The 144,179-nt window shown below is 39.1% G+C and overlaps 2 protein-coding genes and 1 pseudogene across 3 annotated transcripts; 1 reads left to right on the top strand and 2 right to left on the bottom strand.

The window, feature by feature from the left end:
- Positions 1 to 77,827: 77,827 nt before the first annotated feature.
- Positions 77,828 to 80,598, bottom strand: LOC119787296 (annotated as a pseudogene).
- A 7,452-nt stretch (positions 80,599 to 88,050) lies between these two features.
- On the bottom strand, positions 88,051 to 96,462 carry LOC119787291 (cytochrome c oxidase assembly protein COX19). Its single transcript, XM_038291070.1, has 3 exons — positions 96,251 to 96,462; positions 88,548 to 88,659; positions 88,051 to 88,460 (listed from the first exon to the last, which is right to left on the bottom strand). The coding sequence occupies exons 1-3, from the start codon at positions 96,330 to 96,332 to the stop codon at positions 88,370 to 88,372; spliced, it is 285 nt and encodes a 94-aa protein (XP_038146998.1). The 5' UTR covers positions 96,333 to 96,462; the 3' UTR covers positions 88,051 to 88,369.
- A 1,869-nt stretch (positions 96,463 to 98,331) lies between these two features.
- On the top strand, positions 98,332 to 143,819 carry LOC119787297 (arf-GAP with dual PH domain-containing protein 1). Of its 2 annotated transcripts, none has more exons than XM_038291076.1 (11): positions 98,332 to 98,697; positions 113,941 to 114,068; positions 118,715 to 118,806; positions 122,893 to 122,975; positions 130,882 to 130,994; positions 131,081 to 131,227; positions 132,829 to 132,909; positions 137,017 to 137,079; positions 142,094 to 142,165; positions 142,258 to 142,486; positions 142,900 to 143,819. In XM_038291076.1, exons 1-11 carry the CDS (start codon positions 98,607 to 98,609, stop codon positions 142,926 to 142,928), a joined length of 1,128 nt encoding a protein of 375 aa, XP_038147004.1. In that variant the 5' UTR covers positions 98,332 to 98,606; the 3' UTR covers positions 142,929 to 143,819. The 2 variants fall into 2 exon arrangements, with proteins under 2 accessions (XP_038147004.1, XP_038147003.1); XM_038291075.1 differs by having other exon boundaries at positions 98,333 to 98,697; positions 132,826 to 132,909.
- Positions 143,820 to 144,179: the final 360 nt, after the last annotated feature.

The raw sequence follows: 144,179 nt of genomic DNA, 5'->3' as shown, positions 1-144,179 counted from the left end.
AAGAGTTTTACAATATATGTTTTAATGGATTCCTTTTTTGACACTACCTCTTTGGACTTTAAAATCATCCATTTACAGGGCATTGAAGATTTTAGCTGAGTCTCTCTCAGCAGGGATGGGGTGATGTTATGGTACCATAACTCCTTGGAACACAATAAGCACTTCACCTATCAACAAATTAAGAAATCTGTGTATCAAATGTTTATTTGTTTTTCAAATTCAATTTTTTTAACGACAACAAGAAAAACAACAGTTTTTTATTTTTCCAAATTCCGCTTCATAAAACATGGAAAAATTTGGACCTGTGGGGACTATATTTTCTCAATTCCCCTAATTAATTAAATATAAGGAAAACTTATAACAAACATATAATTTCTTTCATATTTCATTTGGAGATCTGTGGTAACTAGAATTTAAAAAAACCCGGGGTGGCAAGTAAAAGAATAGAGGATATTCACAATAGTGCTCCAGTAAAGAACATTCAATGGCAACTTGGAAAGTTTTGCAGATGTATATCCTACTGTATATTAATTAAGAAATCCTAGGAGTACTTTTTCACATTGGTTATGTTGCATGTTTTTTAGGTCTTAACCAATGAGAACTTTTCATCAAAATGCCATTATCCTGAAAGCCCTCATTTTCTACTAGAACTGGCAGGGCAGAATGACCTGACTCCAAGCGATTCATTCAATTGTTTACCATTGCTTAATCCCACATTCATTAATAGCGTGACTGATGTTTGAACTTTTAGCTAGAACAATCCGGGATCATATTTTGGATAGGTGTGCAGCAAATCGGTCCTCCATCAACTCCCTCTTCCGATAAGCTATTTCTCCTATATGCGTACTCAAACATAACGCCAATCAAGGAACCAGCAAAACCAGCTGGCTCAATCCCTCTGTCCTTTTTTGACTTACCTCAATCATCAAACTAACTTTCTTTATTTCACCTAAACACCCCAGATTATCAAAACAGTATGCAAACTCTACTAATCTAAAATCCCAAGACTATTCAAACATTTTTATGGAGACTTTTAAAACTTTATCTAAAAAGTTGAACTGACAGCAATTGTACAGCAGAAACATTCATTTTGACTGTATACTGAGCTTTCGATGCCTTTCTAAATTCACTGTGAATCTGAACCACTTTCTGAAGTCGAAACACACTACTGCTGGGTAGCAAGGCTTTAGATACCATCCTTTTAAACTTGTCCCTTAAATGAAGCAAGCCTCGATACGTGCTTTGTTGAAAGGTCTCCTTTATTACTCTTCATACTGCGAAACCTCGGCTTATCTCATAACATCTCTACATTTGATCCTTAGAACGAGAAACTGCACCAACAGCTTATTGATAGTCTTGGAATTTTTAATTCCTCTGGAATAATCTTGACTTCAGGTTGTCCAACTAAAATATGATTGTGCTATTACACAGCCTCTGACCATTCAAATTCTGCACATGGCTGGTTTTATCCAGGTTCCTGAGCTGTCATTTTCCTGATTCTGAAACAAAGTCTAAACTATTTCTTGTTGGCTGGGTCTTTTTTATTCCAAACTACCTCCTTACCCACAGATCCAGTTTATGCTCAGAGGGCCAACCTAGCCCACCACACAAAGGAGAGCTGGTGAGGCTTCAAGCACATGTAGCAACTGTAATTTAACACTTTAGAGCACTCTTCCTGTATAAAAAGACTGGAGACAACTGCACCAAGTTGAAAAGTTAAGCTGAGTATGCTATTTTTTTATTAGTTGCATTTTTTCCATTTACCTTCTGAAAACAAACCTCCTGAATTTCCCCATCTTGGAGCAATGAAGAATATTTCTTTTCTTTTGTTTTCTTGATGAGAAATAGATACTCAAAATGTTCAACTGCATGAAATCACACAATACAGAAAGAAATTAGAAGTATACTTACTTATTCCATCCTAAAAAATAAGAAAACAGACACTATGGCTAAAATATATTGGTTATAGATTTTATCTAGTACATTTGTTTAATGTGTTTTGTTTTTGAAAGACATGCAGGATATCCGACAAACACTAGTTTTATGTAGGTGCACTTAAGGAAATAGAGGAGTGCCAGTTAGTTTAGTATTTCTTGTAAACCATGACATAACTTTGCAATATATTTTTACCACTAAGAGAACACATTATCTGATTTTTATGGCTATGTAATGGTTTTAGTTTGCATCAACATGTTGGGGAGGGGCAAAACACTATTAAAACTGTGGTTAACATTATGAATATCTATGACTTATGCTATGTCTATCATATTTCGTCCTCTTGAACAGTATCAAAAGTTGTCTATGTAAAGGTTTAACATGTACGAAATGTACTGATATATTTTAAAACTGTTATCTATTTACCTCTTCTTCGAAAAGGTAGCTGACAAGTACCTCTTTTAAGGAAGCACCGAAGGCAAAAAAAATAAAATGTCCTTTGTAAAATGCATTATAACATTAAAACTGAAAATAATTTGAAATAATTAGCTCTTAATGGACTCTCATCTATACTGTGGTGTATCTTCCACTTGAGGTTTCTGCAAAACCTCTTAATCTCTTCCATTTAACTGAAATGTAGTAAGAAATCTCTGACTCCACAGTCCTTCAATAATGTGTTTACACAAACAAGAGCACAGATGCAAGGGAGAGATGGGAACAAATGAGATATTGGATAACAGGGAGGAAGAATTTGCTGTCTGAGAATGAAGAAAATTGTGTAGGACATTATCAGTAAGCGCAGGCTTACTGTTGCAATCAAATGGAATTAGAATGTCAGAAAGATAAAGTAGATACATTGTAGCTGGAGCAGCCCGCAGCCACTTAACATATTTGGGTCTGCATAAGCAGCCTCTCGGCGGCACAGGCAGCAGTTTCAAATAGTTTGAGATGTGTAGCTGGGGTTAAAAAGTTATTGGTATAAGTTTAAATTTCGGGACATGCACGGCCAGATTCGGGATTCAGAACAGAAGCTTAGAATTCGGGACTGTCCCGAATTTTTTAGGACATCTGGTCACCCTAACCCCACCCCCACTGGGTACCCACCAACCACACCCCTGAAAACAGCACAGATAATCAAACTGTTACCGATGATATGACCTGTCCCTAAGGGGTCATTGCAATTGATTCTTGTCTGCTTTTCGTCAATGTCTAAACATGGATTCAGTACAAATGCTGAAGGAATGTGACAAAGACAGTGAATGACTTGCTACAAAACTGAGTTTGGGTATTTCTTTCTAAATGCAACCCCAAGAGTGTCTAAAGCTTAGATAACAAAGTGATGATCGAATTCTTTTAATTTAACGGTAAATGCTTCGTTGATTAAATCAAGCATAAAAGGTCATGAAGAGAAAAAAAAAATCCTACAACAATCAAGCTATAACTGCTATGATGAACAACATTGTGTCTTGTTCTTTTGTGAAATTCTATGTTAGATTTATGTAACAGGAATATACATATAATGTTCCACTTTATTACAGTTAAATCACAGAAAGTTTCCAAAATGTGAGATGACTTTGTAATCCTTTCTAGATCTAGAAATGTAATTGACCTTGTTTTCCATCAATAAGGGAATTTATTTGAGCAAAGTTTGTTTTTCCCATTAAGATCTTTAATCTATCTTGATGTTGTCAGAAAGATTTTGTGTAAGTAATGTATTGATTTCAGAGTTTTTGGGTGTAGTTAGAAAATGTATCAGTATAATCATGGATGAAAAAGTGGTGGGTACTTTTTTCCATTGGGGCAGGGAGGTTTTGTTTGGCTTGTTTTATTTATTGTATTTAAACAGCATATCTTTATCAGACATAAACATTTTAAATACATAAGATTACCTCTCATGTAATCAACAAATCAGTAAAGGAGTTAAAGCAAACTTGTATGAGCACATTCCTATTGTATTTGTTAAACCTAACCTTGCAAGACTATCATATTTCATCTTTTTTATGCAAGCATCACCTACCTGATGTTCATTCCCTCTGACCATGCATGAGTTACTAACAAAAGAGCATCTTAAATTACTCTTAATAATGAAATAAATTCAATGAATGGGAGAGCAAAACGCTCAGCCTCTCTCACACCCCACCTTTCTGAATCAGTTTGTTAAGCGAGCCAATCCAGAGCTCCAGTCATGTCTGACACTTCCCACAGTCCCCTCCTCCTCCCCTTTGCTTATAAAATCTGAACGCATCAACATCACAACACACAAAGCATGCGGACTGCTCAGGAGGCGAGCCTGTGCCGACAGCAATTTTCCTCATTGATGGAAAGAGAAATTATAGGGTGAGTGCTCCCTCTCCCTCAGCATGTGGGCACCTCTCCCTCTCCCTCCCTATTTTATGTGAATGTGCAGTCACGACTCAATATGTTTGTCCTGTTTTTTTGTTTTTTTTGATGAATGTTGTCATATTTTTTTTCATTTTCAATACCTGCTTTGTTTTTAGCTTTTATTCTTTTTTTTTGCCTGCAGCCAATAAACGCTGGCAGCAAATAATTAGAGTGAAAACTCTAAACTCAACAGCAGCAGCTTCAGAGATCCTCAATTACATCACTAGCAGGAGTAAATCAAAAGGCACACGGACAGAACCAGCTGCAGGAAGCCTTTCATACTTGGTTACCCAAGGTCGGCAGCTCCAAGATGGGCTGCTCCTCGGGCCGTCAGCCACCAGCTTCAGTACTTCATCCAGATCTGGACTTTGCAAATACTAGCGAGGAAAACACCTTATCCCAAGATTCAGATCATCGAAAAAAGAGCTTGAATGGTTGTAGAGAAGATGCTGAAGGGGATGATGGACTTGGGCGGGGGAAGGCTAGACCCCCAGAGTCTCTGCACACCCTGGAGAGGCTAACCCAGGCCACAGGTGGTACAGAAAAGTCTTGGTACCGCTGTGTGTTCCCTTTTGGTGTGATATCTCTCGTGATTGGCATGGCTGGCACCGGGGTCACATTCACCTTTAACACTCTTCTCCAGACTAAAGTGGTGTCAGTTGCATTACTGCTTACAGGTGTGCTGATGCTGCTTGTGGCAGCTGTTTGTTGGAGGGCACACAGACAGAGAAGGCGGAAAAAAAAGGAAAGTGGATTCTTCACTGCCGATCAGGGTGCTTTGTGACAAAGCGAGGACCTGTCTGTGTCTGAACAGAACTGGACAATTGCCGAGCAGTAGCTAGGTTTCCTCTCAGCACTTACTGACCAAGACTTGAACAATACTGCTATTACAATATCACCCTGGCTTTGGGGGACGTTTGACAGATACTATTGAGTTTGCAATTATAAAAGGTATTCCATATTGAGCAAATACGCAGGGTAAAATGAATGTCACATTAGGAATTTACCTTTCCCTATCAATTTTCTGACTGTTAGCCTGGATATTAATTTAAGGTTACAAACTTAAAAATCTCCCAATTTGATAACCTTCAAAAATACAAAGGTTTTATTTTATTTATTCATAACTAGACTTCCCCCAGAATATAGCACAAACAGGTTTTGTTGTAATTGCCCAATTCTACATAATGCTATTCTTTTTGTCCCATTTCAGCTTTTTAGAGTTACAACCAGGAAACAAACTGGCTAATTGGTGCTTTTTCTTCTTTGCTTTCTCTGGTATTAGCAGCTGTACAGAGCTTTCACTAGTAGTTTGCCAACCATCACGTTTCCTTTTTTGTGAGTGATTGGAAAATTTAACAACACATATGGGATGGAGAGTGCTATTTCATTTAATTTTAGCATCTAAAAGACTTTAATATCCCAAAACTATGAAATAAAAGATTTTTAGGCCATTCTTTCTTAAAAACTTCTTACTGGTAACTTGCCCATGCCAAGTTTAGAAGAGAGTAAGATAGGAACAGATAACAGAATATTTCTTTTCAGCTACCCATAGTGTTTGAAACATGCTTTTTAAAGTATGCTAAATGCATATTGGCTGTTAAATTAGTACAGTGATTTATTCAGATCAGAAAGCTTGGGTAAGGTGCTTTATGTTAAAATTTAGTGGTAATTTGCTTTTAAGCTTATCATAGTTGAAAATGAATATAAACCCTAGCATTTAGTTTTATAGTAAAGTTATGTGCTAACAATAATGAAGCTAATTGGCATCTAGTAATTGAGCGAATGCAGAACAGTTATTGTGAAAAAACTGGGCTTTCTGCCCTTTCTTTACTTTATTCTATCAACAATGTCCTTAAGCATATATTGAATATCTATATGAATATCTATCAGATCTATGAAGTAAGAGTGAAATCTTTCTTTCTGATTATCAAACCAATATGTAGCATTCAAGCCAACCTAAACAGCCTTGGTAGCATATGGTCATTACCAGCAGCAATGGGGTGGTGAGATAGACCCAACAGTATCATATGAGCTGCTATTTTGTTTTCTGGATGTTTTCTGGATCTGTCTGTTCTCCATTCATTTGCATGAAGCTTAAGCCGTTGTGAAAAAGGAGGTCAATTTTTTATATCTGCAGCAGCGTATGTCACTTCACCCTGGTATAGCAGGTTTTATTTGCAAATTAATTGCTTTCTTTTGCTTTTGTTAGAAAATAAAAGGTAATGACTTGTGCAGAAAAAAAACTCAATTTATACCAATATAAATTGAGTTTTTTTTCTGTGAGAGTCCCCCCCAGAGTTTCATATCATAGATTTGTTGTATATACTGTCTCTAAAAGAGTAGCTACAATTATGAGTGTTCTTTAAGCTGTGTGTTATTACTAAACTTGTATAAATATGTTTAAAATTGTGTGTTTCTTTGGGTGCAAATATATAATATGTAGAAGACAACATGTTCGAGGCATTTCACTACTATCCTTATATTTCTATTTAGGACTTGTTGTTCCTTGTGGTAATTGAATCCGTCAATATGAATGTAAAATACATTTCATTCAATGAAAAAAACAACCTACCATTTAAATCTAAAACTGTGGCTCAGACACCTTGACACTTTAATTTGCATGGTAGACATACTGTTCTATATTTATTACAAATATCAGGAGTTTTTAATATTTTGTTTTAACGAAACCTAAATTTGTACTTGTCAATTTGCTTTGAGTCTAGCAAGAGTTGTTAAGCTTATCTCAGTGCCTTTTTCTTGCAGTGTAAAAAGTTCTACGTGAAGTGCAGATATTGTAAGCTGTGAAGGCCAACTGGTCATTAGAGTAGCTCAAAAGAAAGGCAGCTGAAATACTGTGTTGTATACAGTAAAAGTAATGTGAAGTTCAGTCTTTGGAAGTGAACTGGTGTGCATGATTTTCCCTTAAGTGACTGCTGGATGTGGTATCTTTGGTTTAACTGCCTTAAATGCCAAAAATATCAATCAAGAAGTTTATTTTTGCCTATCTCAAATGTCTGTAAAACTGATAATTTGTCTTGTTTACTGTTTTAAAAGCACATAATTAAAATATTTAAGTTTTTGGGAACAGGCTCAAGTGTGTTTTATTATTTTTAATCTTATGTTTTTATGTTTATAACATTTCTGCAAAATAATACCCCTGGGATGCACAACCCATGTTTGAGTCCTCAGAGATCTCTATTTGTCAGTCCCACAGCCTCTCTTTTTACCTCTTTCCTGACAGCAATTAGAGCAACAAAAAAAGAATACAAAATTTTGCTTTTTAACATCCATATATATAAGAAAGGTGCACAGCCTTATGAAACCAACTTTGTCATACTTTTGTAAGGAATGTGTTTGAGTACAATAAGTTAGGGTGCAAAAAAGAATGAAAACAGCAACAAAGGGAAAAGGGAGCTCTAAAAGGGAGTGTCCACACTAATCACTATGTAGTGGTTACACCATTTTAGATTTGTCTGAGCATCTAGTGGATGAAAAGGTAGTGGACTCAGAATTTCCCACAGTGCACCTTGAAAAGTAGTGATCATCCATGGTCACTAGAAAAACTGTTATATTCCAGAATGCTTATGTGCAGAGGTGATTCTAGAGTCTGTGGGGGCCCCAAGCAAAAAATCCTGGGGGGCTGACACGTGTTCATCACCGTTATGTTAGGCTATAAATAATCTGACACCAATGAAAAATGTATTAAATAAAACCTTTTTTTATTCCAAATGTTCTAAACATGAACAACCTTGTTATTTTGGAAAATATAAAAGAATAAAAGTAAAAAATAAACTAATAAATTAAAATAAATGTATAATAAAATAAAAAAAAAACAGTAAATTACTTTAAAAACCCAATATAAACTTTGTACAAAATATAAAATATAGTAAGTGTAGTGAAATTATTGGGGTCCTATACTGCTTCCAGAATTGCTGCTTACGGGCCTTGGCTTGTGCAAATGCAGACACTGAGGTCCCGTCCACACGAAGTCAAACCCTGGCCTAAACGCACAAATTTTTCATCAAACCAGCCTCTCATCCATACGAAGCCGGCGTTTCGGGGGTCTGTAAACAATCTTTTTTTTAATTAAGCCTTCAGAGTGGGAAGATTTTGAAACGCCGTTTTCGCGTTTCCATCTTTAAGCTCTAACCGCATTTTTTTTTTTACACGCATGCATCATAGCGTCGCCTCTAAACACGCATGCACAGTATCACAACAAGAATGGCGCCGTACTGTGTTGAATGGTTGCTGCTCATGCTACTCACCCTGCTGTTGGGCTTACAACAGAATCTTCTTCTGGAATATCTCCAGGAAGAACAGAGCAATATAGACGACATAGATCAGCACCTGAATTTGACTGAACCACGAAAATGGACCTGCAGGCAGAGGCGCACCTTGTCAACAGGCAAACCAAGCAACTGCTTGGAGCCCCGAGCCGATGGGGGGCCCCCGAGAGCCAGCTTCTGTACACCCGGTAGATAAACAGCAACAGGTGAGCATGAAGTGGCAACGCTATAGTGACTGAGGAGATGCACAACTGCATTTAAAAATTCTGATTGGATGGAATGTTGATTGACATTGGCTTTGCCCAGTCAAAATCCAGCCTTGCCCAGCCCAGGTGGATGACTTCCCTTAATGAAAATGAACGTAGCCTAGCGAATGGGTGACGTTGTAGGCCTATCGTTCAGTAAATTGGAAAGCAATTAGGTAACTAAGCTGAAGGAAAATTATTAATTTTCCATGTCTCAAGAGAGACTTTCAGGACTGGCGCTTATTTCTATAGAGTATAGCGTGCGAAGGTCTTTGGATCTGGAGGACTTAGGCCCCGTCCACACAAAGTCAAAACGAACACGAAACGCTAATATTTTCCAGAACGTTTGTCGTAAAGATGGAGACGTTAAATAAATGTGATCGACCACACCAATGCATGAAAACGCTGCAAAATGTATGCCAGGCCTGTAAGTGGCGCTGTGTTGCCAAAGCAAAAATAGGCGACGAAATGTTGGGCATGCGCACTAATATTTATACATGGTTGCCCTGCAGGCAGAGGTGATTCTAGAGTCTGTGGGGGTGCCAAGCAAAAAATCCTAGGGGGCTGACACGTGTTCATCACCGTTATGTTAGGCTATAAATAATCGGACACCAATGAAAAATGTATTAAATAAAACCCTTTTTTATTCCAAATGTTCTAAACATGAACAACCTTGTTATTTTGGAAAATATAAAAGAATAAAAGTAAAAAATAAACTAATAAATTAAAATAAATGTATAATAAAATAAAAAAAAAACAGTAAATTACTTTAAAAACCCAATATAAACTTTGTACAAAATATAAAATATAGTAAGTGTAGTGAAATTATTGGGGTCCTATACTGCTTCCAGAATTGCTGCTTACGGGCCTTGGCTTGTGCAAATGCAGACACTGAGGTCCCGTCCACACGAAGTCAAACCCTGGCCTAAACGCACTAATTTTTCATCAAACCAGCCTCTCATCCACACGAAGCCGGCGTTTCGGGGGTCTGTAAACAATCTTTTTTTAAATTAAGCCTTCAGAGTGGGAAGATTTTGAAACGCCGTTTTCGCGTTTCCATCTTTAAGCTCTAACCGCATTTTTTTTTTTACACGCATGCATCATAGCGTCGCCTCTAAACACGCATGCACAGTATCACAACAAGAATGGCGCCGTACTGTGTTGAATGGTTGCTGCTCATGCTACTCACCCTGCTGTCGGGCTTACAACAGAATCTTCTTCTGGAATATCTCCAGGAAGAACAGAGCAATATAGACGACATAGTTCAGCACCTGAATTTGACTGAACCACGAAAATGGACCCGCAGGGCAACCATGTATAAATATTAGTGCGCATGCCCAACATTTCGTCGCCTATTTTTGCTTTGGCAACACAGCGCCACTTACAGGCCTGGCATACATTTTGCAGCGTTTTCATGCATTGGTGTGGTCGATCACATTTATTTAACGTCTCCATCTTTACGACAAACGTTCTGGAAAATATTAGCGTTTCGTGTTCGTTTTGACTTTGTGTGGACGGGGCCTAAGTCCTCCAGATCCAAAGACCTTCGCACGCTATACTCTATAGAAATAAGCGCCAGTCCTGAAAGTCTCTCTTGAGACATGGAAAATTAATAATTTTCCTTCAGCTTAGTTACATAATTGCTTTCCAATTTACTGAACGATAGGCCTACAACGTCACCCATTCGCTAGGCTACGTTCATTTTCATTAAGGGAAGTCATCCACCTGGGCTGGGCAAGGCTGGATTTTGACTGGGCAAAGCCAATGTCAATCAACATTCCATCCAATCAGAATTTTTAAATGCAGTTGTGCATCGGAGGCAGTCGTGGGTGAGCGGTTAGGGTGTCAGACTTGGATCCCAAAGGTTACCGGTTCGACTCCCGACCCGCCAGGTTGGTGGGGGGAGTAATTAACCAGCGCTCTCCCCCATCCTCCTCCATGACTGAGGTACCCTGAGCATGGTACCGTCCTGCCACACTGCTCCCTTGGGGCGCCATTGAGGGCTGCCCCCTTGCATAAATGCAATTTCATGGTGTGCAGTGTTCACTTGTGTGCGCTGTGTCACAATGACAATGGGAGTTGGAGGAGTTTCCCAAAGGGCTTTCACTTCAACTATAGCGTTGCCACTTCATGCTCACCTGTTTCTGTTTATCTACCGGGTGTACAGAAGCTGGCTCTCGGGGCTCCAAGCAGTTGCTTGGTTTGCCTGTTGACAAGGTGCGCCTCTGCTTACGTGACCAACGGGGAGCAAAAAGTAGTGATCACCTGTCCGAATGGTCAGTTAACTGAGTTCACTATATACTCCACTATATAGTGATTGAGGGGTTTATTAGTTAGGGCTGATACGGACACAGTTAGAGAGCTTGATGAGTTTTGCAATCCTTCGAATGGAGAGGGGGAGAAGAAAAAAAGAGCTTACTGGATGGAGAGTGATGGTGTCCAGGGGTGGAAGATGAGCTGTCGATGGAGAGAATAGTGAACAAATCCTGTTTTTTTTTTTTTTTAATGATGGTGAAATCCTGGTATTGAGAACTGCAGATGATAAGGGGCAGACAAGTAGTGGACACGATCATTTCGAAGGTGGTCTGGTCAGTAGAAAGAAAGCTAGTCATTGGAGTAACAGGTGTTAACATGGGTATTTATATATACCCACGTACATATAAATACCCATGTAAACACCTGTTACTCGCTTAATTAGGAACATTAACAGTTGAATCAGAAACAGATATCACCTTTTAGGGATGAGGGATAAGGGTTACTTAGGCTATTTTCACGTTGCATGCTCAATTCCAAATTTTTTTTGCAAAATCCGAATGTTTTGTGTGCTCGTTTACATTTCCAAATATATGCTATATGTTGACCTGTTGTGTGAACTGCATTCATACAACTTAAGTTTCCTGCATGTGCAGGAGAGGACATTACAAGTAAGGTGTGTTCTCTGTGTTTACGGAAGTAGACATGGGTGGTATGGCTGCAGCTCATAGAGCAACCTCCATTTCTTTTTCAATTTCAGTCAGAGCTTTAATAATGCAATCTTTTCAAAACGGTCAAAGAGAAAGTCAGCTCTCTTCATTATTATCCACCATGGTTGTTAGTTTTCTTCCCGCTTCAGCGTAGCAAGACATTGAATAGTGACCTTTGTTGTGTATCTTTTATGTACCGGTCAGATGAATATGACCTGGCCATTCACAAACAGGTCAAATTAGAAAAAAATCTGATATGCAACAGATTAAAGACCACATAGGCAAGATGCCTGCGTTGTTCAGACTGTCATGAAAAGATCAGATACAGGTTGGCCAAAAATTCAGTTTCGGTTCACTTCAATGTGAAGGTAGCCTAACTCTATGTGAGATGCCAGGGTTGGTTAAAAAGAATGTTAAGAAGAATACTCATAAAGAGACTTTACATTAACAATTAAGGTTCAAACTCAGTTGGAGAGTGATTGGCTTCTTGTTGCTTTTATCCTGTCAGCTATATCAGGCTTTGTTGGCAATGACAGAGATCAAACGTTTTCTGTAAGTCTTCACAAGGTTTTCACACACTGTTGCTGGTATTTTGGCCCATTCCTCCATGCAGATCTCCTCTAGAGCAGTGATGTTCTGGGGCTGTCGCTAGGCAACACGGACTTTCAACTCCCGCCAAAGATTTTCTATGAGGTTGAGATCTGGAGACTGGCTAGGCCACTCCAGGACCTTGAAAGGGTTATTACGAAGCCACTCCTTCGTTACCCGGGCGGTGTGTTTGGGATCATTGTCATGCTGAAAGACCCAGCCACGTTTCATCTTCAATGCCCTTGCTGATGGAAGGAGTATTTCACTCAAAATGTGACGATACATGGCCCCATTCATACTTTCCTTCACACGGATCAGTCGTCCTGGTCCCTTAGCAGAAAAACAGCCCCAAAGCATGATGTTTCCACCCCAATGCTTCACTGTAGGTATGGTGTTCTTTGGATGCAACTCAGCATTCTCTCTCCTCCAAACACGACGAGCAGAGTTTTTACCAAAAAGTTCTATTTTGGTTTCATCTGACCATATGATATTCTCCCAGTCATCGTCTGGATCATCCAAATGCTCTCTAGCAAACTTGAGACCACCTGAACATGTACTGGCTTAAAGCAGGGGGACACGTCTGGCACTGCAGGGTTTGAGTCCCTGGTGGCGTAGTGTGTTACTGATGGTAGCCTTTGTTACTTTGGTCCCAGCTCTCTGTAGGTCATTCACTAGGTCCCCCCGTGTGGTTCTGGGATTTTTACTCACCTTTCTTGTGATCATTTTGACCCCACAGGGTGAGATCTTGCGTGGAGCCCCAGATCGAGGAAGATTATCAGTGGTCTTGTATGTTTTCCATTTTCTAATAATTGATCCCACAGTTGATTTCTTCACACCAAGCTGTTTACCTATTGCAGATTCAGACTTCCCAGCCTGGTGCAGGTCTATAATTTTGTTTCGGGTGTCCTTTGACAGCTCTGTAGTTTTGGCCATGGTGGAGTTTAGAGTGTGACTGTTTGAGGTTGTGGACAGGTGTCTTTTATACTCATAACGGCTTCAAACAGGTGCCATTAATGAAGGTAACGAGTGGAGGACAGAGGAGCTGTCATGATGGGTAAACGGAGGCAAGCCCATATGCAGAACACACACGGAGGAGGCAGGGAAAAAGTTAAACAGAGTTTATTGTTGCACAAACACAAGAATCATGAATAAGTTCTGAAACAGGGTTGGGCTGGTTAACTGAAGTCTTGACTGGGACCAGAGACAGTTGGTTAGCAGAGTTCACGAGGAGCTAAAGCTTCTAGCTTCAGACTAAACATGGCAGACCTTAATCTGAGCTTCCAGCTCATCACGGAGAACGGCAGGGGATATCCACATAGGAATCTTCAGATTTATTCCACATAGGAATCTTCAGGTTCATTCCACATAGGAATCTTCAGGTTGGCTCACCAGGGCTGATTGGCAGGTTAAGCTCACCCAGAGCTTCAGTCTAGAGACAGGTTTCCAGTGAGGCAGCTCTCCCAGAGCTTCAGGCCAGAGACAGGTTTCCCGTAATGCAGCTCTCCCAGAGCTTCAGGCCAGAGGCAGCTCAACCAGAGCTTCAGACTAGCGACAGGTTTCCTGTGAGGCACAAACAAAGGAGAGTAGAATCAGATCTCTCACAAGAGACAACATAGATTCTTTCTGATACAGAGGCTCAGGTTGCTAACCAAACTAAGATCAACACTGCGGCGTGGAAGCAAGGTCTGGCAGGAGCTTATAAAGGGGAAGTCTCCTGATGAGTAGATGCATAACAGGTGTGCTGGAAGATTCCAGCTCCAGGAGACCCACTGCGCACTCTGCTGGAGGAAGGTGGTAAAACTCCAGATCCCAACAGTAACTCCAGTCTAAGAGAAAACATAGAAACAGAAGAGGATCCTCGGCGCCCTCTGGTGGGCAAGCCTGAGGATCCCAACAGAGCCTCCCCCTCAAGGGCTGATTCCAGATGCCCTCTGAATAAGTCCAAAAAACAAACAAAAAACAACCCACCCAGGGCGGGCGGAGGGGGCACTAGGGCAAGGAGGGCCAGAAACAACAAAAAACCTCCAAACAACAAAAAACCTCGGCGCCCTCTGGTGGGCAAGCCTGAGGATCCCAATAGGAGCCTCTTACAGAAGAAGTTACAGGTCTGTGAGAGACAGAAATCTTGCTTGTTTGTAACCGACCAAATACTTATTTTCCACCATATTTTGCAAATAAATTCTTTAAAAATAATAAAACCTAAATGTGATTTTCTGGATTGTTTTTCTCATTTTGTCTCTCATAGTTGAGGTATATCTATGATGAAAATTACCGGCCTCTCTTATCTTTTTAAGTGGGAGAACTTGCACTATTGGTGGCTGACTAAATACTTTTTTGCCCCACTGTATATATATATATAAATATCTATCTATGTAAATATCCACATAAACACCCTGTGCAATAACCCTGTATAATGATCCTACTATTAAAAATTGAAAGAAAAAAAAAATTGTCATATGTGGATCTACTGTATATACTGTAAATATCCCATCCACCTTGTTCTTCCTTTGGCACATTCTTCTCCTTTGACTATTTGAGCTAATGTAAGGAGTAAATTGCTCCACTGGTAGATCAATTAAGTCAACCAATCAGTCAATCAAAGGCGCTTTAATATGTTTTTTTCTTCAGCAATGGGGTCTTGTGTAGTGAGCGCAATAAGTAATGGTGCATACAAAACTAAACAATTGTTCCTGCTATTTCCAGGTTTAAGTTGTCTTTGGCTCTTGAACCCTTTTCTTGATAATTATTGATTCTCCTCTGTAAACAATCATGCGAGGAGCACCTGGTCGTGTTTGGTTGATGGTGAAATTGTGTTCTTTTTACTTTCAGATTATATTTTTACTTTTTTTTAAGGCCCTTCTTGGCATTGTGAAAACTTCATGAGAAAATATGGAGCAAATCTAAACTTTTTGTTAAAGTCCATTAGGTTCATTTGAAATTTGAGGCTTTCACTCTTGCTCTAAAGTCAAACTTTGTAGAAATAGCAATTACTGAATGTTGTCAAACAATCTTTTTTGTATGACTTATTTTTGCTAATTTTTTAAAATTTTTTGTATTCAATGCTGTTTGATTTTAAGCAAATTCAAAAGAAATTAAATCGCTGTTTGATAATGGTCATATTTTGTTCAGGACAATCCAAAACTACTGTTTATTTAAAATAAAAAGGTTTATTACAAATGAGCCTGGGTCAAAGGCCTTGAGTTAAAGCTGTTATATCAAAAAAAGAATATCAAAGAAATGCTGTAGAAATTGTGCCTATCATCAGGCAGTCAAATAATCTCTAACTGTACATGTCATTACATATATCAGTGTATTCTATGTAATTTCTCATCACTAGGTTCCAGTTATTCATGTCTAGTGATTAAAATGTAATGAATTTAAGACAATTTCCTTCCATAGTCAAAAGCAATGTGCTCTATGGATTTGTGCCCATGAATCTGTGCTTTTCCCTTTTTGTGAGCACAGCTGTTTCATATGAATATTCAAATCAGCACGCATCATTCCGCCCATACTTTTCCCCTTCCTGCTCCTCTTCCTTCTCTGACACCACTACCTCCTAATCTATAAGGGACTGTGTCATTCCTTCTCTCTCTCGTGCATGGAGCTAAAAATAGCTCAGCGTGATGTCAAAAGCAAGGAAAAGAGAGGCGGGCATCTAGCTGAGTGAGGAATGTGTGAAAGAGAAAGCAGGGAAGCTGTTTAATTGAGCCACACAATTCTCACTATAGTAAATGGCCTCTAGATGGACAGAGAAAACATGGAGAATATGATGTACTTTTTGTTCCAATGTTTTCTGCAAAAGCCACCATAATATATTTTTATCAGAATAAAATAGAATTCAGTGACAAGCCAAAGAAAACAAACAGATACATATAAAAATGCTATAATAAAATGAAATTGAGATTGTATAATTAGGTTAAATAAGGAATCTAAGAAAAACTATACAGATATATGAAATAGTAGGTCCATAATCTAAGAAATACACCATTATGTTAATATCATACATACATATCATACAAATTGAATGTATAAATATTTGTACAAAAAGAATGATGACAAGAAGATATATATTTGTATAAAAGAGAACAAGGAATTAAATAAACGCACTAGTTTTTATGGGAGTAGTTAAAAATAGAGGCACTCTTTGAAAGCTCTACACTATTCTCCAATTTACCTTTAGGATACAGTAGCATTTCACTGAAGGAGCTCTTCAGAATTGTAGCAGTGTCATGCATGTGGTTGGGGACAATGTCTAAAATAGATATTTTCTCTCTTGCACCTGTACCAGGATCAGGGGACATCTAAGGAATAGGCTGATGAGTCTAGCCAATTGCTTCTTCTCAGTTGTTTCCACTCAGGCAGTAGAAACTAAAAAAGATGATGTACTCCATCCAGTTAATTTACTGTATATGGTGTCTAACACTGAATGTCTTCCAAACACGCTTTTCAAAAATAATAAATATATATGTAAATTTAACACATAAAATATTACAGCCAAAGTGCATACTATATACATAGTCAATTCAATTCAATTTATTTCTATAGCACCAATTCACAACATGTCATCTCAAGGCACTTTACAGTTCAACCAGATCGTACAGTCAAATTGATTCAAAGTTTTCTATCTAAGGAAAACCGGTTGATTTCATTGACTCAAATGCAATCCCTCACACTAAGCATGCTTGTAGCGACAGTGGAGAGGTAAAACTCCCTTTTAACAGGAAGAAACCTCCAGCAGAACCAGGCTCAGTGTGAGCGGCCATCTGCTGAGGCCGACTGGGGTTCAAGGACAGAAGCAGAGATACAAAAAGAAACTGTAAAAGGCGGCCCCATCCAGGAAACACACAGCCAGGCACACAAGTTCCAAGCCAGCTCCCAAGTCAGAGGATGAAGAGAGCACATCCAGCCAGTCACAGTCAGAGAAACAGGACTACACTGGAAAACAGGCCGATCTCCAGCATCTATAAACAAGGGTGTTTATGGAAGCAGCACAGCTGATATTTCTCTCCAGGATGGCGTCACAGCCAAACAGGAACAGACGAGGCAAAGCTACTATGAGAAAAAGCAGAGAGAGCAGAACGTTAAAGATTGAACTAACAGATTCGACAGATTGAGAGAATAGAGAAAGAATGAAGCAAAATTATGAAATAGGGGTCCCAATGTCCTCCAGCAGTCTAAGCCTATAGCAGCATAACTATAGAGATAGCTCAGGATAACCTGAGCCACTCTAACTATAAGCTTTATCAAAACGGAAAGTTTTAAGCGTAGCCTTAAAAGTAGACAGGGTGTCTGCCTCACGGACTAAAACTTGTTGTAACTAAAAGTTCGGTCTCCCATTCTTCTGTTAGAAATTCTAGGACCCCCAAGTAAACCTGCAGATTGAGAGTGAAGTGCTCTATTACGAACATATGGAGTAATCAGATCCCTTATCTAAGATGGATCTTGGCCATTTAAGGATTTATGTGTGAGAAGGAGGTTTTTTAATTCTATTCTTGATTTAACATGAAGCCTTTGAAGAGAAGGTAGGATAGGAGAGATATGATCTCTATTTTTAACTTTCATCAGAACTCTTTTAACTACAGTTTGTGGACTCCCTGATAGTAAAGAATTACAATAGTCCAATCTTGAATTAAAAAAAAGCATGGACTAGTTTCTGAGCATCACCCCTGGACAGGATATGTCTAATTTTTGCAATGTTCAGGAGATGAAAGAAGGAAATTCTTTAAACCTCTTTTTAAAATGGTATTTAAATGTCAGTCCTGATCAAAAATAACACCAATATTTTGCTTTATTATCGAGATCAATTTAATCCCTTAAAAATGAAGTGACTGACTAATCAGTTTTTTTTTCAAAGACTCTGGTCCAAATACTATAATTTCTGTTTTGTCTGCAGTCAGGAGCAGAAAGTTAAGATTCATCCAGGTTTTTACGTCTTCAAGACATGCCTGTAAACAATGCAATGGGTTAGCTATTCGGTAAAAGTTTAAAAAACAATCCACTGGAGATTTGAACACGTTTCGCTACCTCTCCGGAAAGCTTTCTCAATTCAAATGTCTGGATCTGCAGTGAGATTGAGTCAATGGGTCAGCTAGGGAGTGGTGGCCTAGTAGTTGGAGTAGCGGCCTAGTGGTTAGGGCATTTGGTTTGGAATCCAGAGGTTCTGAGCTCAAGCCTCTCTCCCATTTACTGCTACTCTGGGTCCCTGATCAAAGACACTTAACCCTACACTGCTTCCTGGGCGCCACACAATGGCAGCCCACTGTTCCCCAAGGGGATGGGCTAAATGTGTAATGGTTTTGGTTATGTTGTTGCTGGTCCTGTTGTCGCAGTTGTCCTCTCACCTTGTCTCTCCCTGGCTCCTTGTGCGCGTTTCCCTTGATGTCTCCGTGGTTCTGGTCTGAGTTACATTTTAAAGATGGGCCTAGCTGTTGGTCATGAAGGTGACGACTGAGACCAAGGGAGAAACTGACCTGGTTATGAGGGGAGCTAAGGCTAGCAACTGGGTGACCCATGGGAGCTGAGGCGTCAGACTGACCCGCCGGAGAGGGAGAGGAGGCCTTTTTTCCCCAGCGGCGGTTCCTATGCCTGGAGGAAGCAGAGGGGAGGGGAGGTCCAACAGCTGGAGATCGTGGTGGTATAGGATCAGAGGTAATAGAGTGCGTGGGAATGTCATGGAGTGATGGTTTAGGTGGTGGAGGTCTATTAAAGAGCTGAAATAAAGCATCCTGTATATTCCACTCTGCTAAAGCAATATAACCAGTCTTTAGAAAAAAGTCATGGAAGTCAGGAAACTTCTCCAGTTTCTCCTTTACTAATTTGGCTGCACTCACCCGCTTCCAAGTTGGGCTGATGAGAGGTAGGCTGTCCAATGTGGACATTAAGAGAGAAAGAAAGTTTCTTATTTGGTTTGCCTCTGCTGGGTCCATGTTTTGGTTGGTTCCTTCTGCCACATCGTGGTTGTAGTTAAGAGGACCCAAAATGCAGAGGCTGAGGTGAATACTTGTATTTTTAATGAAAAGACTAACAACAGAGGCAAAATCCAAAAATCCAACTAAAATGTAACTCAAACCAGAACCACGGAGACATCGAGGAAAACGCGCACAAGGAGCCAGGGAGAGACCAGGTGAGAGGACAACTGTGACAAAAGGACCAGCAACAATATAACCAAAACCATGACAAAATGCAGACACTTCATTTCGCTGCTCTGTACTGGACAGTGTAATGACAACAAAAGCTGGAAAAAAAAAACGTTTCACCTGGATTTGTTTTTTTTTTGCTTGTTTTTTTTTCCCAACCACAGAGCCTCATGTACAATAAACTGTAAATACTACTGGTCTAACATAATGGGGTTCAAAAAAGGGGTCATTTGCTGAAAGGATTTTTTTGCCCATTGTTCTGCAACACAAATGGTAGCACTCTTTTGTAGGCAGAATATGGGGCAGGGTTGTTAATGTGTGGCTTTATTGAGGCTTTGTTTTTTTAGATGAATAAATTCATCTAAAAAACATCTCTGTCTCAATATGGAGCATTTTTTGTACGTAGTATTGGCATACATATATGTACTCCAACCTGCACTACACTGACAAGACTGGAAATTGAATTAGACATTACTATGGAAACAAGTTTGATATTTAAACTACACTAGACTCATTGAAATTCTATTTAAAAATTTATAGTGTGTTGACTACAAATCTTAGGCACCGATCAGAGGTACCGTTAAACGATTCCCTGTTTATTTATTAACAGTGTCCATCACTTGTAAAGTTTTAGGGATTGTAAGCTACATTGCAGCCTACAGCTGCCTTGGGAAAAACTGATGAAGCAACGCCGCCATACAAGCAGCTCTACCGGGCTCTCTGATCACTAACGGCAAGTAAAGTGTCTTATCCAAGGAGACAAGCGCTTTCCCCCCAAGTCATTGTCACCCCATGAATAGAGTTGATTATTTAAATGAAGAATAAAGACAAAATTGCTAATTATAGCATTGATAGTTTTAGATAGTTGTACAATTGTGTATAAATACTTTATTTTATCCTTTTTAATCTTATACTTCCTGACCCCTTAGCTGTTGATCAAAAAAAGCTTTATTCAACCCCCGCTGGAAGACTATTTTAGTCATATAGGCCAATCGCCAAATTTTCATAAATTGAACATATAGGTTATAGAAAATAAAATCATATTCTCATTTGTAAAATTGAGAGCAAAACACAATAAAGTCCCTCCTTCTCTGGAGAGATTTTATACTTAGTTGCAAGGAATTGCCCTGCAGCACATGAGTGCAAATTTACCAAACAGCACATTGCAGTTGTTTTATAGGTGATACAAACATTACCTTGTTTAGCTTTTGTGGAATGTAAAGACTGTAAAATCAGTGACAAGCACTAAATCTAACAGTTTGTTGTGGTTGTCTGAAGATTGATGTTCCGTCACAAATAGAAGACTTATTAGTGAGTGTGGTAAGGCCTACCGATTCTGTTGAATAGCAGCATGATGGCAATAAAGGACAGAACAAAAGCATCAATTTCTAAAAACTAGATGAGCCAAACAGAAAGCCAGACATAAGGAGAGAAAAATGAATGTAGTAGATTTCTAAATGTGAGGTGATAGAAGGATGGATACTGCACATACCAAGTGTGTCACGTCTTGGTTGTAGTTAAGAGGACCCAAAATGCAGAAGCAGAGAGGCTGAGGTGAATTCTTGTAGTTTTAATGAAAAAACACTAATAACAGAGGCAAAATCCAAAAATCCAACTAAAATGTAACTCAGACCAGAACCACGGAGACATAAAGGGAAACACGCACAAGGAGCCAGGGAGAGACGAGGTGAGAGGACAACGGCGACAACAGGACCAGCAACAACAAGGAACCAACAAAGAGTGAGAGCAGAGGGAGAGCATTTATAGCTGACAGAGACAAAGGGAGGGCTAACGAGCTGACAAGGAGCAGGTTAGAGAGGAGACAACGAGGGAGCCAAGGGGAAAGGAACACACACACACAAGAGGGCAACAGAGGGCAACAGAAAAACATGAGAACTAACAAATCTAGAAATTACAACAAAAAATGAATTAAACCAATAAAACTAAGGAACATAGAGCAAAGTAACGCACAATATAACCAAAACCATGACAAAGTGAGGACTGCTGCACTGCAACTTTTTGTTGTGAATGATGCCACAGACATGGGACATCCACATCTACACTGTGAAAAAATTGTACATGCAAGAAACTACCAGAGACTAATCCTGTCCTCATCAACAGATTGTCCTACAACAACAGTGTCTCCAGCTAGAGGCTTCTCCAGAGCAGCCATAAGACAGGCCGCTATAAGATAACTAATTCAGCTAAATTCAGATATTTATATAGCTTTAATTTAACACAGATGTAATCTCAAGGCAATTCAGTAAAATCATACAGACTGGTTAAATGTTTTCAAGCAAAGGAATCCAGCTAATTGTATCCAGTCATTGACTTTGCAGGATCTGCTTTGCAGACTCTACAGCAATTGCTCACATCGAGCATTGATTTGAGCAAATGTGTAGCGACAGTGGAGTCCCTTAAAACAGAAAGAAATTGTCATGATCTGGCCTGTTTGCTCTCCCCTAATTAGTAATTCCTATCACCTGCCCTCTTCTTTCCCTGCCTCAATTATAATTTATTCCCCTCACCTGGATGCTCTGGTTTATATTCAGTTCAGCCTGAGCATTCAGTGCCAGATCATTGCTTGTCTTTCTGTCAGTCTTTCTGTTCAGTTTTTATTTGGTTCATGTCCTGGATCCTAGCTGCCAGTGGAAAGAGGGTTTTAGTGTTTGTCTCGTCTCCTGATCGTCCACTGTTCCTCCCCCGCGGAGTCCTTTGGGTTTTTGGCTCATTATGGGGGGAGGTTCAGTTTTTATCTAAGTAAGCCTGGCTCCTGGGTGGAGACCAGTTTAAAGTCTGCTTCAAGTTCCGGTTCCACGTCCTGTCTCGGCTACCCTCTTCCACTGAGCCTGCCTGTCTGCACCTGATCCTGTCTGCTCCTGTGCGTGACCAACTGGTCATGCTTCTGGTCCCAGTAAGACTCTGAACCCTCCTGGAAGCCTGTGGATGCCTGGAAGTCTGGATCCTGCCTCCTGTCTCTGTTCCTGCCTGATCTGGATCCTGCCTGTTTCTGTCTGTTCTTGTCTGTTCTGGATCCCTGACCAGGATCAGCTTCCACCATCACCTCTGGGACTGCAGCACTGGGACACTTGTGGTCTGGACTGTTAAACCAGGTAAGTGACCAACACAGTTAATCTTCTATTGGTTGATCGTGGTCACTTACCTGTGTTTCCTCCCTAGAGTGTCTGAGATTGGGCGGTGCCCCGCCCCCCCTGCCTGCAGTGTCCGCGAGCCACAGCTCCGCTGTTGTTTTGTTTTTATTTTAATAAACCTTTTGAACTTTCCTACTGACTGTCTCTCCTGAATACTGGGTCCATCTGTCCTCGGTTCATGACAGAAATCCCAGCAGAGCTAACCTCATTGTGAGCAGCCTTCTGTTGAGGGGGTGTAAGGAGACAGAAGCAGACAAGCAAAAGCAATACACTGATCCAACTTTCCATGTTAGAAGAATTCATAGTAAACTAGCTCCATAGTTGAGTCTGTCCACTGTAGGAGAGAAACAGTTAATGAGATGAACCCTGAGCCAGTTTTCATGTCAAAAGGGATGAAAGAGGGAACATACAGTTAGTCAAAGTAAAAGCTTAGCCCATGGCTATGTCTAAGAGAGAAACAGGACTAAGCAGTAGAGGTGGGTTGTAATTAGTTGCATTTACTTGAGTGACAATGTGGAAAAAAAAAACATTTAGGGGTAGATTTATAGTGCGCTACCTATGATTTATACTTGATTAATATTCTTGTAAAGTATCCACACTCCTACTTGAGTAAAATGTCTGACTGCTTTGTTCTCCATGAGTAATTTGAGCTATCCAAAAAACAGGTAAACATATGGTAAACAGTATAAATTAACACCAAGTTCGTTCCTCTGTCTTAAAATACATAGTTATCTTTATAAGGGTTGGTTTTTCAAAGTTTTATGTTGAAAAAAACTTGGCAAAATAATTTCTTCTGCATGAAAATGCCAGAACTTGCACATAAAAAAACTCTTTCCCAGCATCATTTATAAAAATTAAGTCTGATGTTATTATCTAACAGTTACTCAGTACTCAAGTAGCGTTTGCTGAATGGTTTCTTTTTACTTTTACTTATTTACGTAATTTCTTGAATAACTTCATTTAACTTTTACTTGAGTGAAAAAAAAAAATGAAATAGTGCTACTCTTGCTTGAGTACAAATTTTGCGTACTCTACCCACCTCTGCAAATCACTGAAAAACAGGAACAACTCTATCATCTTTAATCAAAGCTGTTGATTGCCCAGTAGCCCGGCTGATGCCTTTCTTGAGGAATGTGTTTCAGCTAAACAGGAATTTTACCTGTTTACACTTACCTGTTTTTCCCCCACATCCAGAATGCTAGTGATGAGCGATGATCTGCCTTCCCCATGCAGCCACTGCTGGTCCGCAGATCCACAGCAGCCCGAGTTTTTGTTCTGTTGGATTATTTTTGTCATTAAATATTTTACAACTTCTCATTGTCCGACTTACCTGAATTCTGGGACCATATGTCCAGTTTCATGACAAAATAAGTGTTCAACAAAGCTATTGTACTTTTAAAAACGCTTAACCCAAAGTTTTTTGGGGATGGATCACACTAGATTACATTCCCAAATCTCGAAAAAGAGTTAAAAATAAAATGTTTGTTCAAAGGTAACAAAATAATTGTCTTTTGCTTATGTTTAGTTTCAAAAAAGCTTGCTTTGCATAATTAATTAAGAATGTGTGTGAAATTAACTGCACCAAAAGCAATGTCCTTGCTAAAAAAAATCTACACAGACTGATCATACATGTAATGAAAAGGTGTTTCAGTTTTTCACCCCCTCTTTAGGCACTATTCTCCCACCCATACTTTTTTTTTCTTTCACAAGCAGACTATAATGTTTCCATAAGGTTACCATTGGTACTTGTATATAAAACTTTAATAAAAATTATTTTAGGAGTAAAATCATATTCAATCGACATGGAAAGGGAGGTGAGACAGAAAGAGGGGACAAGAAGTAAGGAGAGAGAGAAGAAAGAGATAGAGACAGGAAAGAGCACATGAAAATAGAGAAAATAAAACAAAACTGCAAAAACAGACAACACGAAATGTATACTGATACTTCTAGAAGTCTGCTCTACAACAGACAGAGAATGTGAAAAGACAGCCAAAGTGAATATCAAAAAATGTCACGGCACAGAAAAGAGGACCGAGTATTCAAGGCAAGACAGACAGTGGAATTACTCAAAAGCGTTTATTTTAAAAAATAGGTCAGCTGTAACAGCTTCTTTAGCATCTAAGGCAGGAACCTCTGCAGGAGAGAAACACAGGTTATTGATAATTTGACAGAGGATAATCAGGAACGTGTGAGTCACTAATCTGGTTTAACAGCTCAGTCCATGCCCAGACCAAGGTAGGATCCAGCTGTTGGGCTGCCAAAAAGATGGGGCGGGGGCTGCCCAGAGTGTCCCAGATGGCACCTTTAAAACTATTGTGTGTTTGTCGTTGCTTTGTCTATACTGGTCAGCATTTCCATGTAGGCATAGCAATCTGCAAGTTTGGGTGACATTATTTAGCAGCAGGTTGCTATTCTGGCAGAGGACTTTTCCAACACATGCACTGTTTTTTTGGTGAACGCAAAAGTGAGTATGTAAGTGTCACAGTGTATAATATCTTAACAAGATGAAACCTCCAGCAGAACCTGGCGCAGTGTAAGCGGCCATCTGGGATGGCTGACTCAGAGACTTTAGAAGACTATAGTCCATTATTTCTTCCTTCTAAAACCATTTTGTCAGTTTACTCTTTGATGATAATTTTCCATCCTGATTGTCTGCTGGTATTATAATGTTGGGTCTGTTATGCGATATCTTGGAATTGATCACTGATTTGAACAAAATCTGTGAAATACAAAAGTATCAGTTAAATACTCTGGACTAAAAATCACATTTTCAAAAAAAGAACATTTTGCAAAAAATCTGCAAGCTGTTATCATAACATGTTGTTTCTGTCTTAATTTGAAATTTTTTTTTGTGCTTTCATGGTCTGTGAAATATTGTGTATTTTTAAAAGATCTGCAGGAGAAAGTAGAGGCTTTTGGGCGTTCAGTGCCATAAGAGAAACTTTGTTTTTACTTTGAGTTAATATAGTCCTAAAATAAAATAAGGATGTAAAAGAAAGCCAAAGATGACAAGTTGTACATTATGATGCTGCAATTACTTGGTTTATGTATCAGATAACACATCATGAGAGAAAGAAACCATTTTTTATTTTTTTATAATACTGAGAATGCACATGATTAGAGTCTGTGTTTGGGTAAACCTATTCTTTAACAGCTTTCAAATATAACTCCTTATTGCTGTGAAGAACATCATGCCACACCTTCCCCTCCATTTATCTTGTTTCTTTCTTGTAATTTTCTCTTTTTAGGTTAGAGCCAGCAGCACGGTTAAATCCATTAAAAAGTACACTGATTAACTTGCTTTGTAACTTAATTGTAGAACTGTGTAGTAACATCACAACCTGCATATGTTATGTAAAGTATGAATTTAATTACAATATGAAATGATTTTGCATGTTCCAGTCCATCAACATAAATAGGGTGCTGGTCTAGTGGTTAGGGCATTCCGTTGGATCCGAGAGGTTCTGAGTTCAAGCCCCACTCCCACGGACTGCCACTCTGTGTCCCTAAACGAGACATTGAAAAAGAACTAAAACTAAAACCCTATCATTGTTAAAGATGATATATGCCTCTCACCTTTTAATGCTGTTGCCTGGTAAAGGATCATTATAAAACCACACAAGTGTGATGGCTCAACATTAAAGGGGAACACCGTTTTTTTTTTTTTTTTTCCATTGGGCCCTTGATTTAACGTTATTACATCATCATGTTCTACTCACCCATATGAGTTTTGTGTCATCCGCGCACCGGACTGCAGTTGTGACAGGCAGCCCGTGCCATAGGCAGCTACGCTCTACCCCTTATATTCATTTGGCATGCTAATCTGAATCGTTCAATTCCATTTCGAGAGAGAGATCATATGTGGTAGTAGCACTAGACATCTTCCAGGCATGTGAGTAAAACTGGCAGCAGTTCAGTGGACAGGATGAATGAATGGTACCCGACGCATGCGGATGACGTCATACACACTCCGCTTTGTTTTTAAAAGATATAAATATATAAAATATAACCGCACAAGTCTGGGGGATAGTGATTCACCTACATGTTATGAATGCTGGCGTACCATAAACAGTGTTGCCGGTAATGCGTTTTTAGATTTTAGAGAGTTTTCAGAGTACCTTTCTGATTTGGTATTAAATACTGACAGGGTCATCATAGTGGGAGATTTTACCATCCATGCTGACATTATAGGCGATAGCTTAAGGGTAGCCTTTAATGCTATCTTAGAAACTATTGGCCTTGTTCAAAATGTGAATAGTCCCACACACTCTTCATACTTTGGATACTTGTGCTGACATACGGCATAGAATGTGAAGAAATAACAGTATTTCCTCACAACCCTGTCCTCTCTGACCACTTTCTAATAATCTTCAGGATTACTTTAACAGAGTTCTCCTCCCCCAAAAGAAGGTTCAGCTGATCATTATCAGATAGTGCAGTTTTAAATTTTAAAGAATTTGCTTCACTTTCTCTATCCTCTGTGTCACTGAGCAGTGCTGCAGAGTGCAAAAGCTTAGTTTATTCCCCTTCACAGGTTGATGATTGTGTTGATGGGGTTGCTAGTTCTCTGTGTACTGCCTTGCACAACGCAGCTTGAAAATGAAAACCATTATGAATAGAAAACTGGCTCCTTGGTTTAATGCAGAGCTGCACACTTTGAAGCAAAATGCTAGGAAACTGGAGAGAAAATATCGCTCCACAGGCCTACAGGAATCCTACCTAGTCTGGAAAAATAGTTTACTGCTGTATAAGAGGGTCATTTGTAAAGCAAGAGCAACATATTTCTCCTTATTAATAGAGGACAATAAGAATAATCCTAGATTTCTTTTAAATACAGTTGTTAAACTCACCCAGAGCCATAGCTCTGTTGAACCGTCCATTCCACCTGCTCTTAGAAGTAATGATTTTATGGGATTCTTTATAAATAAGATTGATCTTATAAAAAAAAAAAAAAAAAAAAAAAAAAAAGATCATTAGCACTTCTCTATCCCTGATTGGTTTGTCTCTGGAGGGTGGGGCAGTATCTGAGGTAGTCATGGAATCTGAACCGGGTTTAGGCTGCTTTGATCCAGTTGAACTTTCAGAGTTAGCAAAATTATTGTCTCCATCTAAGCCTTCAACTTGTATGTTAGATCCAGTTCTAACCAGGTTATTTAAGGAGATAGCCTCCCAGATCTCCAGATGCATTTGAGATATCAAAAAAGTACCCCAGAGTGTTGTTCAGCATGGGGGTGAGTAGAAAATGAAGGCTAATCATGTTTTGGGTGTACTATTCCTTTAAGAAACCGTCTCTTGACCCAGATGACTTGGTCAATTATAGACCTATATCCAATCTTCCTTTCTTATCTAAAATCCTTGACAAAGTAGTTGCCAAACAAGTGTAACTTACACCATAATTAACTTTTTGAAGAGTTTCAGTCTGGCTTTAGAGCTCATCATAGCACTTAAACCGCTCTGGTGAAGGTTGCTAATGATATTCTCATTGCCTCAGATAATGGACTTGTATCTGTGCTCGTCCTGTTGGATCTCAGTGCTGCATTTGATACAGTTGATCATAATATTCGTTTATAAAGACTTGAATATTTTGTTGGAATTAAAGAAACAGCACTAGACTGGTTTAAATCTTATCTATCTGATCGGTTTCAGTTTGTTCACGTTAATGACAAAGTTTCCTCTTGCTCAAAGGTTACCTGTGGAGTACCACAGGGATCAGTACTAAGACCAATTCTCTTTACTTTATATATGCTCCCAATCTGTAGAATTATTAGACAGCATGGGATTCATTTCCACTGTTAGGCCGATGATACCAAGCCATATCTGTCTTTGAATCCAGATGAAGCTAACCATCGGCGTCGCCAGACCCCATTTACTGGGGCACGTGCCCCAGTATAAATGAGCTGTGCCCCAGTATAAATCTCATGAATATTTGCAACAGTATTACATTTTTTAATGCATCAATTTAGATAATTCCAACGCGCAGCAAGTGTGTTGTTAACTCCAAATTGAGGATGAATTAGCGCCCCCACGTCAGCGCATGTCACTGCATGAACTGCAGGTAAACTAACACACTGTTCTCAACTGTTTTGGATGGGACACTGTGCGGCCGCGACGCATTTTTAGTTCTGGTAACGTTTCTTACCTGTCAATTTTATTATTTTCCCAGTGAAACCACATGATTTATAGGCTACTAACTGAAAATGACTGCATTGGTTTGTAGATGGATATCAGGAAATTCCTCACACGAAGCAGAGACAGGGAAGCAGTAAAACAAGATGAGAGAGGGAGGTAAGGTCCCGTGATGAATTAGTGATTTAAGCTAAGCAGTTACATTAGGGACGTTATAAGCAATATGATAGATATTTACATAATTATAGATTTACGTTTTTTAATGTTTGCTGTAGAGAATGAGAATGAAGGTGCTGGAGTAGGAAAGGGAGGATGAGGCGAGACTGACAGGCAAGAGACAGGTGAGAGACAGGAGATACAGGACCATGAAGGTGATGAGGGAGCAACAACCAGCCTCCACAAATAAGAAGGGGACATTAGTGACTTAGGGGGAAAGCATGATGGTCCTAAACAAGTGAAGTTATCTCACTATCCCCAGCACAAATTTGGAGTAAAAAAAACGTTTGTTTAATTCAAAATGGTTTGAAAGCTTTTTATGATTGAAAAAGAAAGCCTTGTCATCAAGGATATGCAGTGTGTTTTCAACTTGCTTGATAACATCATATTCCCAAGACTAACACAGGTCATCCAGATCTCCCTCACAATCCCAGTCAAAAGCTGTAGTTATGAAAGGTCATTTAGTGTGTTGAGAAGGTTCCACACTTGGCTGAGGTGCACAATGGGACAAGACAGGCTCCATCATCTTGCTATTTTATCAGTTGAAAAGGAAGAACTTTCTAAGCTGAGTCACAGTCTAGTGATTGACTGCTTTGCAAAAATGATAAATAGGAGGTACACTTTAATGCTCAAAAAATTAACTCATCCTGAACTTAGTTCAGGATGAGTTAACATTTCCCCCGAACTAAAACTCTGAAACCTAGAAATTAATGATTACTTCAGAATGTGTATAAGGAAACGTTTTATTTTTAAAGTTGGTAATGTCTTATTTTTTATAGCTGCAATGTTGAAAATGTTCATGTTTGTTAAAACAAATATGCTCTTACAGTTATTAATATCTCAACTGGTAATTTTGGTTGGAATGTATCAGGGTTGGGCAGTGTGCTTGTCTGTATTTGTGTATGGCAGGAGGGGCATATGCGGTAGGGGGCCAGTGCCCCAGTAAAGCTTTGTGCCTAGCAACGCCCCTGAAGCTAACCCATTACATAGACTACAGGCATGTCTTGAAGACATGAAAACCTGGATTGTAATTCTTTACTATCAGGAAGTCCACAAACTGTAGTTAAAAGCCATCAGCTGATCCAAAATGCTCCGTGAGGCCCGACACCCTGTCTACTTTTAAGGCTAGGCTTAAAACTTTCCTTTTTGATGAAGCTTATAGTTAGAGTGACTCAGGTTATCTTGAGCTATCTCTATAGTTATGCTGCTATAGGCCTAGACTTCTGGAGGACATGGGGACCCCCATTTCATCATTCTGCTTCATTCTATGTCTATTCTCCCAATTTGCAGAATCTGTTAGTTCAATCTCTAACATTCTGCTCTCTCTGCTTTTTCTCATAGTAGCTTTGCCTCGTCTGTTCCTGTTTGGCTGTGATACCATCCTGGAGAGAAATATCAGCTGTGCTGCTTCCATAAACACCCTTGTTTATAGATGCTGGAGATCAGCCTGTTTTCCAGTGTAGTCCTGTTTCTCTGACTGTGACTGGCTGGATGTGCTCTTTTCATCCTCTGACATGGGAGCTGGCTTGGAACTCGTCTGCCTGGCTGTGTGTTTCCTGGACGGGCCGCCTTTTACAGTTGCTTTTTGTATCTCTGCTTCTGTCTCCTTGAACCCCAGTCGGCCTCGGCAGATGGCCGCTCACGCTGAGCCTGGTTCTGCTGGAGGTTTTTTACTGTTAAAAGGGAGTATTTCCTCTCCACTGTCGCCACAAGGATGCTTAGTGTGAGGGATTGCATTTGAATCAATGAGTCAATGCAATCAACTGGTTTTCCTTAGATAGAAAACTTTGAATCAATTTGACTGGATCATCTGTTTGAACTGTAAAGTGCCTTGAAATGACTTGTGTTGTGAATTGGCACTATATAAATAAATTGAATTGAACTGAATTGAATTAAAGTAAATGATTCTTATTTCTTATTTCAACTGTTGCGTATATTAGCTGCAACATATGAATCAAGATGCTATGACCCGAAACGATTTGATTGACAGATGACCGTTAATATTTGATTGGCCGAATTTAGATGTACAGGCTGACGTATAATTAACTTGCCTGCATAAGATAACGGAAAAAACACAGAATTTAAGACAGTATTTTTTTTTTTTTAAATAGAAATTTTCTAAATTTTGGGACAATATTGTCTGATAAAGAGTACATTTATATACATGTTTAAGCCAGAATGATTTGACATTTAAATATGATTTCCCTATGATTTTAAGTTCTGGCTATCCCAGCTAGCCAGGCTTTCCTCCAGACTTGGCTGATCCACCCTGACCCTTAGCAGATCTTCAGTTGTGTTTAAATGACGGATGACCTCTTCTGTGCAAAAGATAACTGAAAGATAAGAACATTTTGCTGGTCATCTCTTTTCTTTTACAGTAAGCCTAAAGAATGTTTTGCTTGTAATTTACCCTCTTTTTTTCAGAAAACATAAGCATCATGTAATTGCACTGTAATATTGAAATGCCAATAGGAGACAGCTGACATTACAAAAAAATTTACAATATAGTTTATTTGTGATGTTGAATACATTTTTTTACAATGATGAAAAGCAGAGCCAATTTTCTCTTTACTATAATTCAAAGGCCTGTCATGGATCATTATGAGGTTGGTTATAGTTTTAAGTGTGAGATCAGATTAGACTGTGCCTTTTCTCAGTCAATTATAAGTTACAGTACCTTGAACCTATCTATGCTGGTGGAAGCTATATGTGGAGTTGGGTGTGAGATGACTGAAAGCGCTTGCCTCCTAACTCTAGACAAGAGTGAAATATAGACACATGCCCTTCAAGGTGTTTAAGACTCATTATGCTTTTGAACGGAAGAGACAGCTGGTCTGAATTTTTTTTATCTGACTAAGGAAAATGTATGTCTTTTATGAACTCAAAGTTGTTTTTCTTGTTAAGATCCAATGTTCGTGTGTGAGAATTCTCTTTATATGCAGGGGTGGGAAACTACCCCGCCAGAGCCACACTAACTCATTTGCTTATTTTACTTCACATAAGATAATTAGATTGAAAATTAAATGTTACGTTTTTTTTTCACAACCTTCCTAGACTTCGGAGACCTGGACAACGGTTTGGCAGATATTTCTGACCCGCATTATGTTTTCTAAAGGTCTAAGAGATAGAATTTGCTAGATTTAAGGTTTACATCTTTTTAGCAGGGAGGGAATACAGGTAATGTGTGCATTTGTGAATACATATAAATTACATTAAGAAAAAGGAAAGCTTAAATGAAAAATCTGTTTTATTACCTGAGAAAAGTGTTGTTCAAATTATGAAAAAAAAATTAAATAAAACTGTGGCTTGTAGATGTTTTCAAACCCCTCAAGGCTTTTCACATTTTAACACTTGCATGAATGTAAGTTATGTAATATTTAATGAAATAACTTTTGGGTAGCCACGTGTTTTCCTGTGAACACACACCCAGGTGGCTTTGTGTTAGGACAACACATGAAAGTGTGATTTGAGCTCAAATCAGGGTCAGGCACATACAGGGTAAATACACAACTTCAATTCATAATTTTAACAAAAATAACAGGTTAAACATATTTCAGATAAAAAAATGTAACTTATTAGAATTCAACTAAACTATTTAGCTTCTCTGTATGCAAAGAAGAACATGTTTAAAAACCATTACCAATCAAGTGATGCAGAGGTTCACAATTCAGTATAGATTTTATATTTAAGAACTAAAGGTCATTACAAAGAATTTCCAATAAGGTTAAATTAGGTTTCAACTAATTTAGAGCAATTATAAAGTTTTCAGACAACTTTATAATGCAAGTTTAAGTGGTAGATAAAACAATATTGACTATATATTAAGATATTTCTATAACTGTTTAACACCAATTTTGCCACAGTTGCATGGCTTGGAAAAATAAATAATCATAAATATTAACTGTTTAAAACAGACCACTGCTGGTCCTGCAGCTCACTGCTGTTCCTTTTAAATTTTTATTAATTTTCTTTTTTTAACAGCTTATGTACCTGACCACCTCCTTGTCCAGAGTCTCTGGAATTTGCTGCATGTCTATGTTGTACTTTCTTCCTTGCTGCTTGATGAAATTTCTTTTCCATTGCACTTAAGGCAAGGCAAGGCAAATTTATTTGTATAGCACAATTCAGTATAAAGACAATGCAAAGTGCTTTACATGATTAAAATACAGGAAGATAAAACAGAATCAAAGCAAGTAGGAAAAATAAATAAATAAAATAAAAATGCAGAAACAAAAAAGAATATTAAAAACAGTTGGACTAAAGAAAATATGTTTTAGTTGAACTGTTTAACTAGAACAGTCAAATTCAATCCTAAACAAATGTGTTTTTAGTATTGATTTAAAGGAACTCAGGCTTTCTGCACTTTTACAGTTTTATGGAAGTTTGTTCAATCCAATCCAATCCACTTTATTTATATAGCACGGTTTAAATAAACACAAGGTTTCCAAAGTGCTGCACAAAAAGATAAAATAACTAAAATAAATAAAAGTAATAAAATAAAATAAAATAAAAGCACTGCCCGCACAGGATAAAAATATGCATGTGTATACATAAAATCAACATGTGTACATAAAATCAACATGTGTACATAAAATCAACACTCTACATGGTGTTAAAAGCCAAAGAAAAGAGGTGGGTTTTAAGAAGAGTTTTAAAATGAGACAGAGAGGTGGCCTGTCTAATGTGCAGCGGCAATGCATTCCAGAGTTTTGGAGCTGCAACAGAAAACGCTCGATCCCCTCTGAGCTTAAGCCTTGCTTTAGGCACTGTCAGGAGCAGCTGATCAGCTGACCTGAGAGATCGGCTGGGAGTGTAGGGGTGCAGAAGCTCAGAGAGGTAAATTGGGGCAAGGCCATTCAAGGCTTTAAAAGTAAATAAAAGAATTTTAAAATTAATCCTAAAATGGATGGGCAGCCAGTGGAGTGAAGCTAAAACAGGTGAAATGTGCTCGTACTTGCGTGTGCCAGTTAAAAGACGTGCAGCAGCATTTTGAACAAGTTGAATACGAGCAATTGAGGACCCAGCAATCCCCACATAAAGTGCATTACAGTAATCCAGCCGAGTGGTCACAAAGGCGTGGATTACTGTCTCAAAGTGCTTTCTCTGAAGGACTGGTTTGATCTTTGCCAGCTGCCTTAGCTGGAAAAAGCTAGATTTCATTACAGCTTTTATCTGGCTGTCAAATTTAAGGTCTGAGTCCACTTTTACCCCGAGGTTTCTTACAGTTGGTTTACTGTATTGCGATAGAGAACCTAGATCAACTAGGGAGGGGGTCACAGATGTGCCACCAAAGACCATGACTTCTGTCTTTTCTTCATTAAAATTCAGAAAATTTAAAGACATCCAAGCTTTAAGGTCATGTAAACACCTTAACAGTGGTTCAACAGAGTAGGAATCAGCCTTTTTGAGGGGGACATAAATCTGGCTGTCATCAGCATAACAGTGAAAGGAAATGCCATGTTTCCTGAGAATGGAGCCAAGTGGGAGTAGATAGAGAGAAAATAAAAGAGGGCCAAGCACGGAGCCCTGTGGGACCCCACATGAGAGAGGAGCAGTGGAGGACACAGAGTCATCAAGGCTGACACAGAAAGTCCGATGTGACAGGTAGGACATGAACCATTCCAGTGCTAAGCCCCTGATGCCCACCCACTGTTCCAAACGAGCAATCAGGATTTCATGGTCCACTGTATCAAATGCTGCAGTCAAATCTAAAAGTACAAGGACAACACAGTGTCCAGAGTCAGTAGCTAAAAAGATGTCATTAAAAACTCTTAAAAGCGCTGATTCTGTGCTGTGCAATGTTTTAAAACCAGATTGGAAAATCTCAAGAGCATTTTGTTCATTTAAAAAGTCCATGAGCTGAGAATAAACAATCTTCTCTAAGATTTTTGAGAAGAAAGGCAACTTAGAGATAGGCCTAAAATTCGACAGAACAGTAGGATCCAGCCCAGGTTTTTTTAATAAAGGCTGCACGACTGCATGTTTAAGATTTAAAGGGACTACTCCAGAGGACAGACTGCTATTAATAATTGTGAGACACGATGGCCCGATAGTGGGAAAGACCTCCTTAAAAAATCGGGGTGGGACAGTATCATCTGGAGACCCTGAAGGCTTCAAGTGACCCACAATCTCCTGCACAAAAGGCAGGGTCACAGGTTCAAACATGTCAAACACAGCAGAGCAGGGGACAAACACCGAAGGATCAGAAGCAGGAGGTGAAATAAGTGCTCTGGTAGAAGTGACTTTATCAATAAAGTAGTGAAGAAAGTTCTCACACACAGCAGGGGAGGCCTCAATTACAGTCTGAGGTGCATTCAGAGCAGAGTTGATAACTTTAAACAACACACAAGGCTTACCACAGTTTAAAAGAACAATATCGGAAAAATATCTTCTTTTAGCCTCTTTCACAGTGGATTGGTAATGACGCCAACACTCTCTCAGTAATTGAAAAGATATTTGCAATTTGTCCTTTTTCCACTTTCGCTCAGCTCTTCGACAATTCTGTCTGGCAGTCCTGGTTGTTTCATTCAACCAAGGCTCTGATTTAGCTTTCTGCTGCCTGATCTTTAATGGAGCTGCAATGTCTATGGCAGTTTGACAGGTGTCGAGAAACCATGAGTTAAGAGCCTCTGTATCCTCATACAAAGACTCAGGAATAACGCAGTTCTGACTGTACACTGCGGAGAAGTGAGCAGCAGTGGAAGGGTTAATCACTCTGCATCTGTGAGCAGCAGCGTGAGATAAGTGGAGCATAGGAACTAAATGCTGCTTCTCCATGTTTAGTTCTGGTTCTAGGTATGCAGAGCAGGCTGGAGCCAGAAGACCTGAGTGGTCTGGAGGGTTGATACACTGATAGCAAGTCTGTCATGTATTTAGGTGCTAAGCCATTCAGAGATTTATAGACTAACAGAAGTATTTTAAAGTCTATTCTCTGAGATACAGGGAGCCAGTGTAAGGACTTTAGAACTGGGGTGATGTGCTCTACTTTCTTAGTCTTAGTGAGGACACGGGCACTTAATAAATTTGATAAGCAATGTAGCAAAGTTGTTCAGAGCATAAAGGTAAAAATAACAATATATATATATATACTCTGTTATCTTCCTTTTGGATGTCATAAAAAAGTTGCTGCTCCCTGTGTTTTCTGTTCCATGAAAAATGGGTCCAAGTGGCTCTTTGTGTGTTGAAGGTTGCTGAACCCTGTGCTAGTTTTTCACAAAACAATAATCATTCTCCAGAGTCTGTCATATTATCCGTAATGGTTGTATTAATAAAACATGACTGAATAATAACAAAAATAGAAAAAAAATTGAACTTTATTGATCTCACTCAATGCCCTAACCACTAGGCCACCACTCCCCCTTAGCTGACAAACATTAATGACCTTAATGTATAAAACATGTAAGAAATGTATTTAGATTTTTAGCAAAATATAAATGCTTTTACAAATCACTGTATGATTTCTTTCATATTTTTCTAATTTTTTAGTTTTATTCTAGCTTTTATTTGCACTCAGATCGTTTTATGCTGCTTGCTGAAAAGCACACAGTTTTCTATCCAATCCCTCATACAGTATGTGGTGACAAATGTCATGATGGGGTTTCTTAGAGTAAGCCCAAGATGCAGAACACACACGGAGGCACTGGTAAAAGTCCAAAGAGTTTATTTAAAGACAAAGCACATGGATAATACTGGAACAATACAGGCAGGGGGCTGGTTCACTGGGGTCTGTCCAGGGAAAGGGAGATGGCTGGTAGCTGAGTTCATGTGAGGCTAAGCATTTAGCTTCAGGCTTAGCCTGGCAGTCCTGGGTTTGAGCTTCCAGCTCACAGCAGAGAACATCAGGGGAAACACGAAGGATTTCTCAGGCTGAGCTTCCAGCTCTAGCAGGGAACAACAGGGGATTAACTCAGAGGATTCTTCAGGCTGAGCATCCAGCTATCAGCAGGGAACATCAGGGGAAAATCCACATGGGAACCTCTAGGGAAACTCCACATACAGTAGAAGTCGTCAGGTTTCAACCACGTAGGAATCTCCAGGTTGGCTCACCAGGGCAGTTTAGCAGGTTAGCTCTCCTTGAGCTTCAGGCTTGTGACTGGTTTCCTGTGGTGCAACTCTCCCAGAGCTGCAGGCCAGAGACAGGTTGCCAGAGAGACAGCCCTTCCAGAGTTTCACGAAGAGACAGGAGGTTAAGCTCATCCAGAGCTTTCACGAAGAAACAGGATTCCTGTGAGGCAGAAACAAGGAAGAATTAGAAACTGATCTCACACTAGAGATAACCAAGATTCTTCTGTCAAAGAGGCTCAGGAAGCTAACCAACTAAGATCAACACTGCGGCGTGGAATCAAGGTCTGAAGTCAGCTTATATAGGAGAGGTCTTCTGATGAGAGGATTAGCAACAGGTGTGCAGGAAGGTTCCAGCTCCAGAAGACCCACGGCGCACTCTGCTGGAGACAGAGGATAGTCTCCAGATCCCCACAGTAACTCAACCCTAAGGGATAAACACAGAGCAGAAGAGGATCCTCGGCGCCCTCTGGAGGGCAAGCCTGAGGATCCTAACAGTACCCCCCCTCAAGGACGGATTCCAGACGCCCCCAGAAAAAGTCCAACTAAAACAAACAAAAAACAACCCACCCAGGGTGGGCGGAGGGGGCACTAAGGCAAGGAGGGCCAGGAACAAAAAACAAAGTCCAGAAAACAAAAAACAACCCACCCAGGGTGGGCGGAGGGGGCACTAAGGCAAGGAGGGCCAGGAACAAAAAACAGAGTCCAGAAAACAAAAAAAAACAACCCACCCAGAGTGGGCGATGGAGGAAACAGGCCAGGAGGGCAAAAACAAAAACAAAGTCCAGAACAAAAAACGATCCACTTACGGTGGACGAAAACAAAAGAAAACCCAAAAAAATTTTTGGGCAACGTCTCTGGTGGCCGGTCATGGGACCGGCAGCGGGACTGAGTATCAGGTGGCCGGCCGAGGGACCGGCAGCGGGACAGAGTCTCAGGCGGCCGGCCGAGGGGCCGGCAGCAGGACACAGTCTCAGGTGGTCTACCATGGGGCCGGCAGCGGAGGCATAGTAGCTGCTCAGGAGGCCGACCGTTGGGACGGTGGCGAGGCCGATTCTCAGGGGGCCTACCGCTGGGCCGGAGGCTAGACAGATGCTCAGGAGGCCGACCACGGGGCTGGGAACGAAGCAGCGTCTTAGGGGGACCACCGCCGGACCGGAGGCATGGCAGAGGTTCAGGGGGCCGGCCGAGGATCCGGTAACGGAGCAAAGTCTTAGGTGGCCGGCTGCGGGGTCGGAGGTGAATCTGACGCTCTGGGGGTCTGCTGCGAGGTCGAAGGCGAAGCCGATGCTCCAGGGTTCTGCTGCGGGGTCGGCAGCAAAGATGACGCTCCGGGGGTCCACCGCGGGGCCGGAGGCGAAACTGACGCTCTGGGGGTCTGCTGCGGGGCCGGAGGCGAAGCTGCTTCTCATGAGGATGACGCCCAAACTTCAGCAGGTACCCCCACAGGGTACCCCGTCCCCTCCTCGGCAGCTCAGGACCAGGCTCAGCAGCAATCGCCGACTGCGGCTCAGGAGGAGGTTCAGAGGAGACCGCCGACTGCGGCTCAGGAGGAGGCTCTGAGGAAACCGCCGACTGCGGCTCTGGAGGAGGCTCTGAGGAAACCGCAGATTGCAGCTCCCGGTCAGGAACAGGGGAGCCCGCCGATTGCGGCTCCCGAACAGGAACAGGGGAGCCCGCCGATTGCGGCTCCCGAACAGGAACAGGGGAGCCCGCCGATTACGGCTCCCGATCAGGAACAGGGGAGCCCGCCGATTGCGGCTCCCGATCAGGAACAGGGGAGCTCGCCGATTGCGGCTCCCGATCAGGAACAGGGGAGCCCGCCGATTGCGGCTCCCGATCAGGAACAGGGAAGCCCGCCGATTGCGGCTCCCGATCAGGAACAGGGGAGCCCGCCGATTGCGGCTCCCGAACAGGAACAGGGGAGCCCGCCGATTGCGGAACAGGGGACACCATCGGCTGTGGTTCCACCTCTGGAACTGGGGAGGCCACCGACTGTGGCTCCACCTCAGGAACTGGTGACACCACCGACTGTGGTTCCACTTCTGGAACTGGAGGGACCACCCATGGAGGCTCAAGTTCAGTCTCTGAGGTGGCTTGAGGCGTCAGTGGAGGACTCTTGGTGGTTTGTGGCCTTTGCTGAGGGGCTCTTGGAGGCGTTTTTTCACCAACTCCACTTTCTGAAGCCCTCTTAAGTGTATGCTCAGGGGTCTCTGGACGGCACAGAGTTGACTTAGGGCGACACCGTTTCTTACGCCGAGGGGTTTTAGGAGCTAGGCTAACCGGTTTATCTATTTAATCTGTCGAAAAACTAACCGGTTGAAAAATATGAATACCAGAATGAATTACAGGAACTGAGGCTAAAGAGTCAGGCATGAGGTCAGGACTAAAACTAACTGGTTCAGGATCTAGATAAGACTGGCGTGGAGCTGAATGTGGTGGCTCGAAAGGGGAGATACCCTCTCTATCTCCATAGAAAAAGTTCCATAGATCTGTCTCATGGATGTGGGGAGCTAGATTATCAGGCGAGAGAACAGGTCTAGATACAACGGTGACGGGTGCAGGTGTCTGATCAGGCTGGCGGGGAACTCTAACTGTTTGAAGTGAAATTGATGGGTAAATTTTGAGTCCTTTAACGGATGGAGCTAAATGAAGGTCTTGAATGTGAGAACAGAGGCTAAACTGGCGTGGGGAGGAACTGGAACTGGTTTGAGACGCTATGTCTAACCCAATGGCTAGTTCTATGAGATCCTCGAGGTTAGCTGGTTCGACGTAAAAAGAAAGCTCTTTTCTGACAGATTCATTTAAAGCTAAGAGATAAGCAGACTTGAGTGCAGACTCGTTCCACCCGGAAACGGCTGCTCTACCCAGGAACTCGGAAGAAAATTCAGCTACGGACCTATTACCCTGTTTAGAATTCAGAAGGTTGCAGGAAACGGAGAAACTAGAGGACTGACTAAAGATTTTTTCTAACTCCCGGATGAATTTATCATATGTGCAGTTTTTTCTAGTTTTAAGCGGAAATTTTGTCTCTGCCCATTCAAGGGCTTCACCAGACAGAAGAGAAACTACAAAAGCAATCTTATCCTTATCATTAAGAAAACAGGTAGTATGAAAACTAAAAAATAACCGACACTGAAATAGAAATCCCTTGAGCTTACGTGGGTTGCCAGAAAATCTCTCAGGCAGTGAAGGACCAGGTGACGAAAACGACGGACTGTGTTCAGACCAGAAAGGAGGGTTATCATCTTGACTCGGAGGTGACGTCACTGCCGGTGAACTAGGAAGCGGAAGTGAATTCGGGACAGGACGAGCCGCTGACGTGGCGTTAGCATTGTAGAAGTTATTAGAGAATGTTTGATCAAGCAGTAACTCACGGAGGGTTTGTGTGTGTTCAAGTCTCTGAGCGTCCCGTTTCTCAGTCCAACGGCGGAGGTGTTCTACTGGGCTTTGTGTTTGGCCGCAGTGTTCTGTCATGATGGGGTTTCTTAGAGTAAGCCCAAGATGCAGAACACACACGGAGGCACTGGTAAAAGTCCAAAGAGTTTATTTAAAGACAAAGCACATGGATAATACTGGAACAATACAGGCAGGGGGCTGGTTCACTGGGGTCTGTCCAGGGAAAGGGAGATGGCTGGTAGCTGAGTTCATGTGAGGCTAAGCATTTAGCTTCAGGCTTAGCCTCAATTATACATGTATAGACTCACTCCAAAGTTCACTAATAGGACGGCTTTGCTTGGTGGTTGTCCACAACAGATATAATGAGAAGGGGTAAAAATGTTGGTCTAAATGGTCTGCTTCTGCTGGAGGTTTTCCTCTCCAATGTTGCTGCATCCATGCATGCTTCGGTGTAACACATTGATCTAAAGTCAATGACACAATGCAACAAAACATCTACAGTACCTCCGCTACATCTACATCCAGCAGAAGTCTATCGAACAAAGTGAATGGTGCAATGCAATGAGCTGTTTGTTAACCAATCTGACTGTATCTGAGTCCCCTTTCTCTGTGAAGTGCCTTGAGATGACATTTGTTGTAAATACAACAAATGCTGTATTTTTGAATTGGAGAAAAAAAACTGAACAGAATTGAGATTGGTCATATTTTGATTTCTTAGCTAGAAGTGACTTAAAAAGGTAAAAATCTAATTTAACATTGTGATGTCACCATGATGATTCAACTTTATATTCCCAGTTCCAGCTTAATCTAGATGAAAAACAACAGCTCCCCAGGTATTCTCAATGGAGGGTTCCCTGGAAGAACAGGAGTTCATCAATCCATCAGACCTGAACACATCCTACTGATCAGCGATTAGAGATTGTCCACCATTGGAATATTCCTATTCTGCATTTTAAATTCTGAACAAACTATGGCCATAGGCATTTTATGAAGAATCTAAAAAAAGAAAGGTTAAAAGTGGTCAATGAGAAAAATGCATTGTAAAATATATATAAAGTCCTTTGGTCAACCTTGTAAACAGCTGGGCACAAAATAGATCAACAGGAACCATTGCATGTTTGGGTGCACAGAGGTAACTCTGAGCAAACCTTAAGCATTGTTTGCATACTGACTGGTTAAATTAAATGTAAATCCAGAGTTTATGAGCCCATTAGCAATAAGCAATAAAAAAAAGCATCTACATGAGATTTAGAAAAACATACCTTCACAATAACAAAACACTCCTGCTGTACACACATCTAAAAACAGTGTGTTTAACATGCAAAAAGCATGCTTTTCAAAATTTGCCATGGTTAATAAGCAGGGTCAAATTCAATTGGGTGCTCAAGGTATAGTAATGCACAATGGGTTACATTTCAGTTCTGTTCTTAATGCATTTTTCGCAACCCAGTAATTGTACAGAGATGTTTTCAATTATTCTTACACAGCCTGTTTTTTTTTTCACCTTACAACCAGCATGACTTTCACATATTTTTTTTTATCCCAAGATCCCAGCAACCAAAAAACTTACTAAAATATAATATAAAATATTCTCATGGCCCAAGATAATGGACTTGTATCTGTGCTTGACCTGTTATATCTCAGCACTGCATTTGATACAACTGATAAGAATATTCTTTTACAAAGACTTGTAATTTGTAGGAATTAAGGGAACTGCACTTGGATGGTTTAAAACTTACTTTTCTGCCAGATTTAATTTTGTCCATATTAATGATAGGGATTAGTACTAGGGCAAATTTTCTTTACTATATATATATATATATAGAGAGAGAGATATACTCACCGGCCACTTTATTAGGTCCAACTGCTCATTAACACTTAATTTCTAAGCAGCCAATCACATGGCGCCAACTCAGTGCATTTAGGCATGTAGACATGGTCAAGACAATCTCCTGCAGTTCAAACCGAGCATCAGTATGGGGAAGAAAGGTGATTTGAGTGACTTTGAACCTGGCATGATTGTTGGTGCTAGAAGGGCTGGTCTGAGTATTTCAGAAACTGCTGATCTACTGGGATTTTCACGTACAACCATCTCTAGGGTTTACAGAGAATGGTCCGAAAAAGAAAAAACATCCAGTGAGCGGCAGTTCTGTGGAAGGATATGCCTTGTTGATGCCAGAGGTCAGAGGAGAATGGCCAGACTGGTTCGAGCTGATAGAAGGGCAACAGTGACTCAAATAACCACCCGTTACAACCAAGGTGGGCAGAAGAGCATCTCTGAACGCACAGTGCGTCGAACTTTGAGGCAGATGGGCTACAGCAGCAGAAGACCACACCGGGTGCCACTCCTTTCAGCTAAGAACAGGAAACTGAGGCTACAATTTGCACAAGCTCATCGAAATTGGACAATAGAAGATTGGAAAAACGTTGTCTGGTCTGATGAGTCTCGATTTCTGCTGCGACATTCGGATGGTAGGGTCAGAATTTGGCATCTACAACATGAAAGCATGGATCCATCCTGCCTTGTATCAACGGTTCAGGCTGGTGGTGGTGGTGTTATGGTGTGGGTAATATTTTCTTGGCACTCTTTGGGCCCTTTGGTACCAATTGAGCATCGTTGCAACGCCACAGCTTACCTGAGTATTGTTGCTGACCATGTCCATCCCTTTATGACCACAATGTACCCAACTTCTGATGGCTACTTTCAGCAGGATAATGCGCCATGTCATAAAGCTGGAATAATCTCAGACTGGTTTCTTGAACATGACAATGAAATCACTGTACTCAAATGGCCTCCACAGTCACCAGATCTCAATCCAATAGAGCATCTTTGGGATGTGGTGGAACGGGAGATTCGCATCATGGATGTGCAGCTGACAAATCTGCGGCAACTGTGTGATGCCATCATGTCAATATGGACCAAACTCCCTGAGGAATGCTTCCAGCACCTTGTTGAATCTATGCCACGAAGAATTGAGGCAGTTCTGAAGGCAAAAGGGTGTCCATGGGGTACCTAATAAAGTGGCCGGTGAGTGTAGATACATAATATTCCTCATCATTTCTTGATCTTCATGTGTTTTTCCCTGACGTCTTCTAGTTTGCCTCTGTTGCCATCTTTTGAAATATTTAATCTACACGAAACCATCTCAGCTTCCGTCTCTGCATTTAGGTCTTCTAAAAACCTCCACACAACCTGACAGAAGTAATCAGCCAACAATGGACTCAGCGGAGCCAATCTTGGAGGAAGCAAAATGCTTTTTTTAAGGACATAAGGCTCAACTTGGACAATATTTCCACTTTCCATCCTCCTTGGAAGAGGATAAGAGCAACCTGTGAGTTAAAAGAAATTTGCGAGAGACAGCTTGAACTCCTCGCTGCTCTGCAAAATAACTGGGCTGTTTGAGGAGATTGAGTGGAACCAGCAAGCCGCTGCAGCACGCTCCAGTGGACAAAAGCTATATTGTTTTTTCTTAAGAAAGACAGCATTTCCCATGAGGACCAGGGCATGGCATGGTAAAATCCTGATCTCCCAGTTGTGTATACTTACTCAGCTTTGTTTTAAAGCAATAGTACACCCAAAACATGATTAGCCTTCATTTTCTACTCACCCCCATGCTGAACAACACTCTGGAGTACTTTTTTGATATCTCAAATGCATCTGGAGATCTGGGAGGCTTCTTGCTGTCTGCTGACATTCAAATAATGGAGGTCTATAGTGCCTGAGGCAGAAAGGTCCATAAAAGTCCACAAAAACGTGTCAATATTCCTCCATACTGCTCGTCCAATGTATTCCAAGTGTCCTGAGTGGGTAGCGTCCATAATTTACTCGAAACGAAGTCATTTAAAATGTTTTTAGAGCATAAACAGTAGTGTATAGGATTTCCTGAAAGCGCGTTCACGAGTCTACGGAAACCGCGGCAGACCAAACCAGACGAAAGTGCGCATTCAGCTCGGCAAAGAACTCATGCTCTTCCTCAACACTGAAGTCCTCAGACATTTGTCTTTCGCTGTTTCTTTCTTTGCACAGGTAAACAGCACATTTCTTCTTCTACGCTTGCATTATCGGCAGAGCAGACGCTGAATTTTTACTTAAATCTTAAATTGTTATCTTTGATTGTATTTAAAAAGTTTTAATGTTCAGTCAATATTTCATAGTATGTGACTAGCTCCCAGCAGCACCCATTTCCTGTTTGGCTCTTTTGTCCTTCTCATCTTTTGTCCTTCTCAGGCATGCTTCCCTTTAGCTGATTTATGTTTCAGTGATTAGGGCAGATCTTTGGCAGACATCGTCTAATATATTATGGTCGATGAAAGGATATTCCAAAGACCAAAGATCTAAGGATATCGAGATTAATGAATCCCACGTACAACCTGGGGCTGTATTCCCTAAAAGGAAAGTAAATTACATTTGCAAAAAAACTATGCTACAAACATTCACAAATGAAAATTACTGAAACTGCCAACATTATTTTGTAATATTATCCATCAAGCAGTCTTTGGTATGAATGGGAGGTATGTAATTTACATATTGTGTCTGCATATTTTCTGAAATGTATTGGTCAGGCTCTGAACGTGTCAATAGAACACTGTCAACATAATGAGTCAAATCAGCAAACATCTGTTTGAGAATTAAATGTCTTTAACTACATGTGACCGGCAGGGGGGTGGGGGTCTTGTTTTTTTGTTTTTTTTTTAAACAAGATGCAACAGAACACAGACTAATTGGTACAACAATATTTTATTTAGCAAAGTCTATAAAACAATCCTCTTTTTAAAACCACGGCTTCAGAAAAAGTCATGGAAACCAGACAATTTCAATTATTCCAAAAAAAGAAAAAAAAAATAATTAAACAAAAGTCAGCAATTCAAACAAAGGCAACAAACAACTTAGTAATTTAAATAAACAATTCAAATGGAAAAGAAAAAATAAAACACTCCAACGATGGAACGAATTGTCGTAGTCGGATTCCAATGGCCTTTCAGCGGGACCAGAGAGCAATGTCCACATACACACGAACATGAATTCAACACACTGTAGTAAACAGATAAATGGAGGCAGAAGATGTCTTTCAGTCATCAATGCACACATTCAGTGACACACAGGAGCTCTTTCAAGCTGGGCACCGTTTCATTCACAACACCTGTGTTATCAACCAGGAATCAGAATCAGAAATACTTTAATAATCCCAGGGAGAAATTACTTCCGTTACATTACTCCATCTGTAATAGAGTGACTATAGTACCAGTTTGATATAACACAATTTCATACAATATATATAATTAGGGGGTCCCCGCTCCATCTCGCCATCAGTTTGGGGGTCTTCGGCCTGTAAAACATTGAAGACCCCTGGTATATGGGATTTGTTCCACAAATTGGTATAGTCAAGCCATCATATAATGAAGGAGGAACAACAGCAAAAAGTGGTTTAACATTGGGTCAACTTTGTCTATACTTACAATTTTCTAGGTACTCCAGTTTATGTGTTTTGTTGTCTTTGCATGGCTCTTTGTCTTGTCTTCTTTCGTGGAAAAACTTGCAGTGAACTTAGCATAGTTTTCACCTCCCATTCAAGCATAGATTGATTGTTAAATAAAACAATAACAGGGCTATTGGGGAGAATACTGTTGGTTGGTGTGTAAACACAAAGATGATTAGAGTAGGGTAAAAACCCCTTCAATTAGGACAATGCTTTAAAGTGGATCAGCACCAGGTACAGGGTTGAAGTCTATTACAGTTTATATAACATTGAGCAGAAAAAAAGATAAGAAAAGCATATTATTAATTACAAGAACTAACTGATGCACAAGGAAAGGCAAATCATTTTGTAACATAATTTAAATAGTAACAGTGGCAGTATTTGATGTGGCTCACTGCCCATTGCAACATTTCCTGCAGGGCAGTGCTAAATAAAACTGTTATTCATAGCTTCTAAGTCAGGGCTCCAATAAATTAATATTTCTGTATTCTTTAGTCAAGATTACATTTAAATACATGAAATGTTATGTATTTCTATCTATAAATATATTTTTCAGGGTTGCATATTAGTATAAAACAAAACCACAATTCAGTACAGAAGTCAGCTTTCAAGTTTTATGCATCAGTAAAAATGGTTTGCATTCTGCTGCTGGTTAAAACTAATCTTTGATATTTGTTGACTGATTTTATTAACACAAATGAATTGTTGACAATCATTTTCATGCTTTACACAGGGATACATGGTGGGGGCAGCTTCCTGTTCAGGGATTGCATTTCTCTTATAAATCCTAGCTTGAAAAAGTCATGAAAAAGTCAAACTACCCATACAGTTTTGATCAATAATCTTAACAAGGATTTTATTGGCATACATCAAAGTAAACCAAAAACACTGTTTAAAGAAAAATGAGGAACTCAGAATGGACTAACTAGAGTACAGAACCAATTCCAGTTGAAATCCATGTGGAAAACAACGTTTATTTTTATCAGTGTGTATCATATGTAGCTGGGACTTTGCCCTTCTCTCTCTTTTTTTTTTTTTTTTTTTTTTTTATCATATTTTTATTGTTGTTAAAACAGATGTACAATGCCATTCAGATTATAGTGTTCAACAGTTATTACAATTCCTTTGACTGTGTACAATATGACAAGAACCACACAGCATTTCGACATTTTTATATTTTTGTAAACCCCATCCAACCCCAACTAACCCTATGCCGGCAAAAGGGAAAAAAAAAAAAAAAAAAGGGGGGGGGGTAAATAAATAAATACAAATTTAAATTGGGCTACGTAAATAAATTGAGGGGGGGGGGGATTCTTATCCAAAAATGCAAACACTTTACATTGAGACTTGCTTACTAGTGAGAAGGGAGAGTTGCAAGTTTATCAAAATAACCCAGTAAAGGGCCCCATACTTTATAAAATTTTTTGGTCGATCTCTTCAGGAAGTATTTCACTTTTTCGAGTTTTAGGAACATCATCATATCGGAAAGCCACATTGATGCCTTAGGTGGGAATTGGGATTTCCATTCTAAAAGTATTCTCCTTCGAGCAATCAGAGTTGCAAAAGCAATAACATTTGCCTCACTAGAAATCCCTGCATCAACCCCAAAAATAGCCATTAGAGGACTAGGTCTTAGATGTAGGCCAAACGCAACATTCAAAATCTCAAATATTGATCTCCAAAACTCTTCCATCTTAGAGCATGACCAGAACATATGAGCTAAGTCTGCATTGGTGGCTCTGCAGCGATCACACGTACCATCTATTTCAGGGTATATTTTGGCAAGTCTGACTTTACTATAGTGAGTACGGTGGCGAATTTTAAACTGAATCAGGTTAAGACGTACACAAGAAGTAGTCCCATTCACAAGATTAAGAGCTCTAACCCACATCTCTTCTGAAATGGCTGTCCCTAATTCTGCCTCCCATTTTATTTGATGTTATCTGTTGATACGCTACTAAATGACATGATTAAGTTATATAAATTAGAGATTTGGCCCTTTAAAGTTATGGGGGTCTTTAGTATAACATCCAGTTTTGAATCCTCAGGTAATTGAGGAAATGATGGATTATACATTTGAATAAAGTGACGGATCTGAAGATATCGGAAAAAACTGGATTTAGAAATAGAGTGTTTGTTGGCCAGATCTGTGAAAGTAGGAAAAGTGTTATCTATAAAAAAATCCCTGCATGTGGTAAGACCCCAAGTGTCCCATTGTGTAAAGGTAACGTCAAGATTGGCGGCTGGGAAAAGGTGGTTATTACATATTGGACTTAGCATAGAGAGGTCAGACAGTTTAAATGCCTGCCTGAACTGTATCCAAATTCTCAGTGTTGAACACACTACCGGGCTTGAGGAGAACCGAGATGGGGAGAGAGGGAGTTTTGTTGTCAACAGCGCAGGAAGTGTTGACAGTTTACAGAGCTTTGCCTCTTCACTGCACCAACCTGTATCCGGAGCCTGAAACCAGTAAATTATTTTTTGCAGATTTGCTGCCCAGTAATATATCCTGAAGTTTAGGAGAGCAAGTCCACCCCCTTTTCTTGGCCTTTCAAGCAATGTCTTACGAAGTCTTGAAGATTTGCCTCCCCATATAAAACTTGAGAGTAATACATCAATTGAACGGAAGAAGGATTTTGGTAGAAAAACTGGGATACTTTGAAACAAATATAAAAATCTAGGCAACACATTCATTTTGATGCAGTGAATTTTTCCAGCTAGAGAGAGATAGATAGTATTCCATCTCTGGAGGTCAGATTTTAATTTTTCCATAATGGGAACGTAGTTGGCTTTGAATAGTTCGGAAAAGGATGGGGTAATATTTATTCCTAAGTACTTAAAACCGGCATGTGATATACAGAATGGCAAGTCTGTGTCTGGAATCTGCTTTGCCGAATCGTTGATGGGAAAACACACACTTTTTGAATAGTTGATTTTATAACCTGAAAAATCACCAAAATCCGCCAGAATCTTCAAAAGTTTAGATTTGCAGGACAGCGGATCTGATAAGAAAATTAAAAGATCATCAGCATACAAGGAGGCTTTATATTCCATCCCCATTCTTGTAATGCCATGTATGGATGGTGTTGTTCTAAGTTCAATTGACAGGGGCTCAATCGCTAATATGAACAGTAGTGGGCTAAGTGGGCACCCTTGACGCGTACCCCTAGATAAAGGAAAATATTGTGAACATAAATTATTAGTTATTACTGCAGCCTTTGGGGATGAATACAATAGACGGATCCAAGCCATAAATTTCGGGCCAAACCCAAATCTACCCAGCACTGCAAAAAGATATTCCCATTCCACTCTATCGAATGCCTTCTCCGCGTCCAGGGAAACCACCACTTCTGGTCTCACCCCCGACGCTGGAGAGTGCACCACATTCAGAAGTCTACGTATGTTAACGAATGAATGACGTCCTCTCACAAAACCGGTTTGATCATTTGAAATAATATCTGATACTATGGTGTTAACTCGAGAGGCCAGAACTTTCGACAGTATCTTAATGTCCGCATTTAATAAGGAAATAGGCCTATAAGAGCTGCAATCCGTTGGGTCTTTACTGGGTTTCAGTAAAACTGTAATGAAGGCTTCTGTGAGAGTCTGAGGAAGAGCTTTCTGTTCAAATGAGTATTTAAACATATTAAGAAGCAAGGGGATCAGTTTTGAGGAAAATCTTTTATAAAATTCTACTGGAAAGCCGTCCGGTCCAGGAGCCTTCCCGTTCTGTATTTCTTTGATAGAGCTCTCCACTTCCTGTCTGCTTAGTGGCCTGTCCAAGTTGTCCCTTTGTTCCGGCGTAATTGTTGGAGTATTTAGGGTTCCTAAAAAATTAACCATAGAGGAAGTGTCCTGAGGGAACTCTGAGGTGTATAGCGCAGAATAAAATGTTTTAAAAGTATCATTTATTTCCTTGGGATCTATTGTCAGCTGTTGAGGTGTTTTCCTAATTGTTGAGATGAGTTGGGCAGACGATTTAGCTTTTATCTGATGAGCAAGTAGGCGTCCTGCCTTCTCCCCGTGTTCATAAAAGAGTGTACGTGATCTTAACAGGTTCTGTTCGGTCTTTTCAGTAGATAATAAATCATACCTTGCTTTTAGATTTAATTTTTCTTTATATAATTCAGGCGTTGGAGTTGTTGAATATTGTTGATCAATTTTAAGGATAGAATCAATGAGCTCTTCTTGTTTCTGGTTTCTTTTTTTTTTACGTGAGGCTGAAAATGATATTATCTGTCCCCTCAGTACAACTTTGAGTGTTTCCCATAGAATGGAGGGTGATACAGAGTCTTTTTGATTGGTTAAAATGAAATCATCTATTGCTTTAGATATGAACTGGCAAAAATCTTCATCTGAGAGTAATGCGGTGTTAAGTCTCCAAGACGGTCTTATTGGGCAGTTGAGTGAAAAGCCAATGTCAAGAATAACAGGTGCATGATCAGATTCTACAATAGCAGAGTAATCTACAGATTTCACTGAGGGAAGAAGACGCTTATCAACAAAAAAGTAATCTATTCTGGAATAAGACTGATGAACATGTGAGAAACATGAGAATTCCCTTTTGTTCGGATGTAAAAACCTCCATGGGTCTACACAACCAAGGTGCATCATATGATTCAAAAGAGCTCCAGACATCCTGGGACTTGACCGGTCCATGGCTGCATCCATCACACAGTTCATATCTCCGCCGAATATTAGATGATGGGTATTTAAATCTGGTAATAAGGTGATTATCTTCCCGAAAAAATCTGCATCTTCCCAGTTGGGGGCATAAATACTAACTAAAACTACCGGGGTGTGATAGAGATGACCTGATACTATAACATAACGTCCCTGGGAATCTGGAATTATTTTTGAGGCCGTGAAGAGTACTTTTTTATGGATTATAATCGCAGCCCCACGAGCCCTGCTACCAAATGATGAATGATACACCTGACCTATCCAGGCCTTTCTAAGCAAGGCATGATCTTGTGCTCTAAGGTGCGTTTCCTGCAGAAATGCAATTTCAGTATGCAGCCGCTTTAAGTGTGAAAAAATACGTGCCCTTTTCACAGGGCCATTAATGCCCCTGATGTTCCAGCCAACAAAGCGTACTGCAGACCCTCCAGCCAAATTTGTGCCCACTTTATTCATTATTCAATAAACAAGAATATTGAGCGGTGATAAGGCTGGTATATATGGTGCTGAATATCCCCCTTCTCTCTCTTTTAAAACATTTTCCTTTTGCATATCACTGAAAGTGAAAATGTATATCACAAGAATTTTTGTCAATTTTCATCTCTACTACTTTATTTGCATAGTAAGCTGTTTCTAAAATCAGTACAATGAAATGACTACAGATTCCACATTCAAGCCCCTCTGGAAATGCAAAGTGTTTTTCTCCTTTCGATGTATCAACATAACCATGTCTGCAAACACATTTTTGACTGATAACAAGCTGAATTAATATTTCACCTGTTTAACTCCAGGAAAATCTAAGGTAAACATACCATTTTAGATTTTCTGTTCTCCCTTTGTGTGTTCTGTTACACAAGCTGAAGATGCACTCATGCTTGGCTGTGTTGCTGAGATACGAGCAAAGGTGGAGAATCATGTTAAAAATAGCAAAGTGTAGATTCCTCTGACAATAATAAAAGGAAATATAAAAAAGGCAGAATGGGGAAAACTATAGGACAATGATAACTGAGTCTAAGCGGGTTGAAGGCTTTTTGCCAGTGGGCTGTCTCCACAAGTCACGGGGGGGGCTTTGATATTATACAGCAGGTATGGGGGTAAAATAGGCCTGCAGAGGATAGGGAGAGGCTAAGCTCCATCACTACAGCATCTGTTGTTTAAATTCCTAAAAGGTTTTTCTTTTTCTGTGTGCTGCTTATCTCGCTGTGATGTTATTTTGTACATTAAAAAATAACAGTGTTGTATAAAGTACTGAAATCTGAGTGTCAAGTAAAAGTATAGGTAGCTCTCCAAAATATGACTTTGATAAAAGTACAAGTCACTGAGTGAAATGTTACTTGATTTAAAGTCTTAAAGTGTCTGAAATGGCTTGTACTTAAGTAGGAAAATTTGTATAAAAATAGATGTACTCTAGTAATGTAATGAGAAGTATAAGTAAAAAATAAAACAAGGCAACTGCAGTTTGAATGACATTTTTTTAATATTTTGTCAAATTTGAAGGTCAAATTCAGAAATTACAACAGTAAATACAACATTTATTGTAAGCCTTCAGTTTTCCTTCTTCCAGTAATGTCAGTGCTATACAGTGTTGGGCACGTTACTTTGAAAAAGCAATTAGTTATATTTACTAGTTACTTCGCCCAAAAAGTAACTGAGTTACACCACAATAAAGGTAACTAGTTACAAGTAAAAGTAACTATTGCGTTACTTTTGCATTTCTCGCTCCCATAACCCTCACCACCCGGCCCCCACCTTCTCGCCGTGTGTTTCAAAAGCCACCTGAATAGAGCGGACGACAAAGACAAGAACCTGCAGAGAGTTTTGCCTTTTTTGTAACTCAATGTAAATGACATCAGGGGGGAACGGTATCTGACAGGCGCATAAACCCCTTCAGATAGCGTTCCCCCTGCTTAACATGGAGGAACGGTATCTGATGTGGTGTAAATATCATCAGGCTGCATTACCTCTACTCATGGCTTTGAAGTTTTTTAACAGGGCGTTCAGATCTGGTGAGTGTATTAAATGAATAACTGGGGATGTCTAATTCTGAAATCCTGTGTGTTTGGGTTGTTATAGATACTTTAACATCTATCTATCTATCTATCTATCGTTAAAGAAAAATGATTATTTTTAGTTTTTAATACAGTTAATCTTATGGCATGTGTAAAAGGTATGTTGAACACTCATTTTGAACATATTTCTTAATTTTGAACAAGTTTGTGATAATGATTTAAAACTAAACTATTGATGGGTAAGTATTCAAAGTATAGGAAGGTAAATGTAGGTCAGAAGGGATCTCACAATGAGGCTCCGGTTGTTTGTCAGGATGGTAGGAGAGGCCCCGCATTCCACAGCTATCTGTGAAATCTTATCTTATGTTTTCCTTAGCCAGATGACCTTAGAATTCCTGGAGGCCAGGCCGTAAATTAGGGGAAGTTCTAAGTTTTTCTGAGTGTCAGAGATAGCTCCTGGTTGGAGGAGCAAAGGTACGCCTTATTTGAATAAATTAAATACAAGAGGATAAAACTTTCAACGTCAACACGCATTGCTGGTTTCCTTGTGGCCACACGCAGCTCGCCGGGAGGGCCTGGGATCAGAGGAAGAGAGAGAGCCAAACTTTTTCCAAAGTTAACTATTTTAGAAATAATTTCTTCCTTAACACTATCTATCTATCTATCTATCTATCTATCTATCTATCTATCTATCTATCTATCTATCTATCTATCTATCTATCTATCCATCCATCCATCCATCCATCCATCCATCCATCCATCCATCCATCCATCCATCCATCCATCCATCCATCCATCCATCCATCCGCTGTTCTGCTGCTGGACTCCTCCTCACTCTCCAACTCTCTGTGTGTGCTGTACGTTAACATCTGTAACAGCCATTCTCATCCTCCCCTCTCTCATGACAAGGCGGGCACGAGTCCTATCATGAAAAAAAGGTTCATTGTGTGACCTGAGTAACGTGCAGGGGTAACAGGTTGTCAGCAATGGTAACTGCGTTATAGTTACAGTCAAAGTAATTAGTTAGATTGTAATTATTTACTATCAGGAAGTCCACAATCTGTAGTTAAAAGCCTTCAGCTGATCCAAAATGCTGCAGCCAGAGTTCTGATGAAAATTAAAAAGAGAGATCATATCTCTCCTATCCTGGCTTCTCTTCATTGGCTTCCTGTTAAATCCAGAATAGAATTTAAAATCCTCCTTCTCACATATAAAGCCTTAAATGGCCAAGCTCCATCTGATATCAGAGATCTGATTGTTCCTTATGTTCCTAACAGAGCACTTCGCTCTCAATCTGCAGGTTTACTAGTGGTTCCTAGAATTTCTAAAGTAGAATGGGAGGCAGATCTTTTAGTTATCAGGCTCCTCTCCTGTGGAACCAACTACCAGTTTTAGTCCTTGAGGCAGACACTCTGTCTACTTTTAAGGCTAGGCTTAAAACTTTTCTTTTTTTGATAAAGCTTATAATAATTGTGGTTCAGGTTATCCTGAGCTATCTCTATAGATATGCTGCTATAGGCTTAGACTTCTGGAGGACATAGGGACCCCCATTTCATAATTTTGCTTAATTCTATCTCTATTCTCCCACTGTACAGAATCTGTTATTTTATTCTCTAACTTAATGCTCTCTCTGCCTTTTCTCATTGTAGCTTCGTCTCATATGTTCCTGTTTGGCTGTGACTCCATCCTGGAGAGAAATATCAGCTGTGCTGCTTCCATCAACACCTTTGTTTATAGATGTTTGAGGTCAGCCTTTTTTTCCAGTGTCCTGTTTCTCTGACTGTGACTAACTGAATGTGCTCTCTTCGTCCTCTGGCATCGGAGCTGGCTTGGAGCTCGTCTGCCTGGCTGTGTGTTTCCTGGACGCCTTTTACAGCTGCCTTTTTGTATCCCTGCTTCTGTCTCCTTGAACCCCAGTCGGCCTCAGCAGATGGCCGCTCACACTGAGCCTGGTTTTGCTGGAGGTTTCTTCCTGTTAAAAGGGAGTTTTTCCTCTCCCCTGCCACTACAAGCATGCTTAGTGTGAGGGATTGCATTTGAGTCAATGAGTCGATGCAATCAGCTGGTTTTCCTTAGATAGAAAACTTTGAATCAATTTGACTGTATGATCTGGTGAACTGGAAAGTGCCTTGAGATGACTTGTGTTGTGAATTGGCGCTATATAAATAAACTGAAATGAATTAATCTTAATGTTGTTGTTATGTTAATGTTTTACTCTTCTAAGATTTTTTCTTTCTTCTTTTCAACTTATCTTTCCATCAGTGTTCCTATTTCCCTCTGCTCTCATTCAATCTTCTTTATATAAGTCTTCTAGACTCTTCTAACAATCTTACACTAACCTAAAACAGAGGCATAATACAATCACATATAATCTAATCATACATTTTATGATTATTATGATGATGGTGATTATTATTATTATTGTTGTTATTGTTGTTATCTCACCTGATTAAATACTGGCTAATCACAATATTTGGAGCTGCAAGTTAAAACAACCTAATAAATGAACATTAAACAGGTGTTTATCTCTTCCTCTATCATCCTCAGGTCATGCAGATCTTGTCTAATTCAGTTTTCCTTTCATTGTTTTTATAATGAGGAACTTTCATCCAAACTGAGTGGTAGAAAAGTAGACCTAAGCCTGGAAGTCTATGCTAATAAATCACAACCAAAAAAACAGCAAAATAACTTATAAGTCTACTTACAACAACTAACTATCTGAAGATATAAGCTGAAGGTCACCAATCAGTTCTAAAAACATCTTTAGGTGAACCCTTGTTGATCCTTGGAGAACCACCGTACCAGATTAGTGCCTTTCAAGAAATTTTCAATCATTCTGTTTAATTATATCTTTTTCAGTCATTTTCAGCCGTTGAAGCCAATGCTCTTGTCTTACTTTTTGTTGATTAGCTTGGTTTATGTTACATTTTCAGTCTTGATCTTTAGTACAACAAAACACAATAAAGCTTTTTTTTGTTATTATTATTAACCGGGGCAGGAAACCAAGCTTTTATCACAATGATCAGGCCAGTTTAAATCAAATGAACCGATAAACACAATCACCATAACACAGGGCAGCTGCGACTGGTTATGACAAAGAACTTTCTCGTCCTCATCAATGCGTTAACAGCTTCCAATCAGTTGTTTCTGCGCACAGCATGTCCACACGCTTTTTCTACTGTAATAACATTTTACACGCAACATTTCTCCAATATTAATAAAACTGTAAAATCTGGGACATTTCTCGGGACAGCTTTAGCCGGGGACAGTTGGTCCAAAACGGGGACTGTCCCCAGAAATTGGGGATGTCTGGTAACCGTATCTTAGTATCATAATATTATATAAACAACAGCTCTAACCATGTCCGGTTGCCATTATTCATATCCTTATCCATGTTGGCTTGCATTACTCAATAGTAATGCAAGGGCCTGTGCTCACGCTGAGCACATACATCTCTTAGGTCTGCGTCTGAGCCCCCTGCTGTTCACTCTGATGACACACTATTGCATCCCCAGGTTCACCACCAATCATATTGTGAAGTTTGCAGATGACAACCCGGTGGTGGGCCTCATCAGAGACGACAACGACCTGGACTACAGCGAGGAGGTAGGGCAGCTGGTGGTGCAAAGATAACAGCCTGATCTTGAACATTGAGAAAACGAAGGAGATCATTGTAGACTTCAGGAAGATCCGGCCTAACCACGCTCTACCGCTAATGAACAGCTCAGTTGTAGAGGTGGTCAGCAACACCATATTTCTGGGGGTGCACATCACGGACAACCCCACCTGCACTGTAAACACCAATCCACTGGTCAAAAGGGCTCAGAAGCGCTTGGACTTCCTGCAGAGGATGAGGAGAGCCCACCTGCCCCCACCCATCCTCACCACCTTCTACAGAAGCAGCATAGAGAGCGTTCTGACCAGCTGTCTCACCATGTGGTGTGGAGGCTGCAGCACCTCAGACTGGAAGAAGGTGAGAAGAGTGGATAGAACACCAAAGAGGACCTCAGCCTGTGACATCATCAATGACCCTTCACGCCCCCACCATGAACTGTTCTCCCTGCTGCACTCTGGGAAGAGGCTTCACAGCATTCAATGCAGGTCCAGCAGCCAGCAGATTCTGCAACAGCTGTTTCCCCAATGCCATCAGATTACTAAACTATTGGGCAAAAACTGTAAATCAAGTCACAAATCAAGACTCTGCTAAACTAAAAACAATGTGTGTACGGCATTTTTGCACCATGTTTATATAGAAACTGTCACAAAGTTGTCTAAGTCTAAGTCAGTAAAACGTGTCATATAAATAAACATATAATTAGAACTAATCAAAAACCCAAGCTGTTGATGTGGAAATGTTTTCCTGAACACACTGCATGAAAAGTGGGATTTTCGTCAATATGCGGCACTGTAGATTGTCGTGGAAAACTCCCGTAAATTGTCAGAAATTGACGTGGACTTTCTTAGGCCCCGTCCACACGAAGACGAACCCTGGCCTAAACGCACAAATTTTTCACCAAACCAGCCTCTCATCCACACGAAGCCGGCGTTTCGGGGGTCTGTAAACGATCTTTTTTTTATTCAGCCTTCAGAGTGGGAAGATTTCAAAACGCCGTTTTCGCGTTTCCATCTTTACGCTCTAACCGCATATTTTTTTTTACACGCATGCGTCATAGCGTCGCCTCTAAACACGCATGCGCGACACAGTATCACAACAACAATGGCGCCGTTGCTGCTAATGCTACTCACCCTGCTGTCGGGCTTACAACAGAATCTTCTTCTTCTGGAATATCTCCAGGAAGAACAGAGCAATATCGACGACATAGTTCAGCACCTGAATTTGACTTAACCACGAAAAAAGACCCGCAGGGCAACCATGTATAAATATTAGTGCGCATGCCCAACATTTCGTCGCTTATTTTTGCTTTGGCACCACAGCGCCACTTACAGGCCTGGCATACATTTTGCAGCGTTTTCATGCATTCGTGTGGACGCTCACATTTATTTTACGTCTCCGTCTTTACTGCAAATGCTTTGGAAAATATCAGCGTTTCGTGTTCGTTTTGACTTCGTGTGGACGGGGCCTCAGTATAGCCTCTTACATTTTAGCTTGAATTGATTTATTTAATTAAAGTATAGAGACCAAAACAGATCTTTAGCTGACAGAGCAACACATTTAGAGCAGTAATTATTAAAAAAAAAAAAAATTGCATTTAAGATAAAAAATAAAATGTTGTCTGTCAATATGCTCAATTCACAATAACTTAAGTGGAAAAGTTTCAAGAAATGAGTCTGAGATGATTCACTTTATAACATGGCGCATTATCCTGTTGGATGTAGCCATCAGAAGATTGGTACACTGTGGTCATAAGGTCCAGCCAGGTCAAGATCCGCAATTGCAATCGCACCAAACAGGAAAAAGAACATCGACAAATTCCGGTTTGTCAAATTAAAATATAGCAGCAACAGATCGGTGACTAGAAATTATAGCACAATTCTTATATATAAAAAAAAAAAAAACTAAGACCGTTTATTTAAATGATTGGATCCAAACTATTGGTTATTCACCAACGAGGAAGCAGATTTCTCATCTCCATCAAAATATTTATTTTATACCGAGGGACTTAAACTTTAATCAAATCCATTCAAAAGAAACTTCTCATTACAGGAATGAAAAGAGATGTTTGGGAGAAGAGAACAAGTTCATTCAAAAAAAGCAGTTTTGAATTATCCTTATCCCCGTTACAAAAATCTACAAAAACATAAATATATATTTGGGCAGAAACTGAACATATGCTGGATGATGGTGGGATTTTTTTATTATGTCATATTAAATTAAGCACTCACAGGGTTCATACAGGAATGAGTGACTCTAATTTAATGCTAATTTAATGCTATTTGAAATGATTTTAATGCCATCAACAAGAACCATGTACAAAGGTTATTAGTGTACATGAAATATGAAGGAGCTGTAAGCATAGTTCCATGACTCCTGTATGTATGTAAACACACACACACACATATATACGTATATATATATCCTCTAGCTTTTTCTCCGCCTGGAGCGATATAATATATCTGACGAAATTGTTTTTATAAGCATTTTTTATTAAAGAATTATAAATACTTCGATAAACATATTTAAATAATTTTAGTGCCAATTAAGGCCTTGATTTAAAAAAAATGAATGATTTTTTAATTATTTTTATTGATCCGCGGAAACCCTGGTTCATCTCGCGCATGCTCTCTACGATCTCCAAGAAACTCCGAGCGGCGCGGTGTGCAGCCACAGTGGAGGATGGATGCTTTGCTTTGTGCAGGCGGTCTGGAGCGTCTGGATTTCGGGGTAAAACTCCTCTTGGACGCAATGGCGACTCTGCATCGAACAAGACGAACTCAAAGAAGAGATGCTAGCGGTAAATATATGTTCGATTACTGCCTGCTAGGCTAAAAGCAGACTAGCCTAAGCTACGGCTAATAGCAGCCTAGCCTAAAGCTACCGCTAATAGTAGCCTTGCAAGAACAAGCTTTATTAAAGTGTATTTTTTGTGATTCACAGGAAGCAGTACGCCGTCTTCACAACTCGGAGACTAATTGCAGGCGCTATGAACCGGAGCAAGGGTAAGATTTAAAGAATATGCTTTCATTCTGCGGTAAAAGGCAATGGATACGGATAGATACCGATCATAGCTTTACATTTTGTTTTCACAGACTACTGTCGCCTCACAATGAGGCGGTGACCTCCTATTTGCTCGGAGCCATACAGCAAGTCCAGATTTGCACGATGTTGATAAAGACGACATTGTGTGTAAGTGACTTGTTTTAATATTTTCTCCTTCCTTGTTACTGTGACTTGCGTTTGATTTTTTATTTATACCACTCTCATTTAATTGTTTTCCAGCTGCCTGTAAGACGTATTTTGAGACGGTACGCAGGAGCTTCAGATATACGCAGCCAGCCAACACGCTGCATGCGGAGGCTATCTGCTCGGAGTCGGGCCAGAAGAAAGAGGGTAAGACTTTATTTGGTATCAGGTGCATTGATAGATGTGTTGTGTCCATACGCAGTGCGCTGATTCATTGTTTTTTTTTTCAGCTGCTGAAAGCGAGGCAGAGTGTGCTAGCAGATGAGGAAGTGGAACTCTGGAAGTCCGCCGTCGTCGGCGGTGTCTCTGGATGGATTGTACGGTCGCCGCCATTTCGTAGGCCGGATCTCACTGAACTCTGTGTTAAGCTGCAGTCCCGGTTAGAAGCGATGCCGAAGTACAGGGCCACGCACAGTAGGCGTCTGCACATCGGACCTGCCTCGGAGGGAATGCTGCCAGTTACCTCCAACCCCGAGGAAGCAAACAGACCGTTCACGGAGTTGTAATTTTTAGATACGCATGTGTTTGGATACGCGTTGTATATAGTTGTGTGTGTTTTAATAAAGCTCTTTCTTTGCATAAACAGCTTCCTGGCAAATGTTCATTTCCTGTAGAAATTCATTCATGTCCTTGATGGTAGCATAATAATTGTGTAGTAGTGTAGGATAACATAAATACACAGCATATGAATGAATAAATATATGAATGAATAAATATATATATATATATATATATATATATACATATGAATAAATATATATATGTAAATATATATATATGCCAACCAATCACGAGCGACTTTACTTGTTTAAAAAGAAGTGGTTCCGTCCAATACTCAGTAAGAAAATTAAAGCCTGGCGTGGCCACGTGTGGTTTTGCTGCCAATCACGAGCGATTTCATTTGTTTGAGAATAGTGGTTTCAGCCAATACTGAGAAGGTTATTCAAGCCAGACCTGGCCAGCCGCGCGGGTTTGCTGCATTCATATGCTAATTAGGGCCATTAGTACAGCTGATCGCTCTCCACATACGTCAGAGTCCGTTTCCGACAATTTGTGGCACGACAAACGCGGACAAGCGCGGGTTGCAAATTGTTGGAAACTGACGAAAATCAGGCAGATCTGCGGGAGTTTACGGGGACGAAAATCTCACTTTTCATGCAGTGACATCTATTGATCTCTGTTCTGGAAAGGAAGGCATCTCCAATCTTCAAGTAAGCTTTGCCCAGGCTGTGATTTTGGCAGTGTTAGGAATGCTACTTTAAAAAGGACCTGGATACACATACTACTTCCTTCTACCAAAAAATAACTGAGTTAGCAACTTTGTTACCGATAAATCAAAGTAACTAGTTACTTTGCAAAGTGATCAAGCAATTACTTTTCAAAATCTAAAATTAAGATGAATTTAAATGACTTTTCTGTTGTTGGAGCTTTCAAAATAACTGTGAGTTTGATTAAATATAAAATGCGTAATATTAACAATTTTTTTAATTAATTAATCAGACAGATGGGACAAGTCAGAAAAGGGCACCTAATAATATTTTTTTGTAGAGATGATTATTATGTTAAACCATAAAGAAAATTAGAGCTTTAAGAACTTGATATTTATGCACATTATCAGACTTCACTTGGGTAAAAAAAAATAAAATAAAAGTAGCAGAAAAGCTAAAAAAAATAATGTTTTCAAGCAATTTAACAAAGGAAACAGGAGTCAACCCCCCTCACCCAAAACAAAACAAAACAAAAAATGAAGAAAGACTCACTTCCATAATTTCCATGCAAGAACATGTATTATAGCACTAAAATGTAAAGAATATGGGCGTTATGCAAGAAGCATTCATGCAAACAAATTTGTTCTTAAATTTATTTCCAGTTAGTGGAAAATGCTGCATTCACAGGTATGAACAATTTCCAATTGCTCCATTGATCCACCAATGTCCAAAATTAACAGAATGGCCTATGGTCCAACCTTTGCATAGATCACATTATTTTCTTGCTTGTGGAAAACTGCAAATGAAATATTTTACATTTTTTTATTTATTTTTTTATTTCAATAATAGCTTTATTAAAATCCAATGAAGAGGGCAAACAATAATTATAAATATAATAACAAAAATAGCAATACATCCTATATCGAAGCAGCAAATTATACTAAACATCTAAAATAAAGTCCACAATAATATCAAACATTAAGATAGAAGTACAGAGAAGTACAGAGATGTACAGATTGATAAAAAAAATAATTAAAATAAGACTTTATGCACTTTATCCAAATTACTTTAAGATCTTAATTAGAAACTAAGAATGCATGTGCTATGTCATGTAGGGTAAATGCTGCCTCATGCTCCTCACAGTCAAAACTAAACTGGGTTCATGTCGCTATGACAGATGGCACAGATGCCAGATACCAGACAATAACCCCAGTGGCCTCTTCCCGGGTCATTTGTCATCTGTGCGGGTAGTAAGGTGGAACTGGTTGTCAAAAAGAGAGAAGAGGGCAGACAAAGCCACCAAAAACTGAGGATGTGGGCCTTATTGACAGACCCTCTCTTTACTGTCTATAAGGAGAATAAAAGAAATGAAGCAGAAGAAAGAAAACAGAAATTATCTTTGGAGAGAATTTAATGGCACTTTCTTTCTTTTTGAAGTATTTCTTTTTTTGTAAGTGCCTAAATTACAAAAAGAATATGATAGCCCATGCAGAACAAGTATAAAACACAAAAAAAATGGTTTTATATTCATTATATATTATTCATTTAGAAGCTGCAGCTTCACTGGTTCAAAAATATCAATTTGTATTAGTGTTGGTTTTGTTATATTTCTCTTTTTATTTTTTGCCATGTAAGAAATGTCAATATATTATCTTTACTAACATTATTCATCACAGTGTGAGCTTTTACTGGGTGGGGGTGCAAAAACTCTAAAGCAATTATCCTGCTTGTCACGGTCTTGATTCTGTTATGTTTTACTTTGCTCCATGTTTTCTAGTTTTATTGGTTTAATTCCTATTTTGTTGTATTTTCTGGATATGTTTGAGTTCTAAGGTTTTTGTCTCCCTCTGTTGCCCTCTTGTGTTAGTCTCCTTTTCCCTAACCCCTTCCTTTGCTGCTCTGTTCACACCTGCTCCCAATCTGCTCGTTAGTCCTCTCTTTGTTCAGTCTCCCATAAATACACTCCTTGTGCAGTTCCTCAGTGCTGGTTCCTCGTCTCACTTCGCCTTACCTCGTATCACCTTGTCTTACCCTGGCTCCCCATGATTGATTTCCCCTGATGTCTCCATGGTTCTGGTTTGTTTTAGATTTTTCCATGTTGGATTTTGGATTTATGGATTCCCGCCTCTGTTAACTGTTACCACTAATTAAAACTGCAAGGACTCACCCCTGCCTCTCAGCTTCTGCATTCAGGTCCTCAAAACCACAACCAAACCGTGACACTGCTGTGTTTTCTGCATATCTAAAAAGAAAATTAGGGCAATTTTGATTTCCATGTGATAATATTGACTACACCAGGCTTTATTATAAATCAGAGTTGAGAGAGGATAGTAATATAGTGTGGTGGCCAGCACTGTTGCCGCATAGCAACAACTGCTGTTGTTCCCTTAACCCATCTTTAAAGTCTGACTAACTCATTCCAAGCTCTATTTTTTTTTTCTTGGTTGAATGTGATGCATTCAACCAAGAAACCACCCAACCATTAAAGCAGCTGGCCATTGTTAAGAGTGGATTTAACTTTTTCAACAATCTTACTGATGAAGGGGAGGTTTGAGATAGGTCTGTAGCTCTGCAGGACCAGTTTTGTCCAAGTTTCTTAATTTTTTTTTTAGGCTTAGGGAAAACGCCTGACAAGAAGGATGTGTTTATGATTTTAATCAAATTAGACTCTAAAACAGGCTAAACCTTCTTAACAAAATCTGTGGGTGATACATCAAGACAGCAGGAAAAGGGTTTATAAGAGTTCATTCTAACTGTACGCAGTACTGGTACTGGAGTTGGTGCGGATGTGCAGAATACTTTTCTAACCTGTAGTTTCTCAGTAAAAAAATTAGCAAAGTCATTGCAGGCCAATTTAGATTGGAGTTCATTGGCCGCAGAGATAGGAGGGTTCCTTAACATGTCAATGGCGCTTGAGTTATTATTTCTGATGGACAGAAAGGACAGATTCGGCTGTAGCATTGGGCTGGAAACACAAGATTTGTCATAACAGAACAGAAGGACCCAGTATTGAAGGCGAGACGGACAGTGGGAAACAAAGCGTTTATTAAAAGAATTGACAGAAGTGGGCTGTGGATTCACAGTTTTAACGGCTAGGGTGGGGCACCCCCCAACACTGGAAACTCTGGTTGGAGAAAAACAGAAATTAGTGCCCATGATAATCTGACGGATGATGATTATCTATGTAAGTCACTAACCTGGTTTAACAGTTCAGGTATCATCAGTGAACAAGGTAGGATCCAGCCGGTGGGCTGCCAATGAGATTTAGCGAACACCCCCCAGTGTCTCAGATGATGCAGCCCAAGAGGCCAAGCAGGAGTCCGAGCCAGGTCAGGGAAATAGATCAGAACAGGAAGGCTCAGAGGTTTAGGAGTCAGAAGCCTGGTCAGGGATACCGATCAGAACAAGAACAGGTTTGTTCAGAGTTCCGGGAGTTCTCAGACAGTTCAGACAGAATGTTTAGATGGGAACATTATAGACCTATATCCAATCTCCCTTTCTTATCTAAAATCCTCGAGAAAGTAGTTGCAAAACAAGTGTGCAATCACTTACCCCATGATGAACTTTTTGAAGAGTTTCAGTCTGGCTTTAGAGGTCATCATAGCACTGAAACAGCTCTGGTGAAGGTTGCTAATGATATTCTCATGCCCTCAGATAATGGACTTGTATCTTCTGTGCTCCTCCTGTTGGATCTCAGTGCTGGCAAAGTAAAGCCTTTACATTTAATTGTAAAAACATATTGCATGTCTAACTTTCTTTTCCCTTTAAAGCTTGACTGATAATCATAACCTACTGTTTATGCACCCATTTATTTACTTTTTGTACCAGGCTGGATTTGCCATCTTTCAAAGTACCTTTTCCACCTTATCTAATATGTGAATACTTTTGTGAGTAGTGAAATTTAATTTGTGAATTTTAATGTTAAAACATCATAGTGAGCAGCTGAAATCCTCCTCTAATTCGTTGCTTTTTATTTTGCTTCTTTAGGGCAAAACTTATTTCTAAGAATGAAGGAAAAAACTATTTTGTATGTAATTAATTTAGTTCTGTGTCCTACAGGACAAAAAAAAGGTCCAACTTTATTATATACTTTCATTATCGTGTAGGTACAGGGCCCACAACTGAAAGAATATTAAATATAATTTGGTTGTTGTTATATAAAGTAATTAATGGTTACAGCTTACATCAGGACCCGATTCTTTTAGTTTCTTCTCTGCCATTTTAGAAATGAGTCCAGCAACGGACCTTTAAATCAAGAACAAGGACAGATGATATTCTTCTACATAGTACGTTTTAATTTAAAACTCTTATTTCAACTGCATTACATCTAATTATCAGTTTTAGGGGTAAAAATACTCATTCCATTGGCAGATCATCTTGTTTACCTGTGTAAAATATGTGTTAATATAATATAATTTAAAATAGTTTTTGCAGTGTATATATGCTATTGTAACATGCAGGAAGCCCATAAAGAATATGCATTACACATTTGCATTTACGATTTAATCATCACAATGTTGGTTAGTGGTAATGAAAATATAACTTAAAGTGATATATATATCCTCTTTACTAATCTCAACGAACATGTCTCTAATCAGCTTTTACATATAGGTCATAAAAACCCACAAAAACCGGAATTCAAAAAATGAGAATAGATCTTGCTCATCCACCGATAACATACAGGTGCTGGTCATAAAATTAGAATATCATGAAAAAGTAGATTGATTTCAGTAATTCCATTTAAAAAGTGAAACTTGTATATTATATTCATACATTACATACAAACTCATATATTTCAGATGTTTATTTTGTTTAATTTTGATGATTACAAATTACAACAAATGAAAATCTCAAATTCATCATATCAGAAAATTAGAATATTACTGAAGACCAATAAAAACAAAGGATTTATAGAAATGTTGGCCAACTGAAAAGTATGAACATGAAAAGTATGAGCATGTACAGCACTCAGTATTTAGTTGGGCCTCCTTTGGCCTGTATTACTGCAGCAATGCGGCGTGGCATGGAGTCGATCAGTCTGTGGCACTGCTCAGGTGTTATGATAGCCCAGGTTGCTCTAATAGTGGCTTTTAGCTCTTCTGAATTGTTGGGTCTGGTGTATTGCATCTTCTTCTTCACAATACCCCATAGATTTTCTATGGGGTTAAGGTCAGGAGAGTTTGCTGGCCAATTAAGAACAGGGATACCATGGTCCTTCAACCAGGTACTGGTAGCTTTGGCACTGTGTGCAGGTGCCAAGTCCTGTTGGAAAATGAAATCTGCATCTCCAAAAAGTTGGTCAGCTGCAGGAAGCATGAAGTGCTCTAAAACTTCCTGGTATGTGGCTGCGTTGACCCTGGACCTCAGAAAACACAATGGACCAACACCAGCAGATGACATGGCACCCCAAACCATCACTGACTGTGGAAACTTTACACTGGACTTCAAGCAACGTGGATGAAGTGCCTCTCTTCTTTTCCTCCAGACTCTGGGACCTTGATTTCCAAAGGAAATGCAAAATTTACTTTCATCAGAGAACATGACTTTGGACCACTCACCAGCAGTCCAGTCCTGTTTCTCTTTAGCCCAGGCAAGACGCTTCTGACGCTGTCTGTGGTTCAAGAGTGGCTTGACACAAGGAATGCGACAGCAGAAACCCATGTCTTTCATACGTCTGTGTGTGGTGGTTCTTGAAGCACTCACTCCAGCTGCAGTCCACTCTTTGTGAATCTCCCCCACATTTTTGAATGGGTTTTGTTTCACAATCCTCTCCAGGGTGCGGTTATCTCTCTTGCTTGTACACTTTTTTCGACCACATCTTTTCCTTCCCTTCGCCTCTCTATTAATGTGCTTGGACACTGAGCTCTGTGAACAGCCAGCCTCTTTAGCGATGACCTTTTGTGTCTTGCCCTCCTTGTGCAAGGTGTCGATGGTCGTCTTTTGGACAACTGTCAAGTCAGCAGTCTTCCCCATGATTGTGTAGCCTATAGAACTAGACTGAAAGACCATTTAAAGGCTTTTGCAGGTGGTTTGAGTTAATTAGCTGATTAGAGTGTGGCACCAGGGGCCATCAATTTTGAACCTTTTCACAATATTCTAATTTTCTGATATGATGAATTTGAGATTTTCATTTGTTGTCATTTGTAATCATCAAAATTAAACAAAATAAACATCTGAAATATATGAGTTTGTATGTAATGTATGAATATAATATACAAGTTTCACTTTTTAAATGGAATTACTGAAATCAATCTACTTTTTCATGATATTCTAATTTTATGACCAGCACCTGTATGTATTCTTCACTTTTCTTGTTTTGTGCTTTTTCGTGTCTGTTTATATTTTGTACCTAAAGGTAGCAGACAACAACCAATCTGATACCCACCTGGCATTCTTCAATGAAGCTGTGAATGAGTATGGCTTTCCTCTGAAGTGGTTGTGGAATTTACTTGTATTGTTTGTGGTTGCTTGAAAATGAGGCCCACTTTAAATGGCTCATTCAAATAAAAAACTAAGAAAATTAAACATTGTCTTTGCTTATATTATAGTGGTCACAGCTGGTTCAAAGTAGCATAGTCTGAACATATCTTTGTACTTAAAAGGAACTCATAATCTGCATCACAATCTTTTCACGGCCACTAAATTACATAAGAAGCTGATATACTGTAAGCTTATCACCACATCTCTGCATTATTGTTATAAATAAAATTATAGAGTTTTTACAATGAAAACAGCAATTTAACCGTTTTTGGCATTTACTTAGTCATATTTAGTTACTTTAATACAATTGTTACAGTACATGTTCGCAGGGTAGCACATAAAACAATTGTGTTAACGTAACTAAATATGATTAAGTAAATGCCAAAAGCAGCTGGGTATTTTTTTCAGTGTACATCACTAAGGCTACTTTTGGATAGTATTTTATTCACTTATATTATTCTTTCTAAATTAATTTTTTTCAGCTGTTACAAAACAGAGACAGATTGATTGACATCTCTCTCTCTCTCTCTCTCTCTCTCTCTCTCTCTCTCTCTCTCTCTCTCTCTCTCTCTCTCTCTCTCTCTCTCTCTCTCTCTCTCTATATATATATATATATATATATATATATATATATATATATATATATATATATATATATATATATATATATATATATATATATATATATATATATATATATTTATGCATTAGCTGTTAAGTTAATACAGTGACGATCTGTAGCAGAGCTTGTGTATCCCACTTTTGGAGAGCAAAATAGATGTGTGCTACATACCTAGTTGTATTAAGATCAACAGCCAGTAGCTTTCACCTAAAATGCGCTGTCGCAAGTCGTTTTAATGTATATTTATTTTATAAATAAATATAATTTCTGGAAATCAAGAAAAGCCTTGTTTGATTAATTTTTAAGGATAATTTTTTATTCAAAACACTTTTTCACACCATGCATGCTGTTAACACCAAGATATTTTGGCTCAAAAATGCTTTTTCAGTTACAAATTATGTAATTATACTAATTCCATTAATGTTCATCAAATAAAATGAACATTAATTAAAAAAAAAACCTTTAGATAAATAGTTGTGGGTCTTTGAAAGAGTAAAGAAGGCATTTTTTTTTGTCATTCAGCTAAGTGTTTCCAAAACTTTTTTCAACTTGTGTACCCCTTTGGGCATTTTGTCATGAGTACCCTATGAGTACCCTCTCAGTTAAAAGCAATGATGATTGGCCAAAAGTGGAACATACAATATCTGATTATAAAATAAAGGCTTTTTTTTTGTCTTTTAATTGGAAACTGTCAGCTTTGGAGTCGCAAGCCGCATATAAAGCAGGCAGGGCAGACTTGTGCATAAAGAATCAATGAAACATTTTTAAAAAAGGATACTTTACCCATGATAAGAGTTCAGGAGGACAGAAAACCTCTTTCAGGCGTGCAAAAACGAGGGACAGCTAAACGCAACTTAACACTTGTCGAAAAATAAAAAACTTTGAAAAAAAAAAAACAAAAAAAAACAAGGAAGGGTGGATGGTACAGGTAAGTACAGCTTATCACTCTCCCCTCTTTGGAAAAAAAAAAGGAAAACTCAGACAAACTTCACGGATCTCTCTCTAGCCTCTTTCCCACAAAAAAATATTGGTTTAGACTCAGTTTTTCAAATGTTGGTCAACCCGCTATCAAGCATTTGGCTCCCTTCCCATTGGAATAAAAAACGAACCCCTTGCTGCCAAGCTGTGTGGCCTACAGTATGTTCCCCTGCCGTGTTCCTGGTGACACCATCACACAGGGTTAGCGATGTGATAATCCTGAAATCAAACAATGGAGAGTAACATGTAGGGAAGCCAGGGTGCTTTATTGTTTCGCTGTTTTATCTTTCTGAATCCCTCTAACCAGTGCTGCACAATGTTTATGGAATGTCAACAGAGTTGCTTCAGATTGTTAGATTAGGCACGACTGGCGCAATGTGTTGACGTCCATACATTGCTCTCAATTCAATTTTTTTTTTATATGATAATTCCCTATCTCTTCTGGTTTAAGGGATACTTTGCAGACTCATGCAGAGGGGCTTTGCTTTGTAGCTGTGCTGTTTTTTTTTTCTATTTTTGTTTATTTATTTTCAATAACTTTTCATAATCTGTCCCAGTTAAATGTGGAAAAAATTGTTTGAATTTGTGTGGCACAGAGACAGAAGTGTGGGAAAAAATCTACCCACCCTGGGCAGCTGGAGACTCTATACACAGTGTGACATGGAAAACAAATCAGACCAGAGATGAAAAAGTCATACGCAACCGATGTGACCCGGCCTTAAGGGAGGAACCTGAGATGAGCGCTTTTTCTAATTTACAGGGTAAGTTGATGGTTTCCTCAAACTTCCTGAAATGTGTTACTTTAAAATCAGGTCCATTGAACAGAATAAGTAAACACTTGCATGGTTTAGTGTGTTCTTGCTTACTTGCTGTCAGATTTTTGTCTGCGGCTGCAGGTATAGACCAGGCATTCAGCAGCTGGTTGAGGTGACACTGCTCCTTGTTTCCACAGTATGCTGCTGACATGTTGACGGGCTTGCTGTTGCTGCTTATTCTTTATAAATGCCTGCGTACACCTGTAGACTGGATGGGAACTCGCTGCTGGGAGGCCTTGTCAGGACCTAATCTTCAAATAGATTCTAACTCCCTGAAAAATATTTTTTTTTCTCCCAGTGAAGTATGATGATGGACAGAAATGAGATTTTCCTCCATTATCCTGCCACAGAACTCAGAGAAATTTACAGGAAGGCAGCTCTCCAACCTCTCTGTCTGCTGTCAGTATCTTCTCTCTGGTTTCATGTTATCACTTACAAAGCTTAAATACCCTTAGGCCTACTGTACCACTGGGTGTCAAATACTCCCAAGTATTGCCCTCTGTTTATCATTGAAAATGTTCCCAATTTTCTATCTGCTTAGTATCTCCTTATGAATTTTTTTCTTGTTATTATCACTCAATGTTTTAAGAAAACATTTTTTTTCATTACTTTTTATCTAACAGATAACTGAGGACCTTCTCTGGATGCCTATGAGAAGTGAACTATTTATACTGCTAGTGTTGCATTCTTTCAAGCAATAAAATTACAGATGAGATTAATGTATTGTTGAATTGTATTGTCATGAAATGTTTTTGTTTTATATTTAACATGCTTATTTTTAAACATCATGTTAAATATTAATTTAACACAGAAACTGACAAAATGTTGGATACTCTTAAGTTTATAAATAAAACCTTTGTTTTCCATCTTTCCTGGTATCAAAACTGCTTTGATGAATACAAAAGTATAGCCAATATAAAATGAGTGTATCAATAAAATGTTCACTAGTGCCACTAGTTTTATTTTTATTTCATGATTATACCAGATACAAGGAAAAAAAACACATAATTTTGTGTCTCAGATTATTTAAATTTTGAGCAGCCTTAATTGCATAGGAAGTTTAGAAGAGAAAAAATTGGGATAAGGAAAAGTGCAGATAGCTGCTGAAGAAGGTTCAAAAAGAGAAAATAAATATATAACTCACATCAGTCAAAGCTCTAGATATCTATTTGCAAAATTAATTTGGTAATGTTCTCCCAGAAGAAGCTATTTTTTGAAACAACTAGATTTAATCCAGCTTGATATGTTACCTTTCATTTTCATGGTGGAAAAAAATACATTCAGACCAGAAAATTTCAGGCTAATGTAACCGTTAACCAAGCTGTATCCCAGAGTTAATATCACACTAATAGGCTCTATTCCACATATTAAACCATAATGAATTGATGATTATGCAGAGCGTGATGAGGTCCAACACAGTTCCATTGGTTTTTTTTGTTATTTTTAACAAGATTTCTCTACAATTCCTTTGAGCTGTGGGCTCATGTTGGAGGTCCAAGCTGTCCTGATGATGATGAGGTCAAAAGTGACCTTCTGTATGCCCTATAATAACGTCATCAAGTTGATTTTCTACGGGGCTCCAAGGAAACACCACTGAAGCTCTATGACAACTCTTCTTATCAAAACTATGCTTGTCTATTGGAAATGTTTGTTGTGGCTGACAAAGGCTTTATCAAAAATTAAAGATGGAGCCTTTTTTTTAATGCCTTTTTCTTTTCTTGTCTGATAAATGAAATCAAGGATCCTTTTCCCTGTCTCTTGGGTGCCTGGCAACATCCTTATGTTTTCATAGTAACAAAAAGTCCACTTAAAGATAGAAGCAATTGCTGCTGCAGTGGTTATGCTTTGCTTATCAGGCTACAAAAGGAGAAGCTCTCAAAGCAACAATGAAAGAGGCATAAACAGGTGTTTGTTGCTGTAAAGAGTGCTTCAGATTAACATTTAAACGCGGTATGTTTCATGTGTATCCCTCGGACCAAACAGGCCATTAACAAAGCAATATACTGCCTCCTCACTCAGAAGCTTTTCCATTCAACAACAGAGCTATAAAATCAAAACATAGATGATGCAAATGTAGCTAATCAAACAACAAGTAAACATGGCCCATAAAAGTGGAGCTGACTTTTTATTGGTTGTGATGTATTCTGTGACAAGACATTGTTAAAATTTTAAAACTAATACGATATTTACTCACTAAAAACTTCAATTTTCAAATAATCTAGTAGTATATTTAAAAAGCTGACTGTATGTATTTATATCTGTCTACCCTTTGCTCCATCACCCTATAATTGTCAAGGCTCAGAATAGAGGATCCAGAATTTGAATCAAACAGAGAGGCATAGTTCTCAAAAGTGTTTATTAATAAACATTGGATCTGTATTTCAGCATGAGGCCCTAAAGCCGGACTCCCTCTTTCAACGTCTCAACAGAAAAGACAGAATGACTCAAGCAGTGCTGTCGTCCAATCAGCAGAGCTCTCAGGATTTCCACTAATATCTACCTGTAAGTTCATTTAATTTTGATTCTGAAAATGTTACTTCTTTTCTGAATAGGTAGTTGGTTTTGTTTCTAATTTATGTGATTGCATTTCTGAATGTTTTGGAATATATTGTGTTTTTCTTTGTATTTGTTTCAAATTAATATCATGTTCTTGCATTTTTAAATTTGTAGTTGTGTTTAAAGATTGATTGATGTTCTTCGCGCTTCAGGGCCACCTGGTTTTGTGTCCACAAATATTGGCCAGTAAATTTGCTAAATTTTTGCTTTGTAATTTTTTTTTTATTATTTCTGTTCAGTTCTTAAGAATTTAATGTCATTTTCATTGTATTTGAACAGGGGACAAATGTAAGTTTCTACTTCTTTTTGATCATATTTATTTAGGTTAAATTAAATTAACTTAGTCAAACTCCACACTATGGATGCCTCTACCCTAAGAGTTGCACAGCGTTGGTATGGCACCTAAAGCAATGGTTTTTAAACAGGAGCAAAAAGCATATAGATAAACACAACTCCTGATGTTTGTGTGTTTTTGTTCGAAACATTACTTTTTAAATCAGATTCTTATTGGTGATATTAATGAGAATATAATTAATGCAGAAACACCCTGAGCTCTTTAAGAACTACTAAATCTAGAGAGTTGAAAGCTTAGTAAAAGCTGCTATGATTATTTTTAAAACAGCATAGCAATGAGAAAATGGGTAAGTCCCTAACACACATCATTTTTCCCAGTTTTCTCACTGGCCTCTCTTTGCTAATGTGATTGAGAAACACTTTCATTAATAGGTTCACATTTGGAAATGAACAGCAAATCATCCACAAGTTGATTTAATGAATAGATGCTGTATTGATATCTGTTTTTATGGTTAACTTTTTATAGTTTCTCTTAACATGGAAATATTTCATTGGGCTTTTCTGCTTCCTCAAAGTTTCCAGATTCATCTTTTTGTCTCTGTGAGATTGGCATATTTGGCATTCATATTGCTGATTCTGTCATTTACTAGAAGGAGCAGGCAGGAGTTTGGGGCTCTCCGCTGACTTCTGACAGACAGGAAAAAAATTGCAGCCTGTGCAGCAAAATGCACAGCAGAACCTGAGTGATGTTCAGCCACTTCTGGGCTTAACACGAACTGTCCTTAGCGACTATGTTGAACAATCTTTGTTTTCAGATCATTTGAGAGTTCAGGGCTCGATGTTACCCATTGCCCGATCTCCCGGGGCAAGTAGTTTTTAATTGTTGAGAGAGTACAAATTTCATTGCATTTGCCCGCCGGGCAACTTTAAAATCACCGACATTCAATGAAAACGACCCAGAAGCGTTGCCGGCGCCATTTTTGTTGTTTTGTTGTTTTTTGTGATTTGGAAAAGTCACGTGATTTTCCGCCAGATGGCCTGATTTTTGTCCACCTAGCGGTAATTTTGATGTAGTTACCAAAACGACAAACAACCTAGAAAGCGCTATCATATGGCAGTCTTCTGTACAGTGATTGCAGGTCATACATTATAAAATTTTCATTAAAATTTCTTCTCTTAGACATTGGAGAGGTGCATTTAAATGTTATAGAGCTAAACATGTTAAATTGGTGACCTGTTCTGTTATTATTATTGTCTTGTTGCTGCATTTATTTTGTCAGGGAAAAATAATCCTGAGTCAGTTAAAAGTAAGGGAATTCTGAAACTATGTAAGACTGTGGAAACCCTGTTAAAATGTATAACTATGTCTAATGATTCTCTAGAAAAGTCACATTATATTAATAGTATTATCTTGTATAAACATACCGTGACTCTAAAATAAAAGTTATTCATTTGTGACATTGACTTCTGTCTTGTGATTTATCTTAAGTTTTTAACCTGTCAAGTTTATTTTTAGATTTTTAACATTACAATTTATATTTTTCCAAGCATACAACAGTTTAAAGCAAAGTTTAGTTTGAAAAGCATGTTAACACGGTAATGTAGGCTTGAGTTCATTATCTGACGCATGCATATACACACCAGGAACCTGGACACTTAAAAAATACTGAATTACAAAAAACATTTAAAAAACAAACATGTTTCAGTGATATATATACAAAAATTTATATTAGGAACTATATTTATCAAACATTATACTGGGCAAGTAAAAATAGTTTCTGGGAAAATGAAATGTGAAAGTCCTTAAAAATCCTTAACGTCAACCCCTGGAGTTGTTTTAGGGTGCCCATGATGGATCTTCAGAGGAGATTCAAACAGGAGAACAACTTGCAACTGGCCACCATAAATATATTTTCTCATGATTGGATACACCCGGCTATGAAGTTCAAACCAATTTTGTGTTTCAGTAAATCAGTGAAAAGTAGTTTAGGGGAATTCAAATCAATAAAAGGGTTAGGGTACCCACATTTTTGCAGCTGTCAAATTTTGGTTTAATGCATATTGCGCATTTTCTGTCAATCCAATAAGTCAATACTGAAATATTACTGTGTCCATCAGTTATTAGATATATAAAACTGAAATAGCTGTTGCAAGCCCCCAAATATTTAGAAATAAATATAATCAAGATTAATAGGTGCCCAAACGTTTTCATATGGCTGTAAATGTGAGACGCTCTCCTATGATGAATTATAATTAGCAATTTCTCAGGCAACACAAAGATTGAGACTTTCAGTTCATAGATGATAATACTTATGTTTAGTATATTACGTTTCTGTCAGTAAATTCCAGTAACTATTACATACTGTAGCTTTAAACTGTAAAGATGCATTCTTTTGAAAACTGAGCGCACATTTATTAAAATCCTACTTTAGTGTCTGAAACCACCTTTTCGGTACCCTTCACAGATCAATAAGGGTTTACTGCATTTGATTTTTGTCATTACCTCAGCCTGGGATGTGATTAGTAGGAGAACTATCCTGGGCAGTGGTGGTTTGCTCAGGGACTCTAAATGTATTATAATAGAAATAGAAAATAAATCATGGTTTTCACCATTTATAAAGTTAATGAAAATAGCAAATGCATTAACATACGTTTTGCAGAAAAAATATTAGAAAATGTAAAATGCATTAAGATAGGATAAAAGGGAGCTATTGTATGCCAGTAATTTGGTGTTTCTGCAGAAGCATTCTGCAGTGAATAAACAGTTATGTTTCTTACTCAAACCCTAAAAAGGCTTGTATTTTGCTGCTTTGTTTACTCCTGCAAAATCACCAACTCTAATGAAAAAAAAACAACAACCCTGAGTTATTCCAGGTTTCACAGTGAGTTTCCATAAATAAACAGAAGTAATTTAATACAAGTGGGCAGGAGAAATTGAGCTAAAGTGCAGAGGAGTGAATGGAGCTGGAGTGGTGTGCTTAAAAATAATTTTAAACAGCAGGCGTCTCAGAGAGCTGAAATCTGAACGGAGACAGAAATGAGTCATCAACTTTTATTTATTTATTGAACAGATAGTAGAGTTGTCTATATGATACATATTTTCAGATAAATATTGGCAGTTTTTGTTGCCTGCATAAAACGCTTAAAATAAAACTTCAAACCAAGGCCTGAGAGTCATTCAGAGGGATTTTAAACCAGCAGCAAGGATTTGGAATAGAAGTGCCATACAGTATCTGTACATTCAGTCATTCATATAGTGCAAACAGTCGGAGGCATGCAAAGAGCTGGATTCACACCTAAAAAGACGAACATGTTACAGATATATGAGTCTGTTTGAGAATGAAAGCAACATGAGATAATCAAGGATCTGACTGTGACAGATGGCAAACAGATGCCTTGCAAAGGTGAGGGAGCGCCAGCTGTTGGATTTTACTTTTTTTTCCCAGGAAATTAGCATCCAACTCATTTTCATATAATATTTCAGCACAGATAAATACAATAGTGACATCTACAGACCTTTTGGAAAAGTGCATCTAAGCATCAGAAAACACAAATAATTCTTTATTCTTATTTATGCACTTATAAAAAATAATGTATACTTAAAAATAATTTAGTTACATTTAAATTACTACCAAGCTGGTGCATAAATAACTGGAAAAGTCATAAATTCCAGAGTAAATGTGCTGCTTCAGCGAATGGGAAAATGTGCACAAAGATTGCTGAAAGAATTGGATAACCAGAAAACTTTATCCCACGAAGCAACACCTGCATGTCCATGCAGAGTAGATAATCCTTTAATACATGAAGCCTAAGCGATTAACTTCTCTTCTGCCAACACATGTAATTACTTCAAACTTCAAAGAGATTGGATGAAGATAAGTTAGCGTGTTAAGCTTTAGGTATGCAGCCTTCTACACTGATTCTCTGATGTTGGGAACTGACAAAAAGTAAGCTTTGGTTCAAGGCACTTTTAAAAAAAATATCAGTTCACGTTAGTAACAAGTTTAATGTGTCTTCTATTCTATCATGCTGTAGCACGCTAACAGTATCACAATGTATTTGTTAAAAAGTTAGTTTCCAATACCATCAGGTGTGAAAATCCTACATTTTCTATAACAGTTAGTGCATATCCAAAGGTGTCAAGTAACAAACAACAAATCTTTGGTTTCCTTACTTAAGCAGAAATATTGGCAATCTATACTTTTAAGACACATTTTTACTTCTTTTCCTTATATTTCTTTGCAATTATCTCCACTGTCTCCTCCTTACATTTAAAAATTACACTTGTTAGTTTTGTTTAATTTCAGCTTATTTTTGTTATGTCCAGTTGGTTTTCGAAAAAAAAAAAAAAAAAAACCTCAAAATAATTTGTTTCACCCAGACTATGAATCTGTTTGCGGTTGGATTCAGTACTGCAGCAGCTTGTTTGCCACAAACCAAAATAAGTAGTAGATGATGCAAAGTTAAATTTGACGCTGTTACCATTAATTATAAAACTACGAACATTAAGTCTTATGGAGGATAAAACGGGCCAAAATTAAATAAATAAATACAGCATTAAATAAGTAATTAAATATGTCAATAATTAATTAAATGTGGAATTAAATAAATAAATGTGTCATTCATTCATTAAAACCACGTCACTAATATAAAGTGCCACATTTAAATAAATAAATACAGCAATAAACAATGAATTAATTGTGTAATTCATTAAATAAATAGGGAATTAAATATATAAATGTGTCATTAATTTAATAAAATACGTCTTCATTTTATTAAAAAAATATATATAATTATTTCAGTGTGCATTTAATTATTTCATGGTCCGGTGTCGCAGTGCATCGAAACCATTAAAAGAATCTGTCAAACTCACCCATCAAAGTTAGGGGGCGGTTATCTAACACCTGATTGGTCACCCTGCACATTAAGGCAAAGCAAATCGATTACAGAGACTGTGATCCACAGGTTGTAAACATACTCTGATACAGTAGGTGGCGACTAGGTTCGTGTTAACCCCGCCCCCTAACTTTGATGGGTGAGTTTGACAGATTCTTTTAATGGTTTCGATGCACCGCGACACAGGACCATGAAATAATTAAATGCACACTGAAAAAATTATTATTTTTTTTTTTTAATAAAATGAAGACGTATTTTATTAAATTAATGACACATTTATATAGTTAATTCCTTATTTATTTAATGAATTACATATTTAATTAATTGTTTATCGCTGTATTTATTTATTTAATTGTGGCACTTTATATTAGTGATGTGGTTTTAATTAATGAATGACACATTTATTTATTTAATTCCACATTTAATTAATTATTGACACATTTAATTATTTACCGTATTTAATGCTGTATTTATTCATTTAATTTTGGCACTTTTTATCCTCCATAAAGTCTAAGCCAGAATTGTAGAAGAATTTTCCTTTAATACGGTAGTGCAGTAACCAGTATAAGGTTTACATTTTATGCTGCATTAATTTTACTTTTATACCTAAAGTAGTTTTAAGGGACTTTTACTTGAGTAATAAAGATTACCTTGATACTTTAGCTTCTCTAAAGTATTGTTAAACAGTAGGATTTATACTCTTACTTGAGTAATAAAGATTAGTACTTTTGACACCTCTGTGCATATCCACATATTCATCCATAGTCTAGATCCCTGCAAACTTGTTGGTACCGCTGGTAGAGATCAATCGATACAGTTTTTTCCAAGGCTGATGCCAATACTGGTTATTTTCCATTTGTCTAAAAGATCTCCAAAATGTCTCACCGAATGTGAGTCAGTTCTTCAAGCTCTTTTGCCTTTTCTTCCTCCATTTACATCATAAAAGTGGAACAAAGATAGTAAATGTAACACACTTTTTAAATTTGAAGCAAAAAGAAAAAAATATACAAAATCAGACTAAACATTAACAATGGATAGTAAATAGAAGCCATGAATATCTAAAGTGCATTAATAAATAAATATATATCTGTTTCAAAACCACGTTTTCTAAAAGTTAGTCAGCTTTATGGTCAGATGCAGGATTATCTGCCAGTGTATTATTGGAGCTTGCTTCGCCTAGCGGGTGCTGCTCGGGCTCATCAACTCGTATGGCCTTTCCTTTTTTTCTATCGAACTCAGCAGTAATCTGTGCCAGAGTCTTACCTTTAGTTTCCGGCATTGTTAGACCTAAAACGACAGCAGAGACCAAACAAACAACCAGGAAGGGTAGAAAGCAGTAGTTTCCTAATCCATTCACAATGAAGGGGAGCAACATTCCCATCAAAAACAGGCTGAGCCACATAAGCGAGCCAGCGACCATGTAGGCAGCTGGCCGGACGTCTGGTCAAAGATCTCGGCTGGTAAGATCCCTGTGACCCCCGCAGGGCCTAAGCCAAAGCTGAGGATGTAGGCAAACACACATGCCATGCTAAGGTACTGCATACCTGCAACCCCTTGGCTCTGAAGCGTAAGCGCAACAGTGAAGACAACAATCCAACAAACCATTAGACTGTACCCTCCAATGAGAAGGAATCTGCGGCCCACCCGCTCAATCAGAAGATTACTAAGGATGGAAGCGATGAACTCAGATGCACCTGTTCCGATGGTGATATACTGAATTTTTTCTGGTGGGATCCCTGCTTCCAGAAAAATGTAGGATGCATAGAAGTAGATAGAATCGTTGCCACAGAGCATCATGGCAGAGCTAGCAGTCATAACTATCCCAAGTTGAGCGCGCAGGTCCCGATCTTTGAACAGGGACCATGGCGTCTTGGCAGGAGCTGACAAACCAGACTTTAAAGCGGCAGACATTTGCTGTTCCTGAAGCATCTCCTCCATCTCCAGGACGGGAACCTTTCCTCCACGCAGTCTTCCAAGAGCTCGGACACAAGCTTCCTTGTCTCCACGGTCGATGAGAAGATATCTTGGGCTTTCTGGAAACCAAGGCAGAGTCGCAAGCTGAATGAATGCTGGCAAAGCATTACTGACCAGTAAGTAGGGCCACAGAGGCTCTGAACCCAGCAGCTCAGTAAGTCCCACCACCTGTCCCATGAAGATCCCAAATGCAGTAAAAACAGCCGAAGAAAACGCCACGGCGCCTCTCAGGTGTATTGGAGCACTTTCTCCAAAGTACATGGGCTGGATGTTCATACTCACTCCACAATTAATTCCAACCAGGAAACGAGCGAGGATGATCATCTCAAAGGATCGTGCTACCTTACATGTCAGCACAAAACAGCACCAACCAACAGGAAGGAGTTGTTGAAAAGCAGAGATAGCTTCCTTCCAAAGCGGACTGCCATTGGCCCCGCAAATAAGGCCCCCAGCAAACCGCCTAAGGAGAATGCTGACACAATAAGGGTCCATACCAGGGTCACCTGAGGGATATCCAAGGGTGTTTCCCAGCGGTCCATGTATGTGTCATTGATGAAGCTCTGGATGTAGCTGGTAGGAGCATTGATGATTGAGATGTTGTAGCCGTACTGGAAGGTTCCTCCAATGGCAGCAGAGCACACTGTTAAGGCAAGAGTCCTGGTACTGCCTGCAGGTCTGCTTCCTTCTTCTGCCTCATTACCTGAAGAACTCATCTGAAAGCTGGTCGTCTAAGTGTACTGCTAATTTATACTTGGAGTCATGTATTCTTTTGTTCCCTGAAACAGAGTATTTAAACCATCTCTGGACTGTGCTGCTAAGCTTTAACCTTAACCTTGTTCTGCTGATTCAAAGATAGTGGAAAACCATTTCTCTTCGGCAGCAGCCGGTTTCGAGTGCTTTAAGATTTTTAATCCCTGAGCTTCGACTGTCAGGTAGGTTCCAGCCCGCCAGTTGAAAAGGTTTTGTGTCAGTGAGGCATATCAAAAGAATTCTACTATAATTATCGATATGTTTATGTTATTATTTAAAACGAGGAGAAGGAAAAATAATCACAAAAATGAAGCACTGAGGGGGAAATATGATTACATAAATTAACTCGCTTCAAAGGCTGCCTGACAGTCAAAATGTAGGAAAAAATAAACACATGGTCCCACGCTTCTTCCTGTTGCGTAGTATGCGTACAGGCAGATGATTGGTTTATTTTTTTGTGATTATTTTATTAAAGCATCTTACCGAAAGAGGTTACAAAACTGGAGTAATTCTATACGTAAGAATAATTGGAGAGAAATGGAAAGTGCAAAAGCATAAAAATGGTAGCAATAAAACGACCTAAGGATCCTAAAATTAAAAAATTAAAAATAAATAAACTGTCATATGTGTACGCACTGTATCTGGGTCATTCCATGAAAACTGTTAAGTTTGGGTCCATAACATTCAAAGATGAATAAATGCTGTCAGTAATAGTTTAAGTGTCTGAAGCCATTGATTCAAGTTTAGTTGCTAGTATGAGGTAAAATAAAATTGAATAATAAATATATATTTTGCACATTTATAACTTTTTTGTGTTAAACTGCAATAATTTCTGATGTCCACTCTGACCATTTTTCTCATTCATGTAATATAAAACGTAAGAAATATCAAATAAGTCTCAAACATTTTTTGTTGTTATGGTTAGAAATACTTTCCTCTTAAAGCTACAGTGTGTAATTTTCAGCGACATCTAGCGGTCAGACTGCAGACTGCAGCAACATGAACATCTCCCCTCCACCGCTTCTCCCCCCCAACAGTACGGCGAGCGTTACGGGACAAAATGTCTTCCAGGATGTCCGCATCACCTACCTTCTCAAGTGATGAGGTTTGTTTACATAGATAATTTTACAGATAGTATTTCATTAGTCTGTGTAGGGTATAGATTTCATGTAGACTTAAGATAATAAATATACCCGTTATTTTTTCTACATCGTTGTGACGTTTTGGTGAGCTGCTTTGCATGGTGATATAAACAGACGAAGTAATTGTAGTCATTAGTTTAATAGCGAGATTGTGTTCGCTGGAAGAATATATATTCCCTGTTTACAGAGTCCAAGTCTTGTTTGTGGCACGGGGGTTACAAGGCGAGGAAGAGGGAGAGGAAGAGGGCAGAGAGGCCGGGGTGGGCGTGCAGCTAGGGCCAGGCGAGGGAGAGGTACCAGCGGGGTGACTAGAGCAGAGGAGGAAAGGCTTGAAGATCTCCAAAGGAGCCGGAGAGAAGTAACCGAGGTATATATCCGTAGCTCGCTAATATGCAGCTTCATATATCTGTCTCTCTCACACTCACACACGCCACTATCAGCTGTGGTAATTTTATGAAGCTGTGGCCTTATCTAGGTAATGCTACCAGACATCTTGACAATAGTTTGGTTGAAACGGGATGTGGGGGTGGGGTATTACGTGTGTAAAAAGACAATTGTGTGTGTAGGATTAATTACCTGTCCAAGAGAAAACTGGCAACTTGAGCGTCACTTTGAAAACCTTTTTCCTCCATCAGTGACTTCCATCGTGTAAATGCCGTGCCAATGTTGATCCGTGTTTTTTGTCGTTTCTTGTCACGCTTGCGTTTATTCTCGTCGTGTTTCCGCTTCTTAGATGACGGGGGTTCCGTGTCCGCCGCTTTTCGTTGTGATACAGAGTAGGCATGATCCTCCATTCGTCTGATGTTTGGCCACACAGTGCCAAACAGTTTGCAAAGTCACTCACGCCTGCCGCCTTGTTCACCTTTCTTCTTACTGAGGCGCAGTATACCTGCTTCTTCTTCTTCTTTGGTTTCAGGCAGACTAAACGCTTCTCAGGCATAATACTGCCATCTATTGTTCAGTACCGTCCCAGTTCATCTCTCTCAACTTGCCGTAGTTATTTTCGAGCGTAATGGGCGATCTCGCAATCGCTAGTTTGTTGCCTCTGCGCTTGCCGTAGCGCAAAGATGTCTGCCTCCATGGCCGCGAGACCCGCTCCTATGTAATTATAAATAACGAATTCTAAGGCAACGTAAATATTATGGTTAAAAGGCTGAGCTCATAGGTGATGATAAATAACATAGTTATGTATAATATATTCAATTTCTGACTTCATATCCCTGTAATTATTACACACTGTAGCTTTAATAGGAAATGTGTTGATCCTAATGCTGATCTTTTAGGTTAGGGTGAAACCTTCATAGGGTAAGGTTCCTCCATGGAGGCTGCCATGTTACTACAGAGGCTGTTTCCTATATGTTTGAAAATTGAGGGGTGAAGGGAGGAATATCTACCTTCACATAATCCTATGCACTGGCCCTTTAAAAAAGAGCAATACAGTAATTACATATATCTTCTTTCTAATTCTAATTATTCCTTTTATTCTTACAGACAACAAGAAGCAGGGAAGAGAATGGCCAGAAAAAACAAAGACAGACTACATAAAGAAATTGAGAGGCTACAAAAACATCTGAAAAAGGAAAGAAAAATGAGCAAATACCATAAAAAATTTAAGCGCGCAACTCAGGACACCTCTCCTCAGTCAAAAGTGACCATTCTAACCAGAACAGGCAGAGTAAACCACATTTAAAAAATACTCTTCCATGTAGCCTTGATTGCAGACACCAAAAATACCAAAACACAAGAAGACAGAAGGAGAAACAAATCATATCAAAAATGACAGCTGGAAAAATAATCAGACAGCACAGGCTACAGGGCTTTGCAGAGAATAAACTTGGATTCTCACAGAGGCACCGCATAGAGAATAGAAACTTTTTTGAAACATGCAGAGGCCCTGCAAACACCTTTGCAACAACATTGAAATCTAAGGTCAAAGACCTCTTCACATGGAATGATGTGAGTCGGGTAACGACAGAGAGGAAACAAACACTAACCAGGAATAAAGTGAAGAAGCAGAAATGATTTCTGGTTGAATCAATAAAAAAAGAAAATTTTGTGCTGAGGACAACAGCTGTAAACTATCCTACTCCCTAAAGTAAGCTGTGAATTTTATTTTTTTATTTTTTTTTATTTTGAGGAGCTGTTCTTAAATAAAACATTGGTTATTTCTGTTGGTGTCTGTCATTAATTGTGGCCTGAATAATATCTACCAAATTTGAGCAACTATGAAATTGAAATTGTGCAGTTCTTAGATTTGTCCATTCCACCCCGTCACAGTGTTCCACTCCGTCACACTATATTCCACCGCGTCAAAGAGGTAATTTAGTGGTCAAAGCAATTATACACATAGTTTATATTTGCAATAATGTACATGGTATGTAAGTATGATCTCTTGCATATTACATTATTTATTAATGCTGTATATCAAATAAAAACATTAAAAAAACACTTTAAACTAACTATTGTTTTTTTTCTAACAAAAAGACACCTTCTGAAGTGAATAACATTTTGTTTGTCTTACTTTTATCTAAAATTACCCTTGAATTCATTAACCTTTTGTCCTGTGACATTGTGGAAAAAGAAACTCTGATCTCCAGATATAATGTGCTAAAATACTCTCAGAAAATGGTGTCTGAGCTTGAAAAATATGTTTTATTGCAAGTGTTACATGTTCCATAGGCTATGAAACTAAAAAGAAATGCATTTATTGATACAAAACCACTAATAAATAGATAAAAATAATGATTTTTGAGAGGCGCAGTCGAAACCAAAGAGGCTGTTAGACTAAATATATTTGTTTTTACAGATCATCACTATAAGGGCATCTCCAGAAAAAGAGATTTTGTTGTTCAAATTACAAAAGGGGCTGCAGCCTATATTCTTGCCAGTCTTATGTTTACATTTGATCACCATATTTAAATTTTTTCCACTGATGCACTTTAAGAAACGGAAATGTCTTGAGAGCTGTACTGAACGAAATTACGTTTTGTATATACCCTCTGGGTAAAAAATGACAATGACGTTTTACAGAAATGTTGCAGGGAAAAAAAACATTCTCCAGGTTCCGTGTCCAAATGACATTTATTTAATGATTCAGAGAAAAACTCTTCTGTTATAAGACAGCTGTGACTCAGGCCTCCATCTGAGATACAAAGGAAAAAATGAGGAACTTAACCTTGGGCTGCAAAAAATAGAGTAATATAGAGATTTTTTTTTGTTAATCAGATTGTAGATAAGTAAGGGCATCAGCTGAATAAGACAGCTTTAATGCCTTCATCAGTTAACAGCACATGATAAGCAAGGCTAGATGAAATTACCTTATAAGAGAACATATCCAATATTCACAAGACACAACAGAATTTAAAGGATAAAGACAGTCACTGGATTATGGAAAGAAAAGCTCAAATGATCAGGAGACTGAAGGAAAGCAAAGCAAGACAAGAAGATTCCAAAAAGGTTAAAAAAAACAATCCACTGGACATTTTAAAAGACATTTCGCTTCCCATCCAGGAAGCTTTTTCAATTCAAATGTCAGAAATAGCATAGAGTTCACGGCTTTATGCGGTAGCCCAATAAAGCCTTGTTTTTGTTTATAAACATGAAAATAGAATCAGACAAAAGGGTCCATCCCTTTTTTTTGGGGGGGGGGGGGGGGGGGGGGGGGGGTGTGGCTTCTTTGTTAGCCTGCAATGTCCCATACATGTCTGTGTCTCTGAAAGGGAGGTTGTTAAATGTAATTGAATGAATGAATTCTTCTGTGATGATAGCGGGAAGGAATCAACTCAAATGCTGCATTATAGGTTGCACCCCCTCTGTTTAAGGTTGTTCATTCTTTCTTGAAATAAATGGCTTCCTTCACGCCCCTCCGAAACCACCTCTTTTCTTTGTCCAAAATGTGAACATGCTATGGAAAGCGAAACATCTTGGAAACAAAGTCCAGTGGATTGTTTTTTTTACTTTTTTGGATTGACTATGACCTTGATGACTGAGAATCTTTAGCTGTAAAAGAAAAGAAGAGTTTACCACATCACTGGGTAACAATGCAATGTGATTTTTAGAGAATGCATATCAAAGACTGTTTTTGAGTGTTCTAATGACAAAGTCCATGATGGGCTCATTGGATGTTAGTGTCAAACTGTGTCCAGTTGTGGGTTATGGAAGTCCTAGTAGCAATCTGCTTCTAAAAAAAGAGAGACCTTACAGTTTTGTTCCTGGTGGAGGGTTCAGAATAAAAACAAATTTGGCTCACAGCCGTATCAAATAAGGAGGAATGGTCTTTTAAAGCTTTGTCCTTCATAGAATGAAGTCACTCTGTAAAGAGCATTAGATCTTTTTTTGGTAAAGTATCTACAAACAAGGAAGAATTCTCTGAGGGTTCCAAGATATAGTTGGTGACTAGAAAAAGTATTAAGTTGGCTTTACGAGCACATTTCTGATGTAATATGTTTTAAAATGTATCAGTGGTTTTACAAGAAAAAAGGTATTAACAATCAACACAAATACAATATGAAACTGAATATATCTTCTGCTTTGGATAATGATATCCTGACTCTCAAAGAAAAGCTTTAAAGCTTTGGTATAATGTAGTTTTTCTTTTATGCACTAAGAGGTTGAAAACTTATATTTCATCTTTTATTATATGTATTTTTTTGCTGATAACAACAAATAAAGATACTTGGGATTAAAAAAGAATGATATAAAGATGAGTTTTAATCCAAGTCAAGATGAGAACCAATTTTTTTTACATTTATTCTTCTTGTACAAAGTTTGATAGATTTAGTAGAAAACTGCCACGAGACCAAATTTTTCTAAGGCTTGATAGTCAGATGCCTTTACAAAAACAATTATTCACGTTGTTCAGTTCTGAGTCGTCTAATAAGTCCAAGACTAATCTAAAGTAATTTGTGATATCTCCAGTACATGAAGCTGAGAGATTCATCAGCGATAGCAGAGACGGTCCTTATAATTCTATTGTCATGTTATTACATATACATACGTTATGAGTTGTCTTTTGCAGTTTTGTTAGAGTAGGTGGTAATTCTTGTTCATCAACACTTTCAGGAAATGTATTCAAATTAAAGTGCAAAGCTCTACTACACTTTTCTTATATCACTATTTACAGCCCATCATAACCAGGCGATTTCTTGTTTCTAAGTCTATTTTCTCTAGGGGTAAATTTGCATCACAAATTTTGTTATGAGCCTCAGATATAACTTTATAATGTTTGAGGAGTCAAGAAGACTCGGAACACCACCTTTTTAATTTTGAGCATTTGGAAGAATAGAGAATGTTATAAAAATCTTAAGTTGTTTGGTTAAATATAACCTTTAATTTCAAGTTAGTCTATTTGTTATGTTTTGATTTTTGATATCCAAAAAGTGAGAATAACATTGATGAACCTCTGTTCTTGATCTAATAAAAGCACTGTTAGCATAATTATCTGGATGATGTGTGAGTTTATTACCAATGTTTTCCCCAGTAGTTTATCTAAGCAGGACATTTCCTCCTTCCAGATATACCGTTATAATCATCATTCTGTACGTAGCAGAGATATGGGAATGGAATGAGAATGATGCCCTTGATCTATAAACAAAGTGTAATATTTTGATAAGCTGGAGCCATGGACGTCTCCTCATCACCTAACATGTATGATGTAATGATGTGATGATGTGCAACACTGGAGATGTATAAAATTATTCTTTAATTGTTTATCGTGGCCACTTCACGAGAAGTGAGCAGCTGCCTTCTGTAACTCTAAACAACTTCTCTGATCTGAATAAGACACAATTTCTATCAAAATCTGATCTCATGTCTCATAGTTATTTAGTACAAATACATTATGAAGTGTTATTTAAAGAGTTTGTCCCAAGTGATCTGGTTCTGCTGGAGGTTTCTTCCTGTTAAAAGGGAGTTTTTCCTCTCCACTGTCGCTACAAGCATGCGTAGTGTGAGGGATTGTGTTAGAGTCGATGCAATCAACTGGTTTTACTTAGTTAGAAAACATATGGCAAGTTAAATTCAAGACTTTTTAATGCCACTTCAAATAAAAATTTAAGACCAAATTCACAAGAAACACAAGAAAAATCAGCTTGCGACAACTTAACCCAAAGGTTTATTATAACATAAACCACTGCACTAATGTTTCAAATTTTGAAAAGCTTGAAAAGCCAATTTTTGTTCCATTTACACTTGCTCATGTTTTCCAGACAAAAAGTTAATGGTGCATCTCCCAAATGTCCCGGCCACGACAACGCTTTTATTGGTTCCGCTATTGGAACAGAACCAATAATGGCGAGCCGTTATTTTTTTTAAATTAAAAAAAAAGCTAAATTTTAATGTTTTATTTAGATTACAAAAATAAATCAGAATAAAAATAAGTACTTTAACTTATTTCCACATAATAAAACAACAAGTTTTAAAAATCCTTACAGGCTCTAATTGATTAATCGTTTGGTCTTGGAACAAACCAACTGTAACTTAGCTCTCTTTGGAAGCAGGAGGACATCAAACCAAAACTGGCCTGCTGTCCTATTTTATAAGATCATATTTTTCCTTAAATGCTGACTTTAGTGTGCCGGATGTTGGGTTACCTCAGATGGAAACATATCTTATCTTAGTTTTATTTTGGTCCTTTATGGTTTATTTCCTCCATTATATCCACATCGGGGAATTGACTCTCTTTGTTGTTTGTGGTGTTCTTGCAGTTTTAATTAACATTTGTTATTGTTAATTAGTGTAAAAGCAGTTTCATTCATCTCAGGGTTTTTTTGTCATAGCCTTAAAGGCTCTATAACAATAAATCACACTGACAACCCTCATTAGGGTCATTAACCCTCATTAAACCTGCTGTAGTGCTTTCAGTTCAATATTTATTTTAAAAGTCAAACACACCTTTTATTTTAAGCACTTTGTTATTATGCAGCACTTCATTTCACAGTCTGAAAGGCATATATTACAACCAGCCGTCCTCCTGCAGGGTCAGCAAGCTCAGTCCTTGAAGTCTCTCTGTTTTATGCTCACTGCAGTCATTTTCATACATCTATGGCTCTGGGCGCTGGCTGTGTTCTTATTCACAACATCAGGTTGAATATTTTAAGTTCATGGAGACTCCTGGTTGTTGACTTCAGAAAGTCCACCTTATCGGGGTGTGGATTCCTCCTGACTGGGCGGAGGATCCATCAAGTCTTTAAATCCCAGTTTCTGCAGAGGCTCCCTGGCCATGAGTTGACTAGAAAACACAAGAAGACAGAAAAACTGCTCATTCTGTGCTAAATAAACAAAATCTTTAAGCAACATCTTAAATGGGCTTCCTTACTGATCCATCCTGCATTCCAGGTATTCTTTGGATTGGATCCGGCACTTGGAGTTGTCAAAGCTGTTATCCCTCAGGCACTGCATGAACTTCTCTTTAAAGGCTTTACACTCTCCTGAAAGAAGAATTCACCATAAATCAGATTGAAAGTCCAGACACAAAGCTACATCTTAAAATGGAGATGGATGGAAATTCAGTCCTTATCGTGTTTAACTGGGCCACAGTGCTCCAAGGCTGAGGCCCGAGACACAATGCAAGGCTGCATCAAAGCACACAGATTAGGCAACTTGCTTTTTTCTTCTGTACTTTAATCTATACATATATTTAACAGCATTTCTTAATAATAATAATAATAATGATGTCAAGAAACTGCTTTGTGGATTGAAAACTGACTTTGACTTGACTGTAGAGGTTAATCTTTACATTCGTTGTTTCTTCTTAATTTCTTATTTAACCTCTTTGTTGAAATGACTGACAGAGAGTCTGTTTTACGCGTTTAACAACCATATGTCGCAGCACGGTAGCATCACGGCAAAACTACCGTGTTGCTCCGTCGGCCATCATTTTATTTCTCCTCTTCACCACACGTACCAATTTCTCCTTCATGGGCAATACAACATCGCAGCGCCCTCTACAGTGAATATGCATATAACATTTCCTTCACAGAATATCTCGAAATCTGCAATAACAAAAGAAATGTGCTTGTTTTTAACCTGCTTAATAAAGAACAAAACATAACACATTAATACATACTAAAATCAATTATTAATGTCCAAATTTCACAAAATGGCGCTTACATTGACTTTGAAAAATTGGTAAATTAAGAATTTAAATGCAAGATTTTTTCAAATGATTAGTTTGTAGGTTTGGTAAAGTTAGTGTCACTTTCTTCATTTTTTTCCTCCTTGGTGACACCTCCCATTTTAGGCAGACTGAAGTTAGCCTTAAAGATGACAGTTGGAATAAAGGGCTTCTTCAAAGCTCTCATCAGGCTTAAAGGGGCCTGTCACTCCTTGCCGATTTAGACAGCGTAAGCCTGATGTCCCGGAATCTCCTAAAATGCTGGCATACACTGACATTTCTATGAATTTTTTTTTTATTTTGGGTGTATACATAGCGTATTTATAGCAAGTCCAGAGCTCATGTCCAACGGCAGCCTAACTTAGGCATAAAGCAGAGGCAATGCGAAGCATCAGTTAAAGCTGCTCCCCTAAGGGGCAGCGATGCGCCCCGTCTGCATAAAAATATGTCTTTCATCGCGGTATTAACTGAGCTGCCTTTTACCGTCTGCTAAAAAAATAAATAGAAGAACATAAAAAAAGAATAAGGAAGGAAGAAGGTTTGCAGTTGCAGCAGATTCAGCATCAAGTCTCCTACTAAGTTTGCTGGCTGTGGACGTGAACGCAGGTAGAATCCATCACACTCACCTCCTCGCTCACCCTATGATGGGGATGAAGTCTGGAGTACTGATGGTTTCCTCCTGTGAACCCCATTAATACCAAAACGCTGCCATTATACAGTAGCTGTGTTAGAAACACGTTCAGCGCTCGTCTGGAACACGTCACATACGTTGATATGCGTTGGAGAGAAGTTCTTAAAAAGTTACGCAGAAGTTATGCACAAATTACTCATAGGTTTTAGATAAGCTAGACAGAACGACTTATGAGTAACTTATAATAATAGTAATTTAACGTATGTCAACGATCACATAACTTACCTGTTACTTATGCCCCATGTATGGCATATGTTGGCATATGTCTCAACGTATTCGCCGGATGTAGACGTCTGCCAGCGTACTACAGCGTGCTCATAATTTATACAGAACATGCCCATAACTTATACAACATACGCCAGAGTTTTTGCCAGATTTTTCATACACCAGGCATAGGTTGGTCTAATATCGTCAAGGTGTGACAGAGGCTTTAATCTGAAACGCAACTTGAGGCATTTAAACTGGGCTGAGATACTAAACATTATGGAGAATTTAGAAATAAAAAATTCCCTGATCTGTTAAAATTTTTATTTAATTTATAAAATAACAAAAAATGTTTGAAAAAAATCTTAAACTGAAATACTGTGACCGACAAACGACAAACGGTTAGGAAATAACTCTTCCATTAGATTAGAGCCCTGAGTAGGTCAGAGCTCTGAATGTTTTTGGGCTTTTTGGGTGCATGGAGGTCAAGGATAGTGCACCTATTCTGGCAGACTGGGGTAGGGGTTCCCCTTCATGAGGAAAGGGAATCAGAGGGTGTGCATCAACTATAGGGGGGTCACATTCTCTGCCTGCCTTAAAAGGCCTATATCAGGTTGCTGGGGAGGAAAGTGCAGATGATTGTTGAACCTCAGCTTCAGGAGGAGCAGCAGGGCTTTAGTGCTGGCTGTGGAACAGGGGACCAGCTTTAAAACCTCTGCAAGATGCTCACGGGTGCTTAGAAATTTGATCAATTTCTCCACATGTGTTCTGTGGACTTGTAGAAAACATTCGATTGTGTCCCTTGTGGTGCCCTCTGGGGGTATGAAGTCGGAGGCCCTTTACTAGGGGCCATCTGAACTCTGTACCACAGGAGCAGGTGTTTCCTCCACATCAAGTCGGAAAATTCTCAGTAGATGTTGGACTTTGCCCCCTTATCTGTTCATAAACTTCATGGACAGGGTTTGCAGGCAAAGCAAAGGGCCCAAGGGACCAGTGGATCTTGTCCCTGCTTTTTGTAGATGACATGGTTCTGCAGGCTGCCTCCTACCAAAACCTACAGCATGCAATGGGGCAGTGAAGCAGCCGGGATGAGGTTCAGCTCCTTCAAGTCCGAGCACATGGTTCTCAACCAGGAAAAGGTGGCTTGTTCCCTTCAGGCTGGAAAAGAGTTCCTGTCTCAAATAAGTGAAGGAAGAATGGAGCAGGAGATTGATAAATGGATTGATGTGGTTGTTGCTATAATGTGAACGCGCTACTGGTTTGTTATGGTGAAGAGAGAGATGAATGAAAAAGCAAAACTTAATTCACCGGTCAGTCTACATTATTACCCTCACCTATGGTCATGAAATCTGGATAATAACTGAAAGAAAAGATGCAAGCAGCTGAAATTTGCTTTCTCCGCAGGATGCCTGGGCACTCTATAAGAGATGGGTCATCTGAGAGGCTTGGAGTAGCAGAGCCGCTTCTTCTCCAGATCGAGAGGAACCATCTCAAGCCCCTGTCACACCTTGAAGATTTAGACCAGCGTATGCCTGACGTATGAAAAATCAAAAAAAGCAAAAACGCTGGCATACGGGAGATAAGTTATGGGTACATTTTGTATAAGTTATGAGCAGCTGAAGCATTCTGAAACACGCTGCAACACGCTGGCACACGTCGACATACGTATGCTGAGAAATTTTGAGCATGCTCAAAATAAGTTACAGGTAAGCTTTCTGGTTGTTGAAATACGTTAAGTGTAGGGATGGAATAGTTCGACTGTCTCGGTTCGGTTCGCGTGTGTTTCGTTCGGTTCATGCGCTGCTCCTTTTTCTCATAGGCGAAGCGTTTACACTCCAGAGCAGAAGGTGGCGGTACTGCGACCAAAGCCAACCACCAGTAGTAAACAAGAACAAGAAGCGAAGCAGCTTAGCCGGGTGTAGCAGAAAAAAATCAGTTGCTGTGGAGAATTGTGTCGGACTGGCGAGTGGGAAAGAACAGGAGTTGGAAGACGCGCCAGCAGCACTTTATAGGTCTGCTGTATGGGAGCGCTTTGCATTTAGAGTGACCTACGATGACGGCGGAAAGAAAGTTGTGGATAAAAGTGCAACAGCGTGCAAGCATTGTGCAACACGTGTTGTACTATACAAGACATAATAGATTTTCCTAACAATCAACACATACCAAACCGAACCAAAAACCATGACCAAGAAACTGTGAACCAAACCGAACCGTGGATTTTGTGAACCGTTCCACCTCTAGTTAAGTGTAAGTTACGCATAAGTCGTGGTGTCTAGTTTATCCAAAATGTTGTGCATAACTTTTGAGTAACTTATCAAGAACTTATCTCCAATGTATCTGATGTGTTCCAGACGAACGTGTGTCTAACGTACAGATACCGTATAATGGTGTATTGGCAGCACTTTGATATAAAAGTTGGTTCACAGGAGGAAACTGTCAGTTCTCCTCCAGACTGCATCCCAATGATAGGGTGAGAGAGAAGGTGAGTGTCAGGGATCCTCCCTGCGTTCTTGCCCACAACCAACAAATTTCCTAGCAGACATGATGCTGAATCTGCTGCGACTGCAAACCTTTTTTTTTTTTTTTTATCCATTCTTTTATTTTTGTGGGGGGGAGGTAAACAGCAGCTAGGTTAATACCGCGATCAAAGACAGCTTTTTATGCAGACCAGGCGCCTCTGGGCTCATCGCTGCACCTGAGGGCAGCAGCTTCAACTGATGCATATGAAACTATGCTCACGCTGCGGTGCATTATGCATACGTTAGGCTTCATTAGACATAAGTTCAGGACTTGTTATGAACATGCTACGCATACTCCCAAAATTGAAAAAATACATATAAAGTTCAGCGTATATCAGCATTTTAGGAGATTCTAGGACGTCAGGCCTACGCTGTCTAAATCGACAAGGTGTGACAGGGCCCTCAAATCTTTTTCCAATGCCCCCTGGTTGCCTCCCTAAGGAGGTATTCTGAGCCTATCCAAATGCGCCAGAAGGACTATGACTGTCAGCTGGCCTCATGGTTTCCCCAATAGGGCTGAAGGAGGCGTTTGTCAAGAGGTAAGTCTGAGAGTTTCTGCCCCTTTAACCCGGTCCCTGATAAAGGGGAAGACAATGAGTATGGTTCTGAGTACTGGTACATTTTATCTCTCCAAAGCTATTAGTTATATTTAATAGTTAAACTTTGCAAAACATTTGGAAGACCAGAGGAGTGGCTACAGAAAATCTGCAGAACACAACATCCTGCCAGGTAATTAGGGCTGGACAATAAATTGCATGGCAAAATAACTGCAATAAAGTATTTTGAATAGAAAAAGCTTCCTGGATGTGAAGCTAAATCTCTTCAAACTTGGAAACTAAGTCCAGTGGATTGTTTTTTAACTGTTTTGTAATAACTGCAATAAAAAACTGATTTCATAATCTCATGATATATATTTTTTTGGTCTTGCAATATTAAACCAGACCCTAACATTCTTCCTCCGGCCTCCTGCATAGCAGTTATACACTTAAAGCTGGTTTGCCACGAAACATAAAGGAAGAAACATTTGCAGCCAGTTCATAGATCCATACATTCAAACTAGAAGTATGTTTTTGGTATGAAGCAGTTAAGTCCCACAACAACTGACTACGGACAAGACAGGTCTAATGAAACAAGGAAACCCTGGAGCCAAGATGTATATACTTGTGAATAGTGCAGAGAAAAATCCTAATTGAATAATCTTTATCATTGTTTTCTTATTTTTTCACTGGGTTACAGGGCAGCACATTTTGCTGCATTGCAGACTAATGTGGAAGCTGCTCTGGGTGTGGTCTCCTTTCTTTTGTTAATATATACAAAATTGTTCACTGTACCAAAGTGAAAACATGATTTAGGACTTTTTCTTAAACAAACATATTGGTTACTTAGTTTTTAAAGCATTTGCTATTGAACATTGAGCATTTGAACTAGAGTCAACATGCGGTCAATTGAGTTTCCTGAACAAAAAAGCATTTCTAAGCAAATAAATAAATACAACTTGTCCAAATAGTGCATTTCCGAGTGAAAACCGCACTATTGTGTCAAAAAAAAGTTCAAAAACCTTTTAAAACAGTTTTGTAAAAGTAAGCAGTCTCTTTATCTGGAGATGTGCAGCAGTTGGAGCAGGATCCTTTCTAAATCTGGCCTCTGACTAAACGCAGCATGGAGGAAAGAAGGGCCTTGATCAGTCGGGCGATCAAAAACCACTCAGTCAGGGAGGCATGCCTCCATATTCACATAGAAATAGAAGAACAGCCACTGCCAACCCCCACAGACCTTAAGGTAGATCTATGGCCTGAACTCCAAACATCATATCTGGGAAAAACAGGCACTAGTGATCACATGACTGACATCCCCCTACTGTGAAGCAAGGTGTTGTTTTCACTTTGGCACTAAAATCTATTTTTGCAGAAAACAATACCTAGATGGTTTCAGAAACAGTTTATAAAGTGACTGATAGTGGAAATAAAGGACACTGGACACACTGTACAGTTTGTTGCATTAGCATTCGTTCTTCTTTGTCAAATTTAGTTAGCTTTCAAACATAAGTAGTTGTTTTTTAATACGGTTTAATAAAGTTACAGTTTTATATGAAAGAGTCTGAGCAGATAGATAGCAGAGAGTTTTTAGGATCATGGTCTGGGCTTCACCCATCCTTACACTAGAGAGTGCTCTGATCAGAATCATCCATCATAGCTATTGGATATTTTTCTTATTCCTTATTAAAGGTGATCGCCCTCCAAAACACTTAAAACCGATCAAAACAGATCCAGGACTCGACTTCCTCGTAAAGGAAAAGTCTGGTCAACCAGGAATAATAAATGGATCATTATCTATACCTAGAACAAATACATTCAGAGTGATTTAATGAATTTGCCGTTAATAAGTAAAAAAAATCAAACAATATTTTTTGTTGTGATCACTGAATTCAGGAGCGGCCATTTTTGCCCAAATATAGTGACACCTCACTTCTAACATCTTCCGGCAGTGACGTTACGGTACGGTAATCCTAGCGCCATTCTCCCGCTTTACAAGCAACCCTTATTTACAACAATTATTTAAGATTTCCAGAGGACTTCACCATTAAATTCACAACAGCTATAGTTAAACTGACGATGCCTACATGCATTGCAGTCAGCTGTTGTAAAACATCGGGTAAAAATGAGAAAAAAAATTATTTCGCCTTTCCCGACGGCTTCGTCATTGGATCGCCAACTCGGAGAGGGAGGAGACAAGACACGTAATATGTAGCCAACATTTGGAAGAAGAATGTTTTCAAGATGACTTGGATAATAGCGCGTTGTGACAAACACCAGATACAGCACTGGGACTTGATCAACAGCCGATACCGCACCGTGACGTCACAAACCAGTAGGTGGCAGTAGTGTTCTTTGACAAACATGGACGCCTCCAGTAAATTACTTTTAATTAAAAACTCTGATCATTTGTTGTAATATGTAATAATTTCATATTTAAAGTATTTTCAGAAGTTTGAATTCTGAATATGAGCGGACTTTTGCTTTAATTCAAGCCAGGAAATCTGTCTGAGGTGGAGAAAATAACCCCACAGCTGCAGAGACTGTTTGTTCAGGATTATTACCAGCAGCTTATCTTTGTTACTCATCTATAGTCACCTTCTACTTCACAAAAACACACATGGTCTCTAAATACTATTTACAGAGAGAAATGTCAGCATTGGTCACATTATACACCACTGGCTCTCCCTGTCTCCAGTTCTGATTGTGGGATAACTTACCAAAAGATTTTAAAACATTTATTTTTTATTTTTTTATAAAAATTATTATAAAAATGTGGTTAGGGGTTAATTTATGTCGCTTTTTATTGTGGCTACTTTTATAAAATATTTAAAGGAACAAAAGATTTAAAGGATATCGGGAACTATGTCTGGAATAGTGACAATAAAAGCGCACTAGTGGAAATAGTGACAGTAAAATGTTATTTAACCAAACAAATATGACGTAACATTCTCCTACCGAAATGATCCAGAGGGAAGGAGCCTTTATCCGGAGCTCGAGGTTTAAAACTCTTCGTGCTGAAATTCATAGCTGTCGACATTTTTGCGTTTTATGTTAAACAACAAAAAAAATCTATAGAGATATATGAAAAAGCCGAGCTAAACACTTTAACTTTAGAGCTCCTCCAAGCTGTGACCCCGCTTCCGGGTGGATGTGACGTATTGTTTGTGTCAATGGGCAGACAGTAGTAATCGAGTTGATCGAGCTTACATCGATACTGTTACTTTTTTGCGCTGAAGGTCACAATCCAGTGTATCCATCGCCCTAAATAGGCACCATTAAAAATTATTAAGCCTAAATATCAACTATTAGGTTAAATAATTCATTATTATTATTGTTATGTAATTTAAAAGCACTGAAGGACTGGTCTAATACAAGAGGGAACAGACAACAAGCAACATATAAAGTTTAGGATATATGGAGTTAGTGTGTAGATTACACAACAAAGAAATAAAAAGTTAACAGGAACATATCTTTTTTTTACATTCCAGTCAGAACTCAGAGTAGATTATGTATTGTTGTGTTATTAAGTATGGGTTTTATATTTAAAAATTCTTTCGTGGAAAGGGTGCTCTGTATGGTACAGCTTCTTCATGTGTTTAAACTGAACAACATGGATCCAGTTGAGTTAGTTCATGCTCACTACTTAAATTGCAGTTAATAGCAGATATTTATGATATTTTGTTGTTTGTCTAACATTTAATAAGCTTTGACATTTCAGATCTGTATCTGTTTCAGATCAGTTAATTACCAACATTATGTTTGCCTAGGGGCCGATTTAGGACATTTGGGGCCCTAGGCAAAGCCAGGCATGGGGCACTCTGAATTGAGAAGAAAACATAAAACAGACCCAATATACAGATACAGAAATTTTAATAGAATAGAAAAACATTATTTGTTCTACATTTTGTCTCTATTTTCTGGTTGTATTCCTGTACTCAGGAGACTTTTCATGCTGTCTCAAAAGGAATGAAAGTGGTTTCCAAGCACTAAGCTCACTTAGCTGTGTTTCCAAAAAGGCGACGGCATGAATCATAACAGCAGACGAGATAGAGGAGAACAGGAGGTGGGGTTACGGATCTACTTGCTCTGGAGAGCGGAATTCGCTCCTTTTATATGATAATTTTCTGAATGGCATTCTAGCGAAAGGATTTTTTATCAAAAACATAATTAATGTGCACAAACAAGGAATAGTTGTATAAATCATACATGTAAACACAGTTTTATGGGGCCCCGAGGAACTTGGGGCCCTAGGCAACTGCTTAGCATTGCCTAATGGTAAATCCCCCTTGTGTTTGTTATTGAATCCCAAATAGAGAGATTTTTTTTAAACTCTCTTCAAGTTTAGAGCTATACATTAGGCTATTATTTCTATTATTTCAACATAATTGTTTGACAGAATTTAGAAACCCATACATGCAGAGAAAGAACTTGCATATCCAAGCAGAAAGACCTTAGACTATTGAACCCAGGACCTCCTTATTGCAAGGCAATGGTGCAACAAACTGTGTCACATAGTGACCACTAAACCTAACCCATTATTTATTGTTCAACTCCGATTTTAATAAGTTCTCTTTGCTTTTCCTTGTCATGCTAGCTACATCGGCCTTAGCGCTCTATGCAACTGTGACACCACCCTGCTGTAAAAAAAATAAATTATATATATATATATATATATATATATATATATATATATATATATATATATATATATATATATATATATATATATATATATATATTAACAATTGCTGAGCATTAAGGTAAAACTACCTTTTATTTATGTCCTGCAACTTTTTTCAAGGTTGTGTTTTCAATATTATAAACATATGTGCAGTTACAAATGGATGAATATTGTAATTCTGGATTACGGTGATTACAAGGCAAATAATAATTGCTAATTTGTACAACAAATTTTATTTGAAAGGGCTAAAGACAAAAACAGCAACAAGAAAGAAAGCTCTTCACCTAAACTGACTTTAACAAAATGCAGTTTTGCATTTGACCACTAGATGTCTCACTTCTACAAGACTTTATGAAGGCAGATGAAGGTTGGCGTGAGGAGGTGGATGAGGCTGCGCTGCTTTTCTACAGGCTCTATTATTATGCAGTCAGTCAGAAAAGGTAACGGGCCGATCAGAGACCGAGGCTTATCAGCAGGGCTCCTTCTCTCCCCCCTGCTCCTTTCTCTCCTCCAGCTCTGCTCGGAGGGGACAGGTGATCTGACCGTCTGTCGGCCTCCAGTGGCGGATGTTCTCAGACAGGCTCCATCAGCCCACCGCGGTGAGCCTGGACCTGGAAGGATAAACGCAGCATGGCGCTGGAAGCGGAGGGGAACAAGCTGCGGCTGGAAGACGTGCTCGCGCGACCTGGCAACGAAATGTGCGCTGATTGCGGTAATCCAGGTAGGACACTGGGGATGCCAGTGGATGCAGGAGGGACTCATTTCTATCAGCAGAAGGAGGAACAAATAAAACGGCTAAAGAGTCTCATTTTCGATTTTATTCGTTGTGATTATTTATTATAGCTAGAATGAAGACCATGAGGTCTAACAGGATGAACTCTGGACTCCAGTCTCAACAATAAATCCATAAAGCTGGTATCTTGTGTGTGTGTGTGTGTGTGTGTGTGCGGCCATGTTTTTGATACCTTCTGGGGACAAATTCCCAGGAATATGCTACATTTTGGGCACTTCTAAGTACTTGTGAGGAAAGGTTCTCTTTTTGGGTTAGGGTTTGGTTAAGGACTAAGGTATGAATTGAGTTTAGGTTAAGTTTAGCGTGAGGGCTTGGTTAGGCCATAGGAAATTTGGTGAAATGAATGGAAGTCAATGGAAAGTCCCCAAAAGTATGGTGTGACACGACGTGTGTTTGTGTGTGTGCTCTCATTGTTGTGCTGAACTGTGGTCCATGTGCGGTCTGTTATTATACTCAATCAGCACCCTCACCTTCTACCCTAATGACGTATTGTGTAGGCTACTCTAAAACATTGGCTAATCATTTTAAAAAATATATATTTTTATAGGGTTTTTCAAATTGAATATGGCGGCCAACTGATTTAGCATGATTTCCTTTTATTAATCGCCCCCTCCCTTTATTCCCACTTATTTTTTCTCACCATTTTGGCAGTTAACCAGTAAGTGGCTCCGCTGCGGGCTGAACGCCCAGTGCCCGGAGCAGAGCCCTCCCATGGTGCCCGGAGCAGAGCCCTCCCATGGTGCCCGGAGCAGAGCCCTCCCATGGTGCCTGGGCTTTGGCCTGCTTACAGCTTCTCTGGCTCTAGCGGAGCACATCTCTGAGGCCAGTGGTGCTCAGGCAGAATTGGATAGCTTTTTAGAGCATCTTTCCCTTGAATATTTATGTGGACTCTATTGTAAGCACAAATATTAAAACATGTTGGGTTTATGACTATCAGTTCATCATAATGTAGAACAGACACTTGCTCCATCCATCCATCCATCCATCCATCCAATCCATCCATCCATCCATCCATCCATCCATCCATCCATCCATCCATCCATTCAACTACAGTAAGCATATTGGTCATAGATTAATCTGAAGTCTCAGAGTAGCTTTGCCTCGTATATGTTTGAGATCGGCCTGTTTTTCCAGTGTAGTCCTGTTTCTCTGACTGTGACTGGCTGGATTTGCTCTCCTCATCCTCTGACATGGGAGCTGGCTCGGAGCTCGTCTGCCTGGCTGTGTGTTTCCTGGACGGGGCCACATTTTACAGCTGCTTTTTGTATCTCTGCTTCCGTCTCCTTGAACCCCAGTCGGCCTCTGCAGATGGCCGCTCACACTGAGCCTGGTTCTGCTGGAGGTTTCTTCCTGTTAAAAGGGAGTTTTTCCTCTCCACTGTTGCTACAAGCATGCTTAGTGTGAGGGATTGCCTTTGAGTCGATGAATTTATGCAATCAACTGGTTTTCCTTAGAAACCTTTTAATCAATTTGATCTGGTTAAACTGTAAAGTGAGTTGAGATGACGTGTTGTGAATTGGCGCCATAGAAATAAACTGAATTGAATTAAAGATGTTGAATTTGTATCTTATGAGCGCAAACCCTCCGATTAATTCTAAAGTGCTTTACCTAAGAGGACATAACTGTGAGAAAAAGTTTTGATGGATAAAACTTGGTTATAGTTTAGTAATTGAGACTACTTAGTTTAAGGGTTGCATGACCTTAAATGAAGAATGTGGATGTTCTTTGCAGGGTCTTGGCAAAATTCCCTGGACCTTTTGATAACACCATGGGATGCTAGACTGTGGGAGGCTTTCAGCATGCCTGTGCAAAATTGTGTTTCAAGGGTGTAGTCATTTATCACTGCGGTGGCATCTACTCAACGCTTAGAGTGGAGCAAGGCAGCCTTCTCCTGAAGCAGATCCATGGCACTGGATCCGTGAGTAGAGACATGACCCGGCCGTGTAGCAATAGAGGCAATGCAATTGTACTTGGGTGATGTGATCTTGTTGCATGCAGATGCTTCCCAATGAGGTTGCAGAGTTTTACCAGGGCAGAGACTGAGGCACAGCATTATTTATGGTCTTACATTATAGGTTCCTAATGCAGCATGCTGACAAATTCAGCTGTTTGTGGTCAGAGTTAAAGTCAGCATCTCTGGGATGAGGTCAACTTGGAAAAATGTATTAAGGAGTATCTTTTTATCAGAAAATTGTATTGATTAACCACGATACCCTATAACCACTTTCATTTGGCTTGTGTTTTTTTATCACCTTTCAATGATCAGGGCTGTGATCTGGGAGCTTTTTGCTCAGGGAACATATATGGTCAGTGTGACACAGCTGTCTGAAGAAGAAGGTTCTTTTTTTCACTGAAGACATTTCTGGTGATCTGATATTTATAATGGTTCTATCTGCTGCGCATGGGTGGTTCTAGACAGTTTCCAATGGGGGCCATTGCCCCTGTAGACCCTGCCCTGGCCCCTGCTATGGCCCCTGTGCTGAAGACACATACCCCATTTACACTACCCTTGAAAAACCGTGCCGAGACCGGTCCGAGCTCAGTAACTGAGATAACTTATGGTGTGTAAATGGAAAGCAAACTGAACTGAACTGAGCTAGACACAACCGGACCGTGCTAACTGCAGACCAGTTCCAGAGGTGGGCTCGGCTCGGTTTTTCCCTGACTCGGTTCTCTGATAACAAGAGCGCATGAGCAGAACCAGTCATCTCCGTCTGACTGCACATCCCGATTCACACTCCATTCCAGTAGTTGGCGGTATTGCCCCTCCAGAAACAGATGAACAACTTCTTCTTCAACTATAAACAAAAATCGAAATCTTCTCCACGCAAAATTTTAAATAATGGCATTTTAAACAATAACACCGAAGTACAGCAATAATAATCAAGCATAACTTTATGAATGTGACGAACGCCTCCATTTTGATTTGCTTGATTCCCTCCTTCTTTGTCTTCTTCTTCTTGTGTTTTATGGCGTTTGGCGAACAACTTTTGGTGCATTACCGCCACCAACTGCTTGATTTCCTCCTTTAATACTGGCAGTAATACCACAGATCGTCACTAGGAGGCGAGGAGTCGAGGAACCGAGATAGCATGATGGCGGTCGTCAGAACCAAGCTTGGCCTGATTAACTGACCAGTCTCGGCATGGATTGGTTTTTCAAGGGTAGCGTAAATGGGGCTATAATACTCAAGAAAATTCCAATGATAATATGTGCTAGAACAGACATGGTTACTGATTGACCCTTTGGATCTATTTCATCTTTTTCTTCGCAAATTCTGTTTTCTTCGTTTTCTTCGTCCTCTGGCATGGGAGCTGACTCATTTCTAGTCTGCCTGGCTGTGTGTTTCCTGGATGGGGCCGCCTTTTACAGCTGCTTTTTGTGTCTGTGCTTCTGTCTCCTTGAACCCCAGTCCGCCTCAGCAGATGGCCGCGCACACTGAGCCTGGTTCTGCTGGAGGTTTCTTCCTGTTAAAAGGGAGTTTTCCCTCTCCACTGTCGCTACAAGCATGCTTAGTGTGAGGGATTGCTGAAGAGTCAATGAGTCGATGCAATCAGCTGGTTTTCCTTAGATAGAAAACTTTGTATCAATTTGACTGTATGATCTGGTTGAACTGTAAAGCGCCTTGAGATGACATGTGTTGTGAATTTGGCGCTATATAAATAAACTGAATTGAATTGAATTGAATTTTACTAATGATTTAAAAACAAGGTGATAGCTTCCGTGGTATTTAGATCGGATCCCAGTTTTTATCTGCTAAATGTTTTTTATAAAAACAGAAAAAGCAAAAAATAAAAAAAAAGATCAGTTTTCTTGAGTTTTAATTCAGATTTGATTGAAAATGGTAATTTTAACTTAAATTAAGTCAAAAATCTGTACAATTTCAAAATAATGAATGTATTCTAAAATACATAGAATTTTAAATAAACCTAATTGAGTAGAAATTTCACTTCATGCAGCTATCTAATATATTTGAATCTCTTGCCCTTTTTTTTATTTCATGCTTTTCTGTGCCCCCATGAAAACATGCTGGCCCCCTCCTAGCCCCCTCCTGGCCCCCTGGTATATCTGGTTTTGAACCGCCACTGCTGCTGCATCTTAGCTTTTAAAGAAGAGATTCTCCAGAAGTGACGTTAAAGTCTGAGTTAAACGCTCTGGGACCTTATGTCTGTTGGTATTTCTCACGCAGCGACTGATATGTTTGTTCATAATTCAGAAACACCAGATATGTAAGTGATGGTGTATTGGTTTAAAAAGAAAAGAAGCAACAGGAATTTTTCAGAAATGGACTTGGATTGGAAGAAGGTAGAAATTGACTCTGAAGCCAGATCCAGTTTTACTAGCTGCTATCTTAGCTTTCTATCAGATACTTCCTGTTTTTCCAGACTGAGATGTTTATCACTTTCTGCTCTGGATGAGAATCTGAGCAAACATCGCATCACATCTTCAGCTATCAAACTATTCTGTTTCTGATTCCTTTGTAATAAAATTAGATCTGAACCTGAATGATAACTAATATCAATAATAAATCAAATGTTTTCATCATGTTTGACTTTATTCATGAGGCTTAGTTCATAGCAGTTAGGAAACCCTTTTCTTCCAGGCTTATATTCCATATCTAATGATCACAACATGAATAATTGATGCTGGTTTGGTGACTCAGTCCCAGTATGGAGGACAGAATACTATCTGGTTTGCTCTGGCTTTGTCAGTAGATCTGAAACCTTTCATCAACACAAGAGAGGAAGCAAATCATTTTACCAGACGAGGTTTAAGATGTATTTTAGGAGGATGTTAGTTATATATGGTTGTAGATTAAGGATATGAGAATAATAATCCACATTGTAAGAAACCTTTCAAGGTTATGCGAAAACTGTGAAAAAGCATCATTTCGTCCTATTAAGATGAACGAATAAATATAATAAGTAACAATTATGAACAAATGTTATAATAAGTACTTATTTAACAAATTATGAATTAAAAGTAAATAAAGAGCAATTTTATTTTATTTTTTTAGCTAGTGGTATTTTGAGTTATTTTACTTCATATCAGACTTAAATTTTAGATCAAATTTATCACTCATTAAAAACTGCAGCGGGATACATGTTTGCGCTGGTAGGGCGTAGCTTGTTATATAAAATGGTCACCATCCTTTCATATAGCCATTAGCTTATTGTTTACCATAGATCAACTCTTTGACAGCCTGTGAGGGGATCACACTGGTTGCTATAAGCATTAAGCTGTAGTTGTGATGAATGAATTGGAACTGCTGCATGATCTCGCAAAAGAACAGATTTTCAGGCCTATGGTGATTGTTTTTTTTTTTAATTATCCCCATTAGGCTCAGTTGTAGCAGAGACTACACCTACTGGGGTCCAACAAAAATATAAAAGAAATCAGTTGGTATAATCACAAATTAAAACACCCTGTCCAAAAAAAAAAAAGAAAGAAAGAAAACATCAGACAAGCAGCTTAAACTTTCCAAAAACAAAACAACCAGCTCAAGCTCTTAGATCCCATAGCGGAGAAATTCACTGGTCACATATTGGCATAATAATTAAAGAAGGTGCAAACAAGGAGGAAAAAGGTGCATTAAGAATAAACAATATATATACATTATATCAAGATAGGATTAAGGTGCAAGTGTACCTGTATCACACACAATAATAATATACTATCTAATACTATACTATATACTATACTAATAATACTGTACTATACAGTTATATTACTGAAACAGAGAACATCAGTCAACATTAAACTGTATCAGAACAACTGACTAATTAGTTACAACCAGTGGGCAACATAGGTAGAAGCTGATAGAAGCAGAGTGTCTATAGCAGCATGCTTATATTGCAAACTTTAGATGCAGGCCGAAATATTTCCATGGATTTTTTTTGGCCATTGGATATGGTTTCCGATATCAATATCAGATTTTGACATCCCTAGGTTTTTATTTGCCCACATGTATTATGTGTATACCTATTACACAATCAGACACCTAAGTTCCAGCATTTAAAACATTTGAATCTAGGATGTCCAGATCTAAAATAAAAAATATATTCGGGGCAACTAGGAGGGTTATAAGAGAGAATGGGGAACAGATGTGTGTTTTTTAGCTGATTTTCTTTGGGGAATAACCGTTACACTGTTTCTTTACATCATGCTCCCATCCATCCATCCATCCATCCATCCATCCATCCATCCATCCATCCATCCATCCATCCATCCATCCATCCATCCATCCATGGGCCGGAGGTGGGTTAAACCTTACAGTGAGAACTGTTTATATGTAAGGACAGAGTAATAAACTTCCACTGATAATATGCTGGTGAAGATTCTTAGTCGTCTAGGTCATAGTCATTCCAAAACAGTAAAGAAAAGAAAAAAAAAATTGACTTTTTTCCTAAGTTTCAAGACATTTCGCTTCCCATCCAGGAAGCTTTTTAAATTCAAAATCCAGAATTGAAAAAGCCTCTTTAAATAGATAGAAACAGTATGCAATAAAATATTTGCTTTGGATGTAATTTAGGGATTCCTTTTGGTAGAAAGTAAAGAATGTTTAGCATCACCTCTTGTGAGCTGGAATAAGGATCTATCAGTAACCTTGATAGTTAGGCAAAGGGATTTTTATGCTTGGCAGGGGATGATCAGCCACATAGTTTATTAAGTAGCGAGATCAGGAAGAGCCATACTGCTGAGAGCGAACCATCATTGTGGAGCATAAAGCGCAGACTCTGAGCTACATACACGTGTACAAATCCACATTTTTACACAAGCATATCTAGAAGATCAGTTTTTCAGCGTTGAGCGCGCACTGGACCATTCCAGGTGTATTATTTAAATTGACTTGTATACTCTGGTAGCCGAAGATAAGAATATGGGCTTTCTGAATGGAAGGGAATCTCTAAGTACCTGGAACCAAGCAGTATCAAACCTGTGACTAGTCATGTTTTAGTCATCAAATATCCACGTTTAGCTCATCAGTTTTCGTCATCATCATGAAAAAAAAGGAGGGTCAACTAAATAATTTCGTCATTGTCATCATTGACAAAAACAACACTGCAATTGAACCACAATATATTCAAAATTATTTAGAGCTTTTGACTATAAATCAAAGACATAATCAGGAAAAGTATCAGGTGATGCTAAATATATTACCATAGGATTGATAGTAGTACTTTCAATCAATCCTACACAGGAAGCTTCTGGCCCACTATTTCCGTCTGAAAATTACAACAAACTCATTGTTCTAATTATATTCCTTACAATGATTGTTTCATAATAACTTTCAAACACAAACAGACATGAATGAGTCTGAGGGCTCAATGTTAAATAAATGCCTGACTTCCATCAGGGGGAGGGGGATTTCAACGATGATGCAAGAACATAATTTCTTATTGCAATTTTCTGTAGGTTAAACAACATGTCACACTGTTCAAATACCAGGGAGTTTTTATGAACTCTATACAATGGCATAAAAGATGAAAATATTTTGAACGTCTTCATAGACTAATTTTAACAACAGTTGAACTACAAAACCTGTAGTTCTCTTTTGATATTGTATATGGGGTCCAAAGCTTATCTTGAGCAATTGGAATGTGTTCAAGCCAATTAACCAATCAAATCCAAGAGATAAATAAAAAATGGCAAGATTATATTTTATGAAATAATTTGCCTAAATGAAAAATCAAAACCCATTTAGATAAATAATTCTTAACCTTCTGTGATTCTTGAGTTAATAATTAAGGGAGGGATCCTTTTAGTTTATTTAGCTAGGTTAGGTTTATGAAGAGAATGGAGTGGGTAGCTAGTAGATGCGAGGGAACTTATTTTAAAAGACTCTTTAGCAATCAAATGTAATAAACATATCAGGAAACATAAAGGTTTATGTCCTATTTGTGTTTAAAGCCATCAAACTATATTCAATTTATTTAATCAGTGTTGCACCAATTCACATATATCAACTCAAGGCACTTTACAGAGACAATTTATTCAGGTCCTACGGAGTCAAGAAAATTCAACAGGAACATAAGGCAACGCAAGGTGAGTTTATTTATATAATACAATTCAGTACAAAGACTATTCAAAGTTCTGGTCTTGAATTAATAGATAGATAAAAATAAATAAATAAGAAATAAATTAGAAAAAAAATAAAAGCAAATTAACCATCGCTTTACAGCAAGAAGGTTCTTGGTTCGAGACCCGGAGGAACCAGGACTTTCTGTTTGGACCGTGTGGAGTGTCCATGTTCTCCTTGTGTCTGTGTGAGTTTTCTCCAAAATTCTCCGGCTTCCTCCCACTCCCCTCCTGCATGTTAGGTTGATTGGACATTCATTGCTCTTAGGAGTGAGTGTGGGTGGTTGTTCGTGTTTGCGTGTCCCTGTGTGACCCTGTGGACTGGTGGACCGTCCAGCGTGTACCCAATCTCTTGACCATGGACTACAGGGATAGGCAATGGGTGAGATGAAGATGAACATGATAAAAGCAGGTAGTACATTAAAAAAGTTGGACAACAAACTAATGATACCTCAGTTAACAGTTTAACAATTAAAGGCAGTTCTAAAAAAATTGGTTTAGAACTTTTCGTCCCAAAGTTTTTTCTAGACATGAACTAAATGCTTCTGCTTCATGTTTGGTTTTAGTTCTGGGTGTACAGATAAGGCCTGAGTGGTCTGGGATATTGATACACTGTTATGTACTTCTGTGCCGATCCATTCAGTGAGTTATAGACTAACAGAGGGATTTTAAAGTGTATTTTCTGAGCTACAGGAAGCCAGTGTAAGGACTAGAGAACCAGGTTTATGTGCTCTTATTGCTTAATTCTGGTGAGAACAAGGAGAGAAGCATTTTGGATCAGCTGACAGAGTTTTTGGCAAACCTATATAGAAGCGGTTCCATTATTCAATTCTACCAGAGATTAATGCATGAATGATGAGTTTTTCTATATCCTGGTGACATTAGTCCTTTAATCCTGGAAATGCTCATATTGTGATAGAATTACTCGGTAACTGCCTCTACGTGAATCTGAAGATTGAGGTCTGAGTCAATAATGACAACTTGAGTGATTTCTTGCTGTAGTAGATGAAGCTGTGAGCTAACTCTAGATCTATCCACATTTGTTCAAGATATTGTTACCCTGGTTTTGTTTTCATTCATTTGGAGAAAATTAAGGCACATTGATCTGTTCTTTGCATCTAGCCAACGCTCTGATGGGTTCATTGTCACCTGGAGACATTGTGATGTACAGTAAAGCTGTGTCTTCTGCATGGTTATGGTCTCTGATCTTGAACAGTACGAGCCCTAGAATGGAGCCTTGAGGAAACCTGCATGCGATTTCTTTTCTCTATTGACACATGAGTCCCTGCCATTCAAATAAGACATAGAAGCCCTGTTCTATACTTTGCATATTAGAAAAGGTCATTTCCATAGGTGGCTCTGTCTAGGAAAAAAAACTTCTAAGCAGAAGAATCAAAGAGAGTACATAAAAAATATATTTCTATACCTTATTAATGGACAGTTTCTTAATCTTATGAATTGCATCTCAACACATGTTGAAATTTGGGTTTGCTACCATGCAGTCATTATTAGCTTTTGTTGGCAACAATAAAAACATGACATGATCAGAAGTCGTCAAAAGCACTAATTGTGTCTTTGTCAGTTTGTTGGTTCACCAAGTCTGAGATCTCTAGGATAGCTCCAAGTTATTTTTGTAATTCACAGAGAATTTTGCCGCTAGTCTATTGTAGAGCAACCTGGTTCTGGAAATAATTTTGGTCTATCTACTTTGAGAAAGAGTTGAAGAACTGAAACCATTTAGCCATGCAGTCTCTGTTTCCATGCCTTCTCATTCAGATGTTTCCCCCCAATGTGGCCTTCTCTCTGTAGGTCCACAGGAAAGAGAATGTGTTTGAGGGTGAGCAGAGCATTTATACCGAGTACAGCAGGGACGCATCACAGGTCCCTGGGATGTGTTGAAGCTCCTCCTTGGTAATGTGCAGAGCAGAGCAAGAATTTTGCTTCATCAGTATTACAAATGAATATAATGGCTTATGGCTTAACACACGTTTGTACTATTACTTGTGTACATGGCCCTAATTAAATCCTCTAATAAAGACAAATTCAAATACATCAGCCTGTTTCCACTCTGGTTGCAGTTAATTAAATACAATTCAGTTTATTTCTATAGCACCAATTCACACCACATCATCCAAGCCAAATTAGAATTAAGAACTTAGCTTATCCAATGTGCACATTGTGTGACATCACCGAATGCATACTATATGCTAGTTTACACAGTGAAACCAGGTCATTTTATAATCAGTAGTAATGTTGCTGACCTCTGCACCACTCCCATCTGCTGTATATAGTGAACAGAGGCAAGTCTAGAAACATGGATCTGAAAACCCATAAAAGTAAACTGCTTTTGAATTTGCTTAGTCACTCTTACTCTCACCTTCCTTAACTTTACATTCCCCCTTCCTCCAACTTAGCTTTGCTGGTGAGCTCTGATGAGGCCACAGGGAGGCCGAGCTGGTAGCTTATACTGCAGGGTTTCTCTGTAGCTCAGCAGCATCGAGGTTTGTCCTCTGCAAAGGACACACAGATATATTATTCCCATCTGAGAAGCCTCAGCAGTCTCCTTCGATGTGATAAAGATGTTAAAGCGCAAAAACCGAAGGAGCTTTGAGGCGATGTGAGGCCAAGGCCATTCAAAGATATTACTTTATGGCTTATTGAACTTGTTGTAATGTTTACTTTGGGAAGGCTGCAGAAAAAATATATTGGTAATGTTTGTATTTCCTGCGGCTCCAGGTTTGCTTTTAATCTGTGAGAAACGGCTACAAATTAATTACAGCAGAGACATACTATGTTGCTTCGACAATAACAGAATGAGGTTATTATAAAAGTAAATCCTACCCATATAACCAATTTACACCACCCTCAACAACCGATCTGTGCCGAGTTCGGACCAAGCTTGGATCAGTTACCGTGCCAAGCTCGGTTCCTTACGACCATTTACAGATCACGCTAGCACAGTTCCTCGCCTCCTAGTGGTGATTAACGGTACTACTTCTCTCTATATTGTCTAGATTGATGCTTTTAAGTGATCTGACCTACATGCAGAAAACCACACAGAGAACCAAGGAAAGTTTAACAGGTTTTTTGAAGAGAACCACAGGAAGTTGTATCTGGAACTCAGAGAGCTGATGAACCGGAACTAGAAGTGAGAGGGGAAGTTCACAGAGGTTAGTTCAGTGGCTGTAGGATACTGGACTGAGTTCTTGAATATTGAGGAAGCGGGTCTCACGTTGGAGGTGGGTTTCAGTCTTTCACTTGAATCCAGAAAGTGTGGGTTTATCCAGAGGAAGGTCAACTCATTGGAGGGCGGACAGGTTGGTTTGGGTTGGACCCTGAGGAGCAATTAGAGCGGACTGCCACTTGGAATTCCGAAGGAACTTGAACGGGTTATGTGGAGATTTATCCCCTGCTCAGTGTGAACACAAACGATGCTTCCAGGGGAAGAAGGCCAAAAATCCAGTTTGCAGGAAGGTCTCCTGCCGAAAGGCAAAGACAAAAAACAATGTTAAACAATGAGAAACAAAGACTCAGGTTAGACTCAGCTAATCTCAGCTTGGCTAGAGTACCCAAAACTGGCAAACACTCTGGCGTCGAGGTAGTGACAGTCAACGGCTCAAATACTCCTCAGTGATGAACCAACGAGCCACAGGTGTGGAGGAGAGCCAACGAGGACAGGGCACCACCTGGTGGTGGAGGGAGAGACAAACACAAAACAACCCACACAAACTGGATTCCTAACATAGATGTAAACAAGCAAACAAACATGGAGGAGCCTGTAAAATTCCGGAAGTTATGTTTTGTTATCATTGTGATATTTCGTTGTTTGCGGAGAGTCAGGCAAAAAAGGCAGCCTTTTGTGAATTTACTTGACAGAGTCAGCTTTTGGGAATTGGATATAACAAACGATAGTTTAATCAGGGCTTACAGACGTTGAGGCTCATCACACTGCTAAGCAGAATCATTACTGGAAATCGTCAGGCATTATAGGGAAGCTAGTATTTTTATAAATGTCCTAAGTTTCATGATTACCGGGACTGACTGTAAGGAGATGATGTGGTCTGCTCATGAGTTGCTTGTTTTTTTGAGAACGAAGCCAGAACTGAATCATGCCGAGCTCTACTGATCAACTAGTACCAGTTTTGGGTACCGGTTGTGTCTGACACGGTCCGGTTCGGTTGTGCATGTCCTTTAAGTTATACATACTTATATATACATTTATATCAGTTCCCATGCTCAGTCGATCTTGGCATGGTTTCCAAAGCGTAGTAGAGGGGGCTAATAACTTCAGAATAGACCTGATGGTCAACTCCACCTTGTTGCCTGGCAAATTTCCGGAGTGAATTTCTTTTTTTTTCGTTTGCTTTTTTGGTACTTGCAGCATTTCCCCTTATTGTTTTTTTTTTTTTTTTGCAACATTTTCCCTTTGAATTAGTTTTCTTATTTTTATGTGTTTTGTAGTTTTCTCCAGTAAGCAAGATTGAAACGGTCAAAGTACAGGAATAGTGAAAAAAAAAAATTATCAGCATGACTTTTTTTAGTTTCATTTATCCTTTCTGCAGTTTTCATGCTTTTTTAAAATTATTTATAATCATAATCATTCTGGCACACTTAAAGACGCTTTTCTCAATATTTAAACTCAATGGTTCAGTGTTTCAATACGGTTTTTCACTAAGATTGAAATAAGAACTTCTTGGGCAAGTTGAGTTAATAAAATCAGGACAGTCTCTAGATGTATAAGATTATCAAACAGACTACAGAATAAATATGTTTGGGTTAATGCAGACAAAGCCAATTTGCAAATATAAATGTATCTTTTTTTTCCCTTTTGTGTTCAAAACCACCTTAAACAAAAAGATAAAAACACATCAAATAAAATCAGGGTCACTTATGGAAAAAAAAGCATTTGTAGCACATGGAGGTTCTACTCTGACGGTTAAACTGTAGTTACCAATGCCGCTAATTAATTGGCAGCAGGATGCAAATGACCCTTTGCATATTCATCCATATTCATCATGTACCATAACAGATTCTAAAATGCAGCAAGAGCCTTTTTGTCTGACTGCATATGCACTGTGGCTTATTGTATTTTTCTCTATTTTTCTCTATTTTTCTCTCTACAATGCAGGAGAAACAGCTACGTTTGTGTAGAAAGTTATCTTTCAAAAATCTGTAAAAATACAGTAGCTATCTATGCGTATTACCTTGAGCATTAACCTCCCTATGAAACATGGAGGCGGCAGCATTATGATGTGGGGTTACATTTCTTTAGCATCGACAGAAATTTGAAAATCACTTTTTTTCACCATGTCACAACTAAATCCTGCTTTGGGTTTATTTCTCAGATGATGTTTGACGTTATTGAACTAAAACTCATAGGTCCAAGGGGTTAAAATAATAGCAGTAAGTTACTGTGAGTGTTACAACACTTTCTATTTTAAGACCCCTCTCTGTTTATTTGTGCGTGCATTAGCATGTGTGTGGTAAATCAGTCAGTCATGGGACTTTGGTAATCTTTCTAAGTGCGGCCTGATCATCTATAAGCTCTGACTCACATAGAGATGACCTCACTGCTAAATGGCAGGTTTCCTATTTTGGTGTAAGCTGGTTTGTGTGTCTATGTCTCCTATAGAGGAGGCCTAACAGACCTTTAAAGAAAGACATCTGAGTCATTGATATGGAGGACTGGGTGTTTATCACAATCCAGAATGATTAAATGATAAACTGATCAAAGCTTTGCTTACTTATTTGACAATGAAAATCCACGCTGTGTTTTAATTTTTTTGTTAAATCCAGTTGAAACTTATGAGATATTTTATTCTTCAATTCCTTTTGCAATTATTTTTTCTCTCAAAATAATTTTGTTCTCTGCCTCTTGAATCGAAGCATTTTTTTTGAAAGTTTCAACCGCTCGTTAAGATATTTTCTACCCACTGGATTTCAGAGCAATTCTCTGACAGACATTTAAATTCAGACGTTCAATAGATGAGCATAGAGACATCCCATATTCTGTGCTCATCATCCATCCACTGTCAGTAATGTTGACTTTGTTCTTGCTACCTGCTGATAATTTAAACCCATAATTTCTTTTTGGGTATTTTTTATTTTTTTTGGGTTGTGGGGGGCTGAAGTGACTCAAATTTTCCCCTGCTGACCACCCACGATCGATGATGTTGTGCTTTGGTGCACCTTTCCTGCATTCTCTGACTGCTGATGAGTGTCTTGCAGTAGGCTGCTTGATGCATTGCGTTCGGTCCCACTTTCCGGTCACTTTCTTAGCCGATACACCAGTGTGTGTGGGTGGGCTTACATGAATGTGGCGAGTTTCTCTTTTTACTGTCGCCTCTACATTTAAGGCTTTCATGTGGGAGCCAGCATGTCTTCCTTCTGTGTGTTTGTTTGTGTGTGTGAGGTCTGTATGTGTATTTCTTACATTGTAGGGACCATTTTCCATAAATAAAATGCCTGCTCTTCATTTGCTGTTTTAAGGTTTGGTGTTAGGTTCAGGGCTAAGGTATGAATGGAGTTTAGGTTAGGCTTAGGATTAGGCATGAACATTTAATTGTAAGGTTTAGGGTAAGGATCATGGTTAGGCTATAGAAATGGGTTATAAATGAATGGAAGTCAATGAAGGGTCCCCACAAGAATAAAGGAACATGACTGTGTGTGTGTGTGTGGTGGGGGCTGGGGGGTAATGTAGCTAACCTGATAACTGCCTCAGCTGACCTCTGATCAGATCTCAGGTGGTCTGCTTCCTGTTAGTGTGCTACAGTAAATAGGATTTCCATGATATCTATCTTGCCACACTGCTCCTCCTTTATGAGATTGTACCCACCTCATTTTCTTCTGTCACCCCTGAGCTGCACTGGTACCATCTATCCCAGTATTTATTATCTAGACTTCATTATCCTATTCTCTTTGTTGTGGCACCCTATTCCTTTATGCTGTCTGTCCCATTTGCCACCATCCTCCTGCAGTGCTTTTATTGAATTCATTTCCTCCCTGTCTGAACTCTCACCTCCATGTTTGCTCACGTTGTGTCGCCTCTCTAATTCATTGCTCCCTTTCTTTCTTTCCCTCTCTCGCTCACAGAGCCAGACTGGGCGTCGCTGACTCTGGGTGTGTTCGTTTGCCAGGCCTGCTCACTCCTTCACCGGAGCATCCCTCACATCAGCCGGGTCAAGTCTGTGCAGGACACGTGGGATGACAGCGAGGTGGAGGTAGGCTGGAGGCAGCGATAATAACAACTGGAGTGAAGGGTTTATGTATTTTGAAGTTTTTATTATTAAAAAAACAAACCATAAAATAATTGTAGTGTGCATTTCTATTAACACCTCTTGATTAATTACTTTATAATCCATTTTCCCTTGATGTTTGTCCTCACCAGCTTTTCACAGAGACAGTTATTTTGCCTATTTTCAATATAATTTCAATAATTCTATTTGATACCGCCCCCTATCAAATTTATGTTAATATTTTTGAGATTGTCATATTATTCTGTGAAAACATACCTAACTGGATATGTGTTAGGACAACAAATTAAATTGTGAATGGAGCTCAAAACATGGTCAGATAGGTAACTCTGCATATATACGTAATACGTTCAATACCACTTCCATTAAAAATATACAAAAATAATTTAAATTCAAGGAAAACATATTTCAGTTAAAAACTGACTAAACTATTGAAACTAAACTTGTTGTTTTGTACATGAACTAAAGGGCTAAATGGGGGATAAACTAAAGGGATAAACGGGACTAGCCTACGCATTAGGGATGGAACGGTTTATGAAAACCGTCCGAACTTTTCGGTTCGACTGTCTCGGTTCGATTCGCGTGTGTTTTGTTCGGTTCATGCGCTGCTCCTTTTTCCTCATAGGCGAAGAGTTTACACTCCAGAGCAGAAGGTGGCGGTACTGCGACCAAAGCCAACCACCAGTAGTAAACAAGAAGAAGAAGCGAAGCAGCGTAGCCGGGTGTAGCAGAAAAAAATCAGTTGTTGTGGAGAATTGTGTGGTTATGGCGAGTGGGAAAGAACAGGAGTTGGAAGATGCGCCAGCAGCACTTTATAGGTCTGCTGTATGGGAGCGCTTTGCATTTAGAGTGACCTACGATGACCGCGGAAAGAAAGTGCAACAGTGTGCAAGCATTGTGCAACACGTTTTGTTTATGCTAACAGCAACACGACCAACATGTCAGGCTAACAATCAACATATACCGAACCCGAAAACCGTGACCAGGAAACCGTGAACCGAACGAAACCGTGGATTTTGTGAACCGTTCCACCCCTAATACGCGTATGCCAAGTTGACATCTCTGTGCATGCCTTTTGACTGTGGGTATTCTGGTCTGACAGGGTATGCTGATATGACAGAACACCACAACATGATCAGGAGACAAACATACAAACTGGCAAACTCTTTACAAACTGGCCCCAAGAGAAGGGACATAACTCAAACTGAAACTAACAAACAGAAACTACATCAAACAGCAGTAATGATCTGGCCCAGATAGCTGGACTGAACTGTATATAAAGCAGAAGGAGCAGGTGGATAAAATGAATGATAATTAGAGAACGGGAGGTGAATGAAATGAGTAATTAAATCAGCTACCGGAGCTGCGATCATGACAAAAACACATGTGGATGTTATATCAGTGTCTAAACCCTTTGTGAATTAAACCTTGTTTTAGATTTAAATAGGCAACAACAGACATGTCACCATGTGCTTGCTGGACACAACAGTAAACACATAAAAAATAACTGGTTTAGCCAATAATATTAATACCTAACACAGGGGTTCCCTAACCTATCTATTTCTTATTATATTCATTGATCATAAGAATATCAACTCACCATCTGCAGTAGTTCGTAGCAAAGAAACGGTTCAGGGTTTGAAGAAAGGGTAACACTGATATTCTAAATGTTGCATCATTAGTGTGAAATGGATAATCTTTTGTCAACAGTTAGGTCACCTTTAGATGACGTGTGTTCTGAATTGGTGCTATAAAAAAACTGAATTGAATTGAATAGACAGTAGACTGCCTCAGCACTGCTCCCCTCACAGAGCTCTTTAGGAGTAAAATGGGCATGGAGAGGGAATCATCCAGCTTAGATTGGGCTCACAATATATTCCAAAAAGGTTCAAAGCAATCCCCTGGACTTGGTTTCCAAGTTTGAAGACGTTTTGCTTTCCATCCAGGAAGGTTTTTCAAAATGTCAGAATTAGATTTCAGTTTGGGGCTACATTATATTTTTACGGGCCAAAAAACGAAAAGTGTTCTTCATACAAAAAAAGTCAACCTTCAAATAAATATGTACAGTTATGCACTCAATACTTGGTCGGGATTCCTTTTGCAGAAATGACTGCTTCAATGCGGCGTGGCATGGAGGCAATCAGCCTGAGGCACTGCTGAGGTGTTATGGAGGCCCAGGATGCTTCGATAGAGGCCTTTAGATCATCCAGAGTGTTGGGTCTTGCATCTCTCTACTTTCTCTTCATAATATCCCACAGAATCTCTATCGGTCCTTCTCCACAATCTTCCTCAAGGTCCGGTCACCTCTTCTCATTGTGTAGCGTTTTCTGCCACACTTTTTCCTTCCCACAGACTTCCCACTGAGGAACCATAATACAGCACTCTTGGAACAGCCTATTCGTTCAGAGATATCTTTCTGTGTCATACCCTCTGGCTTGCCTCTTGATGGCCTTCTGGACTGCAGTCAGGTCGGCAGTCTTACCCATGATTGTGGTTTTGAGTAATGAACCAGGCTGGGAGTTTTAAAGGCCTCAGGAATCTTTTGCAGGTGTTTAGCATTAACTTGTTGATTCAGATGATTAGGTGCATAGCTAGACGAGTCAGCTTGTCTGTTCCTGTTTGGCTGTGACTCCATCCTTGAGAGAAACATCAGCTGTGCTGCTTCCATCAACGCCCTTGTTTATAGATGCTGGAGATCAGCCTGTTTTCCAGTGTAGTCCTGTTTCTCTGACTGTGACTAACTGGATGTGCTCTCTTTGTCCTCTGACATGGGAGCTGGCTCAGAGCCAGTCTGCCTGGCTGTGTGTTTGCTGAACAGGGCCGCCTTTTACAGCTGCTTTTTGTATCTCTGCTTCTGTCTCCTTGAACCCCAGTCGGCCTCAGCAGATGGCCGCTCACACTGAGCCTGGTTCTGCTGGAGGTTTCTTCATGTTAAAAGGGAGTTTTTTTCTCTCCGCTGTCACTACAAGCATGCTCAGTGTGAGGGATTGCTGAAGAGTCAATGAGACGATGCAATCAACTGGTTTTCCTTAGATAGAAAACTTTGAATCAATTTCACTGTATGATCTGGTGAACTGGAAAGTGCCTTGAGATGACGTGTGCTGTGTATTGGCGCTATAGAAATAAACTGAATTGAACTTAATTGAATTGTTTAGAGACTTTTTTCATGATATGCTAATTTTTTTTAGATAGAAATTTTGGGTTTTCATGAGCTGTATGCCAAAATCATCCCTTTTAAGACAATAAAAGACCTGAAATATTCCGGTTAATGTGTAATCAATCTGAAATATTTTAATGTTCAAGTTTTATCATTACATTATGGAAAATAATGAACTTTATCACAATATGCTAATATTTTGAGAAGGACCTGTATAAAGTAGCCCAAAAACTTGTTTTGGCTTAGAAAACATGCAAATTGAACCAGAAGAACAGGTCTGCCCCTTAGGAATGGAGAGTCGTTTTGGGTTTTTGGTTAGACTGCAATACCTGATAATGGGCTATGCCTCTGAAAGGGGGGTTATTAGGTGAGATGTTTTGTCCTGTGCATGGGGTTGGGGGTTAGAATTATAGTGGGAAGGAATCAACTCTATCGCTGCATTGTAGGTTTTTGAAAGCTGAAACCTGGGTCCACCCTTTTTTTTCTTTCTTAACATATATGGCTTCCTTCACGCCCCTTTCAAACCACCTGTCTTCTTTGTCCGAAATGTGAACATTCTGGTCCTCAAACGAGTGTCCCTTGTCCTTAATGTGCAAGTGGACAACACAGTCCTGTCCAGAGAAGGTAGCTCTTCTGTGTTGGGCCATGCGTCGGTGGAGAGGTAAGTTTGGTGTCTCCAGTATAAAAATCTGAGCATTCTTTACTGCATTTAACTGCTTACACCACTGCGCTCATCTTAGGTCTGGGGCTTTTGTCTTTAAGATGCACTAGTCTCTGTTTAAGGGTCTTGTTTGGTTCCCAAACAAGACTCTGCTAGTTCCTCAGCAGAGTCCTCCGAAGTCCAGTGGTACTTTTTTGGAATGACTATGACCCGGATGACTGAGAATCTTCACCAGCTCGAGATATATAGTTGGATAACAATGCTGGAAATGAGTTTAGGGGATTTAATTCATTTTTGTATTTCTTCAAACCTGCTTTTTTGACCGCTCAATTAAGCATTTCCTGTATGATCACATTTTCTTGTATCTCTCAAGTTGTTGTCTGTATACCTTCTATTATGATGGTATTTTGTTTAATAATAACAAAAATCTATCCTATTTCAGTTTTTATTTGAAAACTTTTTAAATAAACAGGGAGCGAAAAGTAGTGATCATCTGTCTGAGCGGTAAGTTAGACTAAGAGTTCACTATAAAGTCCACTATATAGTCCCTGCTGTATATAGTGAGTGAGGGATTTAGGGACACAGCCCTAAATCCCTCAATCTTTAGCAACCTGAAAGAAATGCCTTATTTTAAATATACATTTATGTATTGTTGAAATCTGCTTTGAGGCTTTTTATATTTCATTGTATTTTATGGATCCTCCTTTCCTTTTTCAGACTTAGGTCACTCAGGATAAAAATATAAAACCCTTTTTTACATTTAGTAGCTAACTGTGTCTCTTGTCTCTCCTACAGTTAATGGCTGCAGTGGGGAACAGTGCAGCCAAGGCCAAGTATGAGCAGAAGGTTCCTCCTTTTTACTACAGACCAATGCACACTGACTGCAAGTAAGCACAATTGATGCAATTGTGATCCTTTTCCTCTTTTACTTTGTTCACTGGTTTGTTGTGGCCGTGTAAAATAGCTTTGAACTTAGCAAAGCAAGATTAAATATGAGCTAGAACTAAATACTGTTCAATCTTAAATATTAAAACTGTGTTGAATTCTGGCCTTTTAAAGCCTGGACTATGAAATACTTGAAAATTCTAATATTTTGAGTTGTAATTCAACCTTCTGACAAATTAAATAAAAAGCATAAATCCTCTATAAGTTAAATTAGATTTTGAAACATAAGGCATTTCTGTATCATCTTTTTAAAGTTTTTTGTTCACTACATGTGCCTGATTGTGTAATATCACACTGATAATGTAAAGGTCTTAAATAGCTGCGGTGTCCGCTTTAAAGTGAAACTTTTAGGATTGAAAATAAAATATATCGACCCATAATCCTTCTCGATAGAATTGAACGTACGGCACGTTACATATATATATACACCCGTCTGTCACTTCAAGTTCTCTGTACCCACTGTAAATGTAATGACACCAAAAAATAACAGCTTTCGTTTGAATTGAGGTTTTGTGAAATGAGTCACTATTAATAAACAAAGCATTACAAAGTATTATTTTTGATGTACTTGTTGAATATTTTTGCTAAGAACAAAGCAGAACTATTTGTTATGAAACCAGTTTGAGCATAAATGAAGGAACATAAAACCAGAGGATGTTTTTAAATCCTTTCTAATCAGCACTTCATGTGAAAAGTGTAAGAGGCATTTGATTAAAGACAATTAAATAATATCTTTAATATTAAGCCATAGGAAGTTTTACTTTCTATAAAAAAGTTACATTTTCTTAACTGTGATAAAGAATTTCCATTTCCTGTAAAGTACCATAAACAAAAACTACATAACAACACAGTATGGGACTAAAACAAGCATAGAATATTCATTTTTTCTGTTTTAAGTTCTCTTCATGGCTTCCTTGCCATGCTGTCTTCCATTTGTTGTATGAGAACCACATTTTGGTAAGCGCACTGCTTCACACCTCATATTGTGCATCTGTCCTTGCTTCCTCTTCCCCTTTCTGAATATAAAAAGGCCACTGATAAGTGTATTCACAGCTCCTCCTTACACCACTTCCTGTTTCAGATTTACAACTTTCGACCATACTGGGTCTAAGTAATTTACATTGTCTGGGGACAGTTATATTACACTTTTTCTGGGACTTTAGAATACTCTTCTCATATACAAACCACAAACTAAAGTGATTAGAATTTAGAAATCCAAGATAACACATTATTTTGGATTTGAAAGAAAAGGATCTAGACAGAAGTAACACGAAAAACCCTTCAGAAAAAAATAAAGCTGTTCCCTCAAGGCCTCAGAGCGTTGGTAGATAACACGGCAAACCAGTCAAATTTATTCCAGAGTCAAATTATAAAACACTTACCAAGGTTGGTCCATTTTAAAAAGGGTTTTGCTAAACTACAAAAAAAACAAAACATTTTTCACCACCAAGGCTGAACTAGGAAAATTATACCTCTTTACCACCAGCCCAAAAATCTGTTTAAACCCAGGAGCAATTGGCTTTTAGTGGCAATGGGAACGGCTCACTGACCAGCATCGACCATTGTTGAACGACACAGGTTAAAGTCGCCTTCAAGCGACTCGGCTCCGATCAGCAAATAGTGAGAACATCAGACTTGGGTTGACCTGCTAATTTATGTGATACCATAGAGCGCCAAGTAAGGCCAGTTACATCTGATCTAACAAGCCAGAGCAACTATGCTTACATTCCATAGGGGGAGGTTCTATTCTAGGGCAGTGGTAGCCTAGTGGTTAGGGCATAGCGCTTGCAGTCCTGAGGTTCTGAGTTCAAGCCCCCCTCCCACAGACTGCCGCTCTGGGTCTCTTAACCCCACACTGCTTCCCGCACATCCTAAAATAACAGCCCACTGCTCCCCAATGGGATGGGTAACTGCCGAGTTAAATTTCTCCATTGTGAGATCAATAAAGTTGAATTATTATTATAAACATGGGGCAGCACTGGGGAGAGAAATTCAGATGGACAGAAGAACAAAACTCCATTGTTTACTTTCCTCATATCTGTCGCAATGGTGACATTATCATTGGTAACCCAGTGTGATGGCGTCACCAGAGATGCAGCAGTGAGGGGATAGAGACCATGCAGCTAGTCAGCAGGTGGTCACACCCAGCCATTTTTGCCAATGGGAAAGGACCCAAAAGTCGATTGTTTTTAATCCCTATTTCAATAAGAAAGAGGCGGTATAACCCTGAAAACTGTGACTGCAGAGAAAAACATAGTGGAGAGAGGACTGTGCTGTCCTCTCTCCACTAAAGCTTGTCTAAAAAGCTTTTTTTAGACAAAGAAGCTTCTCAAACTTGATTGGAAATGGATCTAGCAAAGGAAATGCTTTCATGTGTTACCTTAACACAGGTACCAGCAGTTTGCATTAAAATCTACTTTGGTTTGTTTTATATTTTCGGGCGGAGCTTGGTTCTAAAACCCTCTGGGCTTTACAGGTTAAATCTGATTAAGTCCTTACACCTACAGACCTGCCATAGGTTGCAAATGGGATGTCCTTCCTGCAGCAACCGAGTTTATAAGCTCCTGATCAAAACCCCAGATTTAGCCTGCTGCTATATAGTAGATTGACGATTTTACAAATAAAATTAAGTTGAAAATAATCAGTCTCTAGATGCCCAAAGACACTAGCTTTAACCTGGCAAACCAGATTGATAATCTGTAGCCCTCAGTTTTAGTTCTGCACATTATGAATCTGGGGCCAGCTCCCATCGAATCTGTTCAGGGGAAGGAGGGACTTTAAAAAAAGCCTTTCCAAGCTGATTGGAAATGGCGAAACCTAGTTTTAGTAAATCATGATAAACAAATAACAGCAACAGCTGCCATAGGAAGCCACCAAAATGTACAGCGACAACACAACCTCTAGGCATCCTCGTTTCCGCTTGATGAAAACTTGGATTTTGATTAAACAGATGTGATAGCAGTGGGCGCAGCTGCTCCGGCCTTCGTCACAGCAATGTGTCCCAACTTAAACCATCATATTGGAAGGTGACTGGTGGACCCTTTTGCAACAGACTCAATTCAATTCAGTTCTGTTTAATGCATATAGCGCCAATTCGCAAACACATCGTCTCAAGACACTTTACAGCGACAAATTTAATCATACAGTCAGATTGATAAAAAGTTTTCTATCTAAGGTAAACCAGCTGATTTCTTAGTGTAAATTGATTCAACAATTTTGGATAGAGCAGTTGAGGATTGATTTTGATGTGTTTGTGATATACTTCAAGAATTCAGCTTACAAACAAGGTTTAACTAGCTGCAGGTGGAAGAAAAGACCATGACTCACTACATAAAAAATATGACTCAGGGGGTAATGCAAACACACTCAAATTCTCTCTTCCAATATACAATTATGCACCACTTTGTGACATATTGCATATAATCACAACATTAGAGGCCATGGTTCTATGGCCAGTGTATCAATGGTTGTACCAATGAATCCCATTGAGGCTTGTCTACATATAATCATGTGTGCTACTTGTCCAAAAAGACATAAACACTACAATAAAGAGTCTTATTTCTTCAGTGAGTTCAGATAAAGAGAAATTGCTTTAAGTGTTGCTAGATGATCATGTTTAAAGAAATCCCGTCAAATAGCATCATCAAATTTAGCTGATGTATTGATTGATTTATTTTCATCACGAAAGAGAATTCAGGAAAGTCTTTAAAAAGGGGATTAAAACAGCACTGAGTCTAAAAAGGTAAGACTCAAACGGGGAAAGGAAACCTGATGTAAAACCTTGTCGGTATAGCAATGAAGTGGTTGACTTGTTTATTTTTTCTGCAGGAAAGAGTGAAAATCCAAAAACATTCTTGCTGCTTTTGCATGCAGAATCATTTGCTGCAGCCTAAAAGCTCAATAGAGCTTACTAATAGAACATAAACCTACTGAAAAGCACTGATCAGCACCAGGTCATGGTTTGATCACTTTTGATGTGAGTGCATATTTCCCCAAAAGCTAACTGTGGGTTTTCATTGGGTCTCCAGGCTGCTGAGGGAGCAATGGATTCGAGCCAAGTACGAACGAAACGAGTTTGAGTTTATCGAGAAGCAGGAGCCTTACTCTGCAGGTATGTGCAATAGTAAAACCTTTTTTTGTCATCATAAGCATTCAAAAGCACTAAAGGCCTTCATGTTGAAGGGTTGATCTACGTGCTTCATAACACGTGGTTCAAATCTCATATTAGAAATCTGTCAGCATAGTTCTTAAATGCTGAGATTTAAGTTCTTTAGAGTGATTCTAAACTTAGACTTACATTGCAGAGGTCTAAATGGAAGAATGATAAGCATTGTAGATAATCTTATTTACATTCAGATAAGCTTTCCTGAAGATCTTTCTAAATATTTGTGTATATATGTTTTTATTACACCATATATCATTATTATATAATTTATTTTTATTTTAATCATATATATATATATATATATATATATATATATATATATATATATATATATATATATATATATATATATATATATATATATATATATATATATGTTATAATTTTATACTACAAATGTGTAATATGAGTAAGACTTACTATAAAAGCAAGAAAAGCAAACATTTTGAGATCTTTCAATATAAAACACTAATTTCTTCTTGACAAAGGGAAGGTGGTCTCATAAAGTGTGATTGAATTGCTGTAAGCATACAGCTATATGTTGACATCAGCTGGGAAACGTAAGCTTATACAATGAGCTCTGGATGTAACACTGAGTTCCTAAAAGGACAACAGATCTGAAAATACATACTTTGTTTGCAAGTAAACTCCATGCACAGATTTTAGCATGTCTACAAGTCCTTTTCATTGTTTTGACAACTAACTGCACATTTGTTGCAATCTGTTTTCTTTGTGTCTGTTTATTGAACGGCCCTCCTTCTGTTCAGTTGACGTGAAAAGGCCTCCGCTTTGGGGTTTAAAATAGGGTGACCAAACGTCCGTATTTCCCAGAACCTATCCGTATTTCACGTCCTGTCCCGGATGTCCCGGTTTTTTTTAGAAAGTGAGGAAATGTCCTTTTTTTTAATTACCTTCATTGGACCATTAAATTTACAGGCACTAGGGCACTGCGCACGACACTGCGTGTGACGTAATCCCTGAGCCGCGTCAGTGCGGGCAGCCCTGTTCTTAATCAGAATATAAATAGCGTGGCTGTCAGTAGGCCAACAACATGCCTGTTGGAATATTATGCTTCGTAATTTTTCTTTGATATGTTTTGTTATTGTTTACTACCTTTGCATATTAGCCTATTTAGAAACTACCGTAATTTTTGGACTATAAGCCGCGACTTTTTCCCCATTTTTCGAGCTTGCGGCTTATATAACAATGCGGCTTATCTGTGGACTTTTACAGCTAACGGCCACTAGGGTAATACTTACATCTATGGATTTTACCATCCACCATGTTGACGTCACATTTGCTTCACCACACAAGTACAGTAGCCGCGCGTGCGGGAATGCGGAGGTCCTCCGGAAGCAGACTTCTACCGCGAGTTGTACGAGACAGAATGACAGCGAGAAAGACGGACATTGCAAGCTCAAGACAGTTTGTGTTAAACATAAAAAAAACCTGCGGCCTATAGTCCGGTGCGGCTTGTATATGTACAAATCATGCAATTTAGCTTCTGCGGCTTATATTCAGGTGCGGCTAATAGTCCGAAAATTATGGTATACATAGACCTTACAAGACCACCCCATCCTACTCTTGTATACCTCCTGGCTCCTCCTTTAGCTCCAGAGCGGCACATGGACGGCTGCCTCTACCCCTCTGATACATCCTCTGCCCTGGTTATTACTCTGATCTCCTGCGGCGCCAATCTGAGCCTCTGGTCTGTGGGTGATCCTCTGATCCTCTGCTGGCAAAGTTTCGGTTCCTGGTCAGATAGAAAACATGGAAAGGGCCCAGGATTGAGATAGCTGTGGGATTCCCAGAACTCTGCGCAGGTCTTGAGGATCTGTTGGACCCGGCGCCACCTTTCAGCTTTCTGTAATGAATAAGACACTGTGACCTGCTTGGAAAAAACACACACTGATGCTGAGTTGAATTCGCGAGGCATCAGATAGAACCTCCTTCTAGTGTATTTGATCATGCTTTGAACCGACAGGAGTATAGCTTGTCCCCCGCCATGCAAGGTGCTGGCTAAATGTAAAGCAGGTGATAGCATCAGAATGAGGTGACTTTTTCCCAGGAATTGTGTTCGGTATAAATCCATCACCACTATTTAATTCACAAATATACAAAAATAAGAAAACACATCTAGATGACAGTGCCTAAAATGAAAATAAACACTTCAATGTTTATATATAAAGCATATACTGTATACAGACATACATTTTTACAGATTTAAATGTTTTTTTCTTTCTGCTCTTTGCTGCTTAATCTAAAGGTTAAACCCTATGCATACTAATTGTATGAATGAAGATGTCTATAAGCAGGTGTAAATGTGAGTACATTTTTTCATATTTGTATGTATCTGTTTACAGAGTTGTGTTATGGGGACCTATGTCCTTATGGGGAACAAAATGCTGGTCGCCATATGGTTAAGTTCTGTTCTTTGAGTTGGGCTTAGGGTTAGGGTTAAGTATATGTCTGTAATACTTAGGGTTAGGGTCTGGGTTAGGCCATATAAAATGAATGTAAGTCAATGAAATGTCCCCATAACTCATGAACACACGACAGTGGGTGTTTGTTATGTGTGTCCATGTCTTTGTTACCTGGTGGGGGCAATTTCCCAGGGATATGCTACATTTTGTGGACTTACAGGTCATTTTGGGGACTAACAACTGGTACCCATTGGGGTGGGGGAAAGGTTTAGAACTAAGTTGTGAATTGAGTTTAGGTTAGGTTTATGGTTAGGTATGTGGTAGTAAAAAACCCTGTTAAGTGAGAGAATTAAGAAAAGTCTGACAAATATCATGTCCAATAGTGTCTTTGAAATATATGTGTTGGTTTTGATGTGCTCCCCTTTTCAATAGGGCATTTACACTAAGATCAATAAAATCGATTTAGTGTTATGTCATGGCCAGGTAGAATATTTTTTTGCTTGTCAAACATGCTTTATGTGAGGTATTTATGAGTACCCTCAGGTGCACAGATATTCATTACAGGAACTAGTCAAACATTAAGTTTCAACCACTCATGTTGCAACCACTCACCCTGACGTTCAGTAAAAATAAAAGCTGTTGAGAAGATCTCAGTTCTTTTTTTTTTTTTTACTAAAGGCCATGGTAGGCTGTCTTATCTGGTTTTAAATGTGTAGTCATGTGAATTACGTCAATGTCATCATTTTAGACTGGCTGGCTGTTTGCCTCCTACTGCTCTGCTTCACTCTCCTAATTAGCATGAGTAAATAAACCTGGCTCTCTTCTAACCCTCATCTGAGTTTTATCTTCCCTATTATTACCTGCCTCTCACAGTCAGTCACTGCAGGATTGTCTTGTTACCTGCAAGAGATTTATTTCCAGTGCACTGCCTGCCCATTCTGTATTTCTTTCTTTGCATTTGCTTCTAAAATCTGGTCACTACCTGGACTGCCTCTGCCTGTCATCAGCCTGTTAAGTCAAATCAAAGACAGTTCAGTTATCATCCGTCTTTTTTCGCCTGAAACCAGCCTGTAGAACTCGTCACTAGACTGTTTAGCCTATATCTCCAGTTCAGTCATAATTTCCACATCTTTAGATAAACCTTTCAAGAGCAACATATTGCCTGGCTGCATTTGTAGCAGTCTATGCTTTTGAAATAAAAGACTGGTATGCAAAAGTAGGAGATGGATGTATAAATGGATACAAAATGTAAAGGTTAAGTAAAAATGTTAAAGAGTAAAGGTAAATAAGTTGTGTGATGTATGAGTTACTTACATTGGTCTTAATCAGAAGAAGGTGAGGATAGATAGAATCAGCAGAGCAATACAAACCAGCATATGAGTAAAGACCATTTACCATTTTAGAGATTTTAATAATCAGAATCAGAAGTACTTTAATAATCCCAGAGCGAAATTACTTTTGTTACATGCTCCAGTTACAGTTTTATATTTATATACACACATCTAACTACACAAGATAATAAAAATAAAAATAAAAAAGATCAAATATATACACCTCTTCTGTATATAAATATATATATATATATATATTAGGGATGGAACGGTTTATGCAAACCGTCCGAACCGTTCGGTTTGACTGTCTCGGTTTCGGTTCGCGTTCGTTACGTTCGGTTCATGCGCTGCTCCTTTTTCTCATAAGCGAAGCGTTTACACTCCAGAGCAGAAGGTGGCGGTACTGCGACCAAAGCCAACCACCAGTAGTAAACAAGAAGAAGAAGAAGTGAAGCAGCGTAGCCGGTGTAGCAGAAAAAAATCAGTTGTTGTGGAGAATTGTGTCAGAATGGCGAGTGGGAAAGAACAGGAGTTGGAAGACGCGCCAGCAGCACTCTATAGGTCTGCTGTATGGGACCACTTTGCTCCGCCCCGCTGCGCTCCAGACCGCCTGCGCAAAGCAAAGCACACAGCCTCCGCTGTGGCTCCCGTCTGCTCCGCTCTGAGTTCCTTGGAGATCGTAGAGAGCATGCGCGAGATGATTAAATTTAAAACAGCAAAACATGCGAAAATGATCCATGATTTCCACGGATCATTAAAAATAATTACTATTCATTATTTTTGGGGGATTTTTTCATTAATTTCATAAATTCTTATTATTTTTTTATTTTTCGGTGTAACAATAAACATATACCAAACCGAAAACCGTGACCACGAAACCGTGAACCGAACCGAACCGTGGATTTTGTGAACCGTTCTATCCCTAATATATATGTATGTATAGGCATATGTAAAACTAAAATCAAGTAAAGTGATAATCCAAGTATATTTGGTTTTCACTAAATTTGAGATGAATAAGAAGAATATAAACAAAAATTATGCAGAGATCAATGTAAAACCGAATTTGTTTTCAATTAAAAACTGTATGAAAACAATTGGGGAAAAAAAGATATAACTGTTCTGATGTAACTGCTACAACGCTATGTGGTGAGTATATTAAAACAGCATAGGGTGGGCTGTTTTGTTCATGTGTTTTTGGATATTGTTATAATACTAAGTTCACTCGGTGTACTTTTTAATTTCATAATTATAGCATAGTGTCTTTGTATGTCTTTGCTGTTATTGTATGTGTCAGGTTTGTTTTTCTACATATAAATCTATTTGTTCTGGTAGTAGGATCTGTCTTGTTGCTAGTTTGTCTGTTTTTGACCAGTTTTTTCATGTAAATTTTGAGCCTACTTTTTTGCTCTGTATGTTTTGAATGGGATCTCTTTTGTTTGAATATGGAAAATCAATAAAAACACTTTGATTATTATAAATTCATTTGCTAAAGCACACCAATACCTGCAATCCTCACTCTGACTCTGAATGGTGTCACATACACATTCTCTGTCTAGAAAGCTTGGCTGGCTGGTTGCTGTGTCAGGCTTTCTCTTGTTCACCCTCCAATAAGCAAAACCTTGAAAACTCCTTGCACCAACATCTCAGAAAATTAAATTACCCTTAAACATTCATTGACGTATTCAAACTCTTGTTGTTTTTTCATCCTCCTTCTGCTAAGTGGTTTTGTGGATATGTTTGCCATTAGAAACCTTTTGAAGCAATGACATTCTGATTGTCGCTGCCGGAGAGTGGAGCTGCTATTAAAACATTGAGTGCATTTGTCTGCCTGGCTGTATTTAATGTGTGTTTGGCCTGTGAGTACCTTACATGTATTGCCTTGTGATCAAGAGTCTCTCCTAGTATGCATTTCACATTCTAGTGTAGTGATGATCCACTCTGATTGGTTTTTAGTGAGCTCGCCATTTTATTGAGACAGTGTAGAATAACACACATCCACACATACCAAAAAAACAAGTAGGATTAAATGAAATCTTTTTTCTTTGTAAATTTTTGCATCCTTCTCTCCATTTTAGCATCACTGGTGTTTTTGTTTGGGAAATTTACCATATGCAGTAACCTGACAGCCAACAGTGACGGTATGCCAAGGAAAAGGTGGAAGGAAAGTGGTGTGGAAAGAGTTAATGATGGGGATGGGCTATTGATTTATGAGGTAATGCCTGTTTAGGTCAAGTCAGGAAATCACAAAGGAGAGATAAAGGACCAGAGAGAAAGAGAGTGAAAGTAGATTAGCAGTAGATGAACAAGGAAGCACAGAATAACTCTGTATGTGTGGTTACTCATTTATGTTAACTATTTAAAACCTTGTCTGGTGTATTTACTGATCTTAAAGATGGACAGGCATTAAGGAGACCAAAGTCTGGTCCTGGTGTGGTGGACCCTCATTTTTTATTTTAGAGGCTTTGTTGAAAGGAATGGTTTGATTAACATTTTAAAAGGTTAGGCTAAAAAAATGCTAGTAAAGGTTTGGTTAAAATGTAGTTTGGCATAAATGTAGGAGCTGAAATGAATGTTAGGGGGAATAGAATTTCAATAATAAATAATAAACAAAATATAAATAAAAAAGCTTTTTTTTACATGTTGGAATATATTTGACATAACTTAATTTTTTTATATGTTGATATCCTTCAAAGAGATAATCAAAATTATTTTAAATTTAGATTATTATTTTTTTTTTAAATAATGGCTCTTGTAGTTTACTCATTAGTATCAAATTTGCATGGCACCAGCAGGCACCTGCTGTTTTCATGGCCGATGAGAGACTATTGCAGCCACGTGCAAAAAATGAATTATTTTTAATCCCTTGGTTGTTAAAGGGTGTATTTTCATTAGCAGGTTATTATTTGTTTCCTGATTCCAGTGCAAACATGGACGCCTTAGTCGCTGTACTTTGAGTCTGTAACCCAAACTAACTAGCCCCAATCATCACTATCCCTTCCTTATTTTAGGTCATTTCAAAATATTTGCATCCAGGAGGCAATTTTAAAACCATCAAGAGACCAAAATAAAACCTCCATCCATCCATCTTCTGACATGCTTTATCCCAAGTGGCGAGAGGCGGCGTACACCGTGGACAGGCCGCCAGTCCATCGCAGGGCAACACAGAGACAAATAGGACAAACAACCATTCACGCACTCCTACCAAACGAGAATTTGGAGAAGTCAATTAACCTAACAGTCAGGTTTTTGGAACGTGGGAGGGAGCTGGAGTACCTGGAGGGAACCAATGCATGCTCAAGGAGAACATGCAAACTCCATGCAGAAAGATCCTGGGCTGGGAATCAAATCTTTAACTTTATTGCTGCAAGGCAGCAGTGCTACCCACTGCACCACTGAGCAGCCCAAAATAAAACCTTTTCGAAACAATCAGTTAAAACTATCAGTTACCAATCTTAAAGATAAACAGGACCTCCAGCAAATGCTTTTAACCTCTTCTGTTTTTTAGAAATAGGTCTGCTGTCAGTAATATGTTTCACAGCCATCACTGTTTAGAATTACACACCGACTTCTAATCGCTTATGTCTTTTTGGGAAGAAACAAAACTTCCAGCAGTACCTTTTTCATATTAAACAGAAGGTTGAATTATAAAGTAATCACCGCTTTCCAAATATATTACCAGATCAACCTTAGACAGCTTTATTCTCTTAAAGCCCTGAAGTAGGTTTGGATTAAACTCAGCACTGCAGCCTGGCAGTAATAGAAGAAAAGGATGGTGTGTGGGCTAAACATGAAATAGGCTGAAGAGGGGGACTTTAGGCTCTGTAGATAAAACAGCACATCATGAAAGCATCAAATGCAAAAGGAAGGAATATCTGTGCTGAGTCATTCTCCGGGTTCATTCTCCTATTTCTTACATAAATTCTCTTCTTTTCCCTATCTTCAAATATGGTTTTTATTTTATTTTTTTTTCAACAAATCACCTCCAACACCAGTTAAAGACTCACTATTACAACAGCAAAATAAACCTCTGTTCAATATCTTTTAAAGAGGGTTTATTTCCATCTCCCTTCAAACAGCTTTTTTTTCCTTTCTACTCAGGGTACCGAGAAGGGTTTCTATGGAAACGAGGGAGAGACAACGGCCAGTTCCTCAGTAGAAAGTTTGTCCTGTCGGAGAGGGAGGGAGCACTCAAGTACTTCAACAAGCAGGATGTAAGAAGCAGGAAACTCTGGCGTGGTAAAAAAAAAAAATGTAGTGCTTGTATGAAACCTTTATTTTGAAATGCTCTTCCTTTAAGGCCAGAGATCCCAAGGCAGTGATGAAAATTGAAACACTCAACGCAACCTTTCAGCCAGCCAAGATAGGGAATCCCTGTGGCCTGCAGATCACCTACCTGAAAGACAACAGCACAAGGAACATCTTTGTCTACCACAGCGACGCCAAGGTAGAGTGTCATCTCCATATATGGACAAATTGCCCATGTGCTCTACAATGAAACCCACTTTGGGTCAACTCCAAAAATAACTTTAAAGAGCAAAATAAGGTGAAAGTATTTTTGATCGGTTTCACTAAAAATACTTAGTCATCAGCATAACATCTATTTTTGTGTCATTTTTTTACCATCTTCTTATCATAGAAATGTTTTTGTCATGGCAAAGTATTTTTAGGTGATGCGTTCTCTGAAGTTCCAAATTATTCTATTTGCATAGATTTTATCTAGAGTGAAAATATTTTGAATTTTAAGCCACTCATGCAGAACTACTGCAGCTGCTCTGACTTTACTTAATATGACCTCGTTGGCTAAACCCAGAGAGATGGTCACTCATTGTGATCTTCATTTTGGTCTCAGTTTATTTGTCTCTCTCTTAATTTTGAGCAATAAACACAAGTTCTCAATTGAGTTAATGTTGACATAGTTTCCTAACCATTCATCTGAAATATAAAGGAAATTGCCAGACTTGCATTTCCTTCTCAACTGTACAGTTCGATTGAAAATGAGGGTAGAGGCAGCGCTACTGTTAAAAGCATTGTACAGTAAGGCCAATTGGTTGAATGGCAGCTATGAAGGAGGATTTTCCCTCTGAATTCTTGGTTACTAGATAAAGACTTTGCTCCAGTTTCCTTATATCTTTGTGCTTTTTGCAAAAAGCCATTGAGGACGGTCTTTTTAGTTAAACGAATAGTACACCCAAAACATGATTAGCCTTCATTTTCTACTCACCCCCATGCTGAACAACACTCTGGAGTACTTTTTTGATATCTGAGATATTTGAGATCTGGGAGGCTTCCTGCTGTCTGCTGACATTCAAATAATGGAGGTCTATGGTGCCCGAGGCAGAAAGGTCCATAAAAGTCCACAAAAAACGTGTCAGTATTCCTCCATACTGCTCGTCCAATGTATTCCAAGTGTCCTGAGTGGGTAGCATCCAGAATTTACTCGAAACGAAGTCATTTAGAATGTTTTTAGAGCATAAACAGTAGTGTATAGGATTTCCTAAAAGCGCGTTCACGAGTCTACCACTGGTCTTAATGAAATTATACACTTCATATTAAGCAACTCAAAAACATAATCTTCAGCAGTCGGATGTGTTTATCATGATTAATGAAATGTGAAAGGTAAATGTTAATAAAATGTGCTTGAAAAGTACTTTATTTTGACAAAAGTAGAACAGTTCTTTTATCAATTAATATTTTAAGCAGAATGAATTGCTCTTCTAACAAATGCAACAGAATAGAACAAATGAAAACATGATTCAAAGCATGAAGAAAATCCCATTTCAAATGAGAGCTCTGCCCCCTCTGCTGGTTGAAGAGGAGTACTAGCAGGTTCACTGAGTTCAGTCTCTCTTACTCTGCTGATGAGCTGCTGGCGGAGGCTGGGGTCAGGCTGGGGGATGCAACTCACTGTGAGTGGAAGACACTACAGGGAAAGAAAGGAGAAATTACAACTAACCTGTATTTGTTTTGATCAGAACCAAAAAATCTCCTTATTTGGCCGATTTGTTTTGCAGACGATGCTCCTAATGTGTTTGTTTTTCACAGGAGATGGTGGACTGGTTCAACGCCATCAGAGCGGCCCGCTTCCACTACCTACAGGTTGCCTTCCCTGGAGCCAGTGATGAGGAGGTGAAAAAAGGCAGATTAATCAGACACCTTTCTGGGGGCCCAGCTTGTAGCTTCGACAGATTAGACACTGCAAATCTAGAAATAAGTAAAAAATGTCTTAAATCAAGTGTATTTACCCTTAAATTTACTAGGTAAATAAGATGAAATGCCAACAGAATTAGTATTTTTTACTCTTAAAGCTACAGTGTGTAATAATTACAGGGATATAAAGTCAGAAATGTAATATATTATACATAACTATGTTATTTATCATCATCTACGAGCTCAGCCTCTTAACCTTAATATTTGCGTTGCCTTAGAATTCGTTATTTATAATTACATAGGAGCGGGTCTCGCAGCCATGGAGGCAGACATCTTTGCGCTACGGCAAGCGCAGAGCCAACAAACTAGCGATTGCGAGATCGCCCGTTACGCTCGAAAATAACTACGGCAAGTTGAGAGAGATGAACTGGGACGGTACTGAACAATAGATGGCAGTATTATGCCTGAGAAGCGTTTAGTCTGCCTGAAACCAAAGAAGAAGAAGAAGCAGGTATACTGCGCCTCAGTAACAAGAAAGGTGAACAAGGCGGCAGGCGTGAGTGACTTTGCAAACTGTTTGGCACTGTGTGGCCAAACATCAGACGAATGGAGGATCATGCCTACTCTGTATCACAACGAAAAGCGGCGGACACCGAACCCCCGTCATCTAAGAAGCGGAAACACGACGAGCATAAACGCAAGCGTGACAAGAAACGGCAAAAAACACGGATCAACATTGGCACGGCATTTACACGATGGAAGTCACTGATGGAGGAGAAAGGTTTTCAAAGTGACGCTCAAGTTGCCAGTTTTCTCTTGGACAGGTAATTAATCCTATACACACAATTGTCTAATATCACTGCAGTTTTTGGAGTACAGGATGCTCAGACCTGTCTAAAACAATAACATGCTGCGTGATGATGCTGTTACACTCCAGTATACTTATTCAGCAACGTCCCTGACGTTTCACAGATAATGACTCAGTAATTTTCTGTAAAATAATTTTCTGGATATTTACCTCGGTTACTTCTCTCCGGCTCCTTTGGAGATCTTCAAGCCTTTCCTCCTCTGCTCTAGTCACCCCGCTGGCACCCCTCCCTCGCCTGGCCCCAGCTGCATGCCCTCGCCCTCTTCCTCTCCCTCTTCCTCGCCTTGTAACCCCCGTGCCACAAACATGACTTGGACTCTGTAAACGGGGAATATATATTCTTCCAGCGAACACAATCTCGCTGTTAAACTAATGACTACAATTACTTCGTCTGTTTATATCACCATGCAAAGCAGCTCACCAAAACGTCACAACGATGTAGAAAAAATAACGGGTATATTTATTATCTTAAGTCTACATGAAATCTATACCCTACACAGACTAATGAAATACTATCTGTAAAATTATCTATGTAAACAAACCTCATCACTTGAGAAGGTAGGTGATGCGGACGTCCTGGAAGACATTTTGTCCCGTAACGCTCGCCGTACTGTTGGGAGGGAGAAGCGGTGGAGGGGAGATGTTCATGTTGCTGCAGTCTGCAGTCTGGACGTTAGATGTCGCTGAAAATTACACACTGGGCCGGATTTATCAAAGGTTTGCGTGTATTAAAACGTGAGCTATTTCACTGCGCACGCTAAAAAATGTACAAACTGATCTATCAACAGCGTGCTAAAAGGATTTGGTCTTTAAAACGTGCTAAATAGCGCCTCTTATCCATTTAGTACTTTTTCTGCAATGAATATTCAATATAGGGCGTTTACACGCAAAAGTGCGTCTTGTGGGAGGAGAACATGTAAATATATTAATTTAGCACTCGCAAAGTGATTTATCAAACCTGAAAGCAATTTTGCTAAAGGTATCTGACTCTATATTTAACACGTTTCAAAAGAAGGTGCAAATGGTCTGTATGCGTAATTGCGCACACATGGCAGCGGTTATTGTCGCAAGAAGGAGACATCGAAATGAAGCAATGAGACGCAGAGAACGCATTTTTTCACTCCGTGTGAATATTTTTGGAATGAACGAGGAAACGATCATCAAAACATATCGTTTATCCGGCATTGCCATTTTGGAGCTGTTGGGGGAACTCCGAATGGATTTGGAGCCAGCCACAAGGAGGACCCACGCAATACCAGATATCACAAAACTCCTCGCAACATTGCACTTTTTTGCATCTGGGATCTCCCAATCTCGTTTTTCAGAAGTGCTGTCCGACGTTCTAAATGCCATGTCGCCCTGACGCCCTACCGGAGAACCCCGACACCCTGCGCCTGTGGAGCAACATGCCAATGCAGTCATCTTATCCACAGTCACTTCTTGTGAGCCATTTGGTATGTGCATTGTTCTACAGGCCGATACAAAACACCTGTTTTTTTTTTTGTTTGTGTGTTTTTTTCTTACTGCGGTGAAGTAGAAATTCAGCCACATACCACCTTAGGGAATAAAGGTTGCCAAAGTTTATATATATATATATATATATATATATATATATATATATATATATATATATATATATATATATATATATATATTTTTTTTTTTTTTTTTTTCTTTTTTTGGAGGGGGTGGTGTCACTGTAAGATTAAAATTTCTTAATGCACTAGTTTGCACAAACTACTTTGCCGCAAACCACAAAACGCGCAAAACCATCATTTAAATAGGGCGTCTCCAACAGTTTTGCGCCTGCCACCAGTTACGCAATCACTCTTGTTAAATCACCCGCAAACCATGGTTCAGCCCCTCGCGCAAAATTCCACTTTGCGAGCGCAAATTACTGCACGCAAAATTGGATCTTGATAAATCCGGCCCACTGTAGCTTTAAAATAAGATAATTAAATAGTATGGGCTTGTAATAAGACAATGCAGTTGCTTTTTCTTTTTTTAATGTAAATTGTCTTGTTCCATTGGTAAAGTGTCCGACTTACCTTCTCCATTCAAGACAAAATGCATCTATTTTTAGAAAGCAATATATTTATTTAGATTTCCATTTTTTGCAGTGAGGTTAGCCAGTGTTTCAAATAACACTGAGATTATATCTCCCTCAAAAGTTTGTCTCTTATTATTACCTCTGTTTTAAATCATCGTTTAAAAATGTCCAAGTTTAGTTTCTCTTCCTGATGGTTACTTCTTTTAATTCTGCTTATCTTTTATCTTAAATTTCCTTAACGTTTGAAGATCAATTTTGTGATATTAATCAAAAGGCCTCTGATTTTTTTTTCTTTTTACGTTTTTCTCAAATAACAGGTTTTATAAAAGGTATTTCTATGTGTTCATTTGAGAAGGGACAAATAGGAGTCTTTGCCTGAGCCTCTGTCTCCTATCTGGTCTGGACCGGTTGCCCACAACAAACCAGCCCTCTTTGCAACTGTTGCCATCAATCAATCAAACCTCCCACACAGACATGTTTTCTCTCACCCACCCCTCCTTTTCTCAGCTCAGTATTTATTAGCTTTTTAAAATCCTACAGTAGTGATGAATCTTTGGTTTTCTGACCAGAAGATGGCTTGTTTGTGTCATTTTGTTTGGGTTCAGAGTCGTCTTGCATGCTAGCACCCAACTTCTCAGGCAATATCTTAAATGTAAGCTGCTAACATCATGAGATTGACTCTCCCAAATCTGAATACTGAAAAGTTGAAATTTAATTTTGTTCAATTTGACTTGTTTAAAGTTTTAAGTCTATAGTTACTTAAATAATAATTATCCATCCCCTTTCCCCATATTTCAATTTCTCAGTTTTCTCCTTTTTAGTCTTATTGTATTTCTTTATGAATATTTTTCTTTGTTCCTTGTTTATTTTCTACATTTTTCTGAGCAAGGATTGCTGGACTCTTATAGATGTGCTTTTTATTTTACACCTTACTGCTACTGATGGGGTAAAGCTTCAGCGCTGCTATATTTCCTTAAACTTAAAGATTTTGTTTTGTTTCTAACCTCGTATCAAAATGTGTTTGGAGTTAATAAATTAAGGGGAAATAGGCTTAATAGATTTACAATAATAAAAAAGTAGTTTATATTATCTTTTAAATGTTGTATGATGATTCTTAAATTTCACTCATTTAAGATTTCATCCACATCTTATTTTTTTTCCCCTGTAGCTGGTGCCCAAACTGACCCGAAACTTTATGAAAGAAGGCTTCATGGAGAAAACCGGACCAAAGGTTTGTCACGATCATCCTGATTAACAACAACTTTTCTAGAATCAAGCTGAACGTACATCCATCAGAAAGTGTCCCGATAATCTGACTTCTTCTTTTCTGCTAGAAAAACAACCCGTTAAACAGATCATCAGTACAGCTTATCACTTATCATTTTCTTTCTCTCTGTCAGTGCTATTTGCAGTTCATGTGCCTGCATCATCTAGTGTTACTATAAAAAATGAAATTAACTAGTATGCAATTTATTTACAGTAAAAGTTTCATCTGGTTTATACTTTTTGGTTTCTACTGTGACAGCAATCTATAGAAATAACCTGTAGTGTAAGATCAACAACAAATAAATTATGAATTACATTTGACAAACATAGACATTGGCTAATCACTTTCTGTTCACTTCAAAAAAAGTTTAAAAATCAATCCACTGGACTTTGTTTCCAAGTTTGAAGATGTTTCGCTTCCCATCCAGGAAGCTTTATCAATTCAAAATGTCAGAATTAGTGTTGAGTTTGGCCTTGTTTTAGTTTAGCAAACATGCTAATTGAAATGGACAAATATGTCCACCCCTTTGGAATGGGGGTCGTTTGGGTTCTTTGTTAGCCTGCAATGCTCCATACCTCTCTATGTCTCAGAAAGGGGGGTCGTTAAAGTGAATAGTTGGTCTGGCTGAATAGACTCTGTAGGACACGCCCCCTCCTCATTTGCATAAAGAGGCAGGAATGCATAGAGAAATGTAAAAAAGGCGGGCAGAAATAAATAGCGGCGAAGAAATAACTAGGGTAAAAAAACTACAAAGGAAGAATAAAACAGACAAAAATATTATAACATGCACATAAATAAATGCTTAAAATATAAGTAATTAAAAAGAAAGTTGAAGATTATAAAGGACCAAAAAAATAAGGTAAATATTACAAAGGCAAAGAAATAAAGAAGCTAATTAAAAGAGTTATATACATTTATGTCTCACTGTATAATTTAATTTCTACTTACATTTGTTTGTTGATTGTATTTTTGGTGGCAATTAATTGTACGCTTATATATTTATTGAGCATTTATTTATTTTTAAATATGGCAGAGTTGGTCCTCCATACAGGGACTTCTGTTCCGCTGTAAAGGGGAACAGTTTGCATGTTTTCTAAGCCAAAACAAGGCTTTGTTTTGGATCCACTATATAAAGCCTGGATCTCAATGCTATTTCTGACATTTTGAATTCAAAATGCTTCCTGGATGGGAAGCGAAATGACTTCAAACTTGGAAAAAAAAGGTCCAGTGGATTGTTATTAATCCTTTTTGGATTGACTATGACATGGATGATTGAGAATCTTCACCAGCATATGTCTCATTACAGAAAAATTCAAAATACTTTATTAATCCCAAAGGGAAATTAAACGTTGCAGTAACTCAGGTGTTGTAGGTGTTGATAGCTGTAGGCAGGAAGGATCTTCTGTAGTGGTCTGTGTTGCACCACCTCTGGAGAAGCCTCTTACTGAAGACACGCTGTTGTTGCAGCAATCTTCTGAAAAGGATGCTCGCAGCTCTCCATACTTTCTTCCCTTTATTAAGAATTCATCTTTGTAAAGGAGCTTATTTAAGTCATTAGCTTTAATACTGTTACCGCAGCAGTGGATGGAAGAAGAGATCACACTCAACAACAGACTTATAGAAATAAACGATAAAATGTCAAGTGTGTTCTTGAATAATTGAGATTTTATCTGAAACAGGTAGAAAATACAAATTCTGCTCTGCAGATCTAACAGGGAGATTGCTGCTCACTAATCTGAACAAATTAAACAGGGATGTACAGCATTTTTTACTCAAAATGAAACACTGATATACCATTTTAAGTATCCTCTATTATTGGCTGAATTGTTTAAACTAATATCAGGACAAAAGACGAGGATCTATGTTAGATTTTCCACTCTTGAAAAGAGGTTTTCTCTGGTTTGTTTCTGCGCAGTTTGGCTTCTTCTTTGGCAGTTTTTAAATCATTTAAATCTTTTAATCAATATGATGTGCATCTTTATGTAAGGATTTAGTAACATGCATTTACAATATATTGTCATGATGGGATTCAGGTTTCTAACCCACATGCAGAACACAACGGAGGCAGATGAAAAGTTTGACTGTTTATTGAGATAAACACAAAGTTATATAAATAATACTGAGAAGCAGATCCGGGATTGGTCACACAGGGTTCTCTGTAGAGAGGGACAGTTAGGTTAGCCAGGATGCTGAAGATCTTAGCCAGAGGAATTGTGCAGGTTTGTACCTGTGACGTGGTTCAGGTTAGCAGCTGAGGAGGGGAACCGGGTTGGGTCCAGAGGCTTGAAGTTGGCAGAGGGCAGGGCTCGACTTCAGACTTATCAGTGTTCAGATCCAGAGTCTTCTTCCGATCCTCTTCTTGAGGGTGGGCAGGCAGGTTCAGACAGTTAGATTCTTCAGATGAGCTCCTGAGAGCCGGCAGGCAGATTTCAACAGATGAAGCTCTTCCAGAGTTCCAGGGTTATGTCAGGTTTCTTCCTAAGAGGCAGAGAAGACAAAAACTGATCAGGTTCAAGTTCAGGTTTCAGGGGAGTCAGAGAATCAGACAGACTGGTTGGCTCAGGCTTTGCTAACCATAACTGGCTTAACATTCTGCCGCTGGAGTGTAGTCCCGCCGCTGCTTATATGCTGGTCTCCTGATGACTGATGGATCGCAGGTGTGGTCGTCAGCTCAACTCCAGGAGACCTAGAGGCGCCCTCTGCTGGAGGAAGGTGGACAGACCTCCAGATCCCAACATACACTATATTGCCAAAAGTATTTGCTCACCTGCCTTGACTCACATATGAGCTTAAGTGACATCCCGTTCCTAATCCATAGGGTTCAATATGACGTCGGTCCACCCTTTGCAGCTAGAACAGCTTCAACTCTTCTGGGAAGGCTGTCCACAAGGTTTAGGAGTGTGTTTATGGGAATTTTTGACCATTCTTCCAGAAGCGCATTTGTGAGGTCGCACACTGATGTTGGACGAGAAGGCCTGGCTCTCAGTCTCCGCTCTAATTCATCCCAAAGGTGTTCTATCGGGTTGAGGTCAGGACTCTGTGCAGGCCAGTCAAGTTCATCCACACCAGACTCTGTCATCCATGTCTTTATGGACCTTGCTTTGTGCACTGGTGCACAGTCATGTTGGAAGAGGAAGGGGCCAGCTCCAAACTGTTCCCACAAAGTTGGGAGCATGGAATTGTCCAAAATGTCTTGGTATGCTGAAGCATTCAGAGTTCCTTTCACTGGAACTAAGGGGCCAAGCCCAGCTCCTGAAAAACAACCCCACACCATAATCCCCCCTCCACCAAACTTTACACTTGGCACAATGCAGTCAGACAAGTACCGTTCTCCTGGCAACCGCCAAACCCAGACCCGTCCATCAGATTGCCAGATGGAGAAGCGCGATTCGTCACTCCAGAGAACGCGTCTCCACTGCTCTAGAGTCCAGTGGCGGCGTGCTTTACACCACCGCATCCGACGCTTTGCATTGCACTTGGTGATGTATGGCTTGGATGCAGCTGCTCGCCCATGGAAACCCATTCCATGAAGCTCTCTGCGCACTGTTCTTGAGCTACATGAAGTTTGGAGGTCTGTAGTGATTGACTCTGCAGAAAGTTGGCGACCTCTTCGCACTATGCGCGTCAGCATCCGCTGACCCCGCTCCGTCAGTTTACGTGGCCTACCACTTCGTGGCTGAGTTGCTGTCGTTCCCAAACACTTCCATTTTCTTATAATACAGCTGACAGTTGACTGTGGAATATTTAGGAGCGAGGAAATTTCACGACTGGATTTGTTGCACAGGTGGCATCCTATCACAGTTCCACGCTGGAATTCACTGAGCTCCTGAGAGCGACCCATTCTTTCACAAATGTTTGTAAAAACAGTCTGCATGCCTAGGTGCTTGAATTTATACACCTGTGGCCATGGAAGTGATTGGAACACCTGATTCCAATAATTTGGATGGGTGAGCAAATACTTTTGGCAATATAGTGTATATAGCCACCATATCCTTGGATCAGTAAATCCTTCATGTCATGAACATGCTCCGAATGCTGAATGGATTATTACTAGGAGGCATCAAGCTTCTGTTTCCTACTTCCTTCCTTACTGCCAGCACAATTCAGACAGCACTTGTCACACTGCAAAAACGAGCTAGAAATAAGTACAAATTTCTTAAATTAAGTGTATTCACCCTTAATTTGAGTAGGTAAATTAGATAGTTTGCCAATGGAAGGAGTATTTTTACACTTAAAATAAGATAATTAGATAATATGCACTTGAAATAAGAGAATGCAACTAAATTGTCTTGTTCCATTGGCAAAATGTATCTTTTTACCTACTCAATTCAAGAAGAAATGCACTTATTTTAAGGAAAAATGACTTATCTAGATTTAGATTTTTTGCGGTGAGTGACTGTTTATGCAGTTCTTCTCCGGGTTAAGTGTCTGACGGGATTACTGCGTTTAGATGGACTGCTCCTGTGCAATGATTAACCAGGAGAGCCTGGGTTCTTCTAATCAGGCAATGAATTGGTCATTAAACCAAATCCAAGACATTTAGGATTTTTTTTGACTAATCAGCTTCCCTCAAAACAACATGGTAGAATAGTAAAGAAGAGGTAGTATTATGGTTTTTAGATATTCTGTAACATCACATTCAGTTTTTTCCCTGTTTTAAAAATTGCAATTTTGTTTTTATCCAATTTTACAAGAAGATGGTGCTTCAGTGGTAACATTAACTTTAGTTATTCTTTAACATATTACATGGAAAACAGGTAAGCATGAAAAAAGACTAGAAGCCTTAAAATTTTCCTATCAAAGCTCCTTTAAAAATATACATATTTCATTGGCCTTTTTAACCAACGTTGTTTAACCATCATTTGTTTGATCATTACTAATTTTGCTTGCAGATGATGTCTGTTCAAAGTGCTTATAAATAAAGTTGGCCGGACTTGTTTGCTCTCATATTTTCCCCATCTGTCTTGCTCTGCTGCAGCACACAGAAGGCTTTAAGAAGAGGTGGTTTACCATGGACGACCGGCGACTCATGTATTTCAAAGACCCTCTGGTGAGTAGAGACCCGATTCCTCCCACTCTTTAACAGAGCTGACTTGTTGGACTCACACCGGTTCCCGTCTGTCCGACCCTCTCTGCCCCCAGGACGCCTACGCCAGAGGGGAGGTGTTCATCGGCAGCAAGGAGAACAGCTACACCGTCCTGTCAGGTTTGCCCCCGTCCACGCAGGGCTACCACTGGAACCACGGCATCACCATCATCACACCTGACAGGAAGTTCCTCTTTGCCTGTGAGACGGAGGCCGAGCAGCGTGACTGGATCGCAGCCTTCCAGAGAGTCATTAACCGACCAATGAGGCCGCAGGAATATGCAGGTTTTTATTTGCAATATTCGAGATACAAAGAGAAACCGGACTGATCTGAAGCTTGAAGACTCAACTGTTTAATAGGAAGCTGCTCAGCCCTGTTTTTATAATGTTAAAAAATGGTTAAACATAGAACCATAAATCCTCCAGAAGATCAGACCTGGTTGATTGACTCTGCAAACCTTCAAAACGAGGCTATTTTTGATGGTATTTCAGCATAGCCTATAGGTCACACACTTTTAAAAATGTTAAAAAATTGTCTACAAATCTGTTCTTTACATTTTTATAACATCTGCCTTTACTCAGAATGAAAAAAAAAAGTTAAACAGGCAAAACAAAGCACCTACCTATCCCTCATTTTGTTCAGTATGGTCTGCTGTGTATCTGTACCTCACTTAATGCCTTTTTCTCTTTCTTTCTAGTGGAGGCCCATTTTAAACACAAGCCTTGAGGCCTGCAGAGAGTCCAAATACATCTGGTCCAGCCCTGTCAGAGAGATCAAAGGAAGCCCCTGGACCGCACAACATGAGGGGAGGCATCAGGGCTGATTGGGGTTTGGAATGAGCCAAGATTAGAAAAGAAGCAGAGAAAGCAGAAACTTTGAAGGACTTTAGTCTTTGTAAAGACAATCGTTGGAATGATCTTAGAGGGAAGAGTAGAAATTATGTCTTTCAATGCTTTGTGCTCTCCATTAATCCATCCCTCAGCCATGTGGACCTCTCATCTGCATCCAGCTCCCCTTTCATCCCTAGAATGGTTCTTTCCTCCTGTGATCCTATGTAGTTATGTAAGCTAGAGTCATGTCACTGATTGCTTAACTGAGACAAACACATTTTTAATTTATTGAATGTACATTTTTCGACCACAGTGTCTTAACCGTGCGCGTGGAATGGTCATGTTTTCGTTCAGGACTCTGCGAGGTTAAAAATGGCGCTGAAACCCTGGTAAACCTGAATTCTACAAAGTGCTGTTAACAACAACAACCATGCCTACAAACTAAACTTGCACACGAACGCTCAGTGAACACCACCGCTGTTAATGATGCTGGAGCAGGCGGACCTGCGTCCGACCAGGGTGCTTTTAAAAACCTCCGCTCGACAGCCTCGCCCTTATTTATTTATACTGTCCAACATACCAAGTCATGATGGGATGTTCATTTTTGCTGCTTTCATGGATTGTAATGTGAAAGGGTGGATATTTGTGAAGCACTTCTACAACTGTTCATTCTATTCTTTGGATTTTGTTTTAAAGGCACGCTGTTATGTTGATCCTCGCATCGTTGTGGGAAATAAATTCTTAAGATCCTAACGTGAAAACGGTGGAACCAGAGATCAGATGGCAGCATGTGTGTGTTCTGAGTGTTTACTTGGTGGTTTGGACTACATGCATGTTTCTACACACTCTCACTCTTCTATTAATACTGAATTCTAATTTGTACTTCTTAGTATTTAACCAATATTCTGTTTTATTGTTGCATTAACTCATAAGTATGACAAAGACTCACAATATCACCTTAACAACGTTATTTTCAAAAAGATTCACTTTATTTAATAATCCTCATAAAATTAGGCAATGTGTAATTTGTCCAGCAGGTGGAGCCATTCACCTGCTTATTTCTTTTCTCTTCCCATCTAGATTAGTTTTTTTCCTTTAACCATAACTTATGTAAAGGAAAATTGTAGAATTATGATTTTACTGGTTG

Source organism: Cyprinodon tularosa, unplaced genomic scaffold, assembly GCF_016077235.1.
Source record: "Cyprinodon tularosa strain WSP-4 unplaced genomic scaffold, ASM1607723v1 ctg292, whole genome shotgun sequence".
Taxonomy (NCBI): Eukaryota; Metazoa; Chordata; class Actinopteri; order Cyprinodontiformes; family Cyprinodontidae; genus Cyprinodon; species Cyprinodon tularosa.
This window is presented reverse-complemented; position numbering and strand designations above follow the sequence as displayed.

Bases quoted from the DNA above. Each gene is read 5' to 3' on its own strand.
- LOC119787291 (XM_038291070.1), bottom strand. From the start codon at position 96,332: ATGTCGACAGCTATGAATTTCAGCACGAAGAGTTTTAAACCTCGAGCT. The intron at 88,660-96,250 runs GTAGGAGAATGT...TTCTTCTTTCAG, and splicing joins CTTCCCTCTGGATCATTTCG to GAGAGTGTAAAGCCTTTAAA. The intron at 88,461-88,547 runs GTAAGGAAGCCC...TGTGTTTTCTAG, and splicing joins CTGGAATGCAGGATGGATCA to TCAACTCATGGCCAGGGAGC.
- LOC119787297 (XM_038291075.1), top strand. From the start codon at position 98,607: ATGGCGCTGGAAGCGGAGGGGAACAAGCTGCGGCTGGAAGACGTGCTC. The intron at 132,910-137,016 runs GTGAAAAAAGGC...TTTCCCCTGTAG, and splicing joins CTGGAGCCAGTGATGAGGAG to CTGGTGCCCAAACTGACCCG. The intron at 137,080-142,093 runs GTTTGTCACGAT...GCTCTGCTGCAG, and splicing joins TGGAGAAAACCGGACCAAAG to CACACAGAAGGCTTTAAGAA.